At 37.7% G+C, this 144,179-nt stretch overlaps 11 protein-coding genes, 1 long non-coding RNA gene and 3 other non-coding genes across 16 annotated transcripts; 6 read left to right on the plus strand and 9 right to left on the minus strand.

The window, feature by feature from the left end:
* Positions 1-7,735: 7,735 nt before the first annotated feature.
* Positions 7,736-8,110, plus strand: LOC126801713 (secreted RxLR effector protein 161-like). The gene has a single exon (XM_050529157.1). The coding sequence runs from the start codon at positions 7,736-7,738 to the stop codon at positions 8,108-8,110; it is 375 nt and encodes a 124-aa protein (XP_050385114.1).
* An 11,969-nt stretch (positions 8,111-20,079) lies between these two features.
* Positions 20,080-20,919, minus strand: LOC126801730 (uncharacterized). The gene is made up of 3 exons (XM_050529178.1): positions 20,688-20,919; positions 20,251-20,600; positions 20,080-20,151 (listed from the first exon to the last, which is right to left on the minus strand). The coding sequence occupies exons 1-3, from the start codon at positions 20,917-20,919 to the stop codon at positions 20,080-20,082; spliced, it is 654 nt and encodes a 217-aa protein (XP_050385135.1).
* Positions 20,920-21,320: 401 nt separating this feature from the next.
* Positions 21,321-23,294, minus strand: LOC126789318 (uncharacterized). Its single transcript, XM_050515453.1, is given in 7 exon segments — positions 21,321-22,018; positions 22,123-22,176; positions 22,390-22,495; positions 22,628-22,667; positions 22,670-22,742; positions 22,836-22,877; positions 22,955-23,294. Coding segments are annotated over 7 exon segments (795 nt in total). The 5' UTR covers positions 23,276-23,294; the 3' UTR covers positions 21,321-21,859.
* Positions 23,295-23,435: 141 nt separating this feature from the next.
* On the minus strand, positions 23,436-28,831 carry LOC126789299 (ubiquitin carboxyl-terminal hydrolase 17-like). Its single transcript, XM_050515431.1, has 12 exons — positions 28,218-28,831; positions 27,746-27,867; positions 26,949-27,649; positions 26,775-26,863; positions 26,196-26,281; positions 25,913-26,075; positions 25,702-25,816; positions 25,391-25,548; positions 25,030-25,114; positions 24,698-24,910; positions 24,337-24,398; positions 23,436-24,249 (listed from the first exon to the last, which is right to left on the minus strand). Exons 1-12 carry the CDS (start codon positions 28,514-28,516, stop codon positions 23,697-23,699), a joined length of 2,646 nt encoding a protein of 881 aa, XP_050371388.1. The 5' UTR covers positions 28,517-28,831; the 3' UTR covers positions 23,436-23,696.
* Positions 28,832-33,959: 5,128 nt separating this feature from the next.
* TRNAS-GCU (transfer RNA serine (anticodon GCU)) lies at positions 33,960-34,041 on the plus strand. The gene has a single exon. It is a non-coding gene; the product is annotated as a tRNA-Ser (tRNA).
* Positions 34,042-35,979: 1,938 nt separating this feature from the next.
* On the plus strand, positions 35,980-37,403 carry LOC126789309 (mitochondrial uncoupling protein 5-like). The gene has a single exon (XM_050515442.1). It carries the CDS (start codon positions 36,229-36,231, stop codon positions 37,192-37,194), a length of 966 nt encoding a protein of 321 aa, XP_050371399.1. The 5' UTR covers positions 35,980-36,228; the 3' UTR covers positions 37,195-37,403.
* Positions 37,404-39,968: 2,565 nt separating this feature from the next.
* Positions 39,969-42,926, plus strand: LOC126801739 (uncharacterized). The gene is made up of 3 exons (XM_050529189.1): positions 39,969-40,114; positions 40,209-40,413; positions 42,696-42,926. The coding sequence occupies exons 1-3, from the start codon at positions 39,969-39,971 to the stop codon at positions 42,924-42,926; spliced, it is 582 nt and encodes a 193-aa protein (XP_050385146.1).
* A 346-nt stretch (positions 42,927-43,272) lies between these two features.
* On the minus strand, positions 43,273-62,389 carry LOC126801747 (uncharacterized). Its single transcript, XM_050529201.1, has 22 exons — positions 61,735-62,389; positions 61,590-61,661; positions 61,226-61,363; positions 60,900-61,018; positions 60,509-60,802; positions 60,280-60,367; positions 60,079-60,184; positions 59,873-59,986; positions 59,597-59,760; positions 59,365-59,488; positions 58,773-59,179; positions 58,456-58,623; positions 58,238-58,373; positions 58,000-58,137; positions 57,730-57,891; positions 57,447-57,644; positions 57,057-57,324; positions 47,411-47,511; positions 47,092-47,214; positions 43,713-44,195; positions 43,379-43,655; positions 43,273-43,286 (listed from the first exon to the last, which is right to left on the minus strand). The coding sequence occupies exons 1-22, from the start codon at positions 61,995-61,997 to the stop codon at positions 43,273-43,275; spliced, it is 3,957 nt and encodes a 1,318-aa protein (XP_050385158.1). The 5' UTR covers positions 61,998-62,389.
* An 897-nt stretch (positions 62,390-63,286) lies between these two features.
* LOC126789334 (protein CURVATURE THYLAKOID 1D, chloroplastic) lies at positions 63,287-65,343 on the minus strand. The gene is made up of 5 exons (XM_050515478.1): positions 65,164-65,343; positions 64,678-64,901; positions 63,787-63,891; positions 63,612-63,683; positions 63,287-63,531 (listed from the first exon to the last, which is right to left on the minus strand). The coding sequence occupies exons 1-5, from the start codon at positions 65,282-65,284 to the stop codon at positions 63,460-63,462; spliced, it is 594 nt and encodes a 197-aa protein (XP_050371435.1). The 5' UTR covers positions 65,285-65,343; the 3' UTR covers positions 63,287-63,459.
* On the minus strand, positions 64,216-64,306 carry LOC126805392 (small nucleolar RNA snoR128). The gene has a single exon (XR_007674061.1). It is a non-coding gene; the product is annotated as a small nucleolar RNA snoR128 (small nucleolar RNA).
* LOC126805390 (small nucleolar RNA snoR128) lies at positions 64,401-64,491 on the minus strand. Its single transcript, XR_007674060.1, has one exon. It is a non-coding gene; the product is annotated as a small nucleolar RNA snoR128 (small nucleolar RNA).
* Positions 65,344-73,429: 8,086 nt separating the features above from the next.
* LOC126789327 (14-3-3-like protein GF14 kappa) lies at positions 73,430-77,420 on the plus strand. Its single transcript, XM_050515465.1, has 4 exons — positions 73,430-73,989; positions 74,094-74,216; positions 76,491-76,607; positions 77,118-77,420. The coding sequence occupies exons 1-4, from the start codon at positions 73,489-73,491 to the stop codon at positions 77,136-77,138; spliced, it is 762 nt and encodes a 253-aa protein (XP_050371422.1). The 5' UTR covers positions 73,430-73,488; the 3' UTR covers positions 77,139-77,420.
* A 15,044-nt stretch (positions 77,421-92,464) lies between these two features.
* LOC126801755 (lectin 9-like) lies at positions 92,465-93,595 on the plus strand. Its single transcript, XM_050529214.1, has one exon. The coding sequence runs from the start codon at positions 92,465-92,467 to the stop codon at positions 93,593-93,595; it is 1,131 nt and encodes a 376-aa protein (XP_050385171.1).
* A 9,645-nt stretch (positions 93,596-103,240) lies between these two features.
* LOC126801764 (secreted RxLR effector protein 161-like) lies at positions 103,241-103,729 on the minus strand. Its single transcript, XM_050529223.1, has one exon. It carries the CDS (start codon positions 103,727-103,729, stop codon positions 103,241-103,243), a length of 489 nt encoding a protein of 162 aa, XP_050385180.1.
* Positions 103,730-107,434: 3,705 nt separating this feature from the next.
* On the minus strand, positions 107,435-109,213 carry LOC126789344 (uncharacterized). Of its 2 annotated transcripts, XR_007671517.1 has the most exons (4): positions 108,912-109,213; positions 108,702-108,813; positions 107,953-108,242; positions 107,435-107,749 (listed from the first exon to the last, which is right to left on the minus strand). It is a non-coding gene; the product is annotated as an uncharacterized LOC126789344 (long non-coding RNA). The 2 variants fall into 2 exon arrangements; XR_007671513.1 differs by having other exon boundaries at positions 107,435-108,242.
* Between the last annotated feature and the right edge of the window lie 34,966 nt (positions 109,214-144,179).

Consider the following 144,179-nt stretch of genomic DNA (forward strand, 5'->3'; position numbering starts at 1 on the left):
ATTAACAAAATATATATCACTAATTATAACTAATCAAAAATGTACATAATATGACCAACTGCGATTGGAATAATCCCATAAACTAGATGATTATGAGTACTCTAACTTGCATAGTTTAGCTCTTCTAGATTATTGTTTACTTCACTTGGATAAGTTGCTTCAACTTTCTTTTCACTCATTCATATAGCAATTCTACAAAAGGGGCAACCCGACGGATTTCGTATATTTGGGTGCTCATAATAAACTGACTATACTTTATTAATTATATGATTTTTCTAGACTACTTAGACTTATTCAATATCAATCTTGATAGCTTGAATATGAGGTCGAAAACACCGATGTGCATGCATTACCATTTTAATACACTTTATAGAGACGAGTCTTACTATCACTTGCATATCGTACATGCTCTAGTGTGGAGAAGATTCGAACGGATACAATAAACATAAGTTTGATATGCGTGCTAGTTACTGAAACAATAGTCAAGGACTCTAAGAACTTAATGTACCTAATGGCAAGTGATCCAGACATCAGAAAAAGAATCTTGAAAGAGATCTTTAACTCGATAATCTCATTCTACCAATATTGCTACATGAACGTTACTTCCTTATATATGTTAATTTCTTCTCATATCTCAATATATTCATTTGATCAGTATAATAATCAAACATTTTTGGAGGTCTGATATGTTAAATGCATGGTTTTTAATAGATGCGAGATACTAATATATTAATTATATTTTCATCTTAGAAATGTTGTACTGGTAATCCAATTCTTATAGTTATCCCCCATACCAATCTGATGATCTCTCAACCTCATGAAAATCGAATTATAAGGATGAATCGCTAACTTCTCATGACCAAGAAATCAGATTTATGTATTTTCAAGTGTGGAAGGCCATCAGCAACATATGTTATTTATTTATTCAAATCTGAAAGTGGTAGTTACGTGCGTTAATCCCATTTGAAACATGAATTTTGGAACTTCGACCATAGTTTGACAACGAACACAAAAGTTTTGGTAAGTGCATCTTCATCAATATCGAACACGTACTACGGTACTAGTGCAAATGCATGTTAAATGGTGCATACATTGCAGTTTTGATGCATATACATATACTCATATATAACATAATTAGCAGAATTTTACATCTCGTGTGAATATATAGGATATTCGGCTTATATATGAGTGACTAAATGGAGTTGTGGCTTAATTATGGAAGTTGAAGCCATTCTCTTGGGTTAGTAACTTAGTATTGGTGTGACTTTAGTAGGGAGGTGAGCTGATTGGTGCTTCGTCGCACTTCCCGCAACCACAAACTCATCAAACTCATGCAGAATCTTTGAATATATCTTCCCCTATATAAAAACTAATATATATTATATATATATTTCCTTCAGTTCATAACCAGAAACTAGGCCCAGGACTTTAGACCTAAGAACCGTTTAAAACCGCACCGAAACAACCTATTTTCGAAAATGATTTTAGAACCGTTAGAACCGAGTATTCACAACTATATAAAAAAAACTCTAAAATAATACATTTTTCGTCACCGCATTCCTCATCACTTTTTTTATTTTATTTCTTAGACTCCTACTAATTACTATATAAACTATAAAAAAAACTTATTCGCTTTGCTTTACGCCCTGACTTACTCTATTATTTTGTTACTTCCTAAAATCTAAACTATCCTAGATTTGCCGTCTCTCTCTCTCAATTATTTTTGAAATAATTGAGTATGTTAATTGTTGATCATTGTGTAATTGTAGTAAAGAGGTTGTTGACGTTCTGTATTTATATTTTGAAGTTTGTATATTATACTTGGAGATGAATATATATTACAGTAAACTTTTAGAAAAGTAAAACCCAGAAACCGATTTGATATTTGCGATTTGATTCGATTCCGGTTCTGGAAATAAATGGTAATAAATCTGGGCCGTCTTTTCTTTTTTAATTCCGGTTCCGAAAAAAAAAATCAATATTTTGGAACCGGTACCAGGCCTACCAGAAACACCATTTCGTAGATGATATTCGCCTTGGAAGCTCCCTTAAGCTCAATGATGACTCTTTCGAATTCCAAGCAGTTCTTCTACTTCTTCGTTCTATCTTTGCTCGCACTCTCGAGCACCGAAGCAGCTCGCCACCTCTTGGACACAGCAGCAGCTCCTCCACCAGCACTGCCAGTAGTGCCCGCGATACCCTCTCATCCCAAGGCCACCCTGCCTCCATTGCCCACTGCACCAACACTGCCCTTGGCTACATTGCCACCATTGCCCTCAAACCCCTTGCCTGCACTTCCAACTACCCCAACTTTCCGAAAGCCACCTTGCCACCATTGCCATCTACCCCATTGCCTACACTATTAGATCAATTTTGGACATATCACATATTATATGATTATCATGTTTAATGTCATAATCTATTTCTACATGGAAACAAAGATAGTATCAAATCTAATTCCTAATGATTTCGTGTATTATATCATTATGGTAAGGAATCCTAATTTAAGTCTAGAAGCAGGACTACAAATCAGTATTGAATCAGGAATCTAAATAAGATGACTTAACTTACAAGATGTCTTTAATGGAATGACTCTTAAGGGTTAAAGATTCTCTATATATAGATGGTAAACGTCCTTGTTATCACTACGAGTTATTTGCGTGAGTTTCTGTCCATTGAGAAAGCAGAGAGTAGTGACTAACAGAAGACTTTGCCTACCACCTTGTGACTTCGGATTAAGGCACAATGGATCACGGTGTCTTCATTCATGAAGATGGTAAGTGAATCTCATTCACTAAGTTAACGATTAGTTGTTATGCATATGATCTTTGGTTTTGTACTCATATCATGTAATTTGATTCACATCTGGTATCAGAGCACTTATGAGCACAAAAATTTTTAGTTTTGCATAACTAAAAATCGGTTTTAGATTTTAACAAAAAAAAACAATGGTGTTCTTGATGGTCGCGAGCGTCGCTGAGGATCGCGAACGTCACTGATGGTCGCGAGCGTCGCTGAGGATCGCGAGTGTCACTGAGGATCGCGAGCGTGACTGCTGGTCGCGAGCGTGACTTCTGGTCGTGAGCGTGACTGCTGGTCGCGAGCGTGACTGCTGGTCGCAAGCGTTACTGTTGGTCGCGAGCTTTACTACTGAGGAATTTTGCTTTACGGGTCGAACTAGTTGCAAACACGCGGATCCGGTCTCAACCCAATCCGAACTCAAGAACAACAAACAAAAAAAAATTTGGCCGTTGTGTTTTTCAAAACGTTGAGCTTCTGGATATGGGAAGACGACTGGATCGGAAGCGATTGAGACCTTTACGTCTCTTACTGGATTCATAACCCAAAGGGAATTGCTGCTGATTCATAAAATTGTTCTATGCTTCCGCTCAAAAACTGCAGCAAATGTAGGGAAAACGCAAAACAGGTTTTTCTTAAAGGTTTTCCGATTTCAATTCAAGCAGATTATATGAAGTATATATATATATATATACATAAGAACCCTAGAGCACACCCAGCGTGCATATAAGAGTAGCTTAGAGACTTGGATTGTGGTTGACGTGTGGTTCCTGTATGGCTGGGAAATTTAATTTTCTATGCAAATAGATACTCTATGGTTGAATTGAATGATTGCATTCTATGTGTGTATTGTAATTAATGGACAATGTATGCAGAAGTTTAAAATCTCCAAATTTTATACATTGTAAAAGGTTTATATGGCACAGAGCTTAGTTTTCTCATAAAGCTTATCTAGGTAGAAAACAAAGTTATAAGCCTAAAATTGGTTTATGGTTTCATGTTGGTATAATTGAACATATTGCACATAGCATTCTTCTTTGATATCTGCATGGAATTTTCAAGATAACAAACTGAAAAGTTGTGTTCTGTGTTTTTAAATTCATATTTTATTCTTCCAAAGAAGTGGTTAAAATATGATTTTAGAATACAGACAACAATAAGCATATTTGATGTAAATAAATTCGGATACTTGGAATTAGATCTTCTGTCTAAAGATATTGATTTGATTCTTTGGATAACATGTTTTTATCTTGTGTGGCTTATTGAAAAGAATTACATAATGTTAAGTAATTGCTCAAAAGTATTGCTTAATGTTGATTAAAGTTATGGACTGAATTACATGCAAGTAATGACTGTGTTTGTTTATGGTATTTTTGTTTTTGTTCTATACTTCTCTTGATTGGCATTGTATGACAAAACATAAAACACTGAAAGCTAAGAACTCATAAAATTTTCTTTTGCTCTTTAGGTAGCACCTACCTCACATTCAACAGTGTTTTAATGCTTACTGGGTCAAACTTTAGAGCTTGGAAGGATTCTATAAAAACCTATATCACCATGGATGATAAGATAGGTTATTGTTTTCAAGAGGATAGATCTGAAACCCCAGCAGAAGATGATAAAACCACAGTCAAAGCTAACTATAAGAAGTGGATGCATTCAAACATGATGGCTAAGAATGTTATTAGGCAGTCTATGTCTAAAAGCATTAGAGGATGCGTGGATGAGCCGAAATTTGCTACTGATTTTCTAGAGGCCGTGTCCGCTAAGTTCAAGGAGAGTGAGAAAGCTGAGATAGCTAGGCTAAACAAGGAATATCATAGCTTGCAATACTCAGGAACTGGAGGAGTCAGGGAGCATTTATTAAAGTTGATTAATATCAACAATAGGCTTAAAGAGATGATGGTGGGAGTACAAGACACCTTGCTGGTGCATCATGCACTGGACACACTCCCAAGCAGTTTTGACCATCTCAGGACTAGCTATAATGCTCAAAAGGAAAACTGGACTCTAGATGAATTAATAGCCATATGTTCTGATGAGGAGGAGAGGATTAAGAAGCAAACCCTAACTATTTACCTGCTTGAAAAGCCTAAGAAAAGGAAGTCACATCCACAGAACAAGCTTAAACCTAATAAGATCATCTCTAAGACATCAGCAACCACATGGCCAAAGGATAACAAACCATTCAGATTCAAGTGCTACTTTTGTAAGAAAGTATGACACATGAAAAAGGATTGTACTGGCTATAAGGCTTGGCTAGCTAAAAAGGGTAAGATTATTTCTAATACAGTTTTTTCTTTAGAAGTTAATCTTGTTAATGTCAATCCACAATCTTGGTGGATTGATTCTGGGTCACCTATTCACATAACTAATTCCTTACAGGTGTTCAAAAAGACTAGGACTCCAAGAAGTGAGGATGTTAGCTTGCGTGTTGGAAATGGGATGAAAGTGGCAGTAAAAGCTGCAGGATGTCTTAGGCTTGATTTAGGATATGGAAAATTTCTAGTCTTGAATAACGTTTATTATGTACCTTCCATGAGAAAGAATTTAGTTTCAGTTTCTGAATTAGTTAAATCTGGATGTAGTTTTTTGATTGACAATAAATGAATTCTTATTTTTCGAAATAAAGAGCAAATTGGTTCTGGTGTGATATTAGATGATCATATAAAGTTAAATTGTTCAATATCTCAACAAGATATTTCTTTTGTTGAAACAGATAATACTAAAAGTACTAGCACCTTAACTGGTGTTAAGAGAACCAGGAACAATGAAAAATCTGCATATTTATGGTATAGAAGATTAGGCCATGTATCCAAAGAGAGACTGAAACTATTAGTAAAGAACAACATTTTAAACGAGTTAGACTTTTCAGACCTTCATGATTGTATTGAATGTTTTAAGAGTAAGATGACAAACAAACAGAAAAAGACTGCAGTAAGAAGTAAAGAGTTGTTGGAACTCATACACATTGATATCTGTGGTCCATTTAAACACCAAACTATTTATAGAAACGTGTATTTCATTACATTCATTGATGATTTCTCTAGATACGGTTATGTTTCTCTACTCTTAGAAAAATTGCAGGCACTTAAAGCCTTTCAAATCTATAAGGCTGAGGTAGAGAATCACCTAGAGAGAATGATCAAAACAGTAAGATCAGATAGAGGTGGGGAATTTTATGGAAAATATACAAAAAAATGTCAACAAAAGGGTCCTTTTTCCTTGTATCTGCAAGAGCATGGAATTAAAGCTCAATATACAACACCCTATAATCCCCAACAAAATGGTGTTGCAGAGAGAAAGAATATAACCCTTCTAAATATGGTTAGGTGTATGATGTGTACCACTGGGTTGCCAAAATTCTTATGAGGAGAGGCTTTAAAAACTGCAAATTATATTTGCAATAGAACACCAAGTAAAGCCATAGAGAAAACTTCCTTTAAATTATGGTGTGATAGAAAACCAAGTCTTTTTCATTGCCATGTATGGGGTTGTCAAGCAGAAGCTCGGATTTATAATCCAAAAATAAGCAAGCTTGATGAAAAGTCTGTTAGCTGCTATTTCATAGGTTATCCAGATAAATCTAAATGTTACAAGTTATATTCTGCTAAACACTCACCCAGAATTTTTGAAACTCATCAAGTAAAATTCATAAATGAGAAAATTCACAATACAATATATGAGGATTTATCCTCATATTTTGAAGAACTTGTGATGGATGAGGATTTAACAAATACATTACCTTTTGATAATGATAATGAATTAGCAGATGACATCATTAGAGAAAATCAAGATGCAGATGATCATGAAATTGATCAAGGAATGCAAATTGACAATCCAGAAAACAATATAGTTGTTTGGAATCCTCCCATTGCTGCAGTAGCACCTGTAGCAGAACCTAATCTAATTCCACAACCTCCACAACCTCAAAATAATCCAATTCTAGCTTTTCCTCAAAATCCTATGCTTAGAACATCCGAAAGAGCTAGACGTAGTAGAAGATTGTGCAGAAGACAATGATCCGAAAGAGAAAAATTTGGGGGGGAATTGTCCTTACATTGTCAGTTATCTAACTGAGGCAGACGTAGTAGAAGATTGTGCAGAAGACAATGATCCAACAAATTTTGTTCAAGCTACAGAATGTGTTGAGTCAGAGAAGTGGCAAGAAGCTATGAAATCTGAAATTGAGTCAATGGAGAAAAATCAAGTTTGGGAATTAGTTGAAGCTGATCCAAGTCAAAAAGCAATTGGCTGCAAGTGGGTTTACAAAACCAAGAAAGATGCAACAGGAAACACTGAAAGACACAAGGCAAGGTTAGTTGCAAAAGGATTTACGCAGAAAGAAGGCATAGACTACACTGAGACTTTTTCTCCAGTTTCTTGTAAAGATTCTTTTAGGATTATTATGGCGTTCGTTGCACACTATGATATGGAGCTATACCACATGGATGTCAAGACACCCTTCTTAAATGGAGAGTTTGATGAAGTGATCTACATGAAACAACCAAAAGGATTTATTGAAGCATGGAATGAGAATTTGGTCTGCAAGCTGAAGAAATCAATTTATGAACTCAAGCAAGCTTCCAGGCAGTGGTACAAGAAATTTGAGTCAGTGATTTCCTCTTTTGGCTTCACTGAAAATCTAGTTGATGAGTGTGTTTATTTAAAAACAGTTGGAGATCAATTTATTTTATTAGTACTATATGTTGATGATGTACTTTTGGCTAGCAGCAATCTAAAACTGCTAAAAGATTCAAAAAGATTTCTGTCAAAGAATTTTGACATGAAAGATCTAGGTGAAGCATAATATGTACTAGGAATTGAGATTAAAAGAGATAGAGCACAGAAGCTGTTGGGATTATCCCAAGTGAATTACATTTCTAAAGTTCTGAAGAGATTTAGTATGGAACAGTGATCTGGAGGAGAAGTTCCAATGTCTAAAGGTGACAAGCTCACAAAAGGTCAACAGCCACTAACTGAAACTGAGAAGGAGAATATGAAGTCAAAGCCTTATGCAAGATTAGTTGGAAGCCTCATGTATGCTCAAGTTTGCACAAGACCTGACTTAGCTTTTGCAGTTGGGATGTTATCAAGGTTTCAATCTAATTCAGGTTATGAGCACTGGGTTGCAGGGAAAAAGGTGTTGAGGTATCTACAGAAGATAAAGAATCACATGCTAGTTTACAGACAAGTCAAGGATTTGAAGGTTATTGGATTTTCAGATTCTGATTTTGCAGGGAATTATCCTGATTCAAAGAAGTCCATTTGTGGATACGTGTACATGCTAGCAGGAGGAGCTATTACTTAGAAAACCATGAAGCAGGCATTGATCACAACCTCAATCATGCAAGCTGAGTACATAGCAGTATATGAAGCAGTGTGTGAAGGGGTATGGATAAGGAATTTTCTACAGCAGACTCAAGTACTCAGTCACATTGTGGAAGACAAATTGGAAGTTTTTTGTGACAATGAAGCAGCTGTGTACTTCTGCAAGAACAATAAGAGATCTAGCAATTCTAAGCATATAGATTTAAAGTATTACAGTGTTAGGGAGAGGGATAAAATGGGTGAGTTAGTGGTTCTAAGCATAGATACAAACTCACAACTAGCTGATCATTTCACAAAAGCATTACCAGTCAAAGTGTTCAAGAAACACATAGAGAGCATATGCATTTTGCCTAACTTAGATGTTTGAGGTCAGTGGGAGCTAAGTCCAGTAGGAGCAAACTAAAATTTACAAGTTTTGAGTTCTTGTTTTAATTATCTTTGTGATAACAGTTTTCTTTGTTTTAAATAAAGTCTTGAGGTATTTCATAATTGTTATGTCATGCTGCAGCTTTACATTAGTTTCTGAAAAACTTACACAAATAAGTTACAGTTGTATATATACTTGCATATCAGATGACTTTAATCATGTCTAGCATGATGATATGGTTCAAACAAGTTATAAAGTCATTGGTGTCCAGTTTATTGCTTGAAGTTCTGGTTTTAGAACATACGTAGGACTTGATGTATATGTATTCTATACTTGTTAATACACATTATACATATATCTCAATACTGAGGGTTTGGACATATGTATTTTGCCGGAGCTTATGTTGTAGCAAAGAAACTCTGCATTTTTGTTAAACTGTAACTCGTTTCTTGTTCTGCATAAGTAACTGCAAGGTGACCATGTTGTGATGGGATTTTGATTCAATTGTTTCTGGTGCGCACTACAGTATGTAGTATAGTTTCTGACATTACAGGAACTTGATTTTCATAAACCGGAAGTGATTGTCCAAGTGGGAGATTGTTAGATCAATTTTGGACATATCACATATTATATGATTATCATGTTTAATGTCATAATCTATTTCTACATGGAACCAAAGATAGTATCAAATCTAGTTCTTAATGATTTCGTGTATTATATCATTATGGTAAGGAATCCTAATTTTAGTCTGGAAGCAAGACTACAAATCAGTATTGAATCAGGAATCTAAATAAGATGACTTAACTTACAAGATGTCTTTAATGGGAGGACTCTTAAGGGTTAAAGATTCTCTATATATAGATGGTAAACGTCTCTGTTATCACTACGAGTTATTTGCGTGAGTTTCTGTCCATTGAGAAAGCAGAGAGTAGTGACTAACAGAAGACTTTGCCTAGCACCTTGTGACTTCAGATTAAGGCACAATTGATCACGGTGTCGTCGTTCATGAAGATGGTAAGTAAATCTCATTCACTAAGTTAATGATTAGTTGTTATGCATATGATCTTTAGTTTTGTACTCATATCATGTAATTTGATTTACATACACCGCTTGCTATCACCCCTCCTATAATCCCATCTTTGACAAAATCAGCATTGCATGCCGACCACCCCCTTGCCCGCAATACTACCTCCATTGCCAGCCAGCTCACTACCAACACTCCCAAAAGCCACGTTGTCACCCTTGCCTTCACTTCCGACTGCCCCAACTTTGCCAAAGACCACATTGCCGCCATTGCCATCAATCCCATCGTTGCCCAAACCACAAAAGACTTCCAATTTGTCTTCCACAATGTGACTGAGTACTTGAGTTTGCTGTAGAAAATTCCTTATCCATACCCCTTCACACAATGCTTCATATACTGCTATGTACTCAGCTTGCATGGTTGAGGTTGTGATCAATGCCTGCTTCATGGTTTTCTAAGAAATAGCTCCTCCTGCTAGCATGTACACGTATCCACAAGTGGACTTCTTTGAATCAGGGTAATTCCCTGCAAAATCTGAATCTGAAAATCCAATAACCTTCAAATCTTTGACTTGTCTGTAAACTAGCATGTGATTCTTTGTCTTCTGTAGATACCTCAACACCTTTTTCTCTACAACCCAGTGTTCATAACCTGAATTAGATTGAAACCTTGATAACATCCCAACTGCAAAAGCTAAGTCAGGTCTTGTGCAAACTTGAGCATACATGAGGCTTCCAACTAATCTTGCATAAGGCTTTGACTTCATGTTCTCCTTCTCAGTTTCAGTTTGTGGCTGTTGACCTTTCGTGAGCTTGTCACCTTTAGACATTGGAACTTCTCCTCCAGAGCACTGTTCCATACTAAATCTCTTCAGAACTTTAGAAATGTAATTTTCTTGGGACAATCCCAACAGTTTATGTGCTCTATCTCTTTTAATCTCAATCCCTAGTACATATGATGCTTCACCTAGATCTTTCATGTCAAAATTCTTTGACAAAAAGCTTTTGGTATCTTTTAGCAGTTTTAGATTGCTGCTAGCCAAAAGTATATCATCAACATATAGTACTAATAAAATAAATTGATCTCCAACTGTTTTTAAATAAACACACTCATCAACTAGATTTTCAGTGAAGCCAAAAGAGGAAATCACTGAGTCAAATTTCTTATACCACTACCTGGAAGCTTGCTTGAGTCCATAAATTGATTTCTTCAGCTTGCACACCAAATTCTCATTCCCTGCTTCAATAAATCCTTTTGGTTGTTTCATTTAGATCACTTCATCAAGCTCTCCATTTAAGAAGGGTGTCTTGACATCCATTTGGTGTAGCTCCATATCATATTGTGCTACTAACGCCATAATAATCTTAAAAGAATCTTTAAAAGAATCTGGAGAAAAAGTCTCAGTGTAGTCTATGCCTTCTTTCTGCGTAAATCCTTTTGCAACTAACCTTGCCTTGTGTCTTTCAGTGTTTCTTGTTGCATCTTTCTTGGTTTTGTAAACCCACTTGCAGCCAATTGCTTGTTCACTTGGATCAGCTTCAACTAATTCTCAAACTTCATTTTTCTCCATTGACTCAATTTCAGATTTCATAGTTTCTTGCCACTTCTCTGACTCAACACATTCTGTAGCTTGAACAAAATTTTTGGATCATTGTCTTCTGCACAATCTTCTACTATGTCTGCCTCAGTTAGATAACTGACAATGTAAGGACAATTTCCCCCCCCCCCCAATTTTGCTTTTCTAGCTCTTTCGGATCTTCTAAGCATAGGATTTTGAGGAAGAGATGGAATTGGATTATTTTGAGGTTGTGGAATTAGATTAGGTTCTGCTACAAGTGCCACTGCAGCAATGGGTGGATTCTGAACAACTATATTGTTTTCTGGATTGTCAATTTGCATTCCTTGATCAATTTCTTGATCATCTGCAACTTGATTTTCTCTAATGATGTCATCTGCTAATTCATTATCATTATCAAAATGTAATGTATTTGCTAAATCCTCATCCATCACAAGTTCTTCAAAGTCTGAGGATAAATCCTCATAAATTGTATTGTGAATTTTCTCATTTATGAATTTTACTTGATGAGTTTCATAAATTCTGGGTGAGTGTTTAGCAGAATATAACTTGTAACCTTTAGATTTATCTGGATAACCTATAAAATAGCAGCTAACAGACTTTTCATCAAGCTTGCTCATTTTTGGATTATAAATCTGAGCTTCTGCTTGACAACCCCATACATGACAATGAAAAAGACTTGGTTTTCTACCACACCATAATTCAAAAGAAGTTTTCTCTATGGCTTTACTTGGTGTTCTGTTGCAAATATAATTTGCAGTTTTTAAAGCCTCTCCCCATAAGAATTTTGGCAACGCAGTAGTACACATCATATACCTAACCATATTTAGAAGGGTTCTATTCTTTCTCTCTGCAACACCATTTTGTTGGGGATTATAGGGTGTTGTATATTGAGCTTTAATTTCATGCTCTTACAGATACAAGGCAAAAGGACCCTTTTGTTGAGCTTTTTCTATATATTTTCCACAAAATTCCCCACCTCTATTTGATCTACTGTTTTGATCTTTCTCTCTAGTTGATTCTCTACCTCAGCCTTATAGATTTGAAAGGCTTTAAGTGCCTGTGATTTTTCTAAGAGTAGAGAAACATAACCGTATCTAGAGAAATCATCAATGAATGTAATGAAATACACGTTTCTATAAATAGTTTGGTGTTTAAATGGACTACAGATATCAATGTGTATGAGTTCCAACAACTCTTTACTTCTTACTGCAGTCTTTTTCTGTTTGTTTGTCATCTTACTCTTAAAACATTCAATACAATCATGAAGGTCTGAAAAGTCTAACTCGTTTAAAATGTTGTTCTTTACTAATAGTTTCAGTCTCTCTTTGGATAAATGGCCTAATCTTCTATACCATAAATATGCAGATTTTTCATTGTTCCTGGTTCTCTTAACACCAGTTAAGGTGCTAGTACTTTTAGTATTATCTGTTTCAACAAAAGAAATATCTTGTTGAGATATTGAACAATTTAACTTTATATGATCATCCAATATCACACCAGAACCAATTTGCTCTTTATTTCGGAAAATAAGAATTCCTTTATTGTCAATCAAAAAACTACATCCAGATTTAACCAATTGAGAAACTAAAACTAAATTCCTTCTCATAATAAACGTTATTCAAGACTAGAATTTTTTCAGATCCTAAATCAGGCCTAAGACATCCTGCAGCTTTTACTGCCACCTTCATCCCGTTTCCAACACGCAAGTTAACATCCTCACTTCTTGGAGTCCTGGTCTTGTTGAACCCCTGTAAAGAATTAGTTATGTGAATAGGTGACCCGGAATCAATCCACCAAGATTGTGGATTGACATTAACAAGATTAACTTCTAAAGAAAAAACTGTATTAGAAATAATCTTACCCTTTTTAGCTAGCCAACCCGTATAGCCAGTGCAATCCTTTTTTATGTGTCCTACTTTCTTACAAAAGTAGCACTTGAATCTGAATGGTTTGTTATCCTTTGGCCATGTGGTTGCTGATGTCTTAGAGATGATCTTGTTAGGCTTAAGCTTGTTCTGTGGATGTGACTTCCTTTTCTTAGGCTTTTCAAGCAGGTAAATAGTTGGGGTTTGCTTCTTAATCCTCTCCTCCTCATCAGAACATATGGCTATTAATTCATCTAGAGTCCAGTTTTCTTTTTGAGCATTATAGCTAGTCCTGAGATGGTCAAAACTGCTTGGGAGTGTGTCCAGTGCATGATGCACCAGCAAGGTGTCTTGTACTCCCACCATCATCTCTCTAAGCCTATTGTTGATATTAATCAACTTTAATAAATGCTCCCTGACTCCTCCAGTTCCTGAGTATTGCAAGCTATGATATTCCTTGTTTAGCCTAGCTATCTCAGCTTTCTCACTCTCCTTGAACTTAGCGGACACAGCCTCCAGAAAATCAGTAGCAAATTTCGGCTCATCCACGCATCCTCTAATGCTTTTAGACATAGACTGCCTAATAACATTCTTAGCCATCATGTTTGAATGCATCCACTTCTTATAGTTAGCTTTGACTGTGGTTTTATCATCTTCTGCTGGGGTTTCAGATCTATCCTCTTGAAAACAATAGCCTATCTTATCATCTATGGTGATATAGGTTTTTACAGAATCTTTCCAAGCTCTAAAGTTTGACCCAGTAAGCATTAAAACACTGTTAAATGTGAGGTAGGTGCTACCTAAAGAGCAAAAGAAAATTTTATGAGTTCTTAGCTTTCAGTGTTTTATGTTTTGTCATACAATGCCAATCAAGAGAAGCATAGAACAAAAACAAAAATACCATAAACAAACACAGTTATTACTTGCATGTAATTCAGTCCATAACTTTAATCAACATTAAGCAATACTTTTGAGCAATTACTTAACATTCTGTAATTCTTTTCAATAAGCCACACAAGATAAAAACATGTTATCTAAAGAATCAAATCAACATCTTTAGACAGAAGATCTAATTCCAAGTATCCGAATTTATTTACATCAAATATGCTTATTGTTGTCTGTATTCTAAAATCATATTTTAACCACTTCTTTGGAAGAATAAAATATGAATTTAAAAACACAGAACACAACTTTTCAGTTTGTTATCTTGAAAATTCCCTGCATATATCAAAGAAGAATGCTTTGTGCAATATGTTCAATTATACCAATAGGAAACCACAAACCAATTTTGAGCTTATAACTTTGTTTTCTACCCAGATAATCTTTATAAGAAAACTAAGGTCTGTGTGTAAATCTTTTACAATGTATAAAATTGGGAGATTTTAAACTTCTGCATACATTGTCCATCAATTACAGCACACACATAGAATGCAATCATTCAATTCAACCATAGAGTATCTATTTGCATAGAAAATTAAATTTCCCAGCCATACAGGAACCACACGTCAACCACAATCCAAGTCTCTAAGCTACTCTTATATGCACGCTGGGTGTGCTCTAGGGTTCTTATGTATATATATATATATATTTCATATAATCTGCTTGAATTGAAATCGGAAAACCTTTAAGAAAAACCTGTTTTGAATTTGCTGCAGTTGTCTAGCGTAAGCATAGAACAAATTTTTGAATCAGCAGCAATTCCCTTTTGGGTTATGAATCCGGTAAGAGACATAAAGGTCTCAAACGCTTCCGATCCAGTCGTCTTCCCATATCCAGAAGCTCAACGTTTTGAAAAACACAACGGCTAAAATTTTTTTTTTTGTTGTTCTTGAGTTCGGATTGGGTTGAGACCGGATCCGCGTGTTTGCAACCGGTTCAACCCGTAAAGCAAAATTCCTCAGTAGTAACGCTCGCGACCAACAGTAACGCTCGCGACCCTTCGTAACGTTCGCGATTCTCAGTGACGCTCGCAATCCTCAGCGACACTCGCGACCATCAGTGACGCTCGCGATCCTCAGCGACGCTCGCGACCATCAAGAACACCATTGTTTTTTTTTTTTGTTAAAATCTAAAACCGATTTTTAGTTATGCAAAACTGAAAATTTTTGTGCTCATAAGTGCACTGATACCATATGTAAATCAAATTACATGATATGAGTACAAAACCAAATATCATATGCATAACAACTAATCGTTAACTTAGTGAATGAGATTAACTTACCATCTTCATGAACGACGACACCGTGATCTATTGTGCCTTAATCCGAAGTTATAAGGTGCTAGGCAAAGTCTTCTGTTAGTCACTACTCTCTGTTTTCTCAATGGACAGAAACTTACGCAAATAACTCGTAGTGATAACAGGGACGTTTACCATCTATATATAGAGAATCTTTAACCCTTAAGAGTCCTTCCATTAAAGACATCTTGTAAGTTAAGTCATCTTATTTAGATTCATGATTCAATACTGATTTGTAGTCTTGCTTCCAGACTTAAATTAGGATTCCTTACCATAATGATATAATACACGAAATCATTATGAACTTGATTTGATACTATTTTTGTTTCCATGTAGAAATAGATTATGATATTAAACATGATAATCATATAATATGTGATATGTCCAAAATTGATCTAACAGACATTAGAGCCCTAAACTTGGACTGCTCGAGGTTGACGGGTATGGAGTTGGATGGCATGAGTTTGAGAGAGTTGAATGAGTTAGAGAAAGAAATAAGGGAAGGGATCGAATCAGTTGAGAAAACGAAGACTGACGTGAAAAACTACGACCAGCCCGTATATATGAATGAAGATTCAAACCCTTCGGATGTGAATAATATCATTCTTTTTTCTGGTTCAAGCTCAAGTGGCGTTTCAGATTGTACTGAAACAGAGAAAAGTAAACAGTTTGTTGATACTTCCTTGCACTTGTGATTGTCAACAACAAAACATAGCAAGAGGATGTTATAGTCACGATCGAGTTCGCTCATGTCATTCCAAATTGAAGTGTTTAATGTACTTGTTATTTTTTTCTGGCCTAGCAGCCTTTTTGTTGTTAATTTCTTGCTTCCTTCTTAGTTGTTGTTTCGACTAACTAGTTGATGTACTCGTTATTTACATGCATGGCATTAGATTTTTCCTTAATATAATTATTTGTGTTGAAACAAAAGAAAAGGTTCTAAATATCAACAACACAATCGAAAGGAGAGTTGAAGAATAGAATATAAGAACTCATTAAGAACAAATGGTCTAAAATCGCTTGTCAATATTGTGTCTGTCGAGGGGTAAAACAATATATCAGGGATATATCGATATATATTGGTTTCATCGGATTTGCTTATTTTCAATACAATTTATAAAATTATACTCTAAAATGTATTTGGTACTAAAGAAACAGTACTAAGTAAACTAAAAAAAAATAAATACTTGATTTTTTTACAGTTAAAGTACACAAACGGAACCTAATAATAAAATAGGTGTTTAAGAATGATTGTTTAGACTTGAAATTCATCATATATATTTTTTTAAATGAAACAAATTGAAATATATATGAAAAAATGAAAAATATATATAAATTTTTCAAAAAACAGAGAGGAAAGAATTATTAAAAAAATTAAAAACATATTCTGTGTTTGACCGATATTTGACCGTTGACCGATATATTCAACCGATATAGGCGATATCGTATCGTTTTCTAAATATCACCAATATATTCGATATTTAAAACAGAGTAAAAAACATATTCAAACCCTAGAAATCTCAATTTTAAAACTTCAATCATAATTAAAATCAAATTATATTGCTAAAAATCTAACCTCTCAATCATTTTCAAAAAAAAAATCACTCAACGTACTTAATTGTATAGCACAGTCAAGATGGCATTGAACATCTATTTTCCAAAAACAATATTCGTAAATTTGTTTGGTTGTGCTTTGTTTCTCTTTCTGCGTCAAAATTTATTTGATTTTAATTATGATTGAAGTTTATTTTATCGTAATTATTATTTTAATTTCATTTGATGTTTAGAAATTTTCTAGGTTTTGTATTTTGTGTGCTGGTTGTTCTTAATGATCGAGTTCTTATTCTTCTGTTCTTCAACTCTTCCTTTTGATCGTGTTGTTGATTTTGTTGAACTTTTTATCATTTATATTTATATTAGGAAAAAAATTGAATGCCATGTCATTTGCCAAAATCAATCAAGACTGTTAAATCGTTTTATATCCAAGGGTTCATGTTATGTGTAAAAACTTATGTCAAAGTTTAGGGCCATTGAACCAGACATAAGTAAAACATGCTAACACCTTCACATGGCGCACATATTATCACTTACTTTTGATTTTTTTCTCATTTTTCGGATCTGATTGGAACCGATGCTTGTCGATTTTACTGTGCATGGAGCACATTCTTTCAAGGTACATGAAGTTGAAGGAAGGTGCTGCCGGCTCCGGAATGGAGTCTTTGGAAAAGAAGAGCCAGCATGAGGCTCCTAGTTCATCGTCGGATAATTCAATTGATATAAGGCTACTGCAGGAAGACATTAGAGTAGGCTTGGACTGCTCGAGGTTGACGGGTATGGAGTTGGATGGCATGAGTTTGAGAGAGTTGAATGAGTTAGAGAAAGAAATTAAGGGAAGGGATCGAATATTGGTAAACTACACGGTATTTCATTCTAGACTTACCCTCCATATCAAGTATATCTCTATCCCTGGAAAAATCACGTATTGAGAACTCTTGAATAACTGCATGAGGATGTGCGAACAATTGCTGATGCTACGATAGAGAAGGATGAGGTATTTTTCTTTTACTTTATTAATCTGTAATTCTGTATCATTTATTAAATTTCCATATTGAGTTGTCTGTTGCAGAATACAGCTAGCAAGGCATGTGGTCTCTGATAAATCACATTGTGTTTTAGGGATGTATCTTTTGCTTGGAGCTTTCAACCTCCGACATAGTTTGAATCTGCTGTAGTTTCAGCGTAATGGTTCCATTATTTGAGAAAAGGAAAAAAAAAAGAGCTCTATAACATAGTTGTTTTCATATCTTTGGCTAACTTGGATTTGAGTTTTTGCTGAGTGTTGTGGTCTTAATGTGCGAGTGTTTTTTGTTTTTTTTTGCAAATTGTTATTTCTTTAATGATATATGATCTTGTTTTAGCTTGATGTCTTGGTTTTTTAAGTGTATGTGGTCACTTTGGTCTTCTATTGTAGAATAAAGCATAGTTTTCATTTTATGTTTGCTTCTTTAAAGAGTGGTCCAATGAATATCAAGATAATGGGAGTTCTCTTATTACTGACAAGAGTTCATGATACATCTTTTTAGGCATTTTATATGTACATATGTCCTACTCTTTGTTTATGTGTTCAATTTACTCTTTTTTTCTTATTTGTTCCTTTATGTGTGCAGGCATTGTTACAAGGTTCATGCTACTATGAAGACCCAAGAGCAGCTTTCTACTCATGTACCAAGAGTTTAAGATTTTACATATGTTGTATGTAGATTAACTTCAAGTATTTGAACTTGGTGATATATTTATCAATTAAAATTTCCAGCTTGCTTTATATTGAAATGTGGTATGATGCTGAATTTGGTTGAATTTTCTACCAAAATATGTAATGTAATAAGCTATAAAAATGGCAAATTTGTAATAAAATAATATTAATGTATACAATGAAAAAAATATAACAATAAAATATTGTAAATAGAGACAATATTGGTCACAAATAATGAGGGATCAGGTGATAAAATATTTTCGTGACCTGAATTTTTGTAGTGACAAACTTAGCATTTTGTGACCTAAAGTGAAGATTTTCATTGCTATTATGACACTTCATAATTATATCTAAAGATATGCACGTCGTGATAGACATTTTATTCGAGGTGAAGAAAGTGAAGATGGTGAGAAACATGATTACTCAAAGTTTGACGGATGTGCGTGTAAGTATTTACGTATTTACATGATCCTAATCAAAACTAAATTATTAATATAAGAATATATTTGTTTAAGATAATTTTAAAACTATCCAATTAATGTCATATATTTTCAAACATTGTTTTAAACTAAAATTGACCCAAAATTATTTTACATGTCCAAATTGGTCATTTGATAAATTAAAAGCACAAGCCAGTTTAAGTTTACCAAACGCTCTGTCATAGCTTCTGCCACTAACAACCGCTTATATAAGCTTGTTTACCAAACAGTTAGCTACTTTACTTATCAGCCACTTATTCTAAAAAATCAGCATAAGCCAGCTTTTTTATAAGCTCAGCTGCACCAAACTCAGCCTACATTAGGATTATTAGCTTCTTCCGATCTCTCATCAATTTGAAAAAAAAAAAAAAGAGTTATCCAACTTGATTTTGGTGGATGATCCATGCCATTTCGATATACATAAGCCCGAAAGCATTCATGTATTATTTTCATCTTACAAATGTGACATTCAATATACATAATGCAATATTTTCATCTTACAAATGTGCTACTGATTCAATTGTTACATATCTCCGATCTATATATCCCCACAACATTTTCATGATCGCAAACATCATGAAAAAGAAGGAAAAAAATCACCTCCTCTCAATTAATTGTCTAACTTTTCATGACCAATGAGAGAATTATCTAGGGTTCAGGTGTGGTAGGTCAGTCTTGCAAATTAGGTCGATATGTATACTTTGAAACAACAACATTTATCAGAAACCGATTAGTGGCTTGCTCTTGACCTCAATTGGAATATGATTGTTCATTGGGTGCACTTGGCTAGTTGGCCTTTTTTTTTTTGCTTCTTTGCGGCAACTGTTTCACCTAACTCGACGACAATCAAAATACGTAGTACAATAAGAGTTTTTGTGCTGATGAAGTCCCAAGAGTACAATTTCCATATTCAGACATAAAATGTTATCTGATATCAGATGCTAATTTGTAAATAATAACAAATGCAGGTTGTAGTATACGTTTTTTTTTTATCCTTTTTGACAAAAAGCTGGAAGTATACATGTGTTAATAACACAGCTATATTAGAAACTGATAGTTGTGTGACTTATTGTGTATTAGGCGACTTAAGCCCTTCTTTCTGGTTAGTATTGGTTTGACTTAAGAATCACAATATAGGGAGGTGAGCTAACAAAGTCTTTCTCGCTCTTCCTGCAACCACACCTTATCAAACTTATGCAAAATCTTGACAAACTTTCCCTATAAAAACCAATGCAGTATTGTAATCTCATCATCACAAGAAACAACATTTCTTTCCTCGTGAGATTTGCCTCCGCAGCTAGCTCCTCTAAACTAAACCATGACTTCTTCCAAGCTTTTCCCCATTCGGTTTCTGTCTGTGATGCTGTTACTCTCAAGCACCAATATGAGCCTTGGAGCTCGCCACCTTTTAGACACACCAGCGGCTCCTCCAGCAGCATTGCCAGTAGTGCCCGCGATTCCCTCTCTGCCCAAGACTACATTGCCTCCACTACCCTCGGCACCAACACTTCCCAAGGCCACCCTGCCACCGTTGCCCTCGGTTCCAGCACTGCCCAAGGCCACATTACCACCATTGCCGTCAAACCCCTTGCCTACACTTCCAACTACCCCTCTTCCAAAAGCCACTTTGCCACCATTGCCATCTACCCCATTGCCTAAACCGCTGACTACCCCAACTCAGCCACCAGTAATCCCATCTTTGCCAAAATCAGCATTGCCTACTGTGCCAACCACCCCCTTGCCCGCGACACTACCTCCATTGCCAGCCAGCTCACTACCAACACTGCCCAAGGGCACACTGCCACCTCTGCCCTCAAACCCCCTGCCTTCACTTCCGACTGCCCCAACTCTGCCAAAGGCCACATTGCCTCCATTGCCATCAATCCCATCGTTGCCAAAACCATCCTTGCCTACAACACCTTTGCCGACTACACTACCTCCACTCCCGACAACACTCCCCACCATTCCATCGGCAATTCCCTCCATTCCATTCCCGTCTCCACCCCCGTCAAACTGAATACTTGACTAGTGAGTAGTGACATATCATATGATCACTGTGACGCTATATGTATGAAGGGTTTCTGGATAGTTATGGCTTGTGCTCTTGATCGTGGTTTACTATTTTATGCATCACTGGTGTTGAGTGCTCTGAGGATGACAGTTTCACGATTCTTTATTTTCTACCATTTGTAATTTTATGCATTTTATCATCTTCTGTAGTATTTGTTATTTCTCCTGTTGTATTATTTTTACTTCGTATAATGTTATTGTTATTGTGTTCATCTGATTGTTCCTTCCCTTTATTCATTCCTGATTTCGAAGTTCAGTATTCATAATTATAAAAAAAGGAACACATTCATCCATAAGAACAACTGCTATCAACTATATCAGTGAGCCAAAAGATATATGATTTACTATGAATGATAATCACTTATATTGAAGCATCAATATAAGCTTTGTTTTATTAGCATATATAAACGAACAGAACTACCCATTAAACATACAGAACTTAATAAACATGCCACAAAGTTTGACAACAAGCAATTCCTAATAGAATCATCTCTTTTAGAAAACAGCCAAGGGATATTAACACTAACAAAACTTCTACTCCAACAAGTGAACGTATGAGAAGCTTAGCTCAGCTAAAAGTATTCCAAAGTGGATAAGCAACAAGTATATTTCTATTCATATACAAAGGAAGAATGTACTATATACAACAGCCAGGTGAATGAGCAGCTTTCAAGAACAAGTTGATAGTCAATTCCAACTAGAGTAACCCTGAACGAGTAATGGATGTTTGAGTAACTCCTATACTTCTTTGGCAATGCCAATAGCATATGACTGCTCCCAAGCAGGGTTAAGAAAATTAAATGTACCTGTCTCAAGATGCTTTGTCATGACTCCGTATACACCACCCATGAATAATTCAGCTCTTAAAGAATACCAACTCCCGGCTACAGTTGTTTTTGATAGCATCCTCTAATTTCTCAACACGGTCAAAATCAACTTGAAAGGTAACCATAGTGATACCATCTTTACCAGTTTCATAATCTTGTTTGATGTCTACAACTTCAAAAGATTGTAGCTGCAAACATCATTTCACGGATCAGGAACAACAACTAAAAAAGTTGATCACAACAAAGAAAAAGAAAGATTCACTGTCTTGCATCTACAACTAAAGCAGCTCACCTGATAATATAAAATGCCGATAAGATCAAATGGAACCTCCACGCCCATTCTTACCTACATATAAAATGAATATGATCCTATATATCAACATGTCAACATCATACAAAAAAATGTGTTTTGTGAAACTAAATTCATCTAAACTAGGCAAAGAATTGGCCCCAAGGTCTTGAAATAACTCAATGTTTTCCGATTCATAGCTCCCAACTGACAAACCGGGAATCCACGCAATAACAAAACCATGGAAGCAGACCAAAAAAAAGTCATTACCTTCGATTTCACAAGATGAGTTGGGGCATTCCTCAAGCATTCTGACGTTACTCCTTCATATGCCCTGACTAGTCCTCCAGTCCCCAATTTAATACCTCCAAAATACCTACCAAAACACACACACACACACTCCAAATAATAACACACGAAACCATCACGAAAACACAGTACAGATTTCAAGCTTCCTACAACAAATGAAACAGCAACCATTCACCACATATATGAATAAAATTATTACCTAATAACCACAACCATTACTTTATCAATCCCTGAAGACTCAATACAGACTGAATGGGCTTCCCGGCCGTCCCCGACGGCTCTCCATCGTCATTAGACCGGTACTGATCCCCCACCTGAGTTTCTCATTCAATCAATCAATCAATCAAAATGCACCATATGAAAGATTTACCATTCACCATTTTACCATTCACCAACAGAAAATTTACCTTGTAAGCCCAGCAATTGTGTGTAGCACGAGCATCCTTAACCTAAATCAATTACACAAATTAAAATTAAAAATTAAAGAAAAAGTAAAAAAAAAAAAGTGAAGGGTGGAAGTGGTTACCTGGGAGAGGAAGGAGAAGGCGGAGTGTTCGTCGGAGACGGGAGCGGCGAGGGCGATGAATTTTCTCTTCTTGATCTCTTTTTCGAAGGTGACGGTTTCTTTGAGTGTGGTGAAGGCGCCACCGCGGCTGCTGCAGCTGCTGGCGGCGGCGGTGGTGACCATGGTGGCTCTGTTGGCGTTGGCGGCGGCGATGCTGAGAATGGAGGCCCAGAGACGAAGCCTAATCGGAGCTGGCGGCTTGTTGTTGTAATGGAAATGGGAATTGGGGATTGGCGTGATTGTGATTGCTGAAGCTGCTCGCATTTTATTCGGTTTTATCATACCATTCAAGGTGGTTTTATTTGAAAATGAAAATTGGGTTGAACTTGGGCTTCCAAATTCCATTTTTTTTTATCAAAATCAAACAGTCTGTTTGTGAGTCAAATACGAGTCTGCTATGGTAAATTGATATGAAAAAGGTCGCGAAGAAAAGAAAGAAGCATAACAAGAATTGGCTGATTACTCTTTCATTATGCTAGAATCAGTTGATGGCTTGATGACCTTACCGTACTTACACGAGTTGCATCACAACAGCTCAAAACCTCGGTAAAATGTTTGAGCTGATCGTTCTCCATCCGTTTTGCTCCACTCTTGTAAATGATACAGATAAATACAGATTACATTTGGGAAAGGGCAAAGGGCTGGCGTGATCTGAAAAAAATTGCGGCCGGCCAGTTCCCCTAGAGCTAGCTACTGCTATCAATTAATCTGAGGTTGACTTCCTGCGATGTCTACTTCTGTCACTAAACAAAAATGTGGAGTTTCCTCCGCTTTCCGAGTAGTCTGTAAGCCCTTTTGTATCTACATCAAAGTTCGGAAACATAGAAGGTGTGACCACGTCCGATGAACGCCCAAATTGGTTGTATGGATTCGTTCCTACTTGACCAAATATGTAATCAGAGAAATCTTCATTGCTGGACGAGTCCTTGGTGCTCACAGTGCTACAAGAACTAGCATCCGGGGAGCTGAATATTGATGAATTCTCACTTGATGAATCCATAGCAGGAACTCTGTACATGGAATAAGATCTCCAATCATCTGGTTCTAATGAATTATTGCTCGAACCATCAAAACTCATCTCGTCTCGGTCTCTACTAAATGTTGGTTGCGCTGTGGAACTATTCATACTTGGAACCATGTATCGCAACTTGGATTTGGTAAGGCTTGAAGGAACTGCGTCCGAGTTCCTCCTATTGGATGTCTCCGTGTGAGAAAGGGCATTACTTCCTATCAACAGCGGGGGTCGCGGAGAGCGCCTAGATACATGAACAAAAAAGGTTATGTTGTTAGTACCAAAACATGAGCAGAAATAAGCTTTAAACTGGAATCATCAAGCATATTACCTTGCATATAGAAGCATGTATGCGCCTTCAGATAAAACCCTTTTCAGTTCCACTGGTTCAACCTACAAGATAATATGTTTAAAAATACAATAGAAAATTAAAAACAAAAACAAAAACAACCTAACAACCAGCATTCTTCAAATGCAATTTCCAATATTCAGGTCAAAAAAATTTCAAGACAAGTTCGTACACAGAGATATTAACTAGAAGCTTCCATGAGGCCCCTTTCAACAGACTTGTATTGGAATTATGCTTTCATAGTCTAATACTATAAACTTCAGGCAACTATGATCAAACAGTGTGGAAGTTTTCCCACAAAAAGATGAGCCAAACAGAAAATACAGAAATGGACAGAACATACCGAGCTGTCATCAATCTTGAACCAGTTCCCTCGACTATTCTTTACATAACATATATAATGGCCTGAATATGCAGCATTCATAATATCCAAGTGAACAACCACAGCATAAAGATTGTAAACAGAAGATTTATCGCTTGATCCATCCATGTACGGTGACAAGTTGAGAACTTCTGGAAAACGAACTGGCTTATCCAGCTTCTCAAAGTTCCGAGACTGCGCTCATTGATGACATAAGACAAGCATTAATATTTGAAAAATCATATATGAAATTGCTATGGTTGTGGTATAGTAGATTATGCACAGATTAAAACAAATACAAAAGGATAAATCACCTGAAATCGCTTTAAAACTATTGTAAGAATATTTGGTGCCTCTAAAACTGTAAGTTTCTTTCTGGCTTTCTCATAAGATTTACACCTATACAAAAGTTGGAGAGAAAATATTAGAAAGTACAGATAACTATAAAACAAGAAAATCTTAGAGAATATTGTCTATGTGTGTGTTTGTGTCCTGTGTGAAACCCCCATTAGCCTAGCCAGTAACAAGCAATGGCCAAAAAAGTAGTTGCAAGCCCAGATAATGATCTTGGGATTTCAAATAAGAGACACAAAGATAACTGCTAATAAAAGAGACCTTTATGATCAGCTGAAAGTAAATCACTGAAGAAGCAATGTACAAGACAAAATGACCAACCTGTTACAATGGAATTTATTATCTCCATCCAAAGTTTCAGTAGCAGTAAATTGTGCAAGAGCCTCTTCCAGAGTTCCAATTGCCCCATCAATTTCAACAGTAAGATCCATCATCCGCTCAAATTGCTCAGTCTTCACAAGGCACTTCATGCACTTTATCTGAGAGACAGTTATGAAATTACAATTACTGTCTTTTTCAACCATCATTAAAATATATATATAAATAACTATTATATTACAGTTGTAAGAAGACAATGAAATCTACAATATCAAAACTATAGATTTTGACAACAAATTAAAAACTCTAATAACCTTGGATCGTAGGCGACCTCCGAAGGTCAAGCCTACTAGAGTTGTTTGTTCTGCCAAAGGACCAAAAGCCCCAGCTTCCTTGAGGCATACATATTGCATGGTATCAACTGCATACCTGCCATTTTAGCAGCTCCACCCATCATACAATGTTGAGAGAGATAAGTAATAACTTTCAAGGGAAATTTATTTGGTTGATGTCTAGCTGGCACACCTCAAAAATTCATGAGCGTCCTCTTCCTTCCCATGACCAAGATGGCTACCAATTTTATGTATTTTGGATAAGATCCTAATTGGGGAGAGTGCAGACTTTCCTTCTCTTGCCTTCAGGAGCAGAAGTTCAAACTCACATATAAAGCACCAGTCCCTTTTTTGACCTAGAATAAGGAATGAAATTGTATGTCCAAAGGTGGTTAAACATATGGCCCCTGATAACTAAACTGGCTGCAGATATAAACACTATGCATAGAAATACAGCATTATCAATAGAAACTTACATGTTTTAGAATGGAGTCCTTGAAGTAGATACGAAGTAAGAGGCTGAGTAAATGCTAAACACTGGAGCACAGCATTAGCATAACAGCTGAGAAACCCAAAAAAAAGAACAGTTTAGAAGAACATTAATATAATATGGGATAGCTAGAAGGTAAGCTGAGGTCAAATTGTAAAAGCAAGAGTAAACAGAAAACCCTTGATGACATACCACCCTATAACAAAAGGGTTAGATAAAAATGCTATTGATCTCAAATTAAATCAATAATTAGGGTACGTGTGAATAAGCTGAGGTCAAATTGTAAAAGCAAGAGTAAACAGAAAACCCTTGATAACATACCACCCTATAACAAAAGGGTTAGATAAAAAAGCTATTGATCTCAAATTAAATCAATAAATGGGGTACGTGTGAAATACTTAAATCTCTCCCAACTCCCCAGCCCAAGGAAAAAATAGAATTTTCAAAAGAAGAGACCTTGTAGAAAGATATATAGATGCTAAAAACCTGTCGCACTTTAGAAAACAATACAATTGTACTTCTTTATTTCATAACTGGTACAGAACATAAATAACTCTCCACTCACCTGTTTCCGCAATTTGTCAGGCCGAATGGGCAAAGGTCTACATTGTTGTAGGAGTACAGCTTTACAAACAACTCATACGGAAATATTACCTGTCAATACAATACCATAACAGAATTGGTATCTAACAAAGAAAGAGAACTATTAGGTAACAAAAAAAACTAAATTGAATATAACCTTGAACTTTCCAGCAATCTCATTTTCAGGACCTAAGAGATTGGATTTCAGCTGTTTTGAGGATTTAAACTGCTGCACAACTTTCTTCATGGATGTCTTCAGACCATTACAAGCATTTTGTGGCAAGCTTGGGATACTACTAGTTTTGACAGGCAAGGCATGACAACTGCCAACTGTTTCAGCTCTATAAGAAGAATCAAGTAACCCTCCTGTCACTGAAGATAGCCGACCACTAGAAGCACTACTTGATAAGGGGCCTTCTTTACGCTCATCTTCCCTGTCACTAGTTGACAACCTTTTAGACTTAGAGACATCAGTAACTACCTTTTCTGTTGAAGTACTCCTTCTAGATGACTTTTTACCATCATTAATTGCAGGCTGAGAACCAGCAGACATATCCATCTTAACTTTAGCAAGTTTTGATTTGGATTCTACCTCTGTATCGTTCTGACTGGACTTCATCTTAACTAACTTATTTGCACGTGAAAAGTTATCATGACAATTGACCAAATTAGCATGCTCAGAAGTACTTCCAAGTAGATCGGGTGCAGCATTATCAAGAAGAGGTTTTTCTGCTCTGTCAACACTGATACGATTAGAAATCTCACCCGAAGATGTGTCAGCTCCAGTACCAGATGAAGTTAAACCATCCCATAATACAGTACTGGGTGATGTTGAATTTGTATCTGCACTTGTCCAACCTGCATAACAGTTGATTCTATCATCATAAGTTCATAGCCCATAGTTAATGAACTTCTTGAAACAACATATATTGTCATTGTACATCCAAATATTACCATGATCAAACACCGCTTCTGCATCTAAGTCACTCTTGTGTTCGACCTCAGTAGCACCAACCGAAGGTTGGCATTCGTCCTTGTGACCTTGTCTCCAATGAAGGATTTGGCACTTCCCAGAACTACAACAACCACATTTCAAAGTAAATAAATGTCAGAAGAATTCGACTGCACATGCACATCCCAAAGTAGCATAAAGCTGAAAACTTTCGACACGGCCCCAACCAAAACCCGAAATGTGATCATTTTGGTCAAGGATCAAGTATTCTACAAACTTCAGCAATCAAATAGGTACCCAATCTACAGTGCTACACTCTCCACTCCTCGAATCCAAAAGAAATCGCAAATGGGAAATCTTTCCACACATAAACAGTACATAATTTCGGCGAAAAACAAATACACAGGTAAATGCATCAGCTTTCTACATTATAAATCCACAAAATCAAGCTCAATCCATAAACAAAGAACTCACCAGTATCTAACACTCTTGCACTTCGAGCACCGCATAGTCGTCTGCGAATAACAAACAGCACAACGAAACGCACCGGCCACCGTCACCGGCACCGGAGCAGCAGCAGCAAAATGAGCCGAGAAGGTCTGAAGCTCCGCCATTGCGGCCTCCTGAGAAGCCATAGCCACAAGCCTCATGATCTCCTCCTTCTTCGCCACCGCGTTCCTCCACTTGTGCCGAATCACAACGAACGCCGCCGCAGCGACGCCGAGGCCGAGCAGGAGGAGCCCCTGAAACCCTAGAATTCCGAGCGCCGGCATTTCGGAGCAGCTGAAAACGCTGGAAACCCTAAGCTTGTGTTGTGTGTTTTTTATCCGGCGCCGAGGATGAGACCGGAGCAGAGAAAGCCTAGGATGGTGAACCTGCTATACATAGATCCGGCGGCCGTGGCGGCGCGGCGGGAGGGATAGGAGGTAGGAGGGGAAGTTGGGAGGGGTAGAAGTGGAATTTGAGCGAGAGGAGTAGTGGGAGTGGGAGTGGTGCTGGTGGTGGTGATTGAATTGCGATTGAAGCATCTGGATTTGGATGGTGGTGAGATTTTTAGAGAGAGAAAGAGAAAGAGGAGAGAGAGAGAGAGAGAGTGGGGGGAGAGAATATTAAGTCGGGGATCGCAAGTACTAGACTGTCGGGTCTCGACCAATTTGTTTTATTGTTTCTGTTCTTTGTCCGGGCGCGGTTAAACACATTAACCGCGTTTACCGCGCAATGACAATGATTTTTTTTTTTTGACCAAAAGGGGATTTGTTGGATCACTGGATGGATTGACTTGAAAGGGAATGGAAAAAGGATGCTTTGATGGGAAAATTTTACTTGACAGAATGATTTCATTGAAGTAAGAAGCTATCAATCATGGTGAAGTGGTGATACATATGTAATTATGAACTTTGTCTTTCATCTACAGAGTCGCTGTATATATTTTGTTCTTTCAATAAAATATCATTTATACATAGTTAACGTCTCTCGATCATGTTGTGTGTTACGTATATAATCTAATAAGAATACTACAGGTTTCTTGTATCGGTTTTTTTTTAATCTAAGATAATATATCATTTTGTATCACAATTGCGTGTTTATGATTGATGAAGTATAAATTTTGTAATTTTGTTGGCATAGCCATAATCAGCACAACTAATAAATCATGTAATGCCTGTTATGATATGAAACAATCACACAAGTGGCAAGACAGCAGAACAAGCCTTCATACACCACAATCCAAATGCAGACGCTCCATCACACGCAGCCCAAAGTAAGCACCAAAGAGCATGTTAAGGGACCTAGTCCCACACCTGCAGGATAAGTGATCAACCAATGTCACTTGATCATAAAAGGTTTTACCTCTCCTCATTTACTAAACAATTAATACTTACATACAGTTATTATGTCAACATAAAGTCATAAATACATTGTTTGACTTAGACATTAGAGAGTTGAACAGTGCAATTGCGCGGTCTCTTTTATAATGTCGCATTGTATCCTACTTGACATGTAGAGGGAGATCTAAGTGTTAGTTGTAGTGATTACACATAGATAACCGAGCGGGATTGGCCACCCTGGTAATCCGCAACATTAACAGGGTTGTTTTGGTTTGTATTAGAGTTGCAAATTATGGGAGATGACTAGTTGTAATGAGCTACGATGTTGGAATTAGGATTTGATTGTTCATCCACCATCATTCTCAATTTATGATGTAGTTGATCATTTGAGCAATTATGGTATTTATCTAATAAATTGAATTTTTACCCTAAAGAAAAACCAAGTTCCAAAGGTCCTAGCAAATTGATATAGACCACGATCAATCAATTCAATTGTATCATGATATTGTACTGCAATGGGTGGTAGCTAGAGACGTGTGTATTAAGTAAAGCTACGCCACCTACAGAAGAGCTAGCCATATGTAATGTCAAGATGTCATATTGTTAGAACTTAGAACTGAGAACGCATTGGCGGAAGCGATCCTATCTATCCTCAGGGTACAAGTATATTCCATCAACAACATAAGGTCATTAAAGAAGAACACAAGTGAAGTGTAACCCTTGGTCAATGACGGATTCACAATTGAAATGTCACCTAGACTGATTTAAATAGATAAAAAATTTGTTCGACAATATTAAATGGATTGATTTATTTAAAATAACAAGCATACATAAGGGGATGTGCAATTCTTACCCTCAAACCCATCAATAAAAACTAACTAAACTCAACCTTACGAATAACCAAAGTTTCAAACTCATTAATCACATAATCATTGTCAACCGCTTTAGCAAATATATTTTTTCAATGTGAAGTATCATGCAATCATCATGAAAATCACCCTCTATTTTGTTTTTAAGTTTGTTTTTAATAATGTTCATGGATGAAAAAACTCTCTCAGTAGTCGCAGTATAAACATGAAGAGTTAACACCAAACAATATAATCCAATATGTTGTAGAAACACAAATGCAAGTTGGAATTGAGTTCTCTTATAGTAAAAAACCGTCGTTTTTTATGCATTAGCTAGAAGCAATCATACAATAATAAACTTCACTACTTCAATGGTAGATGCTAGTATGTCATACTTTGATCAATTTACTTCCCAAACAAACCATTCCTAACAATTAAGTAAACCTAAATAGTCATCCCTATATCCCTATAATATTAACTAACAAACCCAAATAGACAAATACTCAATCTCTCATAGTCTCATTCAGCTATTCTCTAACACCAAATTTTACCTTCCCAATCTTCAATAATTCTAAATCGATAGTTTAACTAATAAATCCATATACCCAGTTTTTATAATCTCCAATTCTCTAACATACCTACCAAATTTCATATTCCAGTCATTTCATAATCTAAAATTTGATTTAATTTTGAAAGAGCTTAGAGTAATAGAGCTAAACTTGTAGTATGTAGATGAGAGCTTCGGCAGCGTGGGATAGTGGTGACGACCGACGGGCTTTGTTGGCATAGACTTTATGCCTAGCCATAATCAACACGACTATTAGCACACGTATGCTCAAAAGCGGCCCAACCTCGCGTACGGGCATAGAGCCAGTTATGCCAGTTGTGTAACGAGCTACCCCCAGGCTCAAACTGACTATGGACATGCCTGCATGCGCGTCTCAAAGAGAGCTCCAGAGAACACCTCAACTAGATCAAGTCCCACATCGGAAGATGAATGAATGATCTACCTTAACTCAACTAGTAAAGGTCAAACCCTTGACCTCATAAGGTAAGCAAACTAGATCACTTACTGTTATTATGTCAAAATTACCATTCATTTGACTCCACTCTAACGAGTTTTGTTATTTGTGACAGGAAGAAGAGCACGGAACACAGTGCAGTATATATTAACATAATAGAGTGAACTACACTGTCGTAGTACATTGCGTTAACATGCTTGAACTAAAGAAGACGAGAAGAAAGACAAAGAAGAGTGAGAAATTGAGAAAAACCCTTAGTGCTCTCTATTTTACTTCCTTTTTTTTATATAGAAGTTGGTTTTTTTATTTTTGACCCCAGCTTCACTTGGGTTGGATCCGCCCCTGCCCTTGGTAGTTGGTACACCCTTTTGCCAAGTTACTTCTTTCGATCTCTTCAAGAGACTTGGTATCACCGGAGGGGAGTAAAAACCAGTTGTTGTTGCTGCATTACTTCGATTCGACTTGTCGACCGATGATTGCATTGGCGGAAGTAATTTCGCATTTTTGCTGTCTCAGCTTGGAGCCAATTCGAAACTCGATCTTGTAGATCAGCTACAAAGTAAAAATAATTGTTATGATGAAGAAACATGAATGCATGAACCTAGTTACTATATATGAAATGCCATTTAACTTCTTTTTTAAATTTTTTTATGATGAAATGGATTTTAACTTATTTCTAGCAGCATGCCCATCTTTGATGGCTTTGGGTGTGTTTTGAGCTTGGAACCTCCATTGACATATATAGATTAATTTTGGTTCCAATCTTCCATATTCCGGTTGCCATATACAGTCAAGTGGAAAGACCAGCACGCCGATGTTTCTGCACCAGTTACGTTTATCGATCGCTTAGTTGCTAGAATCAAAAGATAACCTACTTAATTAATAACCGGGAAAGATGGAAAAGCATTCAAAATCTAGCTAGGTCATATTGCATTACGGTACTCCATTGTTAGGAAAATAATGAACGGCTCTGCTCACAAACAAAAAATATATATATGAGAGTTTTGCTTCTTAGATTAAACTATACCAAGAACTTTGAAAATATGATACTACCTAAGATTATCATTTGTTACATACTTGGCCGGCCAGGCTTTTGCAGAATACTGGCTGAAGTGCTGAAGCCACTTTGAGAACCTTTTAAAGACTTATGTGAGAGCCTAAATGATATATTTTTTTGATCTAGTCATATTTAAATTTGACTTAAGATATGACAAAGTTATTTTTGACATGTTTCTTCTCCAACAATTGTGTCAAATAACATCAATATTTAATTTCCCTTTGAAATTTAGAAGAGATACGTAAGGAAGAAGAAAGAGATGGAGGAGAGGGAAATAATAAACAAAGAAATGACTATAGGAGCTCAACATGTAGGATTTGACAAATTCACATAAGATTTGACACATTTGTTGAAATTGGGTTGTTAAGTCAATTGTTATCGTTAGAGTGTGTCCACATATCATTTAACATTATTGTTGGAGTTGCTTTTAATAAAAAAGGAAAGTAAGCTCAAAGCATGATGTATGCGCTTTCGAGCGAAATTCATCATAGCGACTTCCGTCTCAAGCTTAAGTCTCATTTCAACCATCCTCTTCTTCTTCTCCAACAAGATCTCTAGCTGAACTCTACGTCTCATATCAACAATCTTGTTCGTATACTCGCCTTCGTCAACAAGATCTCCAACTTACATCAAATGCTTCATGTTCTGCTACATTTAAAGACTTAGTAAGCTCCATAAATTTATCATTGATGTTGATCAGTTCATCCTCTTTGCGTATATTGAACCACGGATCCTTATATTCGTCGTAGGAAGTGTGTGGTAGATTTTGAAGACAGGAACATCTCTGACACATCCTCCATGATTTGCTAGCTACTTAACCAAATGGTCACTTCTCTCATCCAAGAAATCGAACACCTTCTCATCAACTCACTTATGTTCTCACACACACACACACACACACACACACATATATATATATATATATATATGGTGGCTCGTACTAATGGTAATCCAATTGGGAGTATGAAGGGAGTCCTTCACTCCTTCTCATACAGGAGAATGTATTTGCGTACACCGAATTCACCTAGGACACAAAAATTATGAGCATGTAGATGGTGCTTTGTACGTATATATCGACTAGTTTACACCAACATTTTCGATACATATATTATTCCAGAGGGTTTGGAACCTCTCATGGTTGCTCTCGACGCAAACGCCTTACTAACGTCGTCCTTGGTAGAACCAACTCTCATAATTCTAAAAGCCACCGAGTCCACCACCTTTTGCACACATGCCATTGCCATATTCCACAATTTCCACTAGTGGAACATTATAATACACAATTGACCAAAACAAAAAACATTATAATACCAGTTGTTAAACTACCGTACACTCAATTGAACGTCATAACGTCAATCATCACTTCTAATTTTCCCAATTTAAAACATTAAATTACGTGTTACTCAGTCTTTCTGATATAAATGCGTCTTGATATAAAATTGTTTGGAGGAGAATACCAAAAAGACGCTTTGGCCGAGTGGTTAAGGCGTGTGCCTGCTAAGTACATGGGGTTTCCCCGCGAGAGTTCGAATCTCTCAGGCGTCGGCAGTTTTTTAATTTTATTTTCTTATTTCTCGAAGCCAACCCGTCCCCGAGTAGCACCGTCCCTCCATGCGACCTCTTAAACTGGGTCCTCGCCAGTGGCCACCATTTCCCACACACTTGGGGACACGTGTCCGTTAGGCAGTACTGGTGAAAAAGGCCAGTAGCATTTGGCATTTTGGCCCCTTTCAACAGCCATTTCGAAATCGACTTCTCATTGTGACCTCTTCCAAGGTCATACACGTACACTTGTATAGCTTCTACGGTGTCTTCTTCAAAATGCAAACCACTTTGTTAATGCAGCAATGACTTCAAACGCGGTCCAAACACTTCACCAGATTGTTACCCGACTTTTCTTGTAGTCAAATTTATTAGTATAAAAACGTGCGTGAAATAGTAGGATAAATAAAATAGATGAGGTCATTTAGCTACGGCAGGTTGTTTTGTTAATTTCGAATCACTAGATGGCCGGTATAGTTTTATACAACCCTCTTCCAACGAGAGAGATCTTTTTGTGGTATTATAAATGAATAGCTCATTAATTAATTTTTTCGATTACATTTTCACATTTCTATTGTTTAATTTTTAGGGTTTAATGTGTAGATCACATATGTAAAATTTCAGCCAAAATAACTGAGATTTAAACTTATAAACATGAATGGTTCATGATTGACAAATTTAGTGCGTTCATTGTTTTCATAGAGTTTAAATTTTAGTTATTTTGGCTGAAATTTTACAGAGGTGATTTACACATTAGACCCTAAATGTTGAACGGTAAACATGTTGAAATATAATCGAGAAGTTGATTAAGTGACATATTCCTTAAAAAAACTATAAAAAAGATTCCTTTGTGAGAGGACTATGTAGTGTTATATACTTATATATACTACTGGCGTTTATAAACGCAATTCAGGGAGGGGCTGCAATGCCATGTTAATCTAAAAGAATCCTAAAGAAGACGGTTAAAGTCATAATTCACGAACCCATTTCATTATCTTTGCATCTTGATTTTTATTTTATATAGATGCAGATTATCATTTCCCTTCAATGTATAAGATACTAAGATTGTCTGTCACATTTTGAGCTAGTGATTGGAAATTAATGAATGGGGTTTTAGCTTTGAGCTGACATCCCAACTTAACATGCCGACATTAACACAATTTTTGAGCAAGTAGGCATATCTACTGCCCGAAATTGACTCGACTAAATGTAGGGGAATTCTGGGGTATGATATATATAGTTAGAGTGTCGATGATGCTTAAATGCATTGGACCAAATCAATGAAAGTAACCAGGGAAGGGAAGTATTCCTTAGTTTTGTATGTCAACTTTGACTATATATACTACAAAACATCATTTGGATGTGGTCATGGTCATCAATAGCTTCCTAATAAGTAGTAAAACCTGTCAACGAGTAATAATTATTTCCATTTTAAAAAATTACATATTTGTCGAGTAATAATTACCACAATATATCATTCCACTTTTGTATCATCTCCCAAAATTTGATTATTCACCCACTTGGTAGTTACGTTTTCAATTCTCATTATTAAAACGACTCATATATATGTGACACTATGATATGAATGTTATTTATGTCTAGAATCTAAATAACTTATTAAAATTGCTAGACAATATTATCAAATAAGGGTTTGAGGTGGAGTTAGACATCCCATTTTCTATAATATGTGCTGAAAATCCTGAAATGATCCATCAAATCAACCCGATCAAATTACAAAAATGTAGGCCGAAAAAGCAAAGTATACACTATACAGGCGGTAAAAAAATTTCCAAGCTTCTTGTCATCGGACAAGGCTGATGGACCCAAGAGGTGCGCGTAAATTAGGAGACTTCCAAACTTACTGGTTTCAAATGTTAATGGCTGATATCGCGTAAGGCACCTAATTTTCCCTAAAATCTTCCTCTTCATTGATTGTCCTATAAATATTCTCTTCCTCTTGCCTTTCTTGTTCAAACCCAATTTGGTTTTAATTTTCCTTCTGTGATTCCCTTAGCATATGTCTCAGAGGCTCAGCGTTCCCCACTCTTCTTCCATCGCCTTCGGCCTCCATTCTCATCTCCTGGTCTCCAGTGAGATGACCCCCAGCTCCAACTGGTCTTGAAATTCATTTACTCTCGTACAAATTACCAAACTCTCTGATCATTTGTTTTGTGAAGAAAAGAATCAAACATGGGTGTGAAAGGTTTCGTTGAGGGTGGCATAGCTTCCATCGTTGCCGGATGTTCGACTCACCCCATGGACCTTATCAAGGTCCGAATGCAGCTCCAGGGTGAGACCCAGGTGCCGAAGGCTGACCAAGCCCTTCGTCCAGCGCTGGCCTCAGCCGCTCGGGGAGGTGTTTCATCCTCCATTCATGTTCCTGTTCCTCCCCCGCCGACGCGCGTGGGACCAGTCGCTGTCGGAGTCAAGATTCTTCAGCAGGAGGGTGTTGCAGCCATGTTCTCTGGTGTTTCGGCCACCATGCTCCGGCAGTGCTTGTATTCAACTACCCGGATGGGGCTGTATGACATTTTGAAGAAGAAATGGACCGACCCGGAAACCGGGAACATGCCGCTGCAGAGGAAGATCGGCGCCGGGCTCATTGCCGGAGCGATCGGTGCCATGGTGGGGAATCCGGCCGACGTGGCCATGGTCCGTATGCAGGCTGATGGCCGGCTCCCGGCGGCTGAGCGCCGGAACTACAAAAGTGTGGTGGACGCTATAACCCGCATGGCGAAGCAAGAAGGCGTCGCGAGCTTGTGGCGCGGTTCGTCCATGACTGTGAACCGCGCCATGCTTGTGACGGCTTCGCAGCTGGCTTCATATGACCAGATCAAAGAGACGATCCTCGAAAAAGAGCTGATGCGAGACGGGCTCGGGACTCACATAACTTCTAGTTTCGCGGCGGGATTCGTGGCGGCTGTCGCCTCGAACCCGGTGGATGTGATCAAGACAAGGGTGATGAACATGAAGGTGGAGCCTGGAGCGGCGCCGCCGTACAAGGGGGCGCTGGACTGCGCGGTCCAAACGGTGCGTTCGGAAGGGCCGTTGGCCCTTTACAAGGGGTTTATACCTACAATTTCGAGGCAGGGGCCTTTCACCATCGTGCTGTTTGTGACATTGGAGCAGGTAAGGAAGTTGCTCAAAGATTTCTGAAGAAAGATCTCATGATGATGACGAACATGGAGTGATTTTTAGAATATTACAATAAAAGTGGATATTTTTTAATTAATTTCTTATATCGTATATGTCCCTGGAGATTGGGAGAAATCGTTTAGTTGATTATGAAGCAGTATAATTGCTCTATACTAAGTCTAGAATTCTTTTTCTTTTTAATTTATTGAGAAACATTTTTTTTAAATATCGCTCTAAAATTAAGATTGGAGTCCCCTTTCTTATTTAGCTAATTTTTTTGTTACATTTACACGTCTCCACCATTCAGCATTTAAGTATGTACGACAAAGTTCATCTGTACAAATTGATAATCAATTTGATGATCGTTAAGACATCTAAATTATATTAAATTAATGAACACATATAAATTGTTCAACATGAACCCGTTTGTATAAATCACAATTACTAAAACTCAAATGATCATCAAATTAGATGAAATTTTGCAAAAGTGATATACACGTTAGGTTACATTCCTACATAACTGGAACGTGATAGAATCTGCTACTCTACAATTGAAAATTGTTGATTACGTAGCATTGCCTTTACGCTCTTCTGGAATTCACTGTCAAACTCGTTCATGATTCAGCAAAACGGACAGGTCAACTCGATTTGCAATGTTATCTTTGTTTGCAAATAATTAGTCAAATTCTCATAACATACGACTTTTAATTAGTCAACTGACAATTGTTATGGTGATTAGACGAAAAACGAAATTAATAGGGTTGTCAAACTGCAAGATTGAATATAAAAACCACAAGGATGAAATCAGATATAAGAAAGCTATATATGAAGCAAAAGACCAACTTTTTCGTGATTTTGTTAAGCACGTAGCATTCAATCTAATCTGGAAATATTATAGTATCAAGAAACTTAATTTTGACAAGAAAGATCGGAGTTATCTTTCTTTCTTTCTCAATCATTTTCGTTATAAAAATAAATTAGGTTTCTGAACATCGATAGCTTGGCCGATGCAAGAGTTGTGTACAGACTCAGGGATACAACTGGTAATGATTTATGAATGATTAAGTGATGGCAGAAAGAGAGGAAGAAAGTTCAAAATAGAATTGGAATCGAATTTTTCACGTTGCGTGTACCCTAATTTGGTTCTCAATTGACGTCGCTTATAGTATAAACAGTATTCTGAACCCAATAAACTTGATCGGATAGGCTGCCAGTGGCTCCTGTTAGTTTTATAAAGGGGGTCCCCAGGCAAGAGATTTCATGAGCCATTAATTCATAATTCATGCGTCTTTGGCTTCAGTACTACTCCTTGGAATAAAATCACCAAATATACATGAACATAATTAGTAGCACACTATGTTATAAGACCTTGAATCCATGTAAACCTCACACTTGGTCGATGTGTGTTGAGATTTACGGGTATGAGATCCTATTCGCAATTCATCAAGTAGAAGTTTAAACTTTGCAAAATGTAGCAGCAAGTTAATTAACCCAAGCAAATCATTACCCAAATTTTGGATTCCAAAATCTAAAGGAAAATACCAACAATACGAAGTTGGAGCTCTTTATGCTCGAGTGGTACCAACTACCAACCATCCTCACATGAGAATGATGTGTCTAACCATCCGAGACTAAACATGTACACTTGGAAATTGCAACGAAATTGCTAGTAGTAACAAATGAAGGACATTATACAATGATGAGTTACATTTGGGCATTTGGCTAGTGGGGTTAGGTCCAAATAATTGGTGCCAAGATATATTTCCAGGAAAAGGAGGGGCCTCAATTATCACTAATGAAATCGACATATGTAGTCAGTGTTTCCTATATGCATTGATTTTTTGGGCAGTGTTTCACATCTTCATCTCGACTTTATATGAATGTGTCAATTTTCAATAATTGGAATTTGGAAGATATGATCATCATTTTATACACTACTAGGCTGCTATATTCTTCTTCTACACCTAAAAACAAAATGCCAAAGTGCTGTCGAAGATTAAATATTCTCGGTAAAGTTTCACATTATACGGTGCAGTAGAAAAATGAAGGTTTGAGAGTGTGATCTAGTCGATTATGCATTAGATGCTTTGAAGAAAGGAATTACTTGTAGTGATCTAGTCTTTATTTACACATGTTTATTTTGAGTCCTCACGTAAGTAAAGTGCGTTTAAAAATAGCTCAGATGTAAGATATTTATGCATCTCAAGTCTTATATGGTTCTTATAATCGGAAACAAATCATGGTCTAAAGTTTTAAGCCCCTTTAAAGGCTAAAACTACTTTTCATCAGTTCATCCGAATAGTAAAATTGATACACATTCAATCTTTTGTTCAACCATAATTGCATATTGTGGACCAATCTACAAGTTTTAGAACTAGTGATCTACAACATCATCTAAATGTAAACCACCCTTTAGCATCTTAGACCCGCACAAAAATGGACTTTAGACCTAAGACTTGATCGGATTATATAAAAACTAACGCTTAAGTTTTTGGCAAATTGAATTTTTTATCTTACATAAAAATTAACGCGTAAGATTTTGACCAAATAAAAAATGTTCATTATAAACAAAAACTAACGTGTAAGTTTCTGATATTTTCTTTTTTCATTCATAATTCTACTTGAATCATAATTATCCCTTGCATCTAATCACAATAGTGTTGTGACAATACTATTTTGATTGAAAAAACTTGGGCCTCTTCTTCCCGCCCACTCCAACCTTCTTCCCGCTCACCACATCCACTTTCCCCTTTCTTCTTCATCTTCAAACCCTCCCCCAATTTCTCACTACAGCCATGGTCAACTTTGACCACCACCACCGCCACTCCTCCTCCTCCGCCTTCAGCAAAGCCATCTGCTCAATCTGCCACAAGGACCTCGACCCCTTCGCCGACGACCTCCAGGCCATATTTATCTGCGGCCACGTCTCCCACGAGTTCTGGTCTCTCTCTCTCTCTATGAATTTCTTGATCTGACATTTTTTATTCGTTTTGGTCTCTAAAACGGTGCGTTTTGGTGTTTCTGCGAAACCCTAGCCTGCAAGAGTCGTTCGGATTCTTCGAGAGCGTCAAGAAGTACAGCTGTCCGGTGTGCAAGCAGCGCTGCGGCCCAAACGACGTCGCTCGCCTCTACTTCGAGTCGGTCCCGGCCTCGCCGGAGGATCCGAGTTCGACTCCTGCGCCGCAAAGTGGGGAGGACTCCGAGGCGTTGCGGCGGGAGGTCAAAGAGCTTAAAGAGGAGGTATTGAAATCCTCAACTTGCTTCAATGAACAGTCAATATAACAACATATGTGGTATTATTTACATCTACACCAACTGCACAGAGAAACTGACCACCATAATCACTTATCAAATGACAACCATCAAGCTCCAAAATGCTCCTACATCCACTCTTGAAACCCTCCTTTAAAGCACCTAAACACACATACAACCTCTGAAATACAGGTTGCTTCATAAGGTTATTGAAATCATATTTTATATCAACCGTTGAGTTAGGGTCTACTCTTTTAAGTTCTTGAGCATAATCTTGTAGCTTGGCATATTGCTCTTTCTACTCTTTTCAAGCAGCTCTAGTGCTCTTCTTTTGGTCCTATACGCCTGTTGGAATGAGACTTTTAATTTCTGATGACATTTCTTTCCTTAATGCTTCTGCAACATTAAAAAACACAACTCAACATTAGAGAACATAAATCTAGATAACCATTGCATCATCATTAAAGCATGTAAAGTTACCTGTATCAATAGATGGATTCATTTGAATCTTGTTTGTAAACTTTTTCTGTCACACCTCAATTTTTTTTGGTAAATATTTTTTTTTAAGGTGTAATTCATACTCTATATATAGAATGAATTTCCACAACAGAATATGAAAAATAGTTGGAAAAGAAACTTAAATGACACAAACTAAAGGTAAACATGTTATTATTCAAGGTTCAAACATATTACAAGGATAGACTCATCAAAGTCTGTTTTTATTCTAGGAAACTAAAGGGCAAGCAAAACTCCACACAGCAAAACACTCTTGAACAATAACTTCAAACAACTTGTTCCTCACCTGCAAAATTTTATAAAGGGGTGAGCATATAAAGCTCAATAGGAGGCATACCTCTTCAAATTGATTTTAGCCATGACCAGTATATTGACATAATTTTTTCTACTTCACATAGTTCATATATTAGAAACACTAGGTCTACATGTCCCATACCATGTATTTTACCACTAGGGTGACTTAGAGTTTTCTTTTATATGAACTATTCCCTCTTCCCATAAACCCCTTTTGCTAGTCATCTTGTCCATTCCCCTTTCACCAATCCCGAATTACCCTTCACATATCCTATACTACTTGCGCAATATCTTGGGCATACATGGGATATAGTACCTGCTGAGGTTATGGACTCAACTACACAAAAGTTTGATCCTAACTTCTCTACCTAAGTGCCTTAACCATAGCACCATCCCTTTGTACAATTCATTACATAGTAATATTAGTAGCACACATAATCAAATCAACAATAGGGTCAAAAACCAGCAGCAAAAACAACCAATTCAGACAAGAAAACCAAACAGCATATATAAACAATCATAGAGGATCCCCAATGTCCTCCTACCTTTGCTGATTTCCACCTCAGGTCTCAAGCTCCTAATAAAAGGGTAAAACCATAGAATCAATGTCATATGATTAAAGGATTACACTTATACAAAGTTTAACAAACAAACACAGCTTTTCTTTCCCCAAAAGTTGGTTTTTAAACAACACAGAATCAATGTTTTAGTTTTCTGACCTTAATACAAAAACACTGAAACCTGTACCAAAATAATAGGATTTTGACCATAAATTCTTATAAACACTTGTAGCTGACACTCTAACAAAACTCTGAGACTTGGAATCACTTAAAAAAAATGTTTCCAGAATTAATTATGAATTTTCAAAGTTTAACTACAGTTTCAGAAATTTCTGACGAGTCTCTGTACAAGAAAACTGTTTGGCTAAAAACGAATCATTTAGACTGGGAAAATCATATAAGTGTCTTCATAACAATTAAACTAGACATCCTAAAGAAAATGTCAGAGTTGGAAACACATACAAACGAATTTTCTATAATTAGTTATGGAATTTCGAATTCCAGGTACATAATCAGTCTTCACATGTTCTAAATGAATAAATTTCTGGAGATCTAACAAACAAACTTGACCAACACAGAATTTATAAAACCAAAACCAATTCTAACTTTCCAAAATCAATTCCAATCTAACATCTAAACAGAGATATCAAATTCTAAATGTAGAAAACTAAGAACATCAAAAATCTCAACTTAGCCCAACAATTTTGTAACAAATTGCAGTACCTATTCTCTTCCAATGCTCTCTATCTGGGTTAAACCTCTGAGAATCCTATCTTAAAAATGTAGAAACATACCCCTATTTATAGTATTTGGAAATGGATAGAACTTGGAGCTTAAGAAAGGAATCAATGAAACTTATCTGAATTGTTCACCTGAAACCTTAGCAATTTTAGGTTCTAGACCTGCCACCTTCATACTTCTAGGGTTCCAGTTCTGCATAATAGCTTTGAGGAGTCATCTGCTGGAAAGCTTGCTCTCCACCCAGTTGACACCTCCTGCTTCCCCAAGTTTTTGGATAGAAATTGGTGGCTTAACCAAGGTCGGTGGCTAGGTTTTGGGATGAAGGAGAATCTGAAAAGGAAAAAGGGGAAGAACATGATGAACAGAGGAGACAAAGTTTTGAGTTTGTGAAGAGAAGGTCGGGTGTTTTGATCGTTTCACTGAAATCATCTTATTTTCTACTTATTTTTGGCTGAACTGGGTTTGGGTCAGGTCATGGGTTTTAGACCAAACTTTGGGCTTCTCTTCTATTAATACCCAAAGCATAGAAATAACCCAAGACTTTAAAAAAAATTTCAGCAAAATACATACTTATATATATAACACAACAAAATAAGTTTTTATATACTATATATATATTTATATATTATTTTTTTTCTAGTTGGTACATTTTCACAAGGTATGGCACTCTTACTGCACTGTTATATATAACCCTTGTACAATTGTATTTTGGCTGATAATCTTGATCTGAAATGTGTTACAGTGCTGCATCTGTGATGCATACAGATCAAAATCATAGTTTTCTATAGCACAAATTACCCTGATCTTGCCTTGATCACTTTTATAAAAAATTGGCTCACAACCTTGCTTAATTGCTTGCTCAACCACAACATCTCTTAGTAATTGCACGGTAGCAAACAACATTTTCACACGAAACCTTGGCTTCTCCATGTCCACTTTAGGGTTAAATTCTGGGTACACAATACCACCCTTGCCATTAGAATGACATTCAAATCCTATTGATTCCTCATCAAAATCCACAGCCCCAAATATATTCTCATCATCCTCAACCAAACCATCTCCCTTAGTTCCAAGATTAGTGGTAACTCCCGTTGTTTCAGGTGTGGCATTCTCATCGCCCTTTGGTTCAGTTACCCTATCGAATATGAAGTCATCATCTATGTCATATTATGCTACCTCATCATCACCTTTTGTTGGGTTATAGTCCACATCAGATTCACCATCATAAGGACCATTGTCTTCAAAATATTTATCATCATCATCAAGATCATACTCATCTACCTCCATTTTTCTCTTACCCTTACCAATATCCTTTAACGTAGGAGCTGAGCTACCTTGAGTAGGCACTTCACCTAATGGCTCCGAAATTTTAATACCTAGAAGAGCCTTTTTCTTGGGCGATTCAGGGAGTTCCACAATCTTCACACTACTCTTTGGCCTTTTTGGAGAATCTGGAAGCTCTTCTATGATCACATTGAGTTTGCTTTGACTCCAATCAGCAATTTGATCTTCATACATGAATAGCTCATCAAGATCATCTCCATAATAGTTTGGATCCAGCTCCAACATATCAAGCCACAATATTATTACCCTAAATGTAGGCACCATTTTGCACATCTTAGTTACATCATCTTTGGAGAGCTTTGTCTTTGCATCAGCCTTGTTGCCACAAGAATACTAGTAATCTATCCTTCTGCCAACATATTTTGGATTAATGCCCTTCACCATGCCATCTACTTCAACCAAGCTCATTTTGTTCTTGTCGACTTTATCATAATATGAAACTGATCGTCCAATGTATATTCCCTCTACATGATTGCAGTAGCCTCTATGGTAAACTTTCATGGTAAAAAAGTCAGGGTTATTTGCAAGTATGACATACAACTCATTAAGAACATGATTAAATACTCAACATCATAGCTCAGGTATAGGACCACACACCCTTGCACAACCATTAACCATTCGTAAAATCATTTTAAACACAACCCGACAACAAACACATGACTCTCTGTCTTTGAATATTCAAATAAGAAGCTTAAGTCTTTGTATCAGAAGCATCTCAATCTTAAAAACATATATCTTCAAACCCTAACTTCGAACTAAACCATATAGAATCATCTAAACACCCCAAAATTTGAAACCCCTAAAAACTACTACAGTTACCCGTCACTGCTACAATAGCCCACCGTTGTTGCAGTACACGTCGCTGCTACAATACTCCAGTTATCAAAATAAAAAAATCCATTATTCAAATTCAAAACTAACATCCTAAATTAAACACTCACCGTATTCGGGTACTTCTTCGAGTTGTTCTCCATTAGTTAGTCGCGGTATCAACTCATCGCGAAACGCCATCTATCTAAATCTATGTTTTTTTCATCTAGGCTAGCTCATCAAATTCGGTCGTCGATCTATGTTCTTCAATTTGGAGTGAAATATGGGTTTATAATTTTCGTTTTAAAATAAGCTTGAGAGTATTGCGCTGGTCTCAATTGAGATTAGCAGATATGGGTTTAAAACAAAATGGGGGCGTATAAAAGAAAATTGGGGCGTATGGGGGGGGGGGGGGGGAATGGGGTAGAGGGATACTTTCGTCTTTTTGACAAAATTAGGATTTCAAACTGCAAAATGGGTCCTCGTTGTCCCCCCACCCCACGTAGGATGATTACGTTAGTCCTAGAGGGGATTTGAATTTTTTTCCGCACTTGATGAGATTTTGGAAGAATAAGAGCATACGTGATTAAAAACAAACAATAGAGACAAACGTGATAAAAGATCCAACCTCAAGGTAGTAAACTGAATTCTTTCCTTATTTATATCAGAGGAACTTGCTTATCATTTTTGTATATGCATAGAATGACCCGGAGAAAAGATATTGTTTTAATTTCTCTTAAATTTTGTTCATGTTCGCCCTCTTTAAATTTATTATGCAGAACTACATAGTAAATGTGCTTGTCTTGTCTCTTCGATCCTGCTACTCACCAATCTTATGTGAGTATATATGCTTATGTTGTGTCTTCATTCAGTACATATACGAAAAACCAAAGTTCAATAGTCTGATAAAGAATGGAATGTACTTGCTTGGTAGATTCTGGTGGCATGTATCACTAAATTCCAGTAGTCATTATTTCCAAGCCAAATATGCTAAGTAGCACGGACACGGACACGAGTGTTCGTATTTGACACGATTCGATACGTAGACACGACATATAGAAATTTTTGTTGGACACGGACACGTGGTGGATACGTTAATTAAATATTATTTTTAATATATATATATATTAAAAAAATTAATTTATAAATTTGAAAGTATTTAGAATTTTAGATGTATATATATGTCAAAGTGTGCATTAAAATGATGAAAACATAACTTGTTAGAATGGCTAAGGACTTGATAAGTACCTTGGATAACCAAGGTTCGAATCCCACCACAATCATTTTTATTTTTATCACGAGTTTCTCTCCTTATATATATTAAAGTGTGCATAAATATAACAAAAATGAATATGTTGGAATGGTTGAGGAGTTGTTGAGTGTCTTGGATGACCAAGGTTCGAATATCACCATAAGCACTTTCACTTTTATTATAAGTTGGTGCGTGTCCGCGTGTTCGATTCGGATACTCGCGTGTTTGGGCCGTGTCCAAAGTCAGTTCGCGTGTCCGAGCGTGTCCGTTTCAGACACGCAATACGCTGCCCATAGCACGTGTCCGTGCTTCATAGCAAATATGTCATCCAAGACTTAGAAGGTTTAATTCTTTAAATCGGTGATTAAGAGGAGTGCATGGTCTCACAAAACACAAATTTATGATTGATTATTGAAACAAGTATATCTCAACTCTATAAGAAGAACTGGATGAGCATTTGTTGTTGACTGATTGTTACCGCGACGATTTTACCTCGGCATTTTGTAAATTAAGTGGTCACCTAGGCGCCACTAGGTGGTTATAGGTGGTCAAAAATCAGTTGATTAAAAAAACGTACCTAAAAAAACTTGAGATTTAGTATTGCATTTGTTTTATAATTTATCTTTTGTTCTAATATTTTTTGTATGGACTTTGCACTTAAGTTATTGTGAATTTAGACTATACTATTGAGCATCATTATATATTTTTAATCATAAAAATATTTTAAATACATATATATCAAATATTTAATAATTCGAAACCGCCTAAGAGGTTGCCTAGCAGCCATCTAGGCGCTAGGAGGTGGATGTTTACCTGCATGCCGCCTGACGTTTTTTCGAACCTTGCAAATAAACAAAACTTTCATTTCATATGATAATTTATTACAAAACATGAAGAAGATCAATCATCTTAAAGCATGTTCTAGTGTGGTGGTTGGTGCACCAAAAGAAGAGCACACTCATGGTAACCCAATTGAACAGAGAGTCATAGAATATATAAGCTTTTGGGGAGCTTGCGGGCAGGACCAAACCAAGAGCATTGGAGGAGCTTTGTGGAGGCGTGCAGGACCAAACCAAGAGCATTCGAATGCACCTAAAAGTTACTGAAATCCATAAAAAACTGAAAATAATGAATCTCGATTTTTTTTACCTCGGACCAGATGCATTTCAGTGCTTCCTCAAACCCCATAGGAGGAGGAGCCGCATCCTCTTCCTGAGCTACCGGAGAATCCTCCCGGATCTCCTGAACCTCCTGTTGGGCATCCTCAACCTCCTGCTTGTGCATCACTGAAGCATCATCATCACGTCCTTCTGATAATTCATTACAAAACATGAAGAAGATCCAACATCCTAAAGCCTATTCTTTGAATCTCTACCCTAAAGCCCTTGTCCAATAAGTAGTTGCAGGCTTCTTTAACACCCTCAAAACAAAACCAAACCCCCACGGCTGGCATTGGGAGTCAAATTACCTCATTTTTCACCATGTCGTGGCCCAGTAAACTCAAGAGGAAAACAATGTTAATAGCGGTAGCGCACAACTCGGCTACACTTCCAATTGAAAATCCCCAACCTACAATAAGGGAAAGTGAAAGAATTTCATTTCAGTAATCAAAACTTTTATTTCATATGATAATTCATTAATATGAAGAAGATCCATCATCCTATCATCATCATCATCAAATTATCAGAGACATGCACTGAGAGAGAGAGAATGTAAAGGCAAACAAATTATCACAGGCCAACAATGATCATAATAAGAAAAGTAAGGACATATGAAACCAGTTATGGATCTAATGTCCAAAAGTTAGGTGAGCGGAATTTTTTTTATCAAGAATTGTTAAAAATCTTGGTATTCGTAAAAAATAATGTTTCATAGTGTCCATTGAGAAATCAAAAGAGATATAAGAATCACAAAAGAATTAATAAGTAATATTACATAAAATACTCTATTTGAATTGTGTTCTTCGATATCAAGTAGATTCAATATGGTCAATCACATTAACTGAGTCAATATCTTCTACGTAATTATTCCCACATGTATTCATATATGAACAATATAGGTTACTCCTTAATTTTTTCAAGTTTCGACTCTCAGTCTCAATTTTCAACCAAATGGTCATTTCCGTCTTCTTCTATGCAAATTGGATGTTAACTATCTCTTAACTTCCTTAAATGCCTTTTATTTTTATTATCTTATTTTTTCATCTCTTCTTTCTCTTCTTCAAAATCTCTTCTTTCTTAAGCTTCTTCGTTCTCTAGTAAGTGGATATATGATATAATTTGATTTCATCATCACTAGTAATTAATGTTATTTGATTTTATTGGCAGTAGGTATACAAATAAATTTGTAATTTTTTTTTCGATTACAATCAATTTATATAATTAAAATTCTTGTATTGAAGATTGACAATCATATACCCATATCCTAGTTTTGGTTATCCAGAGAAGAAGCTCAAGAATTAACTTTTTTTCTTTCTAGTTTAATAAATGGAACTTCTATTCATACTTCTAAAATTGACAGTTAAACCTCCTTACTCAATAAAATACACTTTTACAAAAAAAAACTAAAATGGTATTTGCACCTCTCTAGTTTTCCAAAAGTACCCATTGTCAAAAAATCTTTGTTTCGCTTTCAATTTCTAAAAAAAAAGTTCAATTTGATTTGTCTTTTGTCATCGATTTGAAGTGGGTTATGGTGTTCTAACTTTTCTTATCAAATCAATTTGTCGTTTAGTCATGTGTTAACCATATTACAAGGTATACGCATGAAATTTAGTACACCCTACAATCATATAGTACAACAATTTTATTGAAGAACTTACGTATTACTACAAAATATGTGTTCATGCAGTTCTAATTCAATATGAAATATATATTGCTCATGTTCTTAAACAGTACCCAAAACACGTGTATAAGATCTATGCATGTTCTTGATCAGCTGGATATATTCTTGCTTAATTTGTTGACATTTGAATTAGTAATTTACTATTTTTATAGATAATTAGAGGTTTATATATATAAACTGTGGGTTTCAAATTTTGTTGGTTAGTACATTTACAGATGATTAACATGCTATGAAAAAAAGTTTTGATCTGGAGAGCTAATGAAATAAAGTGTTTCATGAGAATTGAGAAAACGTTTATTTATTATAGTACTCGTATGTCTTTATTTGTAATTGTACATAAGTTGACAAATTCAACTATATCTTAGAACTTTTGTCCAAGTACCAATTTAGGAGTTATGAATATAACTATATAAGAGAGAAAAGAAATAAAAAATATATCTATCAAGGGGTATTTAGATAGTTTTAATTTAAATTATCGACATCTTACAAATTCTCTATTATAACTTTTAAGTTATTTTAGAGAGTATGTTTAGCTTTTTACAAAATTTAGTGGTTGGACTAAATTCTCTATTATAACTTTGCTTTAATTTTGAGCTATCCCACTCGACAAATTTGTCTAGTGGGATATATAGCTCAAAGTTAAAACATTTGCATTTAAGACATTCCTTCTGTGGCATTATATATAATTTATAAATAAATTTAAAATATTTTTTAGGTATGTAATGAATACTTTGAATTCAAATAAAATTAAAATAGAGAGAACTGATGTAGACATATTTTTAAATTGGCTAGATAAAATGACTTTTAAGCTATTTTTCTTGAAATTTAACTAAAATATGACTAACATTGCTAAAGATGCACTTACAATATATATTAGACTAAAAACTTCCTGCAAACCTTAGTTTCAACCAAATTATATAAGATAAATTATAACAATAAAAGGATCTCATCATTCATATGTAGATAATAGAAATCGAAGCAAGGCTAGGATTGATTATTTTAATCAAATCTTTGCAAGATGAACCATTTTCTTGCACTTATTAGCTATACATCCCCATTATTCATGGAGAAGGTAGTATTAGGGAAGTAGGCTCGGAAATCTGTTAAATAAACAAGACCTTAGATCACATCAAGATGAATCCCATCGAGCCTATTGACCAAATCACAAACCCAGTTCATGCTGAACCAGGATCGTTTATCAAGATAAACTGTAGATTAAATTCTTGGTTGATTTCGTTGGCGTAATTAGTAATCTTTAAACAAGTGTGGAGCTTGAATCTTCTTTCAACAATGAGAAAATACATTTCGTTTAGTTCACTTATGGACTCACTAGTTGTACATGTCAATGAGAAGATCAATCTTCATAGATTTCATTGCCTTTCAGACCTACAGTGGATTGATTCAAATTGACATGTGCGGGCTTGTTTGTATTGTCTCTACTATATATCCTGCTTCCGACCTTCTGGATACAAGCATAATCTCGTATGTCAGTACAGTATATAGAAAAATTTTCAACCTATATCCATGTGTTGTCTCGTAGTTCTCTCCTTGTTATACATATTGCAGTATCCTGATCAAGCATGGAATGTACTTCCTTTATTGATTCGGGTGGCGCCACGTCTTTTTCTTGCAATGAATTTCTGCATAGTCTTCGCATTTCTGAACCGAATATGTCATCCACGATCTGCACATATGGCAGGTTAAATACACCAATTAAGAGAAACGCCAGCAAGCAATATAACAATGTAGTTCATAATACTTGACTCTTGGTGAGCATTAGTTGTTCAAGTCAACTACTCGATGAACAAGTTTATCATTTCCAAATATTGAAGCTTACTGACTGAAGTGCAAAAACTGTTGTAAAGATCGGTGATATATTGCATATATAATTTAATAAGCTGAATTATAAATAATTATAAATCAGAAATAAAGAACACGAAAGAAATTCAACAAAAATACCGAACGATTTGTGATGGATGAACTAGTCGAGACGTGTGTGATACCACACTGTCCTTAAGACGTTTACGCCTCCTCTACCGGTGCAAGGATGCTTGGCGCTTGTCTCCCAGGATATAACGACTAAACAATTCTAGAAAGTTGCACTACTAACTAGAACCCTCAACGAACTCGAAAGGTACCTCTATCTATCACCAGAGAAGAACTAAGAACTTTGAGAGTGGGAGAGAAATGTGTTTCAAATGGGTGATTTTACAATGAAAGGATGGTGACTATTTATACTGTGAGGAATTGCAATCAGCAATAAATAAGATGGCGGTTATAGAAATCAAAAGATCATAACATATATGAGTTACATATGTTACAAACATTGATTTCAATTCTGTTATAATTCTCCATAACACACAATAACTCAGTTGTTACAAAAGAAGAATTTGAACAGTCAAAGAGAATTTGAAAAGTCAAAAACCGAATTTTTGGAAATGCAAAAAGAATCTGCGTTCCGACCCTCAATTCGGTGTTGCATTCGTGTCCGCAGGTCGCACGGGCATACACGAGTTTCCCTTGCGACCTAGGATTTGCACCCCCCCCTGCGCGTGCGCGAGAGGGTATAAGGGGGCTTACACACTTTACAATCCATACACAATGGATTCTATATAAAGGCTTTTCAACACTTCTCTTTTCCAATGTGAGACAATTACATTTCCCTCATTCTAAGTAGCCATCTTTGAGTGACAATTTCTTATTCACCCACAAACCAAATTACACAAACAAACATATGATCATGTAGCCCTCATTATGGAGAACTCAAATCTATGTTCATCTTTGATTAATTATAAGTTTAACTTAATTTAATTAATCAATTAAAATTTGGTTTTAAATGGTTTTTCCAACCATTTTCCAACAATTCCCCACATGAATGAAATTGGCCACCAAAGACTCGATAGAATTTGGTGATAGATTTCTACGGTTGAAACCTGCATAGGATATGTAGGTTTGACCCTTTGAACCTTCCCTTATAAAAGTATGCTTACTTTACTAACTAAATAGTAGACGCGATGTCTTTGAACTATTCGTCATTTGTGTAAATGATAACATACTTTACACAGGAGTCTCCCTGGTACACTTCGGTTCTCATTTTTGTGCCCATTTTGGCTATGGAACACACGCCTGGTTCTGCAAGTAGTTTGATAAGAGTTATGCCCTCATTAACTCCCCTAGAAGCGGCCCCACTTCTCTCTTGCATAGGTGATCTCTTAATTAAGAGTAACCCGCATTACTCTGCTCGATTTCTCGACGCATAAGAATCATTAAAAGTTTTAACTTAACCTCATCCTTTACGGGTATCACTGGTTTTTATCATAGGAATGGACTTGGGGAACTCCCCACAGTGATCCAAACAAATCTCTATAGTTTGGTTTTCCCTTTTGAACCTAGATCTTGGGATCTCCAGTCAGCTAGGTTGGGTATCCACTGTAGTGATTTTTAATTTCCAATGGGCTTTAGTCCCATTCCCTTCGATGACTTTTCAACTAACTCTCTGTTTAACCCTTTAGTTAAAGGATCAGCAATATTATCCTTAGACTGTACATAGTCTATAGAGATAACTCCAGTTGAGAGTAGTTGTCTAATGGTATTATGTCTTCGACGAATGTGTCTAGACTTACCATTATACATCTTACTCTGTGCCCTGCTAATTGCAGATTGACTATCACAATGTATACCGATCGCAGGCACAGGTTTTGTCCATCTAGGAATGTCCTCTATGAACTGGCGTAGCCATTCTGCTTCCTCCCCACATTTGTCTAGTGCTACAAACTCATACTCCATTGTGGATCTAGTTATAACTGTTTGTTTTGAGGACTTCCAGGACACTGCTCCACCCCCTAGCGTAAATACATATCTGCTAGTAGACTTTGAGTCTTTCATGTCAGATATCCAGTTCGCATCAGTGAACCCTTCTATAACAGCTGGGTATGATGTGTAGTGCAACCCGTAGGTACGAGTATACCTTAGGTATTTGAGTACTCTTCCAATCGCTTGCCAATGCATAGCTCCAGGATTACTCGTGTACCTACTTAGCTTATGAACCGCATAAGCTAGATCTGGTTTTGTACAACTTGTTAAGTACATTAGACTCCCAATTATTCTTGAATACTCTAATTGAGAAACACTTTCACCTTTATTCTTGGACAAATGTAGATTCAAATCTACAGGAGTTCTGACAATTCCAGAACCTTCCTTGTCAAATTTCCCAAGAATATTGTCCACATAGTGTGTTTGACTCAACACTAGCCCTTCTGATGTTCTCGTAATTTTAATTTCTAAAATGACATCAGCAAGTCCCAAGTCTTTCATGTCAAACTTAGAATTCAACATGTCTTTAGTAGACTTGATCATCTTATCGTTGCTCCCAACGATAAGCATATCATCCACATATAGACATAAAATGATATATCCATTTTCAGTGTCTTTGATATATACACACTTATCACCTTCATTTATTCTAAATCCACTGGTGATCATGGCATTATCAAATTTCTCATGCCATTGTTTTGGTGCTTGTTTTAAGCCATATAATGACTTAACCAATCTGCACACCTTCTTACTCTGAGAAGGAGCAGAAAACCTTCTGGCTGTTCCATGTAGATTTCTTCTTCTACATCTCCATTTAGGAAAACCGTCTTTACATCCATTTGGTGTACTTCAAGTTTGTGCAACGCTGCACTTGCAAGTACCATCCGTATGGATGTTATTCTCATCACAGGAGAATAAGTGTCAAAATAAACCAAACCCTCATTTTGCCTATAGCCTTTAATAACAAGTCTAGCCTTGTACTTGTCTATTGACCCATCAACTTTTAATTTCGTTTTGAAAATCCACTTGGAAGTCAAAGGCTTACATCCAGGTGGCAAATCCACTAATTCCCAAGTGTGATTTTGCATGATGGAGTCAACCTCACTTTTAATTGCTTCTTTCCATAGAGGACCATCAATAGAGCTAACTGCCTCTTTGAAGGTACGGGGATCACCTTCAACCATATATGACAAGAAGTCAGGTCCATAGGACTTTGCGGTCCTTGCCCTTTTACTTCGTCTAGGTTCAACCTCAGACTCAGATTCGGACTTCGACTCAGATTCTTGATCCTGAGCATCATCAGTTTCGGCTCGGTTGTCTTCACGTGCCCGTTTAGAAGAATTAAATTCCTCTCTAGACTTCCGTGGAAATACATTTTCAAAGAAAGATGCATTTCTAGATTCAATTATCGTATCCTTATGAATTTCAGGAATATTCGAATCGTGGGCTAGGAATCGATAAGCCGAACTGTTATGTGCATATCCAATAAAGATGCAATCCCTGTTTTAGGCCAATTCTTCACCTTTTTAGGTTTAGGAATTTTCACTTTTGCCAAACATCCCCATACTTTTAAGTATTTATAGGATGGTTTTCTCCCTTTCCATAACTCATATGGAGTTTTCTCTTCTTTCCTTTTGGGCACCTTATTTAAAAGGTAATTTGCCGTGAGAATCGCGTCTCCCCACATGTTGGGTGGCATCCCAAAACTGAGTAGCATAACATTCATCATATCCTTTAGAGTATGATTTTTGTGTTTTGCTACACCATTTGATTGTAGTGAGTATGGAGCAGTCATTTGATGTATAATCTCATTCTGAGCACAAGTCTCAGCAAATGGCGATTTATACTCACCCCCTCGGTCACTTCTTAGTGCCTTAATTTTGTTGTTGAGTTGGTTCTCAACCTTATTTTTATAGAGAATGAACTTCTCTATGGCCTCACTTTTGCAATTTAGCAAATACACATAGCAATATTTCTTGCTATCATCTATGAAGGTAATAAAGTATTTATTATTCCCTCTAGATACCGTTGATTTTAAATCACACACATCTGTATGAATCAGATCAAGGGGTTCATTGTTTCTTTCAACACTTTGGAAGATGATCTAATCAGTTTTGTCTCTACACAAGTTCACACTTGTGCATGTTAATTGACATATATTATATTCTTCACTACCATAAATTAGGAAGACTCATATAGGTGTAATAACTAGTTTTTGACATTAAACAATCCACCACCCATGGCTCTATGTCAATTTCAGACAAAACACATTTGTCAACACGGAGTTTTATACTCATAAAACCCTTAAGAACATACATCAATTTATTCGATAATTTCAGTTCTGTTCTACAGATCAATCCAAAAACTTGGCTTGGTCATACCATAGCTCTAAGTCATTTAGTCCCCAGTAATAATCACTGACTTTTTCCATGCTATCATCTGATATCATACAACAGAGGTTCATGTCTGCAACCTCCTGAGTGACGGCTTCAATCAGGTTTGCCTCTCTCTTTTTGTTCCTCTTTGGTTTGTTGCAGTCCACAGACTTGTGACCAGTCTTGTCACAGTTGTAGCACTTGCCTTCAAACCTTGGCTTCTTGAAAATGCCTCCTTTCGGCCCCAGTTTGGACCCATGATACTTGCCTTTCTTGTTTTTGGAACCTTGACCATGTTCCATCATGTTTGCCTTGGCAGAGACATCATTGATCCATGCTTTCTTTTCGGATCCTCGGTTGTCTTCCTCAATGCGAAGTCTAATCTCTAGATCCTCCATGGTCATTTCCTTTCGCTTGTGCTTCAAATAATTCTTGAAGTCTTTCCAAGCAGGTGGTAACTTTTCAATAGCACATGCCACTTGAAAACTTTCACCTAGTTGCATTCCTTCAGCGTGAATCTCTTGCAGGATTAGCTGAATCTCAGAGAATTGACTCATTACAGTTTTGGAATCCACCATTTTATAATCAAGGAAGCGGCCCATGATAAACTTCTTGGCGCCGGCATCCTCGGTTTTATATTTTTTCTCCAAGGATTCCCATAGCTCCTTTGCCGTTCCCATGCTAATGTACACATTGTACAATGAGTCGGCTAGACCATTCATGATATAATTCCTACATAAGTAGTCAGAATTATTCCATGCATTCACAGCAGCAATCTTTGCTTGATCGCCATGGTCATCTTCCTTTAACTCAGGAGCATTCTCCGTCAAAAATCTTGCAAGATTCAGAGTGGTCAGATAAAACATCATCTTTTGTTGCCACCTCTTGAAATGCAAACCGTTGAACTTCTCAGGTTTTTCCCCATGGGATACTGAGACAGGTACAACGAGAGCAGTAGGCACAGTTGGCACCAAAGGTCCCTTGCCATTTCCAGAATTTTCTCCGTTAGTCATTTTTTAGAAACTGAAGCACACACACAAGGTGTAAGTTTACTTGAAAAAATTCAGATAAATATCGAATACAAATTATATAAGCAATATCAAAAGTAAACGTCTTAAGATTGTTGTAAAGATCGGTGATATATTGCATATATAATTTAATAAGCTGAATTATAAATAATTATAAATCAGAAATGAAGAACACGAAAGAAATTCAACAAAAATACCGAACGATTTGTGATGGATGAACTAGTCGAGACGTGTGTGATACCACACTGTCCTTAAGACGTTTACGCCTCCTCTACCGGTGCAAGGATGCTTGGCGCTTGTCTCCCAGGATATAACGACTAAACAATTCTAGAAAGTTGCACTACTAACTAGAACCCTCAACGAACTCGAAAGGTACCCCTATCTATCACCAGAGAAGAACTAAGAACTTTGAGAGTGGGAGAGAAATGTGTTTCGAATGGGTGATTTTACAATGAAAGGATGGTGACTATTTATACTGTGAGGAATTGCAATCAGCAATAAATAAGATGGCGGTTATAGAAATCAAAAGATCATAACATATATGAGTTACATATGTTACAAACATTGATTTCAATTCTGTTATAATTCTCCATAACACACAATAACTCAGTTGTTACAAAAAAAGAATTTGAACAGTCAAAGAGAATCTGCGTTCCGACCCTCAATTCGGTGTTGCATTCGTGTCCGCAGGTCGCACGGGCATACACGAGTTTCCCTTGCGACCTAGGATTTGCACCCCATGCGCGTGCGCGAGAGGGTATAAAAGGGCTTACACACTTTACAATCCATACACAATGGATTCTATATAAAGGCTTTTCAACACTTCTCTTTTCCAATGTGGGACAATTACATTTCCCTCATTCTAAGTAGCCATCTTTGAGTGACAATTTCTTATTCACCCACAAACCAAATTACACAAACAAACATATGATCATGTAGCCCTCATTATGGAGAACTCAAATCTATGTTCATCTTTGATTAATTATAAGTTTAACTTAATTTAATTAATCAATTAAAATTTGGTTTTAAATGGTTTTTCCAACCATTTTCCAACAAAAACTTGCCGAAATTGCAACACGAAGGCCTTTGTAATAGGGTCTGCTCTTCCTATATTCCAAGAGACGCAGGACATCCTGTCCTGTCCTGTCCCAAAATTCGTGGCAGAGTTCTGCACACACAGTAGGATTGGCGACAGTACTGAGATTATCTATTTCCTTCCGCAAAAGATCCTCTAGAGGTTGCATTCTACTTCGAACCTCTGATTCCACGTCCTTTGAGTCTCGCATAATGTTCTTCAACTTTGTTGCTGCCTGGACTCTAGCCTGTAAAAGACATATTTTACTAATTATGTCTGTCTTTAATCATGTAAATTGATTTTTTTCTAGTAAATAATAGTTTGGCGGTGTTTAACACTATATATTGTGGACATGGAACTTTCCATCACATTTTTTGCAAGCTTCTCCACAATTACCCGTCGGTAATTTCTGTATTTTGTTCTCAGAAGTACAATTACATCATTGAGATGTTCTCCCCTGGTGTATCCATCATCATCGATGCAAGGAAGCCAAGACTGGAACTTTGCTTCTATGTTGGGCCACATGACATCTAGCATGCACTTCATGGAGTTGAAAACAATTCCTACCTGAAAAAAAGGGAAGAAATATCAATAATTTGTACAAAGGATGATCAAATTTCATGTAACCTTCAGATTTAGAAAAGAGATTAACCTCAGCTAGGACAGAATAAGTCTCAATGGTTTGATTGGATAATATTTTGACATACTTGTTGCCTAGTACTTTGTTGCTCAGATTGTCCTTCAATGGTGATAAAACATTAGAATAGCATTCTTCCATAGTTTTAGCAACTGCCATCTCAACATCTGCAACAGCCTTTTAAATTCACAAATAACGTCCATTAGATTTTAGCTAGATTTTATAGGTTCAGTTGGCTAGAAAAATACTGAAAGAAGAAAGACTTGGAAAGTGAATTGCACTTACATTCTCCAAAGCAGGTGCATACATCGGCAAGTGAGAACTGATGATCTCATATTCATTTAGGGTTTCCATCAGCTGGTTATAAATGACATGAATAAAGGGATTTGTCTCATTCTTTGTTTCTTTATCAGACCAGTTTTCCTGAAATTGATTGTAAGGGTGTGATAGCAGAAAACTTTGTGCTAATAATTGTATGCTCATAAGATATAAAGAAAAATCTACGAGAGGAAGTTGGGTAAACACTTGTGCGATTCTGTAAATAGTAATATATTTTATCTAGTTGGCACCTGTCAAGCAAAGTACGATGCTTGTCTCGAATCCAGGAAACTATATGCGAGTGAAACAAATCTTTAGCATCAACTCCACCAACTACAGGACTGTAAAATTGAGACTGTAATTAGGACAGATGCAACAGGCAATGTAATAAAAACACAGATTAAGATTCGAGGGAAAATGTACGTGATGTTCCACAAGGAAAGATCTCTCTGGAATTCAGCTGTTGCAATAATAAGTTCTGCAACTGGAGGTGATAGGCCTGGAGGAGGACATGCAACAAGGAAAGCACACAATCTACTGCAGAGCTCAACGTTGTATATGGATGAAGAAATATTTGGTAGGTCTACAAAACTGCACAAAAATCATATAGGATAACAATTAAAGTACATGAGTGAGGTGAGTTCAGTTAATATACAATTCTACAGTCATTGGCTTCCAGAATTTAAAAACACAAAGCATGATAGCAACTCGGATGAATGAAAGAGAATCATGATGTATACCATGGGAGGATGTTCTGGTTCTGGATGCTTATGTCAGTGAGAATTTCATTCCTGATGCTTGAGATCAGAGAATTCATCTTCTGATAAGAAGTGATGGGATCCTTGTGTATTCCCTCATTACTACTTAGAAAAAGGTTATCTGTCTCCACGAAGTGCCCTCTTAACCTCTTCTTTGCAGCAACCCGAAAATATCTACAGAGCTTCATTTGCGCTTCAGGACTCAACACATCATGCAGAAGGGAGTATAGCTGGATTGCAGGTACCAAAGATGGTGGCACCAATCCACTGGCAGGTTTAAAAACATTTGTCATCCCTGAGGGCGAATCTTCTTCAAGTGACTTGTAATTCTCAAAAACCAAAGCAAGAGTCTGGTTTACTTGATCCAAAATCTTCACCAGCATGTGATTCTGGCAGTTTTATAATTGGAAAAGAAATTAATAAAGATGGAAACAAAATGCAACATTGTGGAATTAGAATAAATGTCAGACCAAGTAACTATGGCATTTAAGTGTCACCTATGATAAAAAGTACATCATTAGTTTCATCACTCTAATATTATGACAAAAACTGAGCTCAAGATGAGTTCTCTTACCTCCAATGGACTAAGCTGATTTGTGCTCTTTCCCTTCATCGAAAATATATCCGATAGCATATCATGTACTATGGTCAGACAGTCTTTGGTTGGTGTTGCCACATCCATAACGTAGGAAAGGTGTCTGCAAGTAGAATAGATATTTTTACACCACAGCACCTTGAAGATCCAAATTACGTTTATCCCACTTTTGCATAGCAAGTTAAAGGAAAGTTGCAAGCATATTCACTACCTTAATTTTGTGTATGCCTCTGATATTCCAAAGTAAGATGCAAATTCAGTTAGTAACCATTTCCAAGGGCCATCTATCAAGAAGCTTCTTTGCTGAAAATCTTGAAATTTGACTGCAGCTACGAAGACATAGTCATACGCCACAGTTTCTGCAATGGAACCAGACTGTACAAGGGAAGCAATTGAAAACAAAAAAAAGTTGGATTTAAAGTTATGGAAATCAACTTCCTAGAAAAGATTTGATTTACACTGATACAATAATTCTGCACATAAGTACCTTAAGATGATGATTTTCATCCGGATTCGTGGAATACTCCATGCATAACTGAATTTTACCAACAGGTTCAAGCTCTAGATCGGTATATAAAGGCCACCATCGTAACTTGTCATCCTGAATATAACATAAAGAATAAAGCTCTATAGCATAAACTATGGACCAAAATTATCAATGCAAGGGACATTACTAAATTATGAAAATCATACAGGCTTATCAGCAATAGCAGATACTTGAGCTCGGGCATGACCACAATGCTGTCCTTTGGAATCTTGGACTGCTATGATTAAATCATCACCAAGGCTATCTGGAAAACTGTATTAACCCAGGTTCTTGATTAGGCCCCTTAATGGACCAAATACAAGGAAAATGCAAAAACAAAAGGATAAGGCAAGGAAAAGTGTACGCACAAGAAATGAGCTTCGCCAGATCCTGGTTGCATTCGAATTGCATCCTCTTCAGTTGAACTTCTCAATCTCAAGAAGCAAGAATACGTTTCTGACAAGAAGAGGTCAGATTTTATAAGAATACTACTAAAAATGAAAAATTAAGCCAAATAAGAGTAAGGTGTAAACTAATTCATCCCTTCATCTCAAGTTCACCACCATCAGAATGTCTTAAAACATTAGAGATACATACCTTGTGATGATGAAGATGGATTGCACAAAGTACTTGTTGCAGCTTTAAGGAGCCGGGGTACCTTTTCGATATGTTTAGCTCTAGTCTTCACATGATCCAAACTCTGACGGAAGGTACCTTTTGGGGCATGGGGTGGTAAATACTTCTTCCATACATATTTTAACCAGGGAAAGAAACTGGAATTTGATTTGGAGACACGTCTACATATTGCGTCTTTGTTAATCTTTGGCTGTTTTAGAGATGATAAACTGCAGCTGGAAGGTGATTCATCCAAAATCATCATTACTTTGCGAACTGTGCAATGACAATGTTTTTTTAAATGAGATGACGAAGAGCCTGGCTGATTCACAGGAAAGTAAAATAAAACGAGGAAGGGAGTCAAGTGGCTCACCTTGCAATTTTATTTTTCCAGAAGTTTTCACAGGATTTTGAGCTGCTGCTTCACTTGAGAGCTTTGAAGATCCTTTGGCCAAAAGTTCAGCTTCTGATTGTAGTAACACATTCTGTAGGCTGAAAATTAGATATGAATTGAGGCATATCAGAAGGCAGAAATTATTATAATTTACTCTTACATAGTACCCCGGCCCATTTCTAGTATTGACTTAAAGATATAATCACGTATGCGCTACCTTCAGGCTACTACTCCCATGTAAATGCATTATCAAGAGAAAACATTGTATTGTGGACAATTAACAGAAATCAAGGGATCTTGCTCACCCAAATGTGTAACGCAACAGTGCACATTCATTCTCAAGGAAACATTGAACTTCAGAGGAATAATTGTTCGCCCATGCATGAAGGCAGACCCTAACACCTGCTTCATAAGAAATTGCAGCACCCCATGTACCTAGCTCTCTGTATGCAATACAAAAATATGTTAATAATATCTTCTAGTAAGTATTTGACAAGAAAAGTTCAACTTTTTGCAAGTTAAGAGAGTAACCCTCAATAGCTTTAACTACTTCCTCATTTAAGTTAGTCTAATATGACAGTTATAGACGCGACTAGTTGCACTATACAGAGAATGGCATAAATGTAGCTACAGAATAAATAAGCAGTTCAGCTTCCTAACTAAACTAACCTTGCATTACATACAGAGAGCTGAATCAGAGAAGGAACCACATGTGCATTCACTTCCATACCAGTATGAGTCCTGAAATCCTAATATCAGTTTCGCCAGAACAGCACAATAAAGAAACAACAGAAACATAAAAACACATGCAAACCTGACTGGAAATTCGGGTGACGGGGAAATTTCATTTGTCTCGATTACTGTAGTGCTGCCTGAACAGACACTTGTATCGGTTTCTTTCAAAACACACGTGTTTAAGTTAGCAGTGTTACTTAATCTGTGAGTTGTTTCATGTGCACCAGGACTTGGATTTTGCTCCAAAATATTTCTATTCATGACGAATGTAGAGTGGGGGAACAATGGAGGAGCACTAGGAACACAAACATGATTCACTTGCGTTCCAATGGCTCCCTCCATTCTTATATTTGGATACAAATTGTGTGAAGTTTTGTCATCCAATGGAAGTGGAGCAACAGAGTTCAATTTAATATCAGGAGCAGATTGGTGTTCCAGCTTCTGTTTGTGGCAATAGAAACTGGAGTTTTTTTTTTTTTTTTGGTTAATAGAAACTAGAGTTAGATTATGAAACTTGAGCACAAAACTTAATACTGATAATGTGAAAATACCTCTGCTGCCAACCCTTTCATGCCATCAGTGACAAACCTTTTGGCCAAACCCTCAATGAAGGAGGCCATCGATAATCAAGATTATCAGGAGTACTCAACCCCAAAGAAGCAAGGAAAAAGAAGATCAAAGAAAGTTACTAATATCACTAGGAAACTTCAGATTTATAGGGTCAAATAGAGAGAAAGAAGTATTAACCAAGATCTTTTGTAATCTTTTGAGGATATCCTAAACTTCTGAGATTCACATTGTACACATTTAGGTTCCAATGAGAATCAGGATTTTGAAAGAAAATCGACTTGGACATCAGAGTCGAAACAAAATATTCCAGAATAGCTTCAGTAAATCTCTTTTTATTTCGTTTCTCACTCTCAAATGGCTTTCAGAAAACCTTACAGATTTCTCGCTATCTGCAAGATAATAAACAAAATATTCAACACTTCGCAGTGAATGTGTTTTATTCATCTAAAAAAGGGAATATATGAACTCTTGGTGGTGATGAATAAGGAAAGTAGGGTTTAAGAAGACGTGCACAATAAGTATGCAAGGTTACGGTCAGGGTTCTCTTTGCAGTTTCCTCTCCCGGCTTCAGGTCGCTAACTTGGGTTATGAAACTCGATCGGTCTCTAACTTGTGTACGTTTATCTCTGGACCAAGTAAAACCGAGAGGGTGCTTGGAAAGCAGTTGCTGCAGTTCACCGTGTTCGTTACCAACAAAAGGGATAAAGTTGTGAATGCTAATTTTTTTTTTCTTGAAGTAATAAAGTGATGAGCATGGTTGACATATTTCAAGGGGAGTATTATGATTCAGAATGTGAATCTAAATAGAACTTTAGGATATACAAGGGGATTGCCAAGAATTAATGTGTTTACTCTTTCCAAATCAGAGTTATCAGACCATGGTTTCTCTGAAAATTGATAACTAAAGCATTTAGGATCCAAAAAGCAATGTGCAATATGCAGCATCTCAAATTTGAAGCTCCAGGGACCCAAAATGGAAGGCAACACGGATGTTAGATCCATATCCAAATTAAAGGGTATAGAGCTAAACTCACAGAGGGTAAAAATGAAAAATGTCAAGAGGCAAGAACAAGGAATATTTACTTTATTTAACTTCTTTGGGCTGAAAAACCAAGGATATTTAAGAACACACACTAACCTTTACTAAAACGAAACACATATATCACCTATAATTGAAACCAAACCAAAAACTCTACATTGATCGCTTTGCACAGCAGCAAAAGGGATCTAATTTTCAGTCATCATTTGAACCGAGAACCTGCAGCTTAAGAACTTGGACTTTAGCAACCAACTCCTCCCTGTTTTTCTGCAATATAATAATCATCATTAGTGTGCTTTAACATAGTTAATCAACTATGAATTTTTAAACCAAGAAACTATAAGTACCTTGAATATCAGATAACGGCTGCTAAACCAGATTGTATATCCAAGGCCCACAACTTCCATCAACTTGGGGAACTGATGTCATATAATGAGCATCATCAGTATACCAGTTACAGAGCAGTACTTAATTACAATTGTAAATCAATAGACTGAGATGAAAATGACTACAGTAACGCACCAATGGAATAGAATCAATAGCACCTATTATAGCTGATGCTAACCACAGGGTAGCCAAGACACCACCACCGTATAGTATATAGACATATGCATCATCATTGTCTAACTGCAATCAGTCGATGAGAAAGTCATCAATAAGCATAATCAGCGGCGGTTTTTGGAATAAGATAATGATAAAGTATGTAAAATGCAAGTTGGCAAAAATTTCAAATGATATTATGCCTACAGGCTACAACTGCAATAATTTGTTCAAGCAAAGTGATGCCATGCAGCTGTATTAAAGAAGCCAAAGAAATAAAAATACAGGGGACCACATAAAGGCAAATAATTGACACTAGCCATGATGAAACTACGAACTGAACTGATAAAACTGTGTTCCAAAGAGGCGACCACTCAGAAAGTCTTCAACAAATGTAATTTAAACATTGAGTTGCTCAGGTAACCGCTCAGATCGACATAAATGTCGGACTTCCATTGAGCATTTTAGAACACTCTCAATAGTTACTGAATCATCACCACAACCAACTTTGTAAAAATTTGGACAAAAGAAAAGAGGTGATTAGCAAAAGAAAATAAAAAACACATCTTTCACCAAACCAAAGTTAAAACACCAAGTTGCTCAGCTAACCGCTCAGATCGACATGACTGCCGGATTTCCATCGAGCATTCACAGACACTCTCAATAGTTACTGAATCATCATTGCAACCAGGTTTATAATTCCACAGCAATCTTTGCAAGAATCTTAACAAAACCAAAATGAAGCATATAAAATCAAGCCAATAACAAACACCTGACAAACTACTGGTTTATGAGCTATACATGATGCCATATATATATGAAGAATAAGCCGCGGATATGTATTATGAGCAATAACACAGTCATGTACATTACCTTTACATTAAAGTTCTCCAAAAGCTCCGATATCTGCGACGGGCCGTCACTTCCATTCACTATAGGATCCTCTTGAGGTGCTTCTTCTACCACAGCTTGACCGTAGAGATTCTTCTCCGGCGGTGGAACATCATAAGTAGTAGATACCACCCCATCTCGCTCTTCACTCGAATACGCATTTGCTCCATTTTCGTCAGATGACGTAGCTCTAGTCAACACCAATCCTGAAACACAAACAAACAAACATACACATTAACACCAACACAACAGAGACACCAAGACAACAAAAGACCAGACATACCCAACTGCAGATGAAACTAAACCAAATAATTGTCTTTGGAGGACAAAAATATCACAACCAAACAAGAAATGACTCCCCCCAATAAGCCCAAAAGCCAAAAGCCCCAAATTAGAACCAAAAACTGAAATTTTTCAAAAGGGTTTTGTTTGAATTGATGAGAGATTTCAAAGAGGTGGAGAACGTACGAGAGCGAAGCCTGAGAGAATGAGCGAATTGGAGGGAGGGTTTTGAGCGGAGGTGGGTGTTTGGGTTTGTGATTAGGAGGTTGGGGAGAGGTTGAAATGTGGTGGTACAGAGCTCCATCATTTCTAGGAGGCTGGCTGAGGATTTTTTGGGTTTTACTGTGACTGTGAGAGTTGGGTGTGAAGTATTCACCATATATATATGGGATCTCAGTGCTAGGGTTTTTGGGGTTTTTCACAAAAAGGAGTTCAGGTTTTAAATCGATTTCAGCTCTAGGATTATTTCTTTTCACTTGTAATGTTAATTTTGTGTGTTACTAAATGGTGGTTGTCTCGACTAAGGTTCAAAATATTGGTATCGGTGGATATATCGTTTTTTTATATGGATATGTCGGGAATATTAGAAAAAAAATATTGTTTATCTTCCGAAATTATTTATTTATTTATTATTAAATTACATACAAACAAATATAATTATTAATTTTATGTAGTACCCAAAAGAGACTCTAGGTGCTTAAAAAGATGCACGTTGGTCAACAAAACCACAATACTCTACCCAAGACATATGAGCCATATAGTACGAATTGTAATAGTTAACATGATATTCATATATCTCTTTTGAGCTACCTACAGTTTCTCCGAGAATGAGATAGTAAGGATGAACCCAACTCGATAGTTGATCATAAGCGTCTCCAAACTGACTATAATTGTAAATAGGATGACCAGATTGATAATTGACGTCATGTGATTCGTTTGCCATCACACTGTGTTATGTGCTTAAACTGATAGAATCAAAACTTAAGGTAACTGAACTAATATCAGATGAAATACATTGATCATCAATGGTTCCTCATGTCTTTCTCCCGCACCTATTTTGCTATTGACACACTATGACCGTCTGCTCTAGATCCATGATTCTCATCTTGGGTAGCATGATCAAAATTACTTTCACAAGTAAACTGCTCAAATCTTCCACCTACATAAGATTGCCCATATTCAAACCTTGTATCTCCACCACCTTGTCAACTTCCACCACTACCATCATTATTACCACCACCAGCACCACCATATCATCATCAATATCTGAACTATCTAGAGTTGCTACACTGCCCCACATACTAGCATTATCAGAATAATTTCCCGAGTCTCTAACTTCATCATATAATACCTTGTTTACATCAATTCCAAAATTAGTTGCCTTTTTTACGACATGTGGAGGAGGGTTGCCATTTTCATCATCGAGGTGTGCATGCATAATCCAATCATGAAGAGGATCAATGTCATTCTGAAGTGGTTCAATAGCAACATGAAGTAGATCGATATAGTTGTTTTCATTGATCACATTATCCTTTGCTCATTTATCACGTAGTCGTAACTTCATGTTGTAGTAGCAGTATACGAGTTTTTCCAACTTCATGAGACTACGTTGTGACCATTTATTTTGGATTCCCTCAAGGTCAAAAAGATCACTTGTCACTAATATGGCTTGACTTTTAAGAGTTAAGACTTGAACTTTCACTCCTCATCTCGATATTTTTTACGAAAAATTAAAAATTAGCCGATTGAAGGACTACTCTTCTAGTCTTATTTTTTATATCCATCGAGGTGATTAATTAATCAAAAACTCAAGGTCAAGAAGAGTCTAAGACATTCTCAAATTGAGTTAAATTTTTTGAAGTGAAAATTTTCAAATATTTCTCTAAAATATCGAAGATATATCGGATATATCGTAAATATCGAAGAAATATCGGAGAAATATCAGATATATTTTATGTTATCGGAGAAATATCGCATATATGGAAAATAATAAGATATTTACCTCTAAGATATATCATTTTTTAAAAAAAGAAGATATCAGAAGATATATCATAAATATCGGGGAGATTTTATACCTTGGTTTCAACTACCGCTCCGGATTTCAAGTACGGTCATTTTAGAGTTCGAACCAATTACCTCATGTTACTGATAATACACGTACATTCTCGTCCCGATTGGAGCCTAACTCAAATGTATGGTTTTTTCATTTTGATTATATATGTCTACTCTCATTGCGGTGATCTAAAATAGTTTGTGATCTGCACTTTTATTCATACAAGATTCTGAATCACATGATATATAGTTTGTTGAAATTCAATGATTAAATGTGTCATTTCTTTAGCCTGCGACATGATTTAGATAAAGAAGTCATTTTCTGTGAAAGACTTTCACTAGTAGATGATTAGAAATTAAATCTTTTTACACTACTGACCTACCTAATTAAGTTTTAGTCGGACCACATCCTAATCTAGAAAACATATAGATGTTAAATATTAAGAACTTGCACGAAACACCACGATAATAGTGGGAAGCAACCCAATAAAATTGGGCTAGTGAAAGCATAGTAGGTTGCGAGTCTGATAGAGGTTCCAGGCGGACTCTAGGCCAGTGACAAGCATTACAATTGTTTGTTAGGCGGTTGCCTAGACTGACCAGGCGGATTAGAAATCTCAGTGGGAGTTACTAATAGGATCATAATCCATAAATAGGATTGAACAACTAAGCTAGGGGAAATTGAAAGAAAGAAATTAACTAAACATATTTCATATTCATTTGATAGATTAGCCAAGAGACAGAGAGTACATTATAAAAGAAGGAGATGGTCACAGCCACCTAGTACAACCAGAAGACAAGACAGTGACTACAACTACAAACAAGAAGAAAGGGACTTGTCCATGATTGTTGTAGAACGATAATCTGAAAACCAATAAGAGTGCATACACGTATACAAATAAAATTGTGATTTATTGAATATCAAGTGCGGGGTTACAATCTCTGTGAACTCCTCTGATTCTATCTCCGTATATGACTTGGCTCAAGGGTGACGTGCACTTGATCTTGAGAATTTGAGTTTGATTTGGATTTGGATTTGATGAAGAACGAGCGATTTGGCCGCTTAATGATTCTTCGTGGACTTGAGTTTGGTTTTGGAATTGATGAATAACGAGCGATTTGACCGCTTGATAATTCTTCGTGGACTTGAGTTTGGATTTGGATTTGATGAAGAATGAGCGATTTGGTGGCTTGACGATTCTTCGTGGACTTGATGATCTTCGTGGATTTGAGAGACTTTGGGATTTGTCAAGAGTGATCTTTTTTAAGTGATTTTTTCTCCTTCTTCTCCAATCTAAAAATCCTCCTATCTTCATGTTGAAATGGGTATTTATAATGTCAAGGTTTCTATTTTGTAGAATATTTTAATGACACTAAAATAATAAATTTCTTTAATTGTATAATTAAATCAATATGTATATTCCGATTAACTCAAAATTAGTCATTCTCATAACTAAATTAAACAGAAAATAATTGATTTAATTATAGCCGTTAAAGAATTTTTTAATTTAATCAAATGTCCGATTACCATTTCGAATCGTCAATGACATTCAATTTTCGAAATCACGTAGCTTTGATTACGATCATTCGTTTATGTGCTGACACGAGTTTTATTCGGATCCGCATCAATTTTGTTAACTTTTGGCCACGTGTGCAATTTTGTCAGGTTCTTGGTCGATTTAATTATTTAACGAAGATAATTTACTTTATTAAATTTCATGTGTCTATAATTGTCTCAGATTAGGAGGTGAGGTGTAGCCGATTAGGAGAAAGGTTAGGGATGGTTCTACCAAGTCCTCCCCATTTAAAAACAAGCTTGTCCTCAAGCTTGAGAAGTTGGAACAGCGTCTGTATGTGCCTTGAGCAGCTTTAAAGAGAAGAGTGCAGGAAAATGAGTTCAGTAGCAGTGCCCCATAACCAACAAATGATCAAAGCAAAGTCATACAAATCATCTATTTGAATACAACAACCATCTGATTGACAAATTGTAAGAGATGCTGTAGAAGGAGTTTCGTTAGACAAATACGTTCTTCAGCACCTGGCATAGTTGGGGCTATACGATCATGCATTAGCAGAGGTAAGTGAACAATCAGAGGAGAATTACCGAACAACCAAACAAACAAATTTTCTGTATGAGGGATGACCCTCATGTTATCTCCATAGGAACTTTGTAGAAGATGGCTTGAAAGCACCAATTCAACTATCTGAGGATGCATGCCGTTAGGAATCATGAGATCTTTACAGTCAATTGCCACAATTGTCACAAAGCCAGAGTACTCAATGGACCATGTAATCATGAAACGAAGGAAGCAAGTGTAGCGGCTCACAGGAGAACAATAATTTCCATTGCAAACATCACTGTACCAATTGGTGTCACCAACAAACAAATTTGCTATATCAATTGCTTCACATCGAAAAGCATTACCAATAATCATGGAATCATAACAAAGAGTGATAACACAAGACAATGCCCATCCGGTCGGATCAAAGTTACCCAACTTGCAAAATTGATACAACAAACCAAACTTTGGCTTACAAAATGCATCCTGCAAAGTTAGCAGCTGTGGTATGGGATCATCAACACTCTGCACCACTTTAGTATCATGAAACTCATGCTCAATATGTCCTCTGCTAAGACCCATGCGATCATGCACAATATTCAATTTGTCAACCAAAACAACAATATTATCCTCACTACTCGTTTCATAAACCACAACAGGATAAATATCATCATTCAAGCCTATAATCACTTCACCAAGTGATAGAGTAAAATTCGGGCTCTTTGAAATTGGAATATTACCTCTGATTTTAGCATTAGGTAGTGATCTAGACCCATCCATAACAGCTGCTGTGGTGAAGGGATTTACCTCACCTAGCATAAAACCGGGTCTTATCATACTTCCAATCAGGGCCGGTCCTGAGATTTCCAGGGCTCGAAGCGACAAGAAAAATTGGGGCTCCATGTCAAAAAAAAAAAATTGAAACAATAAATTTTTTGAAATAACAAAACATAGCAATAAAACTTTCAATAATAATAAAATGCTATGATGTTTGAAACAAAAATATAAAAGTTACAACTATCAGTACATTTTACTCAAAAATTGCCCTTCTTGCTTGAACTTTCTTTCGTGCATCCCTCCTCTGAATCTCTTTTCTTTTTTAGCCCCGGAAGGATACTTCCTGATTGGAGCCATATAGCACCCTGCAAAATATAACAAAATTGTTGTCATAATCTGATAAAACCATAGAAAACATATAATAATGTTCAATTTGTATCATGAGCATGACCTCACCACCATGTTTTTCATTCAAAAAACTAGGAAGCTCATACAATATAAATTTTTTAACGGCCAGAAAGCACAATATGGTATACAAAAGAAGAGATGCAATATGAATAACATGGAAATGCTACCATAACTAACAACTACACTCTGTAAACAAAGCAGCCAATTAAAACTAAGTTTCATCAAGCCAAGCACGCAATAATCTCATGCAAATTCATTTTCCTTACAATCCATTCAATCATTTAGAGCCCTAGACATTTCTACATCCTATATGAATTAAAGATTGGCAAATTATTTTCCATTCACCAGAAGATTGCTTCGGAAAAAACCAAATGAGCCAGAAATCCAAACACTGATGAAATCTATCAATCTAATATCTAAACTCAGATTTGTATAGAAAAGCACACATACATCTTCAACTTTACCAAACACCACAGATTCCCAATATTTTTTCCTACTTTCTCCAAACAAAAGCATATACAAAATTGAAAAGAATTGAAAGGGGAGACCAGTAACGTATCAGATAGAGATTGGCCGAAGGGCCAGCGGTGTTGAGAATATTCAAGAAGTCTCGGAGTTGTGACGACAATTTTTTTTACAAAGGAGAGAATCCGAGAAAGAGAGGAAGAGAGAAAGTCAAAAAACTGAAAAGGATAGAAGAACGTGGCCTCCCACGATCCAGTTTTTTTTTACTATGTATATATGATTAATTTTGGGAACCCTTAAAATTGGGGGCCCAAAGCTGATATACACTTACTAAAAGACAGATTTTCATTCAGTTCAGCGTGACACTAAGAAAGAGAGATGTGCGTTTTAGTGGCTTTAACCCAAGGCCGGCCCTGCTTCCAATCGTGTTGAACAGTAAAAAACCCATCAGTATCCTTCTCAGGTGAGAAGCTACCACCAATTTCAAGGGTAGCTGATGGAGGATACACCATTGGTGCTTTAGCAACTGAGACTGAATTCTTGGCTGAAGTTAAACTTATCGAATACGCTCCTCCAATTTGGAGTGGAGTGGAATCTTTGTAAACAACTTTAGTGTCCCCGACTAATAAAACAATGTTAATTACGACGTCAAGGCTGGCCTGATTGAGGCAGATCAATTCCGGGTCGAGCTCGATAGCGCTAGTAAGGACGGTGCTGGTAGTAGTGCCCTTGTAAGCGACGACAGTTTCACTTTTGGGGATTGGTGAGACGCAACATATCTCTTGGTGCGCGGAGCCATCAGAAATTAATGTCGGTTGTGCTGACGTACAAGTCGGAGAATTTGGGTACGACTGAGAAATTGTGAGTATAGGTTAGGTATGATTAATACTGTGGTCATGGTCGTCGGCAGCGGATGGTTAAGAATGGAGGAATCTGATGCAGTGCGGGTCGGTGGAGATGGAGAAGCAAAAGAAACTTTAGGTTCTGGTGAAATGGAAGAAACCGGAGTTGTGGGTCGGGCATTTAGAGTAGTAGGATGGGGAAACATGGAGTTAATTTCTTGAAGCTGGCGACTTTCCGCCCTTAACTTGCGGCCATCCTCAAACCGATGCTCCTCTTCTCTGAATATGTCGTGCATTTCGTTTCAGAATTGCTGAAACGCAACCATTAACTTTGCTTGGGCATCCAAAGCATGTTTGTCTTTGTATTCCAATAATACAAACGACCATAACAATCAATAACCCCTTTCTATGGTGGTGGAAGTGTAAGATCATGAGCAACAAGCTGCGGCGGTGGGAGACCAGGAGGGTGGGGGAACAGCAGGAGAAACCTCGCCCATAGGGATCGAAGATCTCTAATACCAGAGAACATGATCATAATCCATAAACATGATTGAACAACTAAGCTAGAGGAAATTGAAAGAAAGAAATTAACTAAACATAGTTCATATTCATTTGATAAATTAGCCAGGAGGCAAAGAGTACATTATAAAATAAGGAGATGGTCACAACCACCTAGTACAACTAAAAGAGTACTACAATCTAGGATACAAAAGATGATAAATCAAGACAGTGACTACAGCTGCAGCAGCAAGCAGAAACAGACTTGTCCATGATTGTCTCAGATTAGGAGGTGAGGTGTAGCAGATTAGAAGAAGGGTTAGGAATGATCCTAAAAGCTACTCTCTTCCGAAGAGATCTCGTAGTTGGAAAACTTGGAATCAAATCTCATAAAAGATAGTCATCCTCATAATAAGGGCAAATTCCTCTTATGGTATCTGATGTTTGGTTACTTGGATAATTTGGTACCTGATGTATGAAAACGGACAATTTGGTACCTAAAGTTCTCAAATTTAGACTATTTTGGTACTTATGTCAATTATGACCATATTTTCAGAGTTATTTCCGTCATCTTATCTATATTTTACTTCATTTTTCATAATATCGTCAAATTGCCTCTAAATTATCACTAAAAATAACTCATCCACTTAGTGTCTGTGATGATTTACGTATATAATTTTTCATAATGTAGCTATCGATCTAAATTAATTTTAATTATAAGTAATTTAAAAAATATATTTTAATAAAAAATTACAATTACATAAAGGCCTTGCAAAAAATAACTAGGATACACTAAGTATATTAAGAAAAAATTATTTTTGATATATGCGAAGTAGATGATAAGTGAAGTAGATATATCAATTTAATTATCTCCAAAGATGCCATAATTATAGGAAGAAATGAAGAAAAATGTGAATTTAATGAGTTTAGGGCTAGAATGACGAAAATAACCCTACAAATTTGATCAAAATTGATAGAGGTACCAAAATGGCTTACAAATGAGAAATTCAGGTACCAAATTGTCCGTTTTCATATATCAGGTACCAAATTGTCCAAGTAGCCTTTGTGGATCGGGTTAGGTCGCCGAAATTTGACATTTTTTCAGATCGAACTATGTTTTCACGTTCTATCCTATTTCTCATTATTATGGTCCAGTCAATCACCCCCACTCTCTCCTCCCCTCCAAAACACACCCACTCGCGCCAAAACGACGCCGTCCCCCTCCAAAACAAAACCTTATAAAACCGCGAGTGCGCGCCACTCGCACACTCCCAGTAGTACCACTCACCTCAAATCCCCAATTTCTGTATCAAATTGAAATCTCAATCCCCCTCTCCGAGTCACTCTCAAACTCAAAACACCACCCAAAAAAAAAAAAAGGCTCCGAAGCTCTCCACCACCACCACCCAATGGCCTCCGCCGTGCCCGAAATCCTAAGCCGCGAGCAGTACGTGTACATGGCAAAGCTCGCGGAGCAGGCCGAGCGCTACGAGGAGATGGTCAGCTTCATGGAGAAGCTCGTCGTCGCGTCCACCGCCGCCGGCACCGAGCTCACCGTCGAGGAGCGCAACCTCCTCAGCGTCGCCTACAAGAACGTCATCGGCTCCCTGCGCGCCGCCTGGCGCATCGTCTCCTCCATCGAGCAGAAGGAGGAGAGCCGCCGCAACGAGGACCACGTCGCGCTCGTCAAGCAGTACAGATCTAAAGTCGAGACCGAGCTCTCCGCCATATGCGCCGGAATCTTGGACCTCCTCGGGTCCCACCTCGTCCCGTCGGCCACCGCCGGCGAGTCCAAGGTGTTTTACTTGAAGATGAAGGGGGACTACCACCGGTACCTGGCCGAGTTTAAGAACGGCGACGAGAGGAAGACGGCTGCTGAGGACACTATGCTGGCTTACAAGGCCGCTCAGGTAACGCTTCGATTTTGCTTTTTGAGTTGATGATCTCATTTTGTATGTGTAATTTGAATTTGAATTTGAATTGGAGTTTGAATTTGATTTGAATTGTTTTGAAGGATATTGCTTTGGCTGATTTGGCTCCTACACATCCGATAAGGCTGGGCCTGGCGCTTAACTTTTCGGTGTTTTACTATGAGATCCTCAATTCCTCTGAGAAGGCTTGCACCATGGCTAAGCAGGTTTGGTCTCAGGTCTCAACTAAAAGATTCGTTAAGTTATTTTTTTTTTAATTTAAGGCTTTTAAGTTTTATATTGTTTGTCGATTTTGGTCAATATTTAGGATGAGGGGAAGTGGTTTAGATATTTATCTAGTTATTTGTTTGTTTGGAATATGTGAGTGGTTGATTGGTATAGTATTCATGTACTGGAAAACGTGACTGTTGACAGGAAAATTGATTTTGTTTTTGCATGAGAAAAGTGAAATTATATTCGTTGATGCTTTAGATTTATAATGTTATGGGCCAACTGTGTGTGTCTATATATATTTTGGTAGTTCTTTTGTTTATACATATCTGTACGGGTGCCTGGCACAACTTCAACTGAGCCTCTGCATTTTGGAGGTAGAGTGCTGACAGAGTAGGATAGGGCACCAAGTTTGAATTGGTGTTATATTTGATTTATGGAAGCAAGAAGTACTTCAGTAGCTGGAAAAGTACATCTTTCATGCTGGACTTTGACTTTTAATTTGCTGGGCTAATTGTAGTTTTGGTTTAAGGTGTTTGACTGGACTTTGACCATTAATTTCTTGGTTCTAATTGTTGTGCAACTGACTCTGTTCATCGAATCATTTTGTCTTGTCCATTTGTTATATCGTTTTGCCGGAATTCCAGATTGATAACCAGTGGTGGAAATAAGGAAATCTTGACTAGGGATTTTAAATCTTAGTAGGTTTCTTTGAGCAGTAAATGTATTAACTTGGTGTTGTTATTTGGAGTTTTGGACTCCTATAGTTTCTGGGGTAGCATAATATAATTGGTCTTAATAGTTAATACCATTTATGTTCACTTCATGCCTTAGATGCGGAACGCCATTGATAGCATGACTTAACTTCTGCTATAGAAAAATATTGTCTGTTTGGGAAAAGGCTTTTCACTTGCAAAACATTAGTGTGTGCTTGATTCTCTCTCTCTCTCTCTCTCTCTCTCACCCCCCACCCCAAAAAAAAACATAGGTGCCGGTTGAATACAATTTGTAATCAATGTGCAAGTTTTTATAGGGGTTGAGGTACTAGTTAAAGGACATGTTAATGTCTATTCAATAGATGTACGGCTTCGTAGGGAAAGTATCAAAACTCAGTCAGAACATGTTTGGCATTTCTTAAAAGGTATCTAAGTAGGAAATCTGATATTTATTTTGGAATCCAATGGTCTAGTAGACAACTAGCTTAAACAGAAAAGCCCATTCAGGTGTTTGTGAACCCATTGTAAAATACATAATATCTGATTGATGAAAAATCATCTGTGTCCTTGGTGAGAGCATGCAAACAGAATTGAAAACCATGATTGGATCTTGTGGATATCAAAATGTGGTATTGGACACAAATGAGTAGAGCTATATTATGGCACGACCAAGGAGGTTGGGGTTGGGAAAGAAATTAACACAGAAGCAGTTTATGACATTATGAGTGATAATTATCAGAAGCAACTGGTCAGTAATGAAGAATGCATGGACAGTGGTTGCGCTTTAGGATGGTCAAACTGCTAATCCAAGATCCCTACTTTGGTATAGTATAAAATGGGCTTGGGAACATGTAACAAGTTGTGTGGTCGATAGTGCACTCATAAATTGATTTGCATCGTAAGCTGCAAGGTTACTCCAAACAAGTTAGAATAAGATGCTGGAGTGATACAACTAGAATGAGAAGGACAACGATGCTCATTAGTAAAGGGTTTCTTGAAAGTTGCCTAGCAACTGAGGTAGGATTGGAGAGGGCTCAAAGGAAGCAAGATTGCAGATTGTGAAGAGAAAAAGAGGTAAGAAAGTAAAAGTGAAGTGCAGATTCAGGTTAAATCTGATAAGAAATTAAACAAAGATGTTTAATACTCTGTGAAGTGTGAGGTCGGCCAGGCTTGAGAACTTTTGAATTAATGTTTTCACCTCAGGTGAACTATAATCTGGTTTTAGCCTTTTAGGAAACTGTAAAACGTTAAGTAACAAGAAATTGAAGATTAGAAGAAGATATAATTTAGTTATCTTCTCATATGTTGTTGCTTAAGTAGAGTATTTTTGTAAGTTTTGTACGCTTTTTGTAGTTGGTTTGTATCTTGATTTTCCTTTTACCAGAAGTTCTGTTATATAACTTTTGGGAGGGTAAAGGTGTAACTACGAAGAGATTTAATAGTCAAGACCAAGAACTACTGAATTTTAATGTGTTGGTTCTTCAGTTTATTTTCTGAACTTTGTAACTTCACATGACATCTCATTTCTAAGAAGTGACTTTCTGACTACGGCAGGCCTTTGAAGAAGCGATTGCTGAGCTGGATACGCTGGGAGAGGAATCATACAAGGACAGCACTCTAATCATGCAACTTCTGAGGGACAACCTCACTCTCTGGACTTCAGATTTGCAGGTCAGTGCTACTCGTACTTGGAGCATTAAGTTCATAATTTTTGCAGTTTTCTTAGATAAAGATGTCTAGTTACTTTCTTGTTCTATAGCCATTGCAAACATTATATCAATGGTACTTCAGCCCTAGATAGTAAGTTGACAAACCTCTGAATAGCTCAAGCCTCTTTGAGACCTCAAAATCAAATGTATGTTTTGATATTCAGTTTGAAGAGCCAAAGAAAGACGTCTGTTAAAGTTGTGTCTCTTTTGGTTAAGAAGATCTGAAAGGTTTATAGAAACCAGCGGGTACAGATCCATAATAGGCTTATCAAAATTATTGCATGTCAATTAAGATCCAAAGTCTAGGTTTCAGAAGATGATCTTTATAGTTTATACTGTATGCTCAGTTGCGTGCATGCGAGGCTCTTCAGTTTGGGATTTCTGTAATTGACTAATTTGAGTATAGTTGCTATGATTTTCTTTTCTGCTTGTGAAGCCTTCCATAGTTAGAACTTTATTGGGATTCTTGCAGGAGCAAATGGATGAAGCTTAACCACTTGATTGTCATGCTCCTTGAGGGAGGTGGGCTTGAATGTCATAAAGTATTCTATAATCTGCGGACACTACTGTGTATTACCTTAGTCTCTTATGTGCATACCATATGCTCATGTTAAACATGTTTCCTTTTTAATTTGTTCTGATATTTAGTACTAATGATTCCTAGTATTTTTGTGCTCCGCTTATAATTGATACTGTTCTGAAGACATTATCATTAGATCCCCTATTTGAAGACATAAAATTGTATCACTTCAAGGTTTTCTCCTTCTTACCCATATTTCTACTCCCATATCTGCATACTGCTTTTCTATCAAGTTTTTCATCCATGTGATGTGTTTCATAATCATGTCAAGTATACACGATGATCAGATGCAATAGATAGTTTAGTTTCCCTTCAACGTTCCTGGCAAATATGACAATTGTTTAGAAATGCAACCCAATCCCATAAGAGTGCAGCTCACTGATGTCGACTCCAGATAAGTAGAGAGACTATATAATAGGCTAATAGCAAGGCTTTGTTACAGATATGTTATTGTTATTATTATTACCAAGGTTTTGTTCCTTTTATCTTGTTACAAGCATATCTCGGAATATACAAATTTAAGGCGACAGCCGGCTTTGTTACTAACGCAGGCAACAAATTGATTCCCAAGTGCCCGTCTAGATTGTCTCTTTTTTTTTTTTTTGAGAAGAAACGTAAATAGTTGTCTGTCTTAAAATAGCTTTCGCAGCAAATGGAAAATGCAGATTGTAATCCTGGGTATAAATATAGCCCTGATCCTCATCAACTTAAACATTTGGTACCCTAACTTCTCTGTCTCTATCTTAGTCTCTCACATTTCCATCCCGAAATTCCTTATCATACCTTAGTGGAGATGATTCTTCTTTTATGCTTGAGAACCTATATTTTCTGAATACACTCTTTTGAACCAAGTAGTCTCATTAGTGGAGATGAGGTGCTCCTTGTTTGCTGCTCTCGTCAAATTAGGGCTGGCTGTTTTAGAGACGTTCTGAAAATCACCACCGGTGAACTCCGCTTGTACAGGTTGAAGTTGGTTCGAATATAAATCTCAACTGGGCTACAATTGAGCTTTATATCCTTATGGGGGATATGGAATGCGAGCTGACGGTCTAGCTGCAACTAATTATCCAAGGACCTGTCCGCGTCTTGAATCAAAAAGTTTTTTCCCGAAACTGTGTTGGTTTGTACTTTGGTTCTGGAAATATTGAGTTGCCTTTTGGTATAGAGTTTTTCATTCCTAAAATTATGAAATCTGTCAACTATATACTTAGCCACAAAATTTCACCTAGACGTTACCATTTAACCTAGAAGTATTTCAACTAAATTCTATGATCGAGTATTTTGCTGTTGGAAAATCCAGAGCATCTGCTACAACTATATCTTTATTGTAATACTTCATAACACCGGGCATAATAGTCTTTTGAATGCCACAATGCTTTACAGTTTATAGATAATTGATAAATGTATGGCGATTTCTCAACGTACAGGATTCCCGCCAAAGTAACAGAAGAGTAATCATGGATGAACAGAAAAAAGAAAAAGATACAGCCTGCACCCCAGCTAATACTTTCATCATTGAGGAAGAGTGAAAGAGTAGGAAAATGAGGCTTTTTTACTGATCAAGAAGCTCAATTGTAATTTGAAATTAATATAAAATCTAAAGAGATCAGATAATCAACAATATAATATATATATGCCACCGATCAGTTTCTGAGTAATGCGAGAAGGATGAGGTAAATGACTCTTCAGATTTAGGGTTCTGATTTCGAGCTTTATACCACCTTTCATCAACCATGTATGATATTACCGACGTTGTTTCCTCGCAACTTCAAGAGTTCCAATTAATTAACTAACAAGATATACTACATTTGTTACCAACCCATTAAAACTTTAATCTCCGGCCAATCTGCTGGCTGAATAGAGTTGAGTATAATATAATTTAAGACAGTTAATGAACGGAACCTACAAGAAACAAGAGAATGACAAATAAGAGTTTGAAGACAATTTGGAAATAGCCAATAAGATTGTACAAGAAGTTAAGCGTCGGTTTCTAAGTCCTGCGGCAAGAGAATTCAACCATATGTGCTAGCGGGGTTTATCGATAATACATATTTAGGACGGCTACCAACGTCGTTCCTGAGGTAGGGACGAGAGCGGCCACGGTATATAAGCTCTCTCTGTGAAGGCTGGAATTCCTTTTGCATCTTCTTCCATTAGTTTTTCTATTTGGTGATGAATTGTAATCCTTAGATGGTTTGAGCAGTTGAGCTTTTATTATTTGTATAATATACGTCCGCAATTTGTTCTCTTTTCTTCTCTCTAGAATTTGGCTTTTTTTTTTGGCAACAGTGTTTCTCTTTGTTGTGTGTACGTATAGGATAAGATTGTTTAAAGTAACGACTTCCTATAATGGAGCAAATGATGATCTCTCCATCAATGAATTACGATGTGTTCTCCAGTATCACCGGGAAAACCCTCAAGGGTTTCACTCACTTCCGGCCTTTACAGACCCTTGCGTTGTGTCACAGGCCGACTTACTATGCAGTGGAATATGACCAGTGCGGCGCTAAGGTTACTCTTAACCAATGCCAGCCTAACTCAACATGCATCCATGACGCCAACTTTCTTTTCTTACTTGTGCGCCTCCCGTGTCATTCCGATCATTCTCACATACATACCTTGCTTGTGAGGTTCTACCAACGAAAGCTACTCACATATGAGTCTCACAACTTGTGACTTACCGATCGCTTCCTCGTGTCATGGTACTCCCATGACACTCGCCAAACCGATATGCTTCCATGCCATCCCGGCTAGTGCCAACCCCTTACTGACCAGCGTGCACTTTGCACCTCGTAGCAAGCGGCATGACAGTAGGTCGAGACTTTGATGGTTCTCGCTTCCTTCTATCTGACCGTCCCTTGGAAGTATGTGCACGTTACTTGCCTCCTGAGCATCCATCATCATGCTCACTCGACATATAGGCATCCCTGGTCACACTTCACCCATGTGGATAATCATATGGGCAACTCGGCCCCATGGTCTTATCTTGTTAGGTGAGGTTCGCCTCCACGGCTTGCCTCCCACATATTATCCCGACACGTATCCGTCTTACCAACATAGTATTTCTTAGGCCACTTACCCGCATCAGCCCACTATAGGCTTCATTCCTTCTAGCACGGTGTCGCCCTTCCGTGCTTGCTAGCAACTCTTTCCTTTGGGCAAGGTCGAACCCCTAACCTATGCCTGCGTCGCTTTACTCCGAGGCCATTGCGCACCACGGGGTTCCGACATGTATTCCTTAAGCCCACTCATTCGCCCATGCCGCTGGCATAAAGATCTCCCACGCACGAACCTCGCCATCTGCATGGACCCGCAATATCGGCCTACCAACCGATACTATCCATGAGACATCGTGACTCATGGAACGCATGCCGCCCCTCTTTGGTGACATCCGCTCGACTCCTAGGTTCCCCAAAGTCCACCAGGAGTGACTCGCTTAGTGCCCCATAAGGCCAGCACCGAGGGTGGTGGAGAGTCAGACACCATGTACCCCCAATAGAGCATATTGGAGAAAACTAGACTTGACAGGGGGAAACATCAAATATTCGAGGAGAGGCAACTTCTATAATTAATTCATACAAGCTCTTAAAAATATGCTGTCAAGTGCATCGAACTCTTTTCGACGTCCCAGACATTTTTCGTATTCAGTTTTTTCCCAAATTATGAGCCTAAGTGCCTCAAACTTAGACATTCATTTTAATTACGAAATTGCCACATGGACATGCCATTGGACACCCAATCAACCTGCATACTAGTCGCTCGACACCCTCTCTTCGGCATATCCCATAGGAAGTGTCCCGATGACACAACCATTTATGCAGCTCGTGACGCGTTGCAAAGGCGAGGGAACACTTCAAGTTTTCAACTGCACGAACATTTCTTTGCGTCTCTCTCTCTCATATGCTTCTTCTATTTTTTTTTAAATGGAAAAATGATCCATCAAGCAAAAGAAGAGATTACAGATCGAAACATTGGTATGCATTAATTACAAGTCTTTCAAACTAGATGCCACCCTCTAGCTAGAACTTTGATAGCATTAGCAAACTTCACTATTGTTTATTACTTCCTCACTTTTTTTAACAGGGCAAAACCTTTATTTACTTAAGATCAAGTATTCACGCAGAATGTTTTTTTGACTCTAAATACTAAAGTAGGTAGCTAGCTTAGTTGGCTTTTCAGTTCTTCGATCTAGACTAAAATAAAAAACAAATCAATAGTGGCTTAAACTTGCATGGGGGTGGGATTGTGGGAACTAACACAAGAAAAGAAACATATACTATCTTTATCCATGGTTGAAACTTTCTTTCACCTATTGATTATTATATATGTTGCGTTTGTTATAGGTGCGTGAGTCTGAGAGGAGGAGAGTGCAGACACATCGCTTTCGTTAAGATTGTTTCCTGACCCGCAACGCGCTATTCCGCGACTCCTAGACCACTGTTGGGGGTCATCCCAGGTACCCTTCACGGACCCCAGGCCGCACTGGAATTGGCACTCCAAGTGCCGGTACGATAAGAGGCTGATGAGGCACACATGAAAGTACTGTGCCTACCATGACGATTCGGGGCACGACACAGACGTTTGTTATACATTAAAGTCCGCCGTCGAGGAGCTAGTCAGGACATGCAGGCTGGATCAATATAAATCCCCAGCAACTAATGCCAACGCCATACAAATCCATGGCGAAATAGCAACCTTGCGCGACGGGGAAATCCGGGCTCCGCCCCACAAATCGGCGAAAAGGTAACAGACTTTGGAGCTCTACGAGCTCAGTCAAGGTGTCAAAGCCGCACCGGCTACCTGGGACACGATCCAATTCTCCAGGGGGGAGGAAACTAGTCAAACCTCCTAAACCGACCCATTGCTGATAACTGCGCATGTCGACCATTACTCGTGCCAGAGAGTATTGGTGGATACCGGGGCGACAGTCAGTGTTATGTTCGCTGACTGTTATCGCAAGCTCAAGCGAGACCGGGCGAAAATTTACATCAATCACGATCCGTTGGTCAGCTTTTCCGAGGAGATTGTGCAGCCCCTTGCTCTGACTGCATGACCCTGACGCTCGGTTCGGGGACGAAGCAAAAGAGAATCACCACCCGGTTCCTCATAGTGGACTGTCCATCCTCTTACAACACCATCCTAGGCTGGGATGTGCTATGGGGTTTGCATTGTATAATTGCCGGCCACATGCTTATGCTAAAGTTATCGACCTCGGGGGGAATCTTGACGATTAGAGGAGATAAGATCGACACGCTTCAGAACCACCTCGACTTCATCTCGGTGGGACAAAGACTGTATGAGATGCTACCAATGGCTCCGACAGAGGTCATTGATGATTCACTAGAAGAGGCCCCAATGGGGCACGTGCTCTCCAGAGTGAAGAGGAAGAAAGCCGCCAAACATCCCCCGTGGGCACGTCTGGCAGCCGTCGAGGAGACCGAATGGATAAGCCTATCGGACACGCACCCAGACCAAAAGATCCGTATCAGAATGGGTTTAGGACTAGGTCTCAGGAACCAGCTGGTGAAGTATCTCCAGGAGCAACAACACGTCTTTGCCTGGTCATATGCAGAAATGCCCAGAATCTCCACCGACTTCATTTACCACAAGCTAAACATCTTACCAGGGTCCCGACCAGTACTTCAGAAGCGCCGGGCCTTCGACTAAGAGAAATATCAGGTGATTCAAGCTGAGGTCGGGCGACTCCAGGACATCAAGTTCATCAGGGAGGTCAACTACCCCAGGTGGGTCTCTAACGTGGTCATGGTTAAGAAGCCAAATGGCTCGTGGAAAATGTGTGTGGATTGCACCAACCTGAACCAGGTCTACCCGATCGACAGTTTTCCACTCCCTCTGATAGACCAGCTGGTAGACATGACTGCCGGTTTCGGCTCATGAGTTTCTTAGATGCCTACTCGGGCTACAACCAAATCAAAATGTGTCACGACCCCGAAATTTCGAATGATAAAAATTCGAATTCAAAGCCATGATAACTCTAAAACAATCTCAAATACAATGAAATTATCTTACAGCAACAGTGTATCGAAACTGAGTTGAATAATACATTACCAGTTTATACACTCAAGTATTAAAACAATTGGAAATGTAATATTCACTCAATCCTCACCACAAACAGAAGAAGGAAACCCTCAGTAATCCTCCAAGTAAGCTCTCCGAGCCTACTAATCTCCACATACAGGACTATCCCATACACGATCGATTTGGTGCACCGGGATTGTAAACACAAACCCGGTAAGCTTTGCAGTCCGTATGAGTAAACCAACATTTTAATATATATCGCATACAAGGAAATATAATAGATAACATTTTAGACATGTGTACTCATGAGACACTGGACAACCCATTTGTTTCCTAATATCATTTTAAAAATATGTGTACTCATGAGACACTGGGCAACCCATATGTTACCCAATATTATTTTAAAACATGGGTACTCATGAGACCCAGACAACCCATTTGTTACCCCTCATGCAGTACACCGGTAGACAGACTAGAGCTCTAATTGATCGTAACTGACACCCGGCCAAGGCTTGCTTCCGATTTAATACCAACAACATCCAAAGACCAGAAAATGTTTTAACAAGACTCAATGTTAAAACCACATACAATATAACAATCCACACAAGTTATTGTACTACAACCATGTGACTCTTGCACAAAAAAAAAATATATATAGACACTCCAATAATCCATTATACCGGAAGGTACATTATCTCCCTTCCGGTCTTATCAGCGACAATCGAAAACGATACAATCTCATAATTTAAATAAAAACCATAACATTATATAATACAGCAACCCATATATATGTATTGTATTTACCATTTTCGTACACATACACAACCCACTATAACTATGAGTCACCGCCAAGGGTAGACTTGTCATAGTGATTTACTCACCTTATACTCGTGCGTGCAACTTCAACGACACCGATGGTGATTCCCTCACTCGTTTCATCGGTCACCTAATAGTAAAACAACATGCTTAGAAAACGACCCATAAAATCTCAGGTGACTATTAATCACAGATGAAACACTGTTCATAAAACAATGTTTTACCAAACACTGTTTATGAAACACTGTTCACGCGCTGCCACAGACGGTCGCGCGTGCGGCTCACGCGCCACCCTTCAGTAGCCGCGCGTGGTGCTCACGCGCCGCGAATAGTATCCGCGCATGGGGCTCACATGCCGCCCAAACAGCCGCGCGTGACCTCACTCACAGCCCCCAAAACCCAGCGATTTCTTTCTTACACCGTCCTAGGTCATTTGCCTAGTCCCTACCGCCCTTACCTACTCCCACGCGCCGCCACTGAGATCGGCGAAGGAGAATTCAACGGAGGAGGGTTGGGGTCGGGGGAGAGGAGAGAGAAGTTGCGAGATAAATTTCTGGTTTTGGAAAGTTTCCAAAAATGTCCTTTTATAGCCTTCCAAAATCGGAAACCAACTTCTGTTGATAATAATTTCACATACGACATTCAATTAAGGTGTGCCACGTGTCCACGAATTCGTATCGACAACCTCTACAACTTCTGTAAAAGAAGTTTTCAAAGATGAGCGACATAATCAAAGTTGACACTTAAGCCACTATAAACGTAACGTTTTGTAACCTTAATTTCCGAAATCAGTTTCATTTCGCAAAGATATCGACAAGAAGGTGTAAAAATGCGATTTTACTCGAATTACCAAGCTTAATAATTTACATGAAATTATACGAATTTAAACTCGAAAATTCGGGATATTACAAAATGCACCCAGATCACCAAGTGGACACCGCCTTCATGACTTATAAGGGACATTACTGCTATCAAGTCATGTCGTACGACTTAAAAAACGCTGGGCCAACCTACCAAAGGTGAGACCATGTGACTACCAGAGGAGTCACTCGCATGTTCGAGAAGAAAATAGGTGAGACCATGAAAGTATATGTAGATGACATGGTTATCAAGAGCAAAACGCCAGAGGGGAATATTGCCAACCTCGACAAAGTATTCTCCATCCTCCTCCGCTATAACATGAGGCTGAACCCGACTACATGAGTGATGGGCGCAGCGGGAGGCAAGTTCTTGGGTTTCATGGTTAGCGAACGAGGCATCGAGGCTAACTCCGAAACAGTCCAGACAATAATGGACATGAACTCACCATCAGTCAGGAATGAAGTCTAATGTCTCGCCGGCCGGGTGGTAACCCTCGCCCGCTTCATCTCCCACCTGATGGATAAGTGTGCACCGTTTTTCCAATTGCTTCGGACTCAGCACAAAAAAGATAACACTTGGGGCTCGGAACATGAGACGGCTTTTCTCTGGCTCAAGGAATACCTAGGGTCAGTCCCGGCGTTGTCAACCCCGGTACCTGGGCCAATTTTATTCATGTACTTGGCATCAGATGTAGTGAGCTCCGCCTTGGTCCGACGAGAGGAAACCAAAGAGCTCCCGGTGTATTACAGCGGCAAAAGTGTGAATGTCCCTGAGACTAGGTACCCGGAGATCAAAAAACTCGCATTAGTACTAATCACCACCGCCCGACGCCTCCGATAGTTTTTTTAGCCTACATTGTCCATGTGTTGACCAAACAGCCGTTACGCCAGGTGCTTCAGAAGCCAGAAACATCGAGGCGATTGGTGAAGTGGGCGGTTGAGCTTGGAGAATTTGATATTCGATTCAAGCCTCGAACAGTGTTGAAAGGACATGTCGTGGCTGATTTCATCGCTGAGTTTATCCCTGCAAAAGACGTCACACACCCCGACGCGGCGGCAGCCGCACTGACGCTGGTGTAGAAACTCTATGTCGATGGCTCCGCCAACAAGAACTGCAGAGGTGCAGGTGTGATCATCATTGACCCTGAAGGGAATGAATACCCCTATGCTCTCCGATTTCAGTTGGACGCCTCTAACAATACGGCCAAGTATGAGGCACTGATCGTCAGAATCTAGTTGTGTCGAGAATTAGAGGCCACCAACGTCCAGATTTAGAGCGACTCCCAATTGGTGGTCAACCAGATTGAAGGAATTACCAATCCAACCTCCCCTGACTCACCTCATACCAGAATTTGGCTGGGTCACTACTCCGGAAGTTCGACCATTTTGAGATCAAACAGATCGCCCGAGCTAAAAATGCTAAAGCGGATGTGCTCGCCCATCTAGCTACCTCTGATCCGGAGGTGGTGACGCCCGGTGTACATATGACAACCCTGGAACAACCGAGCATTGCCCGACCCTATTCAGAAATTTTCGCCATTGAGAAGGCTCCCCGACCATCGTGGATGGACCCCTTTATTGCGTCATAATATCCAGTCTTGTTCGCACAGTGGGGACTTAACTTGATTGGGGAACTGTCAGTCACCCCAAGGCAATTCATGTATGTCATTGTGGCAGTGGACCACCACACCAAGTGGATAGAGGCAGAACCAATGGCAAAAATCACCACGGACTGGGTGATTAACTTCTTATGGCGTTGTGTCTACTGCCGATTCAGTGTCCTAGAAGTTTTTGTCACGGACAATGGCACTCAGTTCGACAATGACAAATTCCGGGCATTTGCCCATAAGGATGGCACAACTGTCTTATATGCTTCCCCAACGCACCCCCAGACTAATAGACAGGTCAAAGCGATCAACAAACTCATCAAGCAGAACCTAAAGAAGTGCCTCAACGAGGCCACCAGACTTTGGGCCTAGAAACTCCTAGAGGTGTTGTGGGCGCTCCGGACGACCCAACGGTAGCAACGGGACAATCTCATTTCCTTCTAGCTTTCGGCACCGAGGCCGTAATTCTGGTCGAGATCAAGGTTCCCTCCGAGCGGGTCGAAGGCTATGCCCCAGATACAAACACCGCCGGCCTCCAGCTTAACTTTGACTTGCTAGAAGAACTCCGAGATAACGCTCACCTAAGGATCATCAATGGAAAGAAACACATCGCCCAACACTACAACAAGAAGGTCAATCCCCGACTCCTGGCGGTCGGTGATTGGGTGATGAAAAAGGTATGGCCCCGACCGGTCGGTTTACACCCTAAGTGGGAAGGTCCTATGGAAATAATTGAAGCGGCCGGACCGGCTACGTTCTACTTCTAGGACACATCCTGACGCAAGTTAGCTTACCCTTGGAATGTACAACATCTTCGCTACTTCATGATATATGATTTGCTTATCTCAATAATGTTCTCGACTTTGGTTCAAATGTCAATTTACTGTACGATTATTCGCCAAAATGAACTACAACAAACAATTGATTGCCAAAGGAAAGTCACCCCAGACATTTTTATTCATACAACAATGTTTACAACATTACATGAAAGCCACAATTGTCCTACACAAACACAGGCCGCATCGGCCGGGGACATTCCTACAAATGACAATGAGCGAGAAACTAAGTTCCCTTGATGACTGTTTGGACTCCCTTTTTCCAGTGCTCTGCCCTGTTGTCCCTACGAGAACAAAGGGTCGCCAAGAAGATTGGCTTTGCTACCCCGTTCCTGCCGCGATACATCTTGTCGGTCAAGTGGTACATAGGAGATCCAACTTGGCATCCAGCAGGCTGCACTCTGCTTCTAGAGGGTTGGGAGAAGCTCACATCCCAACTACCCAGCCTACCTTCGAGACGCCCGGGCCACGACGTCGACGGCTGCCCAAAGGATTCCAAGAAGGATTAACATGAGGATAGGTTTTTAAGCCTATCGCATTTTGAGGATGAGTTTTTACGCTTGCACCAGTCTATGGAAACGTGACAAAATTTGGAGGAAAAGATTTAGGATTTCTGAGAGTCTTCGAAAACCAGAGAGAAAACATCACATTCGAAAACCATGCTCATTTGTTATGTTTTCATCCTTGCGATACTCTCCCTTTTATAGGAGAAGAAACCATGATCCAACGGCCACGATCTCTTCCGCAAACATAGAGATTAAAGAAGACAGTTACGCCTAATTAAGGTTGTCAAATAAACCAGCTGGCCACATGGACCAGATTTGTGAATAACGGTTCTCCCAATGTTTGACTGTAATTACATTTATTAAGCGGTTGAACGTTCAAACCGTCTAACTAGGAATAGTCACCGAGGTTTTATTTTGGGCATGGAGAAAATGGCCCAATGTTAAGCCTAACGGGCTAGTAAAAAAAAAAAACTGAGACGCATGAACTCCATTTGTGGTACAAGTGTTCGAATCCATTTTTTCATTAATGACTCGGCCGAACCGGCCGGGAGTACATTTCAATAAAATTATTTACAAGGAAAAATACTCCTAAAGCTACCATACAAGACTGCCCCGCCCTCTCCGGGGATCTTCAGCTCCTCTGACCACGACCTCGACCATACGGTATCTTGGGCACCGAGGAGGTCGCCGGAGGTTTCCCTCGCGCTAAGGCTCTGGCGTCCGATACGAAGGTCTCCGGTTGGGCAGGCTTCAGAGACGTCGGCGACTTTGAAGGCGTCCGCTTATGTCCTTACCCGGCTCCCAGACTCTGCGTCTGTGCAGACGGCGCCGGGGCATTACGGGACAAGGGCACCTGGAGATTGGGCGTTGGCTCAGCCGGTGGCATCATGACTTGTGCGTGCTAACCAGGCACGGGTGTCGAGAACTGGAGATGCTCCCATGTCTCTTCAAGGATGACGAAGCCATGATCCGCACCAAACTCGAACAAGTTCTGCCACCCGTCATTAAACCCTTCTCGCCAGCCGTCGCTGCAACCCTCCAGATATGTCTCCTTTGACCGTTCCAGCACCTCCACCCTCTCCTTCTTGAGCTCCTCCACATGCTCTTTATCGCCGCCTGCCGATGCAGGGTGAAGTCGGCTTCTTTCACTGCCAGTTTCCGAGTCAGCTTCTCGGCCCACTCCGCGTCAAGCTTCTCCTTCCACTCTTTCTTCCGAGCCTCCAAGGCCGCGGCCGCCTGATTCCACGCCTTCTCTTTCTCTTTCAAGTCCGCGAGCTCATTCTCCCTCTCCGCCAGTTGCCCCTCCAGCTTGACAACCATGGCATCGCTCTTCGTGAGAGAATCCTTGCTCTTTTGGAGCTCGCCCCGCAGCTCCCCAACCACCCCATTGACCTCGGCCAACTGGGCGCCATCAACCACCTGCTGGTCCTCCGACCCCTTCACTAGGAGTGACTCATTGGCAGTGACATACTCCTGAATGACACGCTTGTCCTCGACCGCCTTCGCCTGGAACTGAGTCTCCAGGTAGTCTCGGGCATCGTGCACCTCGGCTGCCACTTACATACCAAAGACTGAAAAATCGAAATTATCGACGAAATATCGGCGATAATTTCGTTTTTTTCGCCTAAGGATATATCCTTCATATACCAATTTAATTTCGTCCGATATTTTCGAAATTTCTCGATATATCGCGATATTTTGGAAATTATTGGAAAATATCGCGATATTTTTGAAATTTCCCGACTAAAACAGCACTCCACCACATGTCACCACCACAAATTAAAATTCAAACATGCTTTTGAGGGGAATCGAACCCCTAACCACATGGTTAGCCACCCAATGACCTTACCATCTCAACCAAATCATGTTATTGTTCTTCTATGCAATTATTATGATATATACCATCTTACAAATAAAATTTGATAAATTGTCTAATTCCAACTAATTTTACTAGTTTCTTTTTTCCTTCATTATTATTCAACTACAAGTCAGTTGTTAGCTAATTTTTAATTTCTTTCCTTTGTTAACTTTACTATACTATAAATACATAAAAAGATGTAATGCATTGTTGCACCACTACTATTTCATTTGTTCTTCTTAAGATTTTTCTTCCACTTAACTATTGTCATATAAATTGATGATGAATTTATGAGAGAAGCTCAACAATGCATTATTCACTATATTCTTTTCAAGTCAATTAGATGTTTATACTTTAAAATCAATTTTTACGAATTCTCGATGTTTGTTTCATCTCAAATCACTACAATTCCTTATAGACTAAAAATTATGCAATATTTTCTTATGAAATATAGTAGATAATTGATTAAAGAAACATCTCTCAAAATTACATCCAAAATTTCCATGTTTTTATTTAAATTTCCATCAATTTTCTTAATTATTTTTCAAGATCGATATTTCCCCGATATATCCATCGAAATTTCCATTTTTTGAACCCTCGATATTTTAGTCCTTGCTACATACACTATTAATTAGATCCTCACCTCCAGCACATCAGAATCACAAATGAGACAACGCTTACCCGCGTGAGCCGCTTCTCCACCTCATGGAAGTTGAGCCGGGGGTCATCGTTGTGCCGGATCGTTAGCCCCTGGCACCTATGTCTCATGTGCCCCGCCATCCTCTTTAAGTGGGGCGCCAGCTCTCCGACCTCGACCAGCTCCGCCAGGACCTGGGCCCTCGTCCCCGCGCTGGCGGACCTCGTCATCTTCGCCCTCCGCTCTTGGTCTCCGCCACTCCGACTCCTCTTTTGCTTCTGGCTCCCCTCGGCCGCCTGCTCCACCGCCTCCGGCCTATCACCACCCGCCACCGAGACAGGCACGGCAGGAGTTTCGACTTGCACCTCCGGGTCGCCCTGCGCCCGAGCCACCCCCCTCGCCTCGCCCGTTACCTCTTATAAATAATTAATTCATACAAGCTCCTAAAAATATAATATCAAGTGCATTGAACTCTTTTCGGCGTCCCAGACATTTTTCATGTTCAAACTTTTCCCGAATTCCGACTCTAAATGCCTCGAACCGAGAGTTCCTCTTAATTACGTAATTGCCACTTGTAATGCCACTCGACATCCAATCAACCTGCATACTTGCTGCCCGACACCCATTCTTCAGCATAGTCCCCAGAAAGTGTCACGATAGCACAACCATTCTCGTGACACAATATTTAAGTTTTATCTTTTCCGTTGTTCCCAATCCTGCCATGCATTATGCATTGCTGCATGCAAAAATTCCTCACTTGTAATATCTTTTATTATCTCAGTAAAGGGCTTGCATCGCTAACTTTTATGTTACTCTCATCATGGTCGGTTGCCTGCATGGTTTTGATTTTGATGAGAAAATCTTCACCACATTGCCTATACCCATCAAATGAAAAGGCGACACGTGTTATATTTTCTCACCTCAATATCCTATTTTTCGGGTTAATCTACTATACATCAATGTATGTTATACATCTTATATCCGACGGTTTACAACGAATATTATTTTTTTGACCCCACTCACAAACTTCTTCGGCCCTCTTCTTCTTCTTTGTTTCCATGTTAACTACTATTTCTCTCTCTCTCCAATACAGTAACTAGTGACATTATGTATTTACCTGAAAGGCTGAAATAAGTAAAAATTTCGACGAAGTAATGCAAGTGCTTCAATCAAAATTAAATAACAACTTACAGAAGCCAAAAACAAGGTTTCCACTTTTCAATTTATATGGAACAAGTACATATCCAAATTTCTATTAGCACGTACCGATAATATGTACTGCAACAAAAAATCAAACAATGAGGAAAACATAACAGAGCAAGAATTACACGAACTTTGTCTTCTTTAAGAATTAGTTCGTTTTTATCCGTCTTTGAATCATTTTAATAGATAAATCAGAGCATTTCATTTCTCAGCTACTAGTATAAATTACAAAGAGACTTCCCATTTGATGATCACAAATAGGAAGCTTTCCTATAACAAAGTAATCGATCAGACGAACAAAACAAGGGAATAACAACTGACAAAGAAAGAATAACAAAAGAATCTTGAAAGATAAGGGTATTGTGTCGCCTCACAATTTAAAACAGAAATGGGAGCAAGAATCAATTTTGAATCAGGAAAGCCCGAGTCTTGATTCCATCGGCTTCGCCTCTGTCTGACAATTTTTTCTGGGATTTCCCGGAATTACCGCTGAGGTCTGTTCCTTTTGTTTCCTTCGATTTCTAGTTTCAATCTTCATAATATTTCCAACATTTGGAGTATCTAAACTTTGTCTAGTTCAATCTTCCCATTTATCTCAACATATTTGAGATAAATCCTATGATTTTTAAGTGTATGATGCCAAACTACCACATTGTTTTTAAGTTACATGGGTCTAATGTTTTGGTTTCTTACTCTCAATCTTTGGCTCAAGTTTGTGCCAAAGTTCTATAATTAAGGCTCACCATCAAATCGCTAACCTTCAGAGAAGATGGCAACTCAATTCCTCTGTGTTTTCATCATCTGGGTAGCATTCTATTTCTCTTCTCCAAACCATGCTTCCACTACCACCTCCATCATGAGCCTACCATACCTACCTATGAGTATCCACCTCTTGTTATTGTCTCTTCCCTACGCAAGCCCAGTTTCTTTCGAAATACAACAATTTAATGCAACCACAGCCAGCATTGTCTACGAGGGTGATGCAGAACCGGTGGATGGAGTAGCTGAGCTGACCAACAAAGTTCAATATGTAGGCCGTGTTGGAAGAATTACATCTGCTGAGAGAGTCCCACTCTGGGATTCTCATAATAGAAAGTTCAGTGATTTCAGCACTAATTTTTCATTCCTCATAGATAAGAAAGGCCAGGGTACTTATGGCAGTGGATTTGCATTTTATCTTGCTCCTTGGGGATATCCAATTTCGCCAAACTCAGGTGGTGGATTTCTAGGCCTATTCAATGAATCGACCATCAGCGGTGATCCGGAAAAACAGGTTGTTCTAGTTGAATTTGACTACTATGTAGACGATGAATGGGATCCTCCATGTCAGCATATAGGGATCAGCAGAAACTCACTTTCTTCAGTTGCCTGCAAATGTTGGAACGTTAACTTGCATGATGGAGAAATTGTAGAAGTATATGTCAACTACAATGCTACAACAACAAATCTAAGTGTCCATTGGAGCTACAGAAATCATGATGGTCGTAGCGGGGATCCTACGAGTCTGTTTTACATAATTGATCTGACGAAAATTCTACCCGAGTGGGTATCAGTTGGAATTTCAGGTGCCACTAGTCAATATGGCGAGCGCCACAAAATTCTATCATGGCAGTTCTATTCCACTTTGGATGATATACAATCGAGTCCGGTACCTCATGAAAATAAAAAAATGATACAATTAATGGAAGCAATTGTACTTATAGCGTTAGCACTGGTATTTGGAGTGTTAATAGCAAAACCTGTTATATTGTTTTTCAACTGGCTGATCAATTTATGTAGGAGAAACGAAAATCAACCAAGACCATATTCAGCACTTGTAGCAGAGATACCACATTTATCATCAACTCATGAAGCTGGATGGGGACGTGTCTCTGATCCAGATAGAGTTCCAGCAGCACACAGTGTCGTCCACCCCGATTATGATTTGGATGGTGCAGAAAAGAAAATTTCATTCATATCCGGGCAAGGAAGAAAGATCAACATATCGGTGCTGAACCGCGCTCGCTAGGGTTTGCATACTTCATCATTGTCACCTCACTGTTACTTTTTGAGAACTATGTGCGTTGTTCTCTCATTTCTCTGCAGTAAAAAGAGTGCGTCTATTCATACATTTTAAAATGTCATTTGAATCTTCTTACTTTTCATACCTCAAACTTCATTTTTCAAATAAGTAATATGCTAAATGCACCTTGCTTATATTCTCTAAAATGCCCTCCCCTGTAAAAAAATTTCTTGATTGAAGAATTCTACAACAAAACCATCATTTATGATTCATGTATATCGGTCACTAGTAGTTTTTCTATCTCATCGATCACCAATTAACCTGGGATCTACCTTGGGCTACGAGCTAGCTGGAGATCATGGCAAGCCTCAATTCCCATTTCTCAACAACTCTGAGTTCTTCTCTCTAATTATATATATATATATATATAATTTCAGGTGCGAACGTCCGATTTTGGTGATGGTAGGCCGCAACGGCGTGAAAGACCAGCACACCCGCACTACGCACCTTCTGGGAATCTCGTTTTTGCGGGCCGAAGCTCGATTGACGACACACGAAGGTCAGAATCTGCAAAAATCATGTTTCTGGGTAGATTCCGGCAATTTCGCTATTCCGGCCGCCGTGGGTCGCCGATGGAATTCCGACCGGCACAGACGGGACGCTGGGAGATGAGGAGTGCAGGTCGTGATTCGCCCACCGTTGTGGCATGCCGTCGCCGGAATCGGCGAATCCGTACCTTACGTAAGATACAGACGTCCGCACATGATAATCTTCCTATATATATATACCAACAAAAACTTAATTAAATAGCAGTCACATATGACCTCTCTCCCTTTTTACCAGTTTGTGGCAACTTGGGTTCGATTAACTATCAGATCCCTTTGTCTAATTTAAGAATTAATGATCACGGGAATGACTATATTTCATAAGCTGGGCAATTGAGTGTTATGCAATGAAACCCTAATTATATTTTTTTGGACCTCTTATATACAACGAGAAGCACAAGAGGAAAAACACTATCTGAATTATAGATCATAACCATTCCCATAACAATATTAGCTTGTTGTTCTTTTTGTTATGGATTGAGTTCATAAACCTAAAATATTGATTATTTCTCTCTTGGCTTTATTGGTAATTTTGTACTAGTTGACAAAGTCAACAGTTAGGTAAGAAAAATAAGAGATCCAAGTACCAATTGTGGAAGTATGAATAGAAGCTATCATTAAAAAAAAAATCAAATGCTAGTAACGGAGAACAAAGTTTTCTGGGCTGATGGTTTGGATGGAGAGGTTTGATGGCGTTAGCAATGGGTTGTTTTGACATTTTGGACTTGGGCTTTAGGGCTAATTCCTTTGTTTTTTTTCTCTCCTAATTTGAGCTATGTGTGATTTAGGTATCATCAACTGATCATTGTCCAATTGTCCTACTTTGTAGTTTGAAGTTATTTTCCTTGTTGAATGAATTCACTATTCATACCAAAAAAGAAGTTTGAAATTATTTGGTGATTTGATATGTTTACTCACTACACTAAATGGTCTTTAGATTTTAGGACTCAAAGAGGATGTAGAAAATTGGGATTATCAGAACATGTTTTGTCAACCAAAACTCATGTGAAAATAAATATAAGTCCCTACATCATATATTAATTCAAAATTATGTTTAATATTCAAGAGATAATAAGGTAAATCACTAAATCCAAACTAAAAATATATATAAATAATAATAAAACTACAGTAACTTCCCACTTACTCACTAATCACAATCACGGTTTAAAATATCGGTATCAGTATATATATAATTTTATTTTAAAAAATGAAGATATCAGATATATCGGGAATTTTGGAAAAAAATATCGTTCATGTTCCGAATTTATTTATTTATTTATGAATTACATACAAATAAATATAATTATGAACTTTATCTAGTACCAGAAAAAGACTTTAGATGTTTAAAAAGTCGCACGTTGGTCAACGAAACTACAATACTCTGCCCAAGACATTTGAGTCATATAGTACGAATTGTAATTGTTAACATGATAGTCATATATCTCTTTCGAGTTGCCGACAGTTTCTCTGACAAATGGATAGTAATGATGAATCCAACTCGATGATTGATGTTATAATTCTCCAAACTGACCATAATCGTAAATAGGATAACCATATTGATAGTTAACTTCATGTGATTCGTTTGACGTCTCACTGTGCTCTGTGCCTAAACTGATAGAATCAAAACCTAAGGCAACTGAAGTAACATCATATGAAATACTTTAATCATCAATGGTTCCTCTTGTCCTCCTCCCGCACCTATTTTGCTGTTGCGCACTATGACCACTTACTCTAGATCCATGATTCTCATCTTGGGTAACATGATCAAAAGTACTTTCACAAGTAAACTGCTCAAATCCTCCGCCTACATAAGATTGTCCATATTCAAACCTTATATCTCCACCACCTTGTCGACTTCCACCACTACCACCACCACCACCATCATCATTATCACCATCATAAAAGCTCACTCTACCTGGATATCCTCTTATGACCTTCATGACTACTCTGTGATCCTTTATTTTAGATTCCCTCAAGGTCAAAGAGAGTAATTGTCAATGATATAACTTGAATCTTAAGAGTTAAGACTTGAACATTCACTCCTCTTCAGTATATAATTTACAAAAAATTTAAAATTAGCCAATTGATAGACTATCCTTCTGGTCTTCTTTTTGATATTGTCACGACCCCGAAATTTCGAATGATAAAAGTTTGAATTTGAAGCCATGATAACTCTAAAACAATCTCAAATATAATGAAATCATCTTACAACAACAGTGTATCAAAACTGAGTTCACAATACGACTTAGTTGACTTGAATAATACATTACTAGTTTATACACTCAAGTATGAAAAATAATTGGAAATGTAATATTCACTCAATCCTCACCACAAACAGAAGAAGGAAACCCTCAGTAATCCTCCGAGTAAGCTCTCCGAGCATGCTAATCCCCACCTGCAAGACTATTCCCTACACCATCGATTTGGTGTACCGGGATTGTAAACACAAACCCGGTAAGCTTTTCAGCCCGTATGAGTAAACCAACATTATAACATACATCACATACAAAGGAAATGTAACAGATAATATTTTAAGAGATGTGTACTCATGAGACACTGGGCATCCCATCTGGTTACCCAATATTATTTAAAAATATGTGTACTCATGAGTCACTGAGAAACCCATCTGTTATCCAATATCATTTTAAAACATGGGTTCTCATGAGACCCAAGCAAACCATATGTTACCCCTCATGCAGTACATCGGCAGACAAACTAGAGCTCTAACTGATCGTAACCGACACCCGGCCAAGGCTTGGTTCCGATTTAATGCCAACAACGTCCGAAGACTAGAAAACGTTTTAACAAGACTCAATGTTAAAACCACGTACAATATATCAATCCACATATGTTATTATACTACAACCGAGCGACTTTTGCACAATATATATATATATATAGTCACTATAATAATCCATTATACAAGAAGGTACGTTATCTCCCTTCCGGTCGCATCCACCACAATTAATCGAAAACAATACAATCTCATAATTTAAATAGAAATCGTAACATTATATAATACAACAACCCTTATATATGTATCATATTTACCATATTCGTACACATACACAACCCACTATATTATATAAATGTCACAGTTCACTCTTTTTAAGAAATCAAAAATATGAGTCACCGTCAAGGGTAGACTTGTCATAGTGAGATTTACTCACCTTATTTCTTGCGTGCAACTTCTACGACACTGTGAGCGATTCCCTCATTCGTTTCGTCGGTCACCTAACATCATGACAAAGTGCTTAGAAAACGACCTGTAAACCAACATGTGGTTATTAGTTACAATAAAAACATTAGTCATTTTGGCGGCCGAACGGCTGAGTTCTGGGCTAGAGAAGTTTTCTTGGAAAACCGGGGTTGGGGGAGAGGAGAAAGAAGTTGCGGAAGAAAAATTTCTGGTTTTGGAAAGTTTCCAAAAAAATGGTCCTATAAGCCTTCCAAAATTGGAAACCAAACTTCTGTTACCTACAACTTTCACATCGACATCCGATTAAGGTGTGCCACGTGTCAAAGAACTCGTATCGACGAGCTCTATAACTTATGTAAAGGAAATTTTCAGAGATGAGCGACGAAATAAAAGTTAACTCTCGAGCCACATAAAACGTAACATTTTTTTCAACTTCAATTTCCGAAATCAGTTTTGTTTTGCAAAGATATCAATGAGAAGGCGTAAAAAGGCGATTTATTTTCGAATTACCAAACTTAATAATTTACAAGAAATTATATGAATTTAAACCCGAAAATTTGGGGTATTACAAATATCCCTTGTGGCTCAAGGTGATTAATTAATCAAAAATTCATTTTCGAGAGTCTGAGACTCCTCAAGTTGAGATGAAAAAAATAAGTGAAAATTTTCATATATTTCTCCAAAATATCGAAGATATATCGTAAATATCGGAGATATTTTATGTTATCGGAAAAATATCATAGATATAGGAAAAAATAAGATATTTACTCCTAAGATATATATATATTTTTTAAATCGAGATATCGGAGGATATATATGAAATGTTTGGCGAGATTTTGAACCTCGATCACAACTAACTTACCCACTATTTTGCATTTCAGTTTTTGGACTTTCCCCACACTTATCAGGTGTGTTGTATTCTAGTGGTGATAGTTTGTTCGTATTTTATTTTATTTTATTTTTGGATTGTCTGCCATTTTAGAATTTAGTTTTTCTTTTTGCATTTTATTTTTTTTGAATAATGGCAATCTTGAGTTTGTGTAGGGTTTTTCTCTCTTGCTTGACCAAACATAATGTTGGGCATATGGCGTTTAAGCCAATATAAAACATAAATCATATGTATTTCTTATTAAAAAAGAAGAAGATGAGAGGACATTTGGTATTCACCGAAATTGCAACTGTGAAAATACAAATTGAAATATGGATTGGTTTTTTTCTTTTATCAAATAAAGAACTCAAATACTACATCAAATTCCTACGTCTTGCTTTCTTCTCTGTTATTGTTATTTGGTTTGTAATTTTGTCTTATGGTTTTCTTGTGAAGACCTTTGAAACTTTGTGATCTGCGTGTTGTCAAATTATCTTGGTTTCGAATCAGTTGTCACTACAAATGTTTTGTGGCTAATTTGTGGCCTTTGGTGGGCTGGCTATTGCTTAAAATCTAATAACTAAAATTACACAATGTTTGTATGAGTTTTGTGGGATTTTAAGCAATAATCACCCCACCCACAATTTGGTCACAAAACAAAACATTTGTGGCAGTTGCCCAACCTTTTTGTAATGTGTATCCTTTTTTGTTTATTAATAAAGTTATTTACTGATAAAAATATATATAGTACTAATTATATAATATTTAATATAATTGCTTTTTGGAAACATTACATTTCAGCCTGTTCGATCTTCATGCATTATAGATTAGTCTGTTGTTTACTTCTTTTCGGTGCTACAAATAATAATGGTCGTTGATGAGTTGGAGTCTAAGCTACATGGAATCGGGTACGTATAAGTGAAACGTACGGAAACACATAAGCGTTTTTTAATTTTTTTTAATGAAATTGGGTACGTTTTGGAAGCGTCGGAATAAAATAATATATATATTATACAAAGAAAATAAACATAATAACAAATTTTTAATTGAAATAACTCAAAATCTTAAATAACTTAAATGATTTAGTGTTCTACATTTGAAATAACACAAATATAATGAGAAATTGATGTATCAACAAGAGGGAGGGAGGGTCTGCGACTCGGCAAGAGGTCGAAAATATATCGAAATAAGTCATTTGACTCGACGAAGATATGTCTAGCTCTTCATTAAAAAGAAACCCTTATTTTATCGGAAACACGCGGTTCCATTCTAGAAACTTGCGTTTCCACCGCGCTTTCAAAACTCATTTTTCGGGAAACATGATTTTGGACGCTTCCATCACAGTTCCGTATTGGTTCTGCTTCGGAAGTGGGAAATGCACATGTTACGACCCCGAAATTTCAAGTGTGAAACTCGAAAAATTGAAGCCATGAAAAACTCTAAAACAATCTCAATAAATCGAAATCATCTTATCGTCACAGCGTATCGTTACTTAGTTTATAGAGCATCTCAGTCAAATTCATTATTACAAAACCAACATATAATTCAAGCATTATATCAAATGGAAGTGTAAAACCTCTCAATCTCACCACAAAATACAACAAGGGAACTTCGAAATCTTCATAGTAGTCATTCAATTATGCTAATCCACACTTACAGAACTATCCCTTACACCATCGAATAAGTACACCGGGATTGTAAACACAAACCCGGTAAGATTTGCAGCTCATATGAGTAAATCAACAATATAACTTGCATATAAATACAACAAGAAAATACTGAAAATATTTAATTATAAATGTACTCATGAGTCACAGGACGGTCCATCTGGTTGTCCAATCATATCTAAAAAAATAAGTGCTCATCAGAAATCGTGTAACCCAAATGTTTACCCAATTACATTTATAATACGGGTACCCATGAGACCCAGGTACTCATTTGTTACCCCTCATGCAGTACACCGCCAGACATTGGGCAACTCATTTGTCATAACCCCATTTTCCTCCCCCTTTCTCTGCACCCGCGCCTTTAGAAGCGAAAATTTCCTTCCAACCCGACCCGACTTTTTTGGCTGACTCCGACGGATTCAGGCAACCGGGCCAACCCAGATAGCTTCGTCTCCTCCTTGCACACCTCCCTGTGGTGGTGGATCGTGGAGTAGCGCGCCGGTTTCTACGCTTCGTCGACCCGAACCCGTCGGTAACCCGGTTGTGTTCTTTAATTTTCCGACGACCTCCGGCGAGTTTACGTTTCACCACCGGTCTCAAACTCCTTGCCTCAACATCGTCAACAACCCATGCAAAAGTTTTGAGCTAAATCGAAAGGTAAGAACTCGAACCAAGAAATTTCCATTCTAGGGTTCTTGATTTGGGATTTTTCGGAAATTCTGAAATTGGAGGTTTTAAGATTTGATTTAGACTTTGTTCTGAACTAGAAAGTTGTTAGGAATGTCATTTAAATTGTAGTGGTGAAATTTGGTGGTCATTGGTGGCGGTTGGTGAACAGTGGCGCTGTATGAACAGTGGTAATGAACAATACTCTGTATAACAGTAAAATGTGAAGCGTGTTCTGTAAACAGTAAATTTGAACATTGTTTAGCAAAACAGTAAAACATGTACAGTGTTTTGTGAATAGTTTTTTATGAACAATATTTAGCTGGACTGAAAATCATCACCTGATATTTTACGTATCATTTTCTAAGCATTTTATCATGCTATTAGGTGACTGACGAAACGAGTGAGGAAACTATTTTCAGTGTCATGGAAGTTGCACGCAAGAAATAAGGTGAGTAAACCTCACAATGATCATCATGATCGAAGTAGTATTATAATTATGAATTTAGGTTGAGTTGTCACCATAGTCGTTGCATCACTAGTTTATAACAATTATTTAAAAAATATGTTTTTGTTTTAATTACATGAACCTGATCGTCTACGGTTCATAAGTGTAACGCTATTTTAATAAATGATTTTGAAAAGGTTTTTGTGATTATGGACTATGGTGAATGTGAGTAAATCTCACTATGACGAGCTTACCCTTAGTGGTGTCTCATATTTACGTTTTCTTAGAAAGATCGAACTATGACATGTATATAATATAGTGGGTTGTGTATGTGTATAAAATGGTAAATACGATACATATATATGGGTTGCTATATTATATATTGTTACGTTCTTATTCCCAAATGAATTATATTGTGGCAACTATATTTATTTTATTTGAGCAAGAGTCGCTTGTTGTAGTATAATAACATGGGTGGATTGTCATTGTACGTGGTTTTAGCATTGAGTTTTGTTAAAACGTTTTCTGTCTTCGGACGTGTTGGCATGTCGGAACCTAGCCTTAGCCAGGCGAAAGTTATGATACAGTTAGAGCTCTAGTCTGTCTGCCAGTGTACTGACATGAGAGGTAACAGATGGGTTACCGGCTTATCAGTACCCATATAAAGGATATTGGGAAACAAATGGTTGCCCAATGTCTGGCAGCATACTAGCATGAGGGTAACATATGAGTACTTGAGTCTCATGAGTACCTGTATTATAAATGTATTTGGGTAAACAGATGGGTTGCCCGATTCTCATGAGCACTTATATTTTTAGATATCATTGGATAACTAGATGGGCCGTCCTGTGGATCATGAGTACATTTATAATTAAATGTTTTTAGTATTTTTTTCTGTTGTATTTATATGCGAGTTATATTGTTGTTTTACTCATACGAGCTACAAAGCTTACCGGGTTTGTGTTTACAATCCCGGTGCACCTATTCGATGGTGTAGGGGATAGTTCTGTAGGTGTGGATTAGCATAATTAGAGGGCTGTCACTAAAGATTGGCGAAGATTTCTTTCTGCTGTTTGTGGTGAGGATTGAGTGAATTTTACATTTCCATTGGTTGTGTATTATTCAAGTCAACTGAGTCATGTTGTGGACTCATTTTTGATACACTGTTATGATAAGATGATTTCAATATATTTGAGATTGTTTTAGAGTTTTCATGGTTTCAAATTCGAATTTTTTAACATTCGAATTTCGGGGCTGTGACATGAATTGTATTCATGTTCAAATTCAGTCTTACAATCTCCCACTTGAACACACATACAATTCATTATGACAAGAATGTTATAACTAGATACAACAATCACTTAAGTGTGCATTGCGATAAAATATGTTCCAGCAGTCTACACAAGTCTCTGTCAATGCTAAATCACAAAGAAAAACCACAAGAATGATTCAAGCTTAGAAAACTTGATTGTCCTATAATTACAATCTTCGCAGCTCAACATCACATGAGACATAAAACATCTCTTAATATATACAATGCAAATAGAATCACTTACAAAAGCATTGTATAAGATTTTCACAATGGTTCAATGTGTTAGAACCTGTACATCTATTTATACAATAACTGAAACTGAAAACACGCAAACTTGTTACATAACAACCAATTCCAAATGTATACATATATATGAAGTTGTTGTAACTTATAAGTATCAAGGCAAAACAAAACCAAAAACTGCAGTAATAAAATAAATCTGAACCCATGGATAAATAAAACTTCATGGATATGGAAATCATGTATTTCAAAATTGAGTCTTGATACAGACTTGAAACCAAAGCAGAAGATGATTAAAAAAACTCAAAACAAAAACAGTTTTCAAAACGAAATAGCTCCCACTTAAATGAAAAAATAACTCCCACTAAGCTCCAGTATCAAAAGTAGGTAAAATGTCAATACTCTCAGCATGACCTTGAAATGCTTTAACAGTTAAGGGTTTGGTGAAGGGATCAACAAGCTAATTTTGTGTGTACTGATCTTAAGATATCCAAGCTCCTTGTGCTTCACTCTCTCCCTGACACTATAGTACTTTAAGTCAATATGCTTAGAGTTAGTAGATTGCTTATTAGTTTTTGTAAAGTAAACTGCTGCTGAATTGTTGCAGTAAACTTTCAAAGGCCTGGAAATTATGGTGTCCACTAACTTAGTTTGCTACAAGAAATTTTTTCAGCCACAAGCCTTGACATTTAGCTTCATGAATTGCAATATATTCTGCCATCATTGTGGAGGTTGCAGTCTGCGTTTGTTTCACAGTCTTCCAAGCTATGGTACCTCCAACTAACATAAAAACATATCCTGAAGTCGACTTTCCAGGTTCTGGATATTGTCTTGCAAAATCAACATTTGAATAACCCATTACCTCAAGCTCATCCACTCTTCTATAAAATAGCTGATAACTCTTAGTCTTTTGCAAATATCTCAAAACTTTCTTTCCAGCAATCCAGTGCTCATGACCTAGATTGGACTTAAATCTAGCTAGCATACCCATTACATAAGCAAAATCAGGCCTTGTACAGACTTGAGCGTATATCAAACTCCCCACAAGTCTTGAATACGGCTCGTTCTTCATGTCTTCCCTCTCCAGCTCATTAGAAGGACATTGACTCTTATTCAACTTTGGACATAGGTACATGACCAAAAGAACAATTATGCATATCAAAACATTTCAGTACTTTGGAAATATAATTATTTGTGACAAACCTAACATGTGCTTAGATCTATCTCTGCTAATTTCTATTCCTAACACATAAGATGCTTCCCCCAAATCTTTTATATCCAAATGTTTTGATACAAATATTTTAGTATCACGCAGTAAGCCTTTATCGGTGCTTCCCAGCAAAATATCATTGACATAAAGGACAAGAAATATGAAATTTTCTTCTACTTGTTTTCATATAGACACACTCATCAACAAAATTTTCAGAAAATCTAAAAGAACTAACTACTGCATCAAATTTAAGATACCACTGCCTTGAAGCTTGTTTTAAGCCTCAAATGGATTTCTTGAGTTTGCACATTAAATGTTCACTACCGGGCTCTATAAATCCATCTTGTTGTTTCATGTATATCTCCTCATCTAAGTCTTCATTCAAAAATGCTGTTTTTACATCCATTTGGTGGAACTCCATGTCGTAATGTGCCACCAATGCCATAATTATTCTAAAAGCATCCTTTGTGGAAACAAGTAAAAAGTTTCATTAAAGTCTATCCCTTCTTGGTGTGTAAACCCTTTAGCTACAAACCTAGCCTTGTACCTCTCAATCAAAGCATCCACGTATCTTTTGGTTTTATAAACCCATTTGCAGCCAATTGTTCTATGGTTCTTAACAGGTTCTACTAGCTCCCACACATCATTATCATACATTGATTTGATCTCAGCTTGCATTGCCTCGTCCCACTTCACATTATGATAACTCTCAACTGCTTGTTTATAGCTTAGAGGGTCATTCTCATCACCAAGATCAAAATCAGTTTCTTGTAAATAAACGTACACATCAGGATTAATGGTGGATTTTTTAATTCTCCCTGACCTTCTCAAAAGTTGATTATTTACCAAATTTTGGTTTTCAGCTTCTTATTCCTCCATTTGATTTTTGAGCCTCTTCTACCACATTTTGAACTTCTTCCTTAGCTACAACATTTACAGAATTTGGAGCCTGTGGATTTGGGTTTTGCTGCACAACTTCAATTTGAGGCATTACAACAGGTTCAGAGACAATTGCAGAATCTAAAGATAATGTGTTCATGGCATCTGGTTCTTCATCAGCTAACTCTTGGAAATCAAGCTCTAAGTCTTCATAAGGATGAGCATGATTTATTTCATAAAAAAATACAGCTCTATTTGTCTCTATAATTCTGGTTGTATGATGTGGAGTGTAAAATCTATATCCAAAAGATCTCTTTGGATTAGGGCTGGGCACGGGCCCGGCCCGGGTAATTTTTTTCAGGGCCCGGGCCCGGCCCGGTTGTAGTGTGACGGGCCGGTTTTTAAAAAAAAAAATCAGGGCCCGGGTAAAACCCTGCCCGGGTCAATTAATTGCAGGGCCCGAGTAAAACCCGGACCGGTAACATCCGGGCCGAGCCCGCCCGGTTTTCCGGGCCTAACTCTGTTTTTGGCTAGTTGGCGGTGAATCGGCAGTGCGATGCGACGATAATGGGAATCATGAGATTAAAATTAGTTAAGTTTAAGGTTATTTGGTTATATTCCAGTGTCATTGTATCTATTCTATAAGTTTATGATCACTTACGAAAGCCAATTACATAATAACACCTAATATCCCGGGTTTCCGGGTTTTTTTTGTTTAAAGATTTGAAGACCCGGGACCGGCCCAGACATAACAAAGCCCGGCCCGTTTATCACATGACAACATATGAGCCCGGCAAAAAACCCGGCCCGACCGGACGAGCCCGGCAGTCCGGTCCAGGTTTTTTTTCTTCTTCGGGCTTTTTGCCCAGCCCTACTTTGGATAGCCAACAAAATAGGCAGTAATAGTTTTGGGGTCTAATTTTCCAATATCAGGATTATAAGGTATAACATCAGCTCTACATTCCCAAATGTGAATATGTTGAACATTCGGCTTTCTATTTTTCCACAACTCATAGGGTGTCTTGGAGATAATTTTGCTAGGGCTACGATTAATCAAATAATTGGCAATTTTTAAGGCTTCACCCCAAAGAAATTTAGGCAGTCCCGATTTACACATCATACTTCTCACCATGTTTAGAATGGATCTATTTCTCATCTATGAAATACCATTAGACTCAGGTGTCCCAGGTGTAGTGTATTGAGCCTGAATCCCATATTTTTCTAAATAAAGTGCAAATTGACCGTTTTTTTGCCCAGCTTCAGTGTACCTTCCGTAGTATTCTCCCCTTCTGTCAGACCTAACAGCTTTTATCTCTTTCCCTTTTTTCTGCCTTTGCTCTAAAAATAATAAAATTTTCTAAAGCTTGAGATTTCTTAGAAAATAGGGAGACATGACAATATTTGCTTGCATCGTCAACGAAAGTAATAAAATACTTATTTCCACATATAGTTGTCTTTGCAAAGGGGCCACAAATGTCAGAATGGATAAGCTTTAAAGGTTCAGTATTTCTATTTGAGGTTTTCTTTCTTGACTTACTTAATTTCCCTTTAACACACTCAATGCAAGTATCAAAGTCAGACCAATCAAGCTTAGCCAATAACTTTCATTTCCATTCTTTTAAGTCTATCTTTTGAAATGTGTGCAAATCTCATGTGCCAAAGGTAGGCAAAATTTTCACTGAACTTTTTTTTTCTAATTCAAACTATTTTTTTCATCCTCAATAAGTAAGACATCTTTAGGTTTAGAGCAATCAAGCATCCAATAATCATTAACAAAAGAGTACAACCAAGACAACGAGAAGAATGAGATATTTTTATTCCTTGAGAGTTGTTTGAAAAAGTCCAACTAACTAAACAAGCTACAGAAATTATCTTTCTCTTCATAGAAGGAATATAAAAAACGTTTTGCAAAAGATAACTAAGACCAAATCCTAAAAGCAACTTGACTGTGCCAACAACTCGCACATACACTCCATAGTAAAAGCAGCATGAAATGTGATCTCTAGTTATGAGATGGATAATGTTCATGATGTGCAGGTGAATACTCCCCCAGCCTCATATTTGGTTCCCATAAGTTGGTCTAGAAGGTTATGGCTCTCAACTTTTGAATTCTCAGTAAAATTTTCACCAATAGCAATTAAAAAATCATTGGCAGTCTCAGGTTCGGTCACACAACCTCTCACAATTGGTGGCATGGTTTGCTCACACCCAAGCCTCATGCCTAACTATTTCATGTTCGTCACTCTCATCATTTATCTCAATTTGTGGTTTAGCGAGACAAAAATCAAGACCATTGAGCCCTAGATACACTTCAATAGACACTTTCCAATCCTTATAATTAGACCTATTCAGAGGGGTAATATTAGCCAAGGACAAAACAGAACTCATATTTAAATCTCATTCAAATCTCCTCAAGCTCATTCACCTGCAATTTTCAATGTAGGCATGTTTCATCTAAGCTCATATATGTCGCCTAATAGTCTGTCGTCATTATAGCTGTTAGGCAACATATAATATCTGTCGCTGTAAAGTGTATCAGGCGACATATGATAAAATCTTATGTCACCTTATATTCATTACATCGACAGATATTATGTCGCCTCATAATATCTTAGTATAAAAAAGCCAATGGATATCAAGAGGTTTGTATTGCTTCTATGCAACTGAAATTACACATGTTGTCCGTGTCTCTTTAAGATAATATATTTCAAATAGAATATTGCTTGCATGCAGTTTCATAAAAACCTGAGAATCAATCATCATAAAATTCTTTCTAATAGTAGTTTACATTACATGGTATGTATTATCCTTGCAACACAAAAGCATCATGAAGTACTACAAGAGTTGTACACAAAAGGTAACCAACTAAACAACTTGCACATGCATCAAATTAAAATAGCTCGCAAAAGGCACAATCCCCACTAGGCCAATTATCCTCCATAGTGTAATATATGCCCACACTATTTTACCTTATCAGGCCAGTCTTGGTTTTTGTCCTCCACAATCTCCTTTATGTAAAACATCATGAAAATCCCACCACTTTTCACCCACCTGCTCCTGAATTCCCTGCATTTATTAGGTTCCAGTATATCAACATCTCCACAAATTGGAAGTCAATTACATTACCAATATTACATTTATAGATTCCAATAAGATATTTTGTGTGAGGAAGTAAAATCCAATTCCCAAGCATTCACAGTAACAACAATCCAATCAACATAGTAAATATTGATCAGCTACAAAGTATCAATTATAAATTGCCGAAATACCATGGAATAAAAGCAAAGGAGAATTAGAGATAATTTGGAAAGGACTATTTCACATGTGTCCTTGCCAAGGCTGTAGATGCCTCTAGCGCTCTGCTTTGCAATTCTACTTCCCTTTCCATAATAACTTGTTTTACCACAAAGTTATCAGTATCAGCACAAGAAAACCACCTGATAGACAAAAAAATCATCAAAAGTAGAAAGTGTTTTAATTGAAAACCAGTTTGGTAGGGTTGTGTGCAGCACGCTCTTCATCAGCTCTCGTTTACAGAAGCCAACTCCTCCCCTACAACCTGAAGAATAATTCTTACTATTTCAGAATCTAATGAGAAGAAACAGTATTAACTACAAATGAAATTGCCAAAATGACTAAAAAATCAAAACAACTACAACTTAATTATACAACTCAGATTAAAATTGAAAAGGCAATCCAAAACTTAATGGTCCATGATAACTAATGACTCCAAGTCAATAGGGTAGTAAAGAATAGATCAAGGGTCAATAGTCATTCCAACTCCATTACTTGATGTTAACTTATAATATGGGTAGACATATCTAACCTGACATGAACACAATTCCAACTTAATTACAAAACTCAGATAAGAGTTTTACTTATACATATGAAATGGGTCTTTCAGGAACATTAATTACAGTCAATTTTCACTACAATTTAACATTGTATGAGCTTTATATAACAAATTAAGAATGAAATAAGCAGAAACTGAGGACTTGAAAAAAGTTATAGTAATGACCTTTCTCGAGTTTCTTGACGTTTTTGGAGAAGAGAGTGATCCTGATCTTGTGGATCTGCTCCTAAGCTTGGTGGATTTCATCCATAGTTTTTGAAGCTTCTTTGCTTTCAATCTGCAACCAAAATTCATATACAAATAAAGTCAAAAACCAATAAACAAAGAGAAGGAGAACGAGAGAAGGGAAGCGACGGAGAAGAGAAGAGATTTCACCAGAGAAGGGAGAGCGCTATCGGGGTCGGAGTCGGGGTCGGAGGTCGTAGATGTAGGAGAGAGATTTGAGATGAATTGGAATGTTTTTAGGGTTCTCTCACTCGATTGGGATGTCATGGAGGGTTTTTGGATGGAGAGAAACCTTCAAAGCCATCTTGTCGTCGCCATCACCATCGAAGCCTTCAATTTTGGGCTCGTTGATTTTGGGGTTCTTTTTGTATCGGAGAGGGAAGATAATGAAATTGGTTTTTGGGGGGTTGTAGTTCTAATTGGTAAGGATGGGCAGAAGAGAGAGAAAGAGACCTCGGGGATAGATAAGAGGCGAGCGGCCGAGAGAAAGAGAATAAAATGAAGATGAAGACTACGGTTTTCTCTCTTCCTCTTAAATAGTTGTTGTAAAATATGATCTAGCCATTCGACTAATTTTTGTAATAACCTTCTATTTTTCCGTTACACATTCTATATGATAACTCTATTTTAACACTTTTTCGGCCTCACTAAGTCATTAAGTAACCTTAATTCAGTTTGTTGAATTCATCGATAAAAAACAACCTTTCACATTTATGGTGTAAACACTAATTCATTTTGCCTTTACTATTAGACTTATTTGTCGACAGCGCACTTAGTCGATTCCTCGACTCGTGCAAGGTTCTAACGTCTCACTAACCTCCAACTCACTTCCGACACCAAATATTTTTAATAACGCACTTAATATACAAGGTTGCACAAGAGGAATCATTTTCATACATTTTTAATTAACGTGGGTATTTTGGGAGGGAAATCAAGTCTCATTTCACTATATAGTATTACTCCAAGAGTTCAAGAAATTAATCTTATATACAAGGAGACATATAGATGTTATTTGATTTAAAACAATGAGGTCAAATATTTGACGACATATTAATGTCATTTTATCTAGTGAAGTATATGGATAACTGATGCAAAATTTGGGAGATAAAGTAAATTTTAGCGATGTATTCCTTAAAACTTTAGGCCATAAAGCTTAAATATCAGGCGACATATATATGTAGTCTCAATGTCACTACCTATTGGGTATTTCAAACGTCATTTATATGTCGTCTCACTAACACCATTAGACGTCAAATATATGTTATCTGATTGTCATCATCATTTCAGTTAACTATGGGTTGTTTCATATGACATTTATATGTCGTCTGATTAACACCACTAATTTAGTCAACTTTAGGTGTTTGAGAGGGAGTTGAAGAAGTCAGATTTCAATATCCCTCCAAATTATGCTCCAAAGTCAGACGACACATATATGTCGTCTTATTGTTGCTTCAAATTTTAGTCAATTCTAGAACCTCTCTAAAATTAAGGCAAAACCTCACACGACATATATAAGTCGTCTAAATATTACCTTTTTTTCAACCTAAAGAATTTTGAATTTATGACACTATTCAAGCAACATATACATATATATATATGTCACTCCAAACCTCCGAACGACATTTAACCCGACATATGTCGCCTGATATGTGTCGTATATAGACAGTATCGGCATAGTGTGACATTTTCAAATAATGTGTTACTTAGCCCATATGCATCTTCAACTCTGCAATGTCCTTGCTATTTGCTTGTTGGCCTACTACCAAAGTTTGATCGACGGTGTTCAACTGACTCTGCCCAGCAGCTAAAGACTTTAACATTTCATCATAATTAGGGCACTTGTCACGTTTGGAGGTGGCACATTGAGATGGGGAGCTTGCAGTCTTGCAAACAAACCAGACGGGCGAGGCCCATATTGCATAGCATTCTTTTGTGGCCTAAGTACATTGTCATTGTTGGACCACCAGAAATTTGGATGATCACGTAAACTAGGGTTGTACATATTGGAGAACATATTGTACCTTTGACCTCCCTGATAACCAAGGGCATTCACTTCCTCATATCCTCCACCAAAAGCGACTTGGGATAACTAATCAGTGGGGTGCCCCTCCGTAGAAATGTCGCATACTTGTGCTCCACTTGTTCTCATGAACTGACTCATCATCTTGGAAAGATTGTCAACCTTGTCCTCTAGAGCAGAATCCGAACTCCAATTTGTCTCATGCACTTGTCTTGTAGAACTAGTAAATGTTCCAAATTGTTGATTGTTCATGGATATTTTCTCCAATAGATCCTTTGCTACCACATTACTCTTGTCTAGAAATGATCCACCAGCTGCTGAATCTAGAAACTCTCTCTATTTGTAGCAATCCTTCAAAGAAATACTAAAGCAAGAGACCTCTTATAATCCTATGGGCTGAGCATGATGCTACAAGAGATTTGAACATCTCATAGTAATTGTAGAATGACTCATCTGTCCCTTGGTTGATTCCTGTTATCTGCTTCCTGATGTGTGTCACCCTTGATGAGGGAAAATACTTCGACAAAAACTTATTCACCATTGTTATCCATGAAGTAATACGACCAACAGGTACCTCAAACAACCATTTTTGAGCCTGATCCTCTAATGAATATGGAAACGCCCTCATCTTCACTTTCTGAATATCAGCTCCTCTGGGGCACATAGTCTCACAATTGAACTGAAACAATGTAAGATGTTGATTGGGGTCATCTCGTGAGAGTCCATGGAACTTAGGCAAATGTGTAGGAACCCACTTTTCAACTCAAAATCACTCGTCTTGCCCTCCTCTGGCACATGGTACGCTATGTTAGATGATGATGTTCCCCCAACTGCTCCTTCTACTTGGCCATTCTGCTCTCTGATCGATGCCATTTCTGGTTTTGGAACTGGGTTTTCCTATGTTCGGCTTTGAACTGGGGGCACTGGATCAGGTTTATCGAAATTCAGTTGGCCAAAAGGACACAGACTTGTCAACAATTCTAACTCTGGATCCTCAAAGAACAATGGATTAAACCCACTACAACTTGATGAAGCTGGAAATGGTGAAATTGATCCAAGTCTCTTTCTTCATGAAATGAACAATCTGAGTTGATAGAAACGTGATCTCCCTCTCTTTCTAGTTGAATTATGTTCAGACGTTCACTAAGTGTGAGAGATGCGCCACTAAACTTGGACATTCATGTGTCTGAAAAGACTAAGTGTTAGCAACTTGACATAATATGAAATACAAGTATGAGTAAATAAAGACTTTATTTCTTTCTTTCTTTTTATTGGTTTCTCTTTCTTTGGTTTTCTTTCTTCTTTTTGTTTTTACAGAAATGTAGGACTAACACTATGTCTAATTGATTTTATTCACACAATCCTAAAATTAAAGGTACGTAGAGCAGATGAGCTAACTGTGCAATAGACTGACAGCCGCAGGTAGGATCTTGCTTTTATCTGATATACCTTCAACTTTTAGGGTATGATTTTCATTTGAAACTATATGTACTTATTTATACAAAGTTATTTTCTAAGTTATAAAGCAAGGTGGACGTGCAACCTAAGTATCTCGTCTAGACACAAACTCATTCATTTGTTTCAGAATGCCGGAGAGCTAGACTCATAGATAGTCGCAAGTCGGGATTCATTTGTTGGACACCACGGAGGCTACACCCTCGAAAGAATGTTTCCACTATCGACTCCATCACTGAGCTGTATGTCAGTCTATGGGTCTCTGAAATCCAATTTTGTAAACCTTAAATGAGGGTAATGAAAATAACATGCATCTTACTCAACTTGGAATAAATATGTGTATTGGACTGCTCAAAAAGTGTTAATAAAAGCCGTCCTCAACCCCAAACGACCTTAGCAAGGTACAAATGGAGAGTTAAAGCTAATATTAACAAAATTGATTTTACCTATTCTGTTTGCTTTAAAACTTGAAAATAAACTAAGAAAAAATAAATATTTAACTTCCTAAAAATTTAACTAAGTTTAACAAGTAAACATATACGCATACTACTACAAAAACGTAACAAATAACACATAAACAAAGAATAAAATAAAAAGTAATTTTTTACATTTTACAAGTATTTTTTTACATCTTTACAAAAAACAAAAAAAAGTAAAACTTTGTTTAATAGAACGTTATTGTTCACAATTTTTTACCGATTTATTGTTCATCATACTGTTCACAGGAATTTATTTTTATAAATATACAATTACACAACTCACAATATAGTACAAAATTAACACTTCAAAGAATTGAGATTTTCTCAATTCTCCGACAACGACGCCAAAATTGATAGGACATGCGAGCGTCAGACAATTAACCCTGTAAAATGTCATCGTTAGTATAGAATAAGCTGAGATCGTTCAGTTCGGGGAATGGAAGGGAACTCTAAATGTTTAGTATTAACGAATAATGGGGGTTTGAGATTGATTATTAACTACTAAAATAAAACATAAATTATTATTTACATGATCGACTTCTCTTTACCAAACTAAACCAAATTCACCAATGCACCATATAATTAGAAGTTTGATTCTATCATGCATTCTAATTCATCTGATTACATACTTTTAGTCACTAATATAATCAGAGCCTTAGAGGAACATTTAATCATGAAAGATTTATATTGACGTTTAGGTTAACTTAGGGCCTCACCTAAATTGCATGCAATCAAGTTTAACACTTACTTATGGTAGAAATCAAATAAGATTACATTTAAGCACTAAATATTTGTTGGAGACATGCTTCATGGTGGCGTCACTCACCATGCGGTACATATAAATTTCCAGAATTTACCACTTTAATTAACACAAACCGAACCTACTTAGGGCATGATTCGATTTGTGTCAATATAGATGATGAAGATAGTACTCAAATACAATCTTAGGGATTGCATTCAAGCACTAAATTCGTATGCACATATCTGAAAATTATCTAATAGCAAGTAAAAGAAGAGTAGAACACAACAATAGAAATACAAACTTCAGTAATTATAAGAACATAGATTCGACATACTCTCAAAACATATCAAATACAGCTTGTGAATGATGTGCTATATATAGCAGAGTTTTGACTATTTGAATATTATAGCTTAAACTTTTTCTCCTCAATTTCTTTAACTTATTTTTGTTATTGGTGGGTGCAATCTCCTTTAATAAATTATTTCTTTTTCTTCTTTTTATGTGTCTCATTCTTTCTCTCTTGCATTGTCTCTATTTATTTACTTAATCCCTCCTTTATCTTTTTTTTTTCTTTCTCTCTTTTTGTTACGACCCGAATCTTTTACGATTTGTAGTGATAATAGTTTTATCTTTTACTCAGAACGAGAGTCGTACTAAGTGTGACGACTTTAAAAGTTGATTTTTCGAGGCGTAAGTTTTTCGGGAAAACTTCCTTCACAAAAGTCGTAGGACTAGTCAATACGAATTCGTAGACACGCGGTACGCCTAAATCAGAGTTCATATGAAGAAGTTACTAATCAAAAACACAGTTGGGCATTTTTTGGAATTTAGTATAAATAGGGGGTCGAAAATGGTAAAAATCAGAAAAACCGGAAATTCGAAATTTCGCGCCACTGTTCACTCCCCGACCCCGAGATTTCGATGGCGCCGTTCTCCGCCGTCCGGCCACCGATCGACGCGCGACCGGTCCTATTCGCTCAGCCTCGCCATTTCCTGTCGATTGGTACTGGCCTCACGCCACGCTGACCGTTGTACGAGGCGCAGCCATGGTCGCAAGCTACAGCAGAAGTCAATGCCGCCGTGCGGCTGTTTTCCGGCGACTCCAAGGCTCGGGATTGCTACAAGTCGACGTGGTCCTTCCTTTGCGTTTTTTGTCTACTTCCCGGTCGATCTGGGCTTTGACGCCATCGTGAAAAAGGTTTGATTTCTTGTGATCTATAACTTTCGTGTTGAAGTCGAGTTATTTTGGAGTGGTTGCAGAGGGGCGGTGCGTGCTGTACTGTGTGGGGCAGTAGGTCACTCTATTATGTAGTGTACGTCGATACAAACTTATCGATGTCTTAACCGTTGAATTTGGATATCATATGAGGTTGTTAATCTAGATTTTCGTTAGTTGAGATAATATGTGATTGACGTAAGTTGTGTTTATTTAATGCTTGTGGCTATGTGATTGTTGTGACTGATAACGATATTGGTGTTGTGTGTTTGGTGGATGATAGTTATGGTGATGGTTCCGTATGGCGGGTGTGTTATTGTGTGATATACGAATCGATATCGATATGAGGTTTACGTGGTTAGGGTGAGTGTTGTGGGTTTGAGGTATATGTGAGGGTTTGTGATACGACATTTATCCTCTATAGTTGTTGGTTGTGACGTCGGGTTGTTATGGTGAATAGTTGAACTACGAATGGCTTGATCCCTTGTAAAGGGTACATAGGCAGCCCAACCAAGGTTTGGGTGCAGCCACAATTATTTTAGATTAGATTTCGGTTTGCCTGTTTTAATTTAGTTTTTAACGTATAATTAGGTTATTTTTGGGACGGATCATCTCATTTGGTATCAGAGCATGATCCTCTGACCGATGGGTTTGCTGAGATGTAGGAGTTAGTACGTTTATTTTGGGAAAATTTTTGTGTCTAGGGAATCTTAGTTTTTATAGATTAATGTGTGCGTTCACTTAGAACCGAGACGAGTGAGGTAACCAATTTGACGCGGTTTTCTCCATGTTCTTCTGGAAATGGGGTTTTAAAGCCGGAATTATTTGAGGTTACTCGGTTTACGTTTGCAAGCATCCAATTTAGATGCTAGGTTTTTGGCTATGAGTGGACGTTTATGTTAAATATATGCATGCATGTTTATTGAGTTAATTTTTATCTTAGAATTATAATTTTAAATTTCGAATATTTATTTTGTTAGTTATTTGGAAATGGGATTTCCAGAAAACTATAATTGTTGAGAAATTACCGAAATTGGATTTATGGGAAAATGTATGATTTAATTTATTTCTTCTTGATTATTTACAATGTGATTCTATTTAGTGGTCTTGGAAATAAATTTGAGAAATATATTTAATGACTTATGGGATATTTGGAAAATGGTTGATTAATTATTTGGGAATGAGATTCTCAGAAATTGTTGTGTATATATTGAGATTTATACGTACGGTTGGGAACTGTACTCGCTCTATCTATTCTTATCCGGTATCCTCTCCTTTAACTATTTAAAGGAGGCACGATCAACGGATAAGAATGATTTTCTATTTTATTCCGTATCCTCTCCTTTAATCTTATAAAGGGGGCACGATCAACGTAATCATATTCCATTCTATCCGGTATCCTCTCCTGTAGCAACATCAAAGGGGGCATGATCAACGGATATGAATGATATCTATTTTTGTGACTATGTTAGCATACTATATCACTTTTCCGCCTGGAGGGCGATGCCGCCCGAGGGGCGAGGTTACATGATATCACTTTTCCGCCTGGAGGGCGATGCCGCCTGAGAGGCGACGTTATATAGCCGGCAATGAAATGATGATTCAATACCTCTCCGTGAACGTGACATGACGGTATTGAAAACTTGAGATTATTTATGTATATATATATATTTTTTTTTGCCTGAGGGGCATAGTGTATGACGTTGTCATTTATTTTGACTAGCGGGGCTAGTTCATTTCCTTATATTTGCTATATTTATTGTGACTAGCAGGGCTAGTCGACTTTTAGCCATTCGTAATTATTTATGTAGACTAGCAGGGCTAGTCGGTTCTCTAGAATGATATGATAGTATTATTTGACTAGTGGGGCTAGTTTACTTTATAGCCTGAGATATCCCTTTGATTAGCGGGGCTAGTCCAGTTTATATGATTGAATTATTAGTTTGACTAGCGAGGCTAGTCCAGTTTTATTTTTGAGTTATTAGTTTGACTAGCGGGGCTAGACTATTTTTATATTCGTCGAATAATTATCTGAGATGGGAAATCTCCTAAATTGATTAGGTAGTTCCGGCATTTTAGTAATTATTTCGGGAATTATATTTTACGTTATTAACGACTATTGTTGTCGTAAAGTGGGTGGAACGGTTGTGCTCTAAGAGGAGCGGAAAGCTCCAGGGATCGATCGATGTTTTGTGTCCTAACGTCTCATAGCGTAATGGTCGTCTTTATGGATGTTATGGGTTGATAAATTTTATTGTTGATGCTTGAATTTGTTAAATGTTGTGGAGGCCGTTTTGATTGGAGGAGTAGATGGCTCCAGGTGATGGGGTGGGGTTGTGATTATTAGAAGTGTCGTTTTGTGTAGGTGGGGCACGCTATTTTCAGGAGAGACTATGTCGAAATTTCGGTATGCCTCCTTTGTTAGTGGCCGCACGACTCGTTATAGATGTAGGCAATTTTAGTAAATCTCTTTTTGACAGTGGTCCTATTGGTTGAATACTTCACCAATGGATTGGTGTGACACCATTAATTATTTGAAATTGAATTATGAGCTGAGGATTCTTAGGAGAAAATGTTCGCATTGACTCGAGAGGTATTTCGAGTTTTAGCTTGTCTATTGTGTGGGGTAATGGTGGTAGTACATATTCCGATACATATCACCGTATCCATATTTGGTGACATATTTTCACTGGATCGTAGGGTGGTGGGACCGCTTATGGATCCAGGTGCGACCTGAGAGGTCATGATCTCTATGGACGGGTGTCCTTTTCATTAGGGGCTCAAAAAAATCTTAAGAAATAGGCGATGAGTTAATTTATACTTTGATTATTCCTCGTGAGACGAGATGATTAGGACGACCTTCCTTCGGTGTGGTCGTTTCGGAAGATTTACGTGAGGAGAATTAAAAATGAGGTTTGACATTGTCGAAGTTAATGGACAGGGAATTCGGGACTTTCAGAGCTCAATATACATAAAGCTAATAATGTGGGATGTTCGTAGGTACTACAATAATTGTAGTACTTTGATCCTTGAGTTTCAAAGGACTTGCCCCAAGAGTGGATATGAGATATATCTCTACAGTTACAGAGGAACTCAGTTGGGCAAGTGGAGGAAGGGAGAGGATCAAGGTAATCAAACATTCACATTTGAGTGGAGATCGAGTGTATATGGAAGTGTGTCTGCCTTCCAAGAGTAATGAAATGTGGTGGTGAGCATAATTTAGAATTTGGGGTGCAAAATTTTCTCTAAATAGTATAGCAGAAACGGTAGTAAAAGCAGAGCATATAGATGCAAGTCGCATTTCTCTACCTGATACGAGTGAAACTTGTGCATACAAGTGTTCGCTCAAGTAGCTATAGTTGTGAGAAGCATTTTCTAGAGTTATGATGATAACCATTGGTTTTGTCAAACAGTGGGACAAATCCAAGAAAAAAGGTTTTGCACATTTTCAGCGGCATTGGAAGAGGGGAGTAGTACCAGGAGTGGTACTCATTCCGATATATAGGATAATAGTCGTATTCTGAGAGTTGTGTTTTTAATGAATCGTAGTGTGGTGGGACCACTTGCTGATTCAGTTGTGACTCTGGAGGTCATGATCCTCATGGACTTGTGTCCTTTCCAATGGGGGGCTAACGGATTGTGAGAATTTGACTAGTGGGTTAATTTATAATTTTAGTGATTTTTCGTAGGACGAGATGCTGAGAGTAATTTCCCTGTTATCTTGTCACTTCGGAAAAGATCACGAGTGAGTTAGATATTTCCCGGTGAGGTTTCACGTTTTATCGACAAGTCATCAGGGTTTTTGTTATCAGTTGGGTTTAGAAGATCTAATCCCTAAATGACGACCAACTTATAATTCGATTTATTTTACCGTCGTGTGTGTGTGGTTAGTGAGCCAAAAAGGGTTAATAGGCTACTTGGGAGATGCAGGGTTAGATGAGATAATATTACCCTATCCCCTCAAGTAGATAAATTTCGAGGGCAAAATTTTTATAAGGAGGGGAGATTGTTACGACCATAATCTTTTACGATTTGTGGCGATAATAGTTTTATCTTTTACTCGGAACGAGGGTCGTACTAAGTGTGACGACTCTAAAAGTTGACTTTTCGAGGCGTAAGTTTTTTCGGGAAAACTTCATTCACAAAGATCGTAGGGCTCGTCGATACGAATTCGTAGACATGCGGCACGCCTAAATCGGAGTTCGTATGAAGAAGTTACAAATCAAAAACGCAGTTTGGCATTTTTTTGGAATTTAGTATAAATAGGGGGTCAAAAATGGGAAAAATCAGAAAAACTGGAAATTCGAAATTTCTTGCCACTGATCACTCCCCGACCCCCAGATTTCGCCGGTCCCGTTCTCCGCCGTCCGGCCACAAATCGACGCGTGACCGGTCCTATTCGCTCAGCCTCGCCATTTCCTGTAGATTTGTACTGGCCTCATGCCGTGCCGACCGCCGTACGAGGCGCAGCCACGGTTGCAAGCTCCGGCAGAAGTCAATGCCGCCGTGCGGCTGTTTTCCGGCGACTCCAAGGCTCGGGATTGATACAAGTCGATGTGGTCATTCATTTTGGGCAGGATTCAGTCGGAGTTGGGCGACGAATCGGGCTGGATTGTGATCTTGAAATCGGTGCACTGTTCCGACCTTCCTCTTCGTTTTTCGGCTACTTCCCGTTTGATCTGGGCTTTGACGTCGTCGTGAAAAAGGTTTGGGTTCTTGTGATCTATAACTTTCGTGTTGAAGTCGAGTTGTTTTGGAGTGGTTGCAGAGGGGCGGCGCGTGGGGCCCAAACGCAACCACTGTGGCGGCGCGTGCTGTACTGTGTGGGGCAGTAGGTCACTCGATTATGTAGTGTACATCGATACGAACTTATCGATGTCTTAACCGTTGAATTTGGATATCGTATGAGGTTGTTAATCTAGATTATCGTTAGTTGAGATAATATGTGATTGACGTAAGTTGTGTTTATTTAATGCTTGTGGCTATGTGATTGTTGTGACTGATAACGATATTGGTGTTGTGTGTTTGGTGGATGATAGTTATGGTGATGGTTACGTATGGCGGGTGTGTTGTTGTGTGATATACGAATCGATATCGATACGAGGTTTACGTGGTTAGGGTGAGTGTTGTGGGTTTGAGGTAAATGTGAGGGTTTGTGATACGACATTTATCCTCTATAGTTGTTGGTTGTGAGGTCGGGTTGTTATGGTGAATAGTTGTACTACGAATGGCTTGATCCCTTGTAAATGGTACGTAGGCAGCCCAACCAAGGTTTGGGTGCAGCCACAATTATTTTAGATTAGATTTCGGTTTGCCGGTGTTAATTTAGTTTTTAACTTATAATTAGGTTATTTTTGGGACGGGTCGTCTCATTTTTTCTTTCACTTATTTTTGTCATTGGTGGGTGCAATCTCCTTTGATAATTCCTTATTTTTCTCCTTTTTAGGTCTTTTTTTTCTCTCTTGCATTATCTCTTTTTATTTACTTAATCTCTCCTTTATCTTTTCTTTTTCTTAGAAAAGTTACGGAGTAAACGTTTCGGTTCAAGTATGATTTTCCTAAATAATATGCTTCCTAGTCTAAAAAGGACTCGTTATGCAAATATGATTCTCAATTTATTAAAAATGTTATAGAAATGCCGATTAATGAAGACTCCTAATTTAACTAAATTTCCTAGTTACACAAGGAATCCTACTCTAAATAGAACTCCGACAATTTCTGTGTTTTCAACCTCTTTTAGCACCAAAACGCAAGCAATGCCATCAGAAGAGTCTAACCCGACTAAATGACTCAACATTCAACAATAAGAGCTAAACAAAGTACAACTAAATGTAAAAACATGTTAAAAATGTCGCATAAAGTGCTCTTATAAGTGAAAATGGTGGGTGCCATAACACCAATTTCAAAACAGCGTGAGACCGAGCAATAGGCTGAACACCAAGATTTATTAAAAGATTATTGTCTAAAACCCCAAATGAGTGACCAGGCATATGAGGAAGACCGAAAAACTTTCATCAGAGAAGGATGTGTATCATCAAAGCGAAGCCTATTGCGTGTCTTCCAAATAGCCCTTAGCATAAAGACAACCACCATTCTAGAAAATTTTCAATTGAAGAGAAAACGGCTTACTAACAATTGCCTTCAACAAGGTACCAATGTCACCATCTGAAGGCAAAGAAGTTCCAAAGCAACAAGCCAACCATTGCCAAACGTGCTGAGGAAACGAACATGACACAAATAAGTGACTTAGAGTCCTCGGCATATCGAAAACAACAAAAAAGCTGACAAACCGAAACCATTGGAATTCTGCGTTTTCGATATATTTGATTTGTTTTGCAACAGTTAATTTAATTGATGCTTCGAGAATGTAAAAGGGTGGCTCTTTCTCCTGGTTGTCACCCTCCATCATCGTCGGATGATGGCCCGAAATGTTGATTTCGATCAGCTACAGTAACATTCAATACACTTGATCTATTATTTGGAAGCCTGAAGATTTTTACCTTCTTAAACTAATTTGCCGGGCATATAGCTCTGATAATGGGACAGTGTATTCATTTTGGTCCCAGATAATGACATCTTAATTTCATGTGTTGTTGAGATCCAATTAACTTAAATATTTATTCGTTGAACCAAACAATGGAAGATTACAATTCTGCATCAGTGTTCTTGTTTTATAGTCAAGCATTGGCTGTGCAGCTAATATTTAAGCTACCATATTGAGATAATGCGATTTCAGAATACATAATATTGATCCACTTGGGAATGATTTGTAAGTACATTAGTTAGTCTCTATTCTTTAACTCTAGTACAAGAACTCTAGCTTCTACAGCAATGGAAGAAGGCTAATTAATTTTGATATGTATAACTCATCAGATAAAGTTTAAACTAAGTAATAACATACAAATTGCGAGTGGAAGGAAAGCAGATCCATTGAGAGAGAGAGAGAGAGAGAGAGAGAGAGAGAGAGAGAGATAGAGAGATGGTTTTATTTGTAATAGGTATCTCCTGCTGATCTCTGGCTCTTGCTCTGGATGCTTTACATGGTGCTTGGTAAAGAGTGTCTCGAATCTAAACACTTGATAAACCCTCAAAAACAAAAAGAAAATTTGTGCTTTTGGACCACCATGAGCATGCTCTTTCCATGCAGATCCAACGAGAATTAAGCTTTGATGGTTAATCTGTTTTTGTTTTTTTATTCATTTTGAACACTTTTACCGGAGGAGAAATGCACACTTCGATCGCAAGAAATCAAAACAAAATAAGTCAATAATACAGAGATTGAACAAAGTTCAGAAAAATAATGGTATATGTATAAAAATTCTTACATGTTCAGAATTTTGAGATAGAAAGGCGAAGATGGATCCATGATGTGCCCAATGACATATTGAGGATAGCAACTTAGCATGATGTGCCCAATGACATTTTGAGGATAGACATTTCAAACTCAATACGTTTTTAGACCGAGATCTCTAACACTATGTTGGCAGTGGCTATGTTAGTGGCCAAGTTAGAAATATGTAAAGCATGATAAAAAACAAAGGGCGAAGGGTTGGTTCGTTTGTAAATCTATGTTATATATGATCTTTACTCTGAGTGAATGTTTACTTTAAAATTATAGAATAAATTCCATTATTTGACTTACTTTTCAGTTAAATTTCCACATCTCTATATATATATGATCTACACATTAGACCTTATATGTATAGTGATGATTTTTTTTTAAAAGGGATAAATCACTTGACCAGCTTCTCGATTATATTTTAACATCTTCACTGTTCAACTTTTAGGGTTTAATGTGTAGATCACCTATGTAAATTTTGGACAAAATTGGAGGTGTTTAAGGCATTCAAAACATGAATTTTAACCTTATAAGCATGAACGGTTCAGATTTGACAAATTTAGCGCATCCATTGCTTTTGTCAAGTTTGATACCTTAATGATCATCATTTTAGTTGAAATTTTATATAGGTGATCTACGCATTAGACCCTAAAAGTTGAACGGTAAAGATGTATAAATGTAGTCAAAAAGTTGGTTAATGAGTTACTTCTTTAAAAGATTAAAACAAATCCCTCAATATAATGACCATATATATATATATATATATATATATATATAAAGTTACTTATAAATTTGATAATGATAAGAAAAAGGTGAAGGGTTAGTTCGTTCGTAAATCTATTCCTTAATTGACAGATATTTCACGAAACATATTTTACATTTCTTGAGAAGCAAACTAGTGAACTGATATTAGAGTGAATCAAACATTGCCTCAGAAGCTCATGAAGTCTCGCGAAGTGTGCAAGTAAGGCTGTTTCTATAAACTGAGACTTGTGTTACAAGATTAACGTGCTTTAGAACATGTAGGATTAAAAATGGTTCATGGTCTTGGAGAATTTTTGGGAGGCAACCCCTCAAAAGAGATGGTAGAAAGGCTAACAGTTAGTGGCGTATTTACGTTGAGGGCTATATGAGTTTAAGCCCATACAAGAATTGTTCAATATATATTCTACTTATATAAGCTTTCTTTCACAAGTTGTTTTCTAGTAAGGTTAGCACTACCAAGTCCTAAAGCTGATGCGTCACGGTTCGAAACTTGGCATTCTCTTTTTTTCCTTAATATTTTATGCGCAGTTTTCTATCATGTTTTCTTTTTTCCTCACAATATTTTCATGTTTTCTATTACAAAAGAATGAATCAGTTCTTATTTTCTCTCTTAAACATTCTTTTTATCATTTCCCTAAACAAAATTGGGTTATAACTCTAGTATGAACACTATATGCTCCTTGATCAAGAAAAGGAAAGACAAATACATGAAAACAATATTGACATTTTTTTTTTCATATTGACACACTTAATTAGCTTACACAAATTCTACATTAATGGGGTTGAATATCCAGAGGCACAGATCAATAACAATAGCACAACACCACACCAGAAGTAACAGAACACTCTTACAATATGCTGCCAAGGCTGCAATTATGTATTCAATATATCAAAGCATAATGCCAAAAGGCTTACACGGCTGCTGGTATATGAAGAGGAATAGTCATGCTAGAAAGGAAACTACTGAAATAAAAGATACCCGGAATAGTACTCTACCTAAATGAGTAAACATAGAATCTAATATAAATCTAGATAATAAGGAAAAAAGATCTTGCATTACTTTCTAACATAATCCTTGAGATATGGTGGACTTTGAACCTTCCTCTTAGGCCTGCTTGTGACATCCGTAGATGCTCCTACATCAGACTCCTAGGGTTGAAGAGAACTCGACCTCGAGTCTGAGCTAGTAAATGTGTTCTCCCCATGATAAAGTTGTAAATCAGCCACATTAAATGTTGGTGAGACCCCAATTTCTCCAGGGAGGTCTAACACGTATGCATTCTTCCCGACACGCTTCAACACCTTGAAAGGGCCACCACCTCGATCATGTAACTTGCCATACTTCCCTCGTGGAAACCTTTCCTTACTCAGATTAACCCAAACAAAATCTCCAACTTGAAATTCGGCATCTCGGCGATGTTTGTCAGCAGCTTTATACCTCTTGTTGTTTTCTGCTAGCTGCTTCCGAACATGCTCATGTGTCTTCTGAATAAACTCAACCATGTCCACAACATCCCCACTAAAACGATCATTGACGGGTAAAGGGACCAAGTCCAAAGGGCTGCTGGGGTTTTGACCATAAACTGCCTCAAACGGACTCATGCTAATACTACGATGCTGGAAGCTATTATATAGAAATTCAGCTTGTGGTAATGACTCACTCAAACTTGTTTTCTTACTACCTACCAAGGCTCTCAACAAGTTTCCCAAGCTTTTGTTCACCACCTCTGTTTGCCCGTCAGTTTGGGGGTGGTGAGTGGTACGAAACTATAGCTTTGTACCCAACTTCCACCACAAGGTGTGCCAAAAATGCCCGAAAAATTTAATATCTCTGTCCGAAGTAATGGTGCTAAGGATGCCATGTAATCTTACAATCTCTCGAAAATAAATATGAGCAATATGACTAGCATCCATGGTCTTCTTGCAAGGTAGAAAATGCGTCATCTTTGAGAAATGATCCACCACTACCAAAATGGAATCATATCCTTCTTTTGTTCTTGATAAGCCCAGAATGAAATCCATACTCACGTCGATCCATGGAGCTTGAAGTTCAGGCAAGGGTGTGCAGAGTCTTGTGTTTTGGATATGACTTTTAGCTACGTGACAAGTTCTGCAGCGTTGCACATACATCAATACTTATTTAGATACCTTTGGCCAATAGAATTTGTCATTAACTAGTGCTAGTGTTTTGGCACGCCCAAAATGGCCTCCTAAACCACCACCGTGTTGCTCTTCGATGATCAAAAGACGCCTAGAGAAGTTAGGGATGTAAAGCCGACTTCCCTTGAACAAGTATCCATCCTTGATATGAAAATCAGATGTGGTTTTTGATGCCACACATTCTGCCCACGTACTCCCAAAATCAGAATCATCCTTATATAACTCTTTTAATTGCACAAACCCAAGCACTTTGGCTCCCATGATTGATAACAAGGCTTCCTTGTGACTCAAGGAATCTGCCACTTTATTTTGAACCCCAGATTTATGCCGGATCACAAAGTCATACTCTTGGAGTTCTTCTACCCATTGTGCATGCCTTTGATTCAGCTTGTGCTGACCATTGATAAATTTCAATGCTTCATGGTCAGAGTACAGGACAGACTCTTTATAGATCAAATATTGTCGCCATTGCCGAAGAGCTTGCACAATTGCATAAAATTCAATATCATACGTGGAGTACCTTTGCCTTGTCTCATTGAGCTTTTCGCTGAAGAATGCTACCGGCTTTCCTTCTTGGCTTAGAACTGCCCCAACACCAATCTTTGAAGCATCACAATCAACCTAAAAAACTTTCTGAAAACCCGGCAATACCTTTGATAGCTTGGAATCTCCTCTCTGCTGCCTCAGTCCAGTTAAATATGTTACTCTTCAAACAATCTTTCATAGGTACGACAATATAACTAAAATTTCTAATAAATTTGTGATATAACGAGGCTAACCCATGAAAACTCTGAATATCATGTATAGACTGCGGTGTAGGCCACTCGAGGATAGCTTCAACCTTTTTGCTGTCTACTTTAATACCATCAGCAGAAATAACATAGCCCATAAATATTAAACTTTCAGTAAGGAACTAACACTTCTTCAGGTTGGCATAAAGTTTTTGTTCCCTGAGTACTTCAAAAATCTTTTTCAAGTGATCAACAAATTGACATGCATCCGGGCTATAGACAAGAATATCGTCAAAATACACCACAATAAATTTTCCAATATATGGTCAAAATACCTGATTCATCTTTATGCGCTTTGGGCATTTGTCAAACCAAACGGCATAACCATCCATTCAAATAAACCATCACGAGTCTTGAATGCAGTTTTCCACTCATCACCAGGCTACATCCTTATTTGATGATAGCCACTCCTCAAATCAATTTTCGAGAATATCTTTGCCCCGGATAAATGATCCAGCATGTCATCCAAGCAAGGAATGGGAAATCTATACTTCACTGTAATTTTGTTGATGGCTCTACTGTCGACACACATACGACATGTCCATCTTTGTTAGGTGTGAGTAATGTTGGAACCGCGCACAAACTCATACTCTACCGGATAACCCTTTTTTCTAGTAATTATGTCACTTGTTTGTTGAGCTCCTCATGTCCCAAGCGTTCGTGCTGAAGCTTCAATGTTTCCCACCATGCAGAGTCCTGTTTTGTCAGTTTTATTGCAACCATCTTCACCTTGTCTTCGTCGGGAACTACTTTGTAATCGAAGACCCGCTCCACCGTATTGAGCCAATTGATAAACTCCACAGGTTGGATCCTCCCCTCAAACTCTGGCAGATCCACTTTCATATCAAAAGATTTGTTGCCATGTCCCCCTTCACCGTCTCACCCCAAAGAGCACGGTGATGAAAAGGATTTTCTTCCCTCTCCCCGTCAAAACCCCCTCTATTCCGGCCTTGAGTTTCGATGCGAGCCATTCGCTCACTGAGCTTGAAGTGCTTTCCTAATTTCTTCCATGTCATTGTTGTCGTTGTCATGACCCTCCCCTCGGAATCCCCTAAAACCGCGCCTGTTGTTAGCCATGGAATCCACCACCTCCAACCAATCTCTAGCACCAACTAATGGGGTTGAATATCCAGAGGCACAGATCAATAAGAATAGCACAACACCACACCAGAAATAACAGAACACTCTTACAATATGCTGCCAAGGCTGCAATTATGTATTAATATATCAAAGCATAATGCCAAAAGACTTACACGACTGCTGGTATATGAAGAGGAATAGTCGTGCTAGAAAGGAAACTACTGAAATAAAAGATACCCGGAATAATACTCTACCTAAATAAGTAAACATAGAATCTAATATAAATCTAGATAATAAGGGAAAAAGATCTTGCATTACTTTCTAACATAATCCTTGAGATATGGTGGACTTTGAACCTTCCTCTTAGGCCTGCTTGTGACATCCGTAGATGCTCCTGCATCATACATCCTGGATCCGCCCCTGCTAACAGTTTCATATGAGAGTATATGACTATATAAGAAAGAGACGGAGCATCTCTAGGAGAAGGAAAAGGATTAGAGATTTGTGTTGCTAATGTCTAGAAAAGGGAATATGGTTCATTGATCACATTTTCCTTTCGTGATCTCATTTTGCAAATGTCTACTTTTATAAATGCAGGAATATTGATCAGTATCCAAAGTAGTTTCAGAATTTCCCATTCCAATTTTATAAACTTGAATGTCTTTGCCTAATTTGAAGAAACTCCAAGTGAAATATGAAGATGAATTGATATGTGAACCAAACCTGGTCCAACAATTGACCTCTATCATAATTGGACACCATCTCAGTATGAATTGCTAGACTTTACAGCTCAATCATACATCAAGACAATGTACATGATTAGCCTATCGTAATCTCAATTTGCTTATATGTCTCAACAATTAATGGGGTAATCGGTCTTTAATCATGTGGTCTTTGTGAGCATTGGAGTAAACTACAATACCCCTTTGGTCGATCAGGATAGTTGACAATTATTCGAACGGACCATCTATTAAACAACTTTGTAAGAATATTGAGAACTCTTTTCTAATCGAACGCGAAGTGGTGTTCAAATTGGTGGAACAAGAAGCGGTACAAAACTAAAGTCTTATAAATATCGATGGATAAGAGTCTTTAAAAGTATACGCATGACAACTGATTGTCAATGCAGTAGGCATTTGGTGGAACATTTGGATAGAGAGAGGGAGGCAGGAGTGCTTAGTGGCAATTGACATTTAGGGTTTTAGAGGTGTTGAAGGTGAAACTATGTGTAAAGTGGGTTTTGTGAGGTGAGGTGAAGTGATTCAACTCAAGAATGACTGATAGAAAATGGCTCGTCATTTTCCACCTTGGGGAGGGAGTCGCGTGCTCTGTGCAATCCCAGCAGAATGACAAAAAAAAAAACTTAACCGTTTGGCTCAGAAATTTTTCATCATTAGCATGCTCGGGTGTTTTTATCACTCTAGAACTGTTAGTATTCACATGTAAATGATGTAATAGGATATACCTCCAATTTTGTTCATATATAGTAAGTAGTTTCATCTAAATCCAAGAGGGAGAATCAATTTTTATCTCACCTATTCTCTTGGTGCTAATTTATGAATGATAATTTTGTGCACTTTGGCCACCTACTTCAAGTGGATGAGTAATGCTTTGAATCTAAACTCATGAGTATAATTAAAACTTAGTCAACTGTGTAATTATGTATTCTTAATATAATCAACGAAAATGAAAGATTATATGTGTTATATATTAGCACGCTACGTCAAAAAGACCTAACATAAATCTTCACTTAGAATTGCGAACTTCTTCCGCTTACCACAATGTAGAGGTTGGAGTTAGTAACTCCTTAATCGTTTGATTCATTTTCCTCTTTCAACCACTTAAGACGCATCCTCTTTAAAACACTTAACCACATTTCTTCACATGCAGCCCTTTTCTCTGAACATAAGCCGGCGTTTGGACGAAGCAGTCGGGAGAGCATCAACTAAGAACTTTCTCAACGCAAACATGATTCCCTGACGGTTCTTCAGAGTCAACATCGTCAGAAGACTTTGACTCGGGTATATACTTCATCATAAGGTTCGGAGGAAGCTTTCTCCACATTTTTGTGATTTCTTGGCGTAACTGAAACATATCATTTCTAAAGTAAGGGACTTAAATTACAAATGGAATGCAAATGTATGATCACTCTTATACAGACTGTTAGAATGAATGCTCACCTGTTTGGTCAACGTTTTCCCCGGATATAATTCCTGGTGTCGAGTGCCACTGCAATAACTAATTTCATATCGGAACCAATGTTTAAAAAACTCGCCTCAATGCTCTCTTGAGGCTTAAAAAAGCTTAAGGTTATTTACATAACGCTTCTGTTTTTCGGTCTGGGCACCGAGGTTCGCCTTTTACGCCTTATGCTACGTTTTTCACGCATTTTACTACGTTTTAGAAAATAATGTTTTTATGTATCTTTTTATTTATTTATGTGATGTGTTTAATTTGATGAAAACTATCTAAAACGTTGGAATTATGAATTTTATTATATCTAAATGCAATAAATTGATAAGTTTTTATATTTGTTCTTTTTGTATGTCTATAATTATATATTTACACATTTAACTACTAATTTTTTATAACATAAGACTTACGCTTTATGCGCCTTAAGTTTTAAGGCTCAAAACTCTCATAAAAACGCCTTGGATACGCCTTCATTTTTTAAAACATTAGTCACTCAGAACCACAATAGCAACATTTCACACAGTTCTACTACCTAGTTGTTGTAGAAAACATGAAAAAAAGGGTAAACTATAAACTCCAAGTTCCTATAGGTCTGCCCCTATACCAAGCTACTCTACATTTGTCCCAGCTCAATTCAACTCATTACAAATAGACTGACTCAAAACCCAAGTAGACTAGATACATACAGGTTTGCAGTTTTTAAACAACAATAACCACCTTACTAATGCTCAAATCACATGTAGACATATAGGGCACGTTTGTTTCCCCGGACTGTCTAATTCCGGACTAAGTCTTTGCTTAGTCTCAGATTGTGGTGGCTCGGATTAGGGTATAGTAATTCTTAACCCATGTTTGGTACAGTTTCGGACTAACGAACTGAATTAGCATAATAGTCCAGTCTCACGTTTGATGAACCATCAGGCTAAATAAGTTTTGTTATTGAATTATTTTTCGAATTATAACAAGTCTTACTCAATAATAACATAATATGTCATTAATAACACATGTTCATATAAACAATCTTACTTCTTGATTTGCATATTTCCTGTAACATTTGGCTTATAATGAAACAACCTTTTCACATTCTTCACTCTCTGATGAGCTAACGTAGGCCACCGATAAAGCCCCACGCTCGTGCTCCCCATATTTGTAGTATCACAAGTAGTGAACCATAAAGCAAAAATCAAAGGAAGTAAATAGAAGCTAACATGCGGAAAATGGTAGTATATATCCACAAAGTAACGCTATATAACTATGCACGTACATGGTTTTTAAGATTAAACGCTTGAAAGTTACTTAAACTCAACAACATGTTCTGCCTTAGGGATATTCTCATAATTGAACATGCCACGGCCTCCGATCACTATGAATTCCCCGTTTGGCAGAATATGTTGAGTTGAAAACCTGTAGATAAAATCAAATTTAAACAAGAGTATGAATAAAATTGTTAAGTGATTAGATTCGTATGAATAAAGAGGCTAGTACCATCTTAAGCCAGAAAGTGATAAGGGGTACTCCTCCCAATCGCAACTACTGCATCCATTGAAGTGTCTAACGGACCTTCCTCCTTCATCCCATCCACCAGTTTGCACAAGAGTGCCATTAGCTGATAACCCCCTAGAGGAGCACCATGTATCTGTTAAAATCTGATTTTAGCTAACAAGGAAAAAAATAAGTTTAAGTATGCCAAAATATATAGCATCAATGAAACAGCAAGAGCTTGGAGATAACCTACCTTAAGTGGCCTAATAGCTGCAGTGTCAATGTCGAATTCCACAGCATGCGCCCAGCAATCCAATTCATAGACTTAACTTTCTTTTCTGCTGTCCAAAAACCGGCGACAATCTCCGGCGGGCAGTGAGATCTCGATGGGCCAAAACCAGCAGCATCGAAACAAAGAAAGGCATACAAAAAGAGCAATAAACATAGAAACATGCATAAGTTATATAGATGGTTGAAATTAGCCTCTGATGAAGTGATAACTGTTTGATAAATTCCACAACAGCTTTGATTGAATTTTGCAAAGCTAGACTAATGAACTTTCCAGCTTCAGTGGGATCACTGGAGCCACCTCCGGTTAGAACAGAAGAAAGTGCAATGAGAGGCACCCTTTGCTGCAGACATATCAAGGCAACCAAAGCGCTTTCCATGTCCAAAGGGAAAGACAATGCAACAGAGCAGAATACAAGAGACTACACAAAACAAGCTTACACCATCAGAAAAACAGATTAAATAGAGACTACACAAAACAAGCTTACACCATCAGAAAAACAGATTAAATAAACTCCCAAATGAGTGAATGTAGTGCAAAACTAAAATGTAGCACTCTTTCTATCTCTCACTTTTCTCTTGGGCATTTCTACAAACACCTTGTGTGCATTACCACAATCGAAAACATAAGCAAAACGAACACTACCACACTTCACTACAACACATCTCTTGCCTGAACAAAACAATACCTGGGATTTTGATCTTCTGGGTATCAATATATGTCAAACCCACATACAATTGAAATGAATCAGTATACATCAAAGTCATATGAACAAAGTGCAGTGCATTTCTAGAAGTGCAATATGAACCACATGGATTGTGATTATACGTACCAGGAACATAGAGAATTAATCTAAGGATGATGGTCCAAAAACAGATGATACAGAAGAAAGAGAGAGAGAGAGAGAGAGAGAGAGCCTGGTGTAGAGGCGTTGATGAGAGAAGGCGAAAGTGAGTGAGGGAGCGAGAGGAGGCGAGGGATTGCACAGTCCGCCCGAATTCGGCACCTCTACACAGTCCCGAAAATCTCCAACATGCGGATTAACTAATTTCATTAAAGTTAATCCCGTGTTTTCCCAAACAAAGATTTCGGACTAACTTCTTGGACTATAGAGTCCAATCCCAGCTAATCCGGGGTAACAAACGTGCCCATAGGGCCTTATTGTAATGGCATGCATAATAGTCACACAAAATTGAAAAAGGCCAGTCTACCAGGTTTGGCAGTCTTTCTCCCCATATTAACAGGCTGACTGGCACACTTCTTCCTCGGTCTCTTCTCATCATCTTCGTTTTGCTCTACATCATTCATCCTTCTCATCATCTTCTTTTCCCTCTTCATCTTTATCAGTCCCCTCTTCATCATTCTCATCATCTTCTTTTTCCACTCCATCTTCATGAGTCATGTCTCCACCTTCACTAGAGACCTCTTTATCATCCCTTTCAGCGGTAGTTTTGACTTCTTTTACAATGTTCATAACACCTTCAGTATCCAATGAAGAATCTTGCGGATTCGAGATATTAGTCTTCTTAGTTTCGCTTGTTGCGTTGCCACATCCACAATCATTTGTTTAGGCTCCTATATCGAATCCTTACGCTCAGCCACCACCTGCACATTCTCTGTAATGGGTTGCTCCACTCCATTGTCCGCAATCGGTTGCTAGACCTCCTCCGTTGAACAGTGCATGTCCAGGAACTAGCCTGCAAAAGATGAAAATTTCATTTACAAACATCGGACATAAAAGTTATGTTCAACAACAGGGAACCAAAAGACAATGGAATCAGAGATGCTGTTACTCCTAACTGTACAGTTCATAAAGCCATAATTTACTGTCTATGGCTAGAGTACAGATAAATAATAAATCTGTTTTTAGCAGAAATCGTATCTTATTAATGGCCCTGTAACGAAAACAACTTAGGGTCATCCTCTGATACACACTATTTACATAAGCAAAGTGCAAGTTGGCAAAATTTACATGCATGTGCTAGTCAGAGAACAGAATGGAAGAATGTTGCGTTTCCATCTCCAAAGTTCCCTCAATATAAATAGATACAGGTGCAAAAAATGACATGTGTTTCTTGGATGTGGAGCATGCATCTAGGTCAACTCTGTTAATACAACGTCATAGACGGTTATTGAATCACTTTAAGTGTGTCCCATAAAATTTGCTATTTTTGGGATCTTTTGTCAGCAAATAGTGCTACTTCAGAGTAATGGATTTCAACTCAAATAAATTAGTACGTAGACATTGAGATTATCGTTTATAGACATGAGTTTAAGAAAACTCAAATATTCAAATAACAGTCGCGATGACGACGCATCCATAAGGAACGAGGGTTGTATAGGTTTTGAATAATCGAAACTATTCAAGTATGTAACCGTAATTAGAAGGGTTGTGATGTATATGGTCACGAAATAATTGATGCATATCGGCGATTCTCATGATTGCTCCCAAAACATTGGTGTACTCAAACAACCACACGAAATCGATTTCTTCCCTTTAAATCATATCCCTCTTTGGTCTCATCGGCGTTATAAGAAAGGCCGAAAATGAGACATGAAGAAGACTAATAGCGCCCGATAATTTATATATATATATATATATATATATATATATATATATATATATTCAAAAGCAGCAATTTTAAGAAAAGCTTACTTGGTGCTTTGCCAAATAAACCACATTAATTTGAGATAGTCTTCAAATTTATTATCATGCAAGAAAGTTGCTTGATGAATTCTTTTTCCTTGTCGACTTTGTACTAATGACATCGACAGCTCTTGAGTAACATCCATCTTTGGCATGCATGTCATCATCATAGTATGACGAGCAATGATTTTTCTTATATGAGCACGTGAAATATCGTTAGAAATAAAAACGTGTCAATGAACATTTAAATAATGAAATAGGAAAAAGAAAAATAAAAGACAGTTTAAAGACAAATAGGCTTAGTTGGGCTCAGTGGAGCCATAGGCCTTGAATTATGGGTCAGGTCGTATCTTGAACACGGATCGGGACATGTGGCCAAGCCGATCTCTGTAAATCCGGGTCGAGCGGAAATGTGTAGTGCTTGGGTGACGTCGATTCATCGTCGGAGCAGACAAAAGAGACTAGAGGCTCAAGGCGTCAGTGATGCTGGCTGCTGGTTTGGGCTTCAACAAGAAGAGAAAAATGTTTAGAGTAATTCAATTCCATGTTTTGTAGAATATCTTGACAAGAAGAGAAAAATGTGAAATTCAGGCAATTTTTCAAGCACCACCACTTTTAGCGGTACTATTATGGCGGAGCACCACCACTTTTAATGGTGCCATGCATTTTCTGGCTAATTTTATGGAGAAGCAAGGGAGGAGCAACACATTGTTCTATTACAATTCTTTCTCACAAAATCCTGACTCCACATTGTCTAAAAATCCACACATATATTATGCAAAAATCTGATTTGATTTTGAGTATAATCATCACCTCTAGTTCCATTATTACCTAGCCATACTCACTTCTTCCATGATCATTCACTTCTTCCAAGATCATTCACTTCCTCCATGATCACCTACTTCCTTCCATGATCACCCACTTCCTTCCATGATCACACACTTCCTTCTTTATCACCTACTTCTTCCATGATCATTCACTTCCTCCATGATCACTCACTTCTTTCCATGATTACCCACTTCCTTCTTTATCACCTACTTCTTCCATGATCACCCACTTCATTCCATGATCACCCACACTTCCTTCCAAAATAAGGAGAAAAGGGAGGAAGAGAACATTTCCATCTACCAATCTCATTCTAAAAACATCAAGTTTCATCACTTCATCATCCACTATTTTTCATATATCATCATCAAGCAAGGAGGAAGAATAGGAGTCTAGCATCATTTGAGGATCTCTATCACCACCATGTCAAGATCTCCATGAGTTCATCCACATCATCCTCAACTTGAGATTCACTAGTCACCTCTCTATTCTCTCTTTACTTTGATGTTCATAAATATGTTGAAGCTTGTGTATTTGGTTATGAGTGAGTAGTTAATTTGTTGAGGTTATGGTGAATGCCCTAGCCAATCTTGTATGACATTGATATAAATATTTTGTTTGATGCACTTTTCATTAGCACTCTAATATGCTAGTTCAAAAGTTGAACATTCATGCTTAAACTTAATCAATTTGTGTATGATTGTTTGCCATGACATGATGAATGATTAAGGCTTGATTAACCTTAGTTGTTTGAAGCATGATAGCATATTATATGTGCATGTTATAGTTGTGAACTACAATCATTTAGAGATAAGTCTGGTTGGTTTGTATAATTTCTTCATCTCCAAACTTTATGCACTTAGGGTAATGCATTTTATACCTAACCGGATTCATATGCATGACTTGAGTAGTTAAGTACTACACCCGAGAGGGGTTGCTTGATACTAACAAATGAGATTGTACCTTGTCATACCCGAAAGGATACAAGGAGAGAATTGGCTAGTTAGAGTGGCATCATTCAATTTAGTAGCATCATTGTTCACAAGAGAAGCTAGAGGTGGAAACCTTAAGTCCTAACTTCCATCCATTTCATCACATCTAGTTTAGCATAGCCTAGTTTACATTTTAAGTAGTCATTTAGTTTTTATAAGCAACTCCACAACCAAAACAAATTTGATTTACTACACCATCTTGCATATATCCACCAAGAATTTGGGTTCACTTGTGAGCCTTGATTTGTGACTTGTACATTTGCCAGCATCTCTTTGGTTCTCCTAACTACAGAGGGTTTTTTCAATCCCTTGGGTACGACATCCCCTACTCACAATCTCATTACAGTATAACTTGACCCTTATACTTGAGGGTGAACTTTGAGTCGACACTAAGAAAAGGAGGTTGCCGGAAAAAAAATCAGTCATAGAGTTGAATTGTTTTGGTGGCCTTGTCGCTGAGACACTTTAGAATAAAATGCATGATAACGTGTTGGAGGAGGAACGAAACGAGGATAATGACAACGTAAAAGAACATAACGTCACATTTTATTGATTGATAATGTGGCTTATATATAGGATTACATAACTATAATCCCGTAGGATTCGAAGTTCTAATCTATTACAAAGATGAGAATCTATCTCTATCAGGAAATCTAATAAGGCTAAGACACACAAGAGCAGAATAATAATTCTTCTGAAACAAAAAAAAAAATATATATATATCGCCCGCGCACACACATAAACATAGACACACACACACACACATATACATATATATATATATATATATATATATATATATATATATATATATTTCAAGCATATTTTGTATGTATCGTATTTTTATTACATTTTGAAAGCATTTTGAAAAAAAATAAATGATATAAAAAAAACTACAATTTTTTTAAATAATCTAGAGTCGTTGGATTAACAAGAATAAGATAATATTTTCATTCAAAAATGACATTTTGTGATATTTGTAATTGCTGATATGACAAGATGACATGTCATGCAACGTGGCATTGCGACGCCTGATCTGACGTCATATTATGGCGCTTAAACATTTTCCAATCGGGAAATAAATAACTAAGAGTACTACTAGGGCGCCACAATATAGCGTCAGATTCAGCACCATAATCTTATGTTTCATGCACTGTCACCTTGCCACGTTAGTAAGTAAAATAATTATTAAATGTCATTTTAAATTAAAAGACAATCATACCTTTATTAATCTAACAGCTCTAGATTATTATAAAAATTATATTTTTATGGTTTTATTATTATTATTTTTCATCACGATAATGCTTCTAAGATATAATTATAATTTTATTCAGGGAGAATTATTATTCTACCTTTGTGTGTGTCTTTGCCTAAAACATTTTCTGTTAGGACTCTGAATCCTATGAGATTGTGGTTTTGTAATGTCAATATATAGGTCCACATATCATTCAATAAAGACACAGTTATTTCATTATGCATCTCATTATCACGCACTTTACCCTAAAACCCTGAACTTTTAGAGCAATAGAAATGTTTTTTCTCCCGCAGGCCGGTTTTCCAACAATCGGCGCCGCCGGTTTCCGGCGAGTTTTCTGAAGTTTTTTCGTCGTTTCTCGTCATTGTTTCGGCATATTTCTAGCAGTCATTGCTGCCACGTTTTTCGAGTCCAAATTTTACCCGGTTTTGCAAGTTTTTTGACATGGTTTTCCGGTTAGTTTTTTGGTTTTCACCGGCACTCTTTATGTGTGTTTTTCCATTGTTTTTGGATGGTTTCTACCACCCTAGTTTACTGTTTGGTATTTCACTACTTCAATACCATGTTTCCCAACTCTTTAGTTGAAGAATGTAGTAATATTGCCATGTGATACATTCGATGGGATCACACTTTGTTCTGATTCCTTTTCTTACAATATTCTACGGTGTATTGTACAAAATTGTTCCCGTGTTGCTGACTCTCTTAGTTTTCATTTTGTAGATGCTCCGCGACGAAATCGAATGTTTAGCTGACTGTGGAACCACCCACGCTGTTCTACGGTACAAACAGTTGTTCACGGATCTAGTGTTTTGGACTTCTTTGATGAGTACAATGATTGGCTCAAAATCCGCCATTCAAGGAAGAGGCACCGCTTCTTTTATGTTGGCTAATGGTACGATTCTCAACGTCTTTGATGCTCTTTATGCGCCAAAGTCTCCCCACACCTTGCTAAGTTTTAAAGACAAACGTGCCAATGGTTTTCACCTCAATACTTATGTTGAGAATGGAGAGGAATATCTTTGTGTTACCTCTGAGAAAGCAGGCCAGCACCGCATCTTAGAGAAAATGAATAGTCTCGGGAATGGTTTATATTTTACTTCCATTCGAATCTTTGAATCATATGCGGTTAAACGCAACTTTTGTGATTAAGACTCTTATATGCTTTGGCATGCCTGGCCATGATATGATGATTAGAATTCTTAAGAATTCACATAGTCATCCATTTTTCAAGCCCCGGAAGCGATTGGAGGATCACCTCACCCGTGCTCCACACGGTGAGGCCGTGCCTACCCGTGCACCGCACGGTGTGGCTGAGCTTGCCTCTCTCGGCAGCTCCACGGCTTTCACGCCATCGGTGGCGGCATCCCCTCCTTCACAGGAGCTTGTGGTCCCTCCCGTGTTTTCTAATGTCTCCATGGCAATTTCTGTAGCTCAACACTTGTTTTGCAAAGCTTGTTCTCAAGTTAAATTTCAAGAAAGTCCTTCTTTTGCTAATACTTCAACCGAGAACATTTCATTGTTACAACATATCCAAGGTGACATTTGTGGACCTATTCAACCATAATGCAGACCTTTTAGATATTTTATGGTATTGGTTAATGCATCGACACGATGGTCACACGTCGCTTTGCTATCCACAAGGAATGCTCCATTTGATAAGTTATTAGCCGAACTCATCAAACTTCAGGCTCACCACCCCGACTATCCTATCAAATCTATTTATTTGGATAATGATGGAGAATTCACCTCCAAAACTTTCATAATTACTGCATGTCTATTAGGATCGAAGTTGAACATCTCATTTCTCATGTTCATTCACAGAACGGTGTAACAGAGGCTACCATCAAACGTATTCAGTTTGTTGCTCAGGCAATGGTTATGGGTACTAACCTGTCGATCTCTACGTGGGGATATGTAGTGCTGCATGCAGTGACACTTATTCGTTTCAGACCCGTGGATAACCAAACATTTAGTGTGTACTAGATGGTAACTGGTTACGAACCCAATATTTCACACTTACGCATTTTTCGTTGCGCCGTCTATGTTCCTATTACGCCTCCACTGCATACTAAGATGGGTCCTCAGAAACAATTAGGTATCTATGTTGGCTAGAATTCCCTAACGATTGTCCGCTACTTAGAACCAACCACCGGAGATATCTTTACTGCAAGATTTGCAGATTGTCACTTTGATGAGACATGCTTCTCGTCGTTATGGGGAGATGAGAATGTTATCATTCCAAATGAACGTCAGGAATTGACGTGGTGTGTCCCCACTATGTCTCATTATGATCCCCGCACTGCTCAAAGTGACTTAGAAGTGCAACGCATTATCAACCTCCAGAGAGTTGTGGATTTGATGCCCGACGACTTTGTAGATATTGCTAAAGTGACGAGATCAAACATACCCACTGCAAATGTACCGACACGGTTGGATGTCCCAAAATATGGGCGTGGAAGATAGGCTCCTGGACCTAGCAACGTTGGCATCGTCCCTGACAGTGGGACGGCAGCCGGCGGTAGTGCAGCCGTAAGCAGCGGCGTTGCCGGTACTTCTTGTGGTGACAATGCCGAGATGGCCCGGCATTGAGCAGCTTCGGCCTCAGCTCCTCAAAGGACAAGGGAGAGACCGAAAAACTCTAGGGATTCAAATCCTAGAAAGAAGCGAATGACTAATGCCCAACGTGTCATCAACGATGAATCACCATCGTATGTTGTCTCTAATTACAGCTATGTGCATGAATCAACTCAAGTGTTACCGTGGGATGCTATGGAATCTTGTTTGATGCTAGAGAACAACGAAATCTCAGTGAACTTCACAAGTGAGCAGTTGGTCCGAAACCGAGCCACTACATGCATTGATGACGTTTTCACTTATTCCGTCGCACATGAGATCATATCTAAAGACGATGTTGAACCTTGCTCTGTAGTTGAATGCGAACGCAGAGCAGATTGACCGAAGTGGAAAGAAGCAATCCATTCAGAACTTGACTCATTAGCGAAGAGAGAAGTCTACGGAAATGTTGAATTGACTCCAAGATATGTCAAACCAGTTGAACATAAATGGGTATTCCTTCGTAACCGTAATGAGATAAATGAGATAAATGAGATTGTGCGTTATAAAGCAAGACTCGTGGGGCAAGGACTCTCGTAACGACCTGGCATTGACTATGAAGAGCCTTATTCTCCTATTATAGACATCATTACTTTGCGCTACCTCATTAGTCTAGTAGTGTCCGAAAGACTAGACATGCAGCTTATGGATGTGGTCACAACTTATCTCTCTGGGGATCTTGACACAGAGATATACATGAAAGCTCCAGAGGGACTACCTTTACCTCTATTAAGTGCCTTCAGACCACGAGTGCTCATGTAGTCAGATTACGTCGTTCGTTGTACGGGTTGAAGCAATCCGGAAGAATGTGGTACAATCGATTGCACAAGTACTTAAAAGAGAGAGGTTATAAGAATGATTAACTATGCCCATGCGTGTTCAGACGAAAGACAAATTCCCGATCATCATCGTTGCGGTTTACGTTGATGACATGAATATATTTGCTACTCTTGTTGAGATTGAAGAGACTGTGTCATATTTGAAGTCGGAATTTGAGATGAAGGACCTTGGGAGGACGAAATTTTGTCTCGGCCTTGAGCTTGTGCATAGGGCCGATGGTATCTTAATCCACCAATCGAATTACACATAACAGATGCTTCGATGTTTCAATATGGATATATGCAGTCCATTATCTACTCCCATGGTCGTCCGAAGTTTAGATATCAAAAAGGATCTATTCCGTCCTAAAGTTCTTGGTCCTGAAGTTCCATACTTTAGTGCAATTGGGCCATTATTATATTTTGCTCAATGCACTAGACCAGACATATCTTTCGCAGTGAACTTATTAGCTAGATTTAGCTTCGCGCCTACGCTAAGCCATTTGAATGGAATCAAGCATTTGTTTCGGTACTTGAAAGGTTCCCTTGACATGGGATTGTTCTATCCTTACAACAGAGAAAACACCATGGTTGTGCCACCTCACACCGGCGCCGCAAGAAGCCCCGGCAGCACCACAGTACGCGACAGAGCCGGCGCCAGCAGCCACGGCGTGGCGGCAGACCACGGTGCCGAGAGCAGAAACCGGTCCCATGCAGCTCCTTCCCTCGATGCAAAGACTCCAAACAACTTGTTAGTTGGTCATGCCAACGCAGGGTACCTCTCTGACCCTCACAAGGCTCATTCTCAAACCAATTATGTGTTTACCATAGAGAATAGGACGATATCTTGTAGATCCACGAAGCAAACTCTTGTTGCTACTTCCTTGAATCACGCGGAGATCATCGCTCTCCATGAAACAATTAAAGAATGTGTTTGGCTACGATCACTCATTCGTCATATTCGTTATTCTTGTGGATTAGTCTCTACAACTGATCAACCTACGTGCATTTATGAAAACAATGCTTTTTGCATAGAGCAGACAAAGTTAGGTTTCATCAAATGAGACAACACCAGTCATATTTCGCCCAAGTTATTCTACAACGTTCGACAACAGAAGTTCTTGAATGTTCAAATCAATCAAGTGAGTTCAGAATCCAATGTTGCGGATTTGTTCACTAAGTCTTTGCCTAAATCTACTTTTGTGATACATGAAGAGCATTGGCATGCATCATATATCAGAACTTTAGGGTTTGGTAGATTTCAAGGGGAGTCTACATCACATGTTAAGATCTTTAAGTAGTTGATGCATTATGCTCTTTTTCCCTTCGATCAAACTTTTGTTTTACCCAAGAGGTTTTCGTTTTTCTTGACAAGGTTTTTACCAAGGCAACGTTGTACGTCATGCAGCCTAGGCATGCGACACAAGGGGGAGTGTTCCGGGAGAATTACTATTCTACCCTTTTGTGGGTCTTAGCTTAATAAGTTTCCTGTTAGGAGATAGATTAGTATCTATGTAATATATTCGGACTCCGAATCCTACGGGATTGTGGTTTTGTAATGCCTATATATAGGCCCCCATATCATTCAATAAAAGATACATGTATTTCATTCTGCATCAAATTTTATATTTACGAACGTATGCTTGATATATATATATATATATATATATATATGTGTGTGTGTGTGTGTGTGTGTGTGTGTATGCGCAAAAAAAAAATTTCAAAATTAAATTCATCTAGTTAAAATATAGACGTGTGTATCCTAAATAATTTTGTTAGAGGTTTTTTCATATTTTTGTAATCTAATTAATAATTCAATAGAGTATATGGTAATTGTAGTAATTAATTATAGTAATTAATATAATTCATAAATGTAAATAAAATTTAGAAACTGAAAAAGTCATGAAAAAAGTCATAAAGGATAAAAAATTAAATTATTCACCGGGATAAAATTGTCTTTTATTTAAAAATGAAATTTTGTAATATTTTAATTACTGATGTGGATGAATGATGTGACATGTCACATAAGATTATTACGCCATACTTGATGTCATATTGTGGCACTAAAACATTTTCCAAATAACTAATTAAGCGGATTGGACTCGCTCTACTTCGAGGAATTTTGCAATCCTCTTGGAGAACCATGTGGCAGTGTCCAGTTGTATCCAATTTCAATTATCATTTGACACTTATGATTTAATTAAAAAACTCATTTTAAGTTATTTTATGAAATACTATTTTGGGTTTCTTTCTAAAACCATACACCTTACACTCTAAAAGCATGTACCCTAAACCCTAAACCCTATACAGTTAAACCCTATACCATAAACCCTAAACTCTAAATTCTAGTTCAAAATTATTAATACCCATGAAGGTCATTTCACAAATAATAAAAATATATAAAATTATAATTTTAATGTAATAAATCCATGTGTCAAAATATAACAGGTGAGGAGGACCACTGAATATTGCCACGTAGTTGTCCGGGAGCACTGATTTTTTTTCCTGTACTTCATAGCGTTAACACCTATGTAGGGCATACCACTGGATATTGCCGAATTTTTTAAAGTTCTAATTAATCCGTCTAACTACCAGGTGATACGTTTGTTTACTTGATATAGAACCCGGATCAGATACTCAACAGCCGTATACTTAAACTTTGATTTTGAGGTTTCAGCCGTATACTTAAAGATATCAGTGTTGATGACTAACACCAGCCAGAGTTAATGTTGAGAGTAGAGACCATGCGCCTAAACTTTGATTTTGAGGTTTCAGCTAGCAATAATGGCAGATGCATTATATTCTTACCGTATTTTTTCGATCGTGTGTATGGAGCAATAAGCATATGCTAGTGTGATGCCTATCAGGTATCTATTCGATATATATATACGATCTCCGGAGTTCTAAGCTTTTAATACTTAAACCTAAGACATTAGCTATAGGGCTATTGTTAAGCAGTAATTAAGCACCATGTTTCTAATCATTCAAATGCCACAGTATTTGTACGTGTTTTGTGGGATTTTAAGCAATAGTCAACCCACCAAAGGCCACAAATTGGCTATAAAATAAAGAAGTAAGAAGTTTTATTTTATAGCCAATTTATGTCATTTGCTCAACCTTTTTGTAGTGTGTATCCTTTTTTATTTATTAATGAAGTTTTTTACTGATAAAAATATATATAGTACTAATTATATAATATTTAATATAATTGCTTCTTTGGAAACATTAATTCAAGACGCGCAGGGCGGCAGACCGACAGTCGTTCGTTGTTAATGAGGTATGAAAACATTGTGTTCTTTCGTCCTAGGTTTTAATATTACATTTCGCCCTATTAGATCTTCATGCATTATAGATTAGTCTGTTGTTTTCTTCTTTTCGGTGCTACAAATAAAAATGGTCGTTGATAAGTTAGAGTTTAAGTTGCATGGAATTGGATACGGGTACGTAGAAGTGAAACGTACGGGAACGCAGAAGCGTTTTTTTTTTCAAATTTTTTTTTTGAAAACGTCGGAATAAAATTATATATGTATATATATATATTATAAAAAGAAAATAAACATAATAATAAAATTTTAATTTAAGTAACTCAAAGTCGCAAATAACTTAAGTAATTTACTGTTCTACATTTGAAATAATACAAATATAATGAGAGATTTAGGTATCAACAAGAAGAAGGGAGGGTCGACGACTTAGCAGGAGGTCGAAAATATGTTGAAATGAGTCATTTGACTACACTAAGATATGTCTAGCCCTTCATTTAAAAAAAAAAGAAAAAAAAACCCTTATTTTATCAGAAACGCGTGGTTCCATTTCAGAAACTTACGTTTCCACCGCACTTCCAAAACACATTTTTTCTGGAAACTCGATTTCAGACGCTTCCATTACAATTCCGTATTGGTTCTACTTCAGAAGCGGGGAATGCACCTTCCCGTGCGTTTTCTAGCTACATAGGTTAGAGTTCATGGTTGTCGCTTAGGATATATACTTGTGGTGCTCACGTCTACAAATAATATACATCCTTTTCATTTATGTTCCTAGTCGAGGAGATGTAAAGAATATATGGAAAAAATGGTTGGGTTCATCCACATTATTATAAAACACATTAGAAGAGATGTGAAGACCTTTCAAACGTTGTGATCTGCGTGTTGTTGAATTATCTTGGTTTTCGAATTAGTTGTATCCTTTAATGAAGTTATTAACTCATAAAAATATATATAGTACTAATTATATAATGTAATAACCCGATTCTTTGGGTCT

Source organism: Argentina anserina, chromosome 1, assembly GCF_933775445.1.
Source record: "Argentina anserina chromosome 1, drPotAnse1.1, whole genome shotgun sequence".
In the NCBI taxonomy this organism is placed as follows: domain Eukaryota; kingdom Viridiplantae; phylum Streptophyta; class Magnoliopsida; order Rosales; family Rosaceae; genus Argentina; species Argentina anserina.

Bases quoted from the DNA above. Each gene is read 5' to 3' on its own strand.
- LOC126801739 (XM_050529189.1), top strand. From the start codon at position 39,969: ATGGTCAACTTTGACCACCACCACCGCCACTCCTCCTCCTCCGCCTTC. The intron at 40,115-40,208 runs GTCTCTCTCTCT...GCGAAACCCTAG, and splicing joins CACGTCTCCCACGAGTTCTG to CCTGCAAGAGTCGTTCGGAT. The intron at 40,414-42,695 runs GTATTGAAATCC...TTTAGGTTCTAG, and splicing joins TCAAAGAGCTTAAAGAGGAG to ACCTGCCACCTTCATACTTC.
- LOC126789299 (XM_050515431.1), bottom strand. From the start codon at position 28,516: ATGCCGGCGCTCGGAATTCTAGGGTTTCAGGGGCTCCTCCTGCTCGGC. The intron at 27,868-28,217 runs GTGAGTTCTTTG...TGGTTGTTGTAG, and splicing joins TGCAAGAGTGTTAGATACTG to TTCTGGGAAGTGCCAAATCC. The intron at 25,549-25,701 runs GTTATTAGAGTT...ACTGTCTCTCAG, and splicing joins GAGGTCGCCTACGATCCAAG to ATAAAGTGCATGAAGTGCCT.
- LOC126801713 (XM_050529157.1), top strand. From the start codon at position 7,736: ATGTCTAAAGGTGACAAGCTCACAAAAGGTCAACAGCCACTAACTGAA.
- LOC126801755 (XM_050529214.1), top strand. From the start codon at position 92,465: ATGAGTATCCACCTCTTGTTATTGTCTCTTCCCTACGCAAGCCCAGTT.
- LOC126789334 (XM_050515478.1), bottom strand. From the start codon at position 65,284: ATGATGGAGCTCTGTACCACCACATTTCAACCTCTCCCCAACCTCCTA. The intron at 63,684-63,786 runs GTGCGTTACTGT...ATATGACATCAG, and splicing joins CTATTGATTCTATTCCATTG to TTCCCCAAGTTGATGGAAGT. The intron at 63,532-63,611 runs GTACTTATAGTT...ATTATATTGCAG, and splicing joins GCCGTTATCTGATATTCAAG to AAAAACAGGGAGGAGTTGGT.
- LOC126801764 (XM_050529223.1), bottom strand. From the start codon at position 103,729: ATGTACCTATGTCCAAAGTTGAATAAGAGTCAATGTCCTTCTAATGAG.
- LOC126801730 (XM_050529178.1), bottom strand. From the start codon at position 20,919: ATGGAGGGAATTGCCGATGGAATGGTGGGGAGTGTTGTCGGGAGTGGA. The intron at 20,601-20,687 runs GTAGTGTCGCGG...GAGTTGGGGTAG, and splicing joins TGAGCTGGCTGGCAATGGAG to TCAGCGGTTTAGGCAATGGG. The intron at 20,152-20,250 runs GTTTAGTTTAGA...TGGTTTTTATAG, and splicing joins AAAGCTTGGAAGAAGTCATG to GGAAAGTTTGTCAAGATTTT.
- LOC126789327 (XM_050515465.1), top strand. From the start codon at position 73,489: ATGGCCTCCGCCGTGCCCGAAATCCTAAGCCGCGAGCAGTACGTGTAC. The intron at 73,990-74,093 runs GTAACGCTTCGA...ATTGTTTTGAAG, and splicing joins TGGCTTACAAGGCCGCTCAG to GATATTGCTTTGGCTGATTT. The intron at 76,608-77,117 runs GTCAGTGCTACT...GGATTCTTGCAG, and splicing joins TCTGGACTTCAGATTTGCAG to GAGCAAATGGATGAAGCTTA.
- LOC126801747 (XM_050529201.1), bottom strand. From the start codon at position 61,997: ATGGAGGGAGCCATTGGAACGCAAGTGAATCATGTTTGTGTTCCTAGT. The intron at 61,019-61,225 runs GTGAGCAAGATC...TCTAATTTTCAG, and splicing joins CTGTTGCGTTACACATTTGG to CCTACAGAATGTGTTACTAC. The intron at 59,761-59,872 runs GTACTTATGTGC...TCCCTTGTACAG, and splicing joins ATGAAAATCATCATCTTAAG to TCTGGTTCCATTGCAGAAAC.
- LOC126789309 (XM_050515442.1), top strand. From the start codon at position 36,229: ATGGGTGTGAAAGGTTTCGTTGAGGGTGGCATAGCTTCCATCGTTGCC.